General features: G+C 43.4%; 1 protein-coding gene and 1 long non-coding RNA gene across 2 annotated transcripts; one reads left to right on the forward strand and one right to left on the reverse strand.

Annotated features, from left to right (window-relative positions):
* Positions 1-31,951: 31,951 nt before the first annotated feature.
* On the reverse strand, positions 31,952-42,177 carry LOC148148252 (uncharacterized). Its single transcript, XR_015759003.1, has 3 exons — positions 41,851-42,177; positions 32,367-32,488; positions 31,952-32,222 (listed from the first exon to the last, which is right to left on the reverse strand). It is a non-coding gene; the product is annotated as an uncharacterized LOC148148252 (long non-coding RNA).
* A 5,081-nt stretch (positions 42,178-47,258) lies between these two features.
* On the forward strand, positions 47,259-112,363 carry aadac (arylacetamide deacetylase). The gene is made up of 5 exons (XM_043702721.2): positions 47,259-47,668; positions 83,323-83,545; positions 98,850-98,919; positions 107,235-107,406; positions 110,119-112,363. Exons 1-5 carry the CDS (start codon positions 47,531-47,533, stop codon positions 110,725-110,727), a joined length of 1,212 nt encoding a protein of 403 aa, XP_043558656.2. The 5' UTR covers positions 47,259-47,530; the 3' UTR covers positions 110,728-112,363.
* Positions 112,364-128,947: the final 16,584 nt, after the last annotated feature.

Here is a 128,947-nt window from a genome sequence, read left to right on the forward strand (position 1 = left end):
GGTGCTCGGCAAAGAGACAGGACAGGTGTCAGATCTTGCGGTGGGAGAACACTTTGGTGACAGTGACCACAACTGCCTCACATTTACCATAGCCTTGGAGAGGGAAAGGAGCAGTTACAGAGGGAAGATATTTAATTGGGGAAAAGGAAATTATGACGCTATCAGACAGGAGTTGGGAAATACGGACTGAGAGCAATTGTTCCACAGAAAGGGCATAGCAGACATGTGGAGACTATTTAAGGAGCAGTTGTTGCGAGTGATGCACTAATTTATCCCTCTGAGACAGGTAAGAAGGAGTAAGATTAAGGAACCTTGGATGACGAGAACAGAGGAGCTTCTCATCAAAAGGAAGCAAGGATCTAGCACAGCTTTAAAGGATTACAGGTTTGTTAGAAAGGAGCTCAGAAACGGACTGAGGAGAGCCAGGAGGGGGCACGAAGAAGGCTTGGCAGGAAGGATTAGAGAGAATCCAAAGGCATTTTACTCATACGTGAGGAATAAGAGAATGATCAGGAAGACGGCAGGGTCGATCAGGAATAGTGTAGGGAACTTGTGCGTGGAGTCTGATCAGATAGGGGAAGCCCTAAATGAGTTTTTTGATTCAGTTTTCACTAAGGAAAGGGACTTTGTAGTGAATGAGAACTTTGAGGAGCTGGGATACAGGTTTGAACAGATCAATATTGATGAAGTTGATGTGCTGGAAATTTTGGCAAACATTAAGATTGATAAGTCCCCAGGGCCAGACCAGATTTATCCTAGGCTGCTCCAGGAAGCGAGAAAGGAGGTTGCTAAGCCACTGGCAAGGATATTTGCCTCCTCACTCTCCATGGGAGTCATACCAGAGGATTGGAAGGAGGCGAATGTTATTCCTTTTTTCAAGAAAGGTAATAGAGAAATCCCTGGCAATTACAGACCAGTCAGTCTTACATCTGTGGCCAGCAAAGTTTTGGAAAGAATTCTGTGGAATGGGATTTATGACTATTTGGAAAAGCATAGCATGATTAAAGGCAGTCAGTATGGCTTTGTGAAGGGCAGGTCATGCCTCACAAATCTTATTGAGTTCTTTGAGGAGGTGACAAGACAGGTCAATGAAAGTCGAGCAGTGGATGTGGTGTATATGGACTTCAGCAAGACACTTGATAAGGTTCCCCATGGTAGGCTCATTCATAAAGTCAGGAAGTATGGGATACATGGAGATTTGGTTATCTGGATTCAGAATTGGCTGGCTGACAGAAGGCAGAAAGTGGTTGTAGATGGCAAGTATTCTGCCTGGAGGTCAGTGTTGAGTGGGGTCCCGCAGGACTCTGTTCTTGGGCCTCTGCTCTTTGTAGTTTTTATAAATGACTTGGATGAGGCGGTTGAGGAGTGGGTTAGTAAATTTGCAGATGACACAAAGGTTGGAGGTGCCATTAATAGTATCAAGGGTTATTGCAGGCTGCAGCGCGACATAGACAGGATGCAGAGCTGGGCTGAGAAATGGCAGTTGGAGTTCAACCTGGATAAATGCAAAATGATGCATTTTGGAAGGTCGAACTTCAATGCTGAATATAGGATTAAAGACAGGATTCTTGGCAGCATGGAGGAACAGAGGGATCTTGGCGTTCAAGTACATAGATCCCTTAAAGTTGCCACCCAAGTGGATAGGGTTGTTTAGAAACCATATGGTATTTTGGCTTTCATTAACAGGGGGATCGAGTTTAAGAGCCGTGAGGTTTTGCTGCAGCTCTACAAGTCCCTGGTGAGAACACACTTGGAATATTGTCTCCAGTTCTGGTTACCCTACTATAGAAAAGATACAGAGGCTTTGGAGAGGGTTCAAAGAAGGTTTACCAGGATGCTGCCGGGACTGGAGGGCTTGCCTTGTGAAGGGAGGTTGGATAAGCTCAGACTTTTCTCTCTGGAGAGAAGAAGGAAGAGAGAGACCTGATCGAGGTATACAAGATAATGAGAGGCATTGATAGAGTCAATAGCCAGAGACTTTTCTCCAGTGGTGGTGGAAGTAGAGTCATTATGGACTTCAGCAAGACACTTGTTAAGGTTCCCCATGGTAGGCTCATTCATAAAGTCAGGAAGTATGGGATACATGGAGATTTGGTTATCTGGATTCAGAATTGGCTGGCTGACAGAAGGCAGAGAGTGGTTGTAGATGGCAAGTATTCTGCCTGGAGGTCAGTGTTGAGTGGGGTCCCGCAGGTTGAACTCCAACTGCCATTTCTCAGCCCAGCTCTGCATCCTGTCTATGTCGCGCTGCAGCCTGCAATAACCCTTGATACTATTAATGGCACCTCCAACCTTTGTGTCATCTGCAAATTTACTAACCCACCCCTCAACCTCCTCATCCAAGTCATTTAAGTGACTGTTGGACTTGCACATGGATATCAGTGAATTGAAGGGTGTGTGGGTTAAGTTACTTTATTTTACATTAGGACTAATCCTCGGCACAAAATTGTGGGCCAAAGGGTTTGTTCTGTGCTGCCTTTTCTATGTTCTATGTGTCTTGTGGATGCTTAGTCTTGAGTTGCTACAACTGTTCATTTCCAACACATTAAGCATTGTGTAGAGAACACCTGCTATTATATTGATGCATCTTCTACAAGTAGATTGGCGGGGACAAAATCTTACGTTGGTGATGTTGACTGGGCTCTGGAGCTTTATTGTTTTTGAATACCTGTGGTTGTGTTCAGTTGAATAGGCTGCCTCAAAGTCTGACTGCCCACCTGACTGAATCATGGACTGCACTGGCTGGATTGATTTTGCTTCTGTGCCACTGTTATGGACAGCTGTAGTGAAATATTCACTGAGCTCCCATTACACTTTATTTTGTGACAAAATGCCTTCATCCATGGGAGTGTATGGTAGAACTTGAGAAACATTCAGTCATAGATTAAAAGAATGGACGTCTTATGAATCATAGGAACGTGAATCACGCAGTGAAAAAGTCCACACTCAGAACAAAATGATTCTTGAGCACCAGAAAGTGATTCTATTCTGGCCCAGAAGTGTATGGCACTCAAACAAATTTGTTTTCTCCCAGAAGGTGAATGCCAAATCTTCAAAGTATTTATCAGTTGGAAAAATGCTTTATTTCTAAGCCACTTTAGATAATGGAAAAGAACAAATTTGAAACAAGAAACCAAAAACCCAGTCAAATAGTCATAACATCATGAAGATAAACAGACCCTTCCATCCAATTTAGCCATGCCAATCAGACATTCTAAATTAATTTAGTCTGATTTGTGAGCATTTGGCCCATATCCTTCTAAACTCTTCCTATTCATGTATCGTTCCAGATGCCTTTTAAATGTTGTAATTGTACCAGGTTCCACGAATTCCTCTGGCAGCTCATTCCAGAAATACAGCACCCTCTGTATGAAAAAGGTGCCCCTTAGGTCCCTCTGAAAATGTTTCCCTCACCTGAAACCTATGCCTTCTAGTTTTGGTCTCCCTACCCTGGGAAAAAGCCTTGGCTAATCCATGCCCATCATGGTTTTATAAACTTCTATAAGGTCACCCCTCAGCCTCCAATGCTCCAGGGAAAATAGCACCAGCCTATTCAGCTTAAACCCTCCAATCCTGGCAACATCCTCATTAATCTTTTCTGAACCCTTTCAAATTTCACAATGTTAATAACAAGGAGACCCGAATTGAATGCAGTATCCCAAAAGTGGCCTAATCAGTTAATGAGTTTATTTTGCCACTGAAGAATTTACAATTGTATTTCACCTTTGAATGAGATGGATTTGTGCATGGATTGCTGAATGAAGTAAACGAGTTAAAGTTACTTACCTTGTATTTGAGCTAGTGTGAAAGATTGCCTTTAACTTTGGAAATCTGATCAAGGTGAGGTGGTAGCATAATGGTAGTACCCCAAGCCTGGGGGCTGGTGACCTTGGATGACTGGTTTTACAATACAGAGCGATACCAACTGTCTGGGCTCAATTCCCACATTGACTGAGGTCACCATCAAGGATGCAACTTCCCAATTTCTCCCTCTCACCTGATGGCATTGTAAGAAACAGGTTAACCCACCACCAGCCCTAGAGTCTGGTAAAACTACAGTGACTTTGTCACAAACTAATAAGCACAGGCTAAAATTCTGGGAGCACATGTTTGTGTTTCATTATGGTAAATGGCTAAAATCTGAATTCAATAAAAAAATCTGGAATTGAAAGCTAGTCTAATCATAAGTGCTGTTGATTGATTGGGTTTACTAATGTCCTTCAGGATAGCTTTATTAAATCTCCCTTTCTTGTCTTTTTCTGACCCCAGACCTGCAGCAACTCTTTAATAGTGGTTAACTCTTAAATACTCTCTTGTCAGTTATGGATGGGCAATATATATTCACCCAGCCAGTGATACCCACAGCACAGGAATAGAAAGAAAGACTGCTCAAGGATTTCATCCAATGGAAGTGACTGGAACAGCTTGGTTGATAGTTAGAAGGCTTATACTGGGATATTCATCAGAAGAATACTGTTGAGACTATGGGGGGTGGGGGCTTGGTTATTGCTATAATGGCAGCTATAATGGTACAAACATTTCATATGGAGAATACCAAATGCTTTGACAAAAGTTAGGTCATATTGCGACTGCTGGCTGAGCTCTTGTCAAAGCTGGAAAAGAAACACAATCCAAATGGAAATAAAAAAAAAGTGTTACTAGGATTGACTGCAGAATCTTGAAGTGAGTTCAGAGTCCAGGAAAATCCATGATGTACAAAATATGCTAAGAGCAATCACTCAAGTCGCAAAAACCTTTGTAGGAACTCCAACTAAAACAGAAATTGCTGGATAAAACACAGCAAAGTTGGCAGCAACTATGGAGAGAAAATTGACTTAACGTTTCGGGTCACTGGCTATCCAGCAATTTCCAGTGTTGTTCCTGATTTCCAGCATCTGGGGTTCTTTGATTGTGTTCAGAAAAACTTGTGTTCATTGATACTGCAGCAGATTGTTCACAGACACATTCTAGAGCAAATTCAGTGATAGAGCTGAAAAATGTGTTGCTGGAAAAGCGCAGCAGGTCAGGCAGCATCCAAGGAGCAGGAGAATTAACGTTTCGGGCATAAGCCCTTCTTCGGCTTATGCCAGAAACATCGATTCTCCTGCTCCTTGGATGCTGCCTGACCTGCTGCGCTTTTCCAGCAACACATTTTTCAGCTCTGATCTCCAGCATCTGCAGTCCTCACTTTCTCCAAATTCAGTGATATACCTCCAAGTGACAGCATGGCACTGTCAAGTGGCACTTGCAAAGAAATAGCCTGCTCACTGACATTCAATTTGAGTTCCACCAGGACCACTCAGCTCCTGGTCAATATACAGCCTTGGTCCAAATATTGACAAAAGAGCTGAACACCAGAGGTGAGGAGAGAGTGTCTTGGCATCAAGCCAACATTCAACTAAGTGTGGCATCGAGAAGCCCTCAAACAAAAAAAATTAAAAATAAGAAACTAGTTTAGCTACGATCTCATTGAAGGGCAGAGCAGACTTGATAAGGCTGGATGGCCTATTTCTACTGTGTCTTAAATCAGGAATGGATAATAAATACTGGTCCAGTCAGCATCACCCATATCTCATCAACAAACAAAAATGTTCAATTGAAAATCTGTGCCAGTGAGGCATTTGAGACTTTTGGATCAATGGAGTGCAATATTCAATTTAAGGGAAAGTTCTTGATATTAGCCACTGCTGAAGCAAGATAGTCAGAAAACCAATAATGATGGATAAAGTCTGGTCTCATAAATTTATACTGGAAATATACTTTGAGATGACTAAGCAGCTTGACCAACAATTGATTAGACAAATGAACATTTTCAAAGAACATTATGAAGATACAACACAGATTAAGGCCCTCTGGTCCAAGTGAGGAACTAAAATCTGGATTTAGGCTGTTGTCAGGAGCAACCATTTAATGCATGCTTTTATTAACTGCAAAATGGCTTCTCAATGCAAGTAACATAAAGTAACATAATAAAATGGCTTCAGGCTGCAAATTAACACTGTACTTGAAATGGCTTCTCACCCTGCTAAAAGCTGCAATCCTGCCTTGCTGAGCTAACTGAATCAAAAGATAAAGCAGACAATGGACCCCTCAGGGTATGGAATTAACTAAGCTAGATAGGACGTTACTAACCACCCTAGCTAACCTTAAAATGCAGGTGCAAAGAGATAATGGGTGGAAAACAACTTTGTTTCCCAGGAAATATCACTGGGTTAACCTGCTGTCCATTATGTCATTTTGTTACACTTTATTGGTTGTACCCTGTAATTAGCATTTTCTATTTCTTAAGAAACATATAAAAATTGCCTTTGTCCAAGTGAGTTGCGCAATTTCTCCAAGGAATACAGAAGCTTTTAACCTCTGTGTTGCTGGACAAACCTGTGCCTGGCTGTTACTAATTAGTGTGAAATCTTGCTGAAGCAGACCATACTTCTGTTGTTTATTTGACCGATTGCAGAACCGAGAAACCCCTCCCGGGGGATTGAGAACTTCACAATGAATCTGGATCGTCAAAAATACACTCAATCTGCATTGACATCAGTGTGAACGCGTGTGTCCGAGTTAGACGCTGAAGCAATGACAGCATACTGCAAGGCTCGGCCCACTTCTTTCAGAATCACCTTTTAAAATCCAGATTGAGAAGGAAGTGTAGGGGCTTGAGAGAAACTGTGTGCCAATGGAAGTGATTGCTGGGATTGGCAACCCATTTGTGGTAGAACCCAATTTACACAGAACCATGAAACTAGGTAAAGTCAGAATCAACCAAGCAGTTGATTTTGCATATTTTTGAGATTTATATGAAGACTTATTGGGTCCCAAGCAGTTGCAAAATTGGATTTATCACATGATCAAACACAACTTGAACCTGTCAACAATATTTCATGATAAGTGCACATGCTGGATTCTATGTAGTTGCATTATGGTGTGAAGGCATCTCCAACAATCTTCAAAGCTGTAACGGAACTTTGAGAGTATCTTGGCCTGAACATTTTTGTGAAAGTTACAATTAATACTCCAATATAAGCGTCGGTGGCTGAGGGGTGACCTTATAGGGGCATGGATAGGATAAATAGACAAAGTCTTTTCCCTGGAGTCGTGGAGTCCAGAGCTAGAGGGCATAGGTTTAGGGTGAGAGGGGAAAGATATAAAAGAGACCTAAGGGGCAACTTTTTCACACAGACGGTGGTACGTGTATGGAATGAGCTGCCCAAGGAAGTGGTGTAGGCCAGTACAATTGCAACATTTAAAAGGCACTTGGATGAGTATATGAATAGGAAGGATTTGGAGGGATATGGGCCGGGTACTGGCAGGTGGGACAAGATTGGGTTGGCTTATCTGGTCAGCATGGACAGGTTGGACTGAGGGGTCTGTTTCCATGTTGTACAATCTCTATGACTCTATAAAGGAAAGATGTATCTGAACTACTTAGGATTTTGGCCCGTGTTTGCAATTTTGGTGCCTCCATTGAATGAGCCATAGAAGAAAGATGTACATATGAGCCGATGTATACTAAGATGAGGTTTACATTTTATTGTAAATTATACATAACTTTATAGAGAGCATAGTAGAAGAGGATGACTTACCTAGAGACCTATAGACCAGCAATAGCTTCATGTGATCCAACATCACCATTAAAGTTAAAAATCACACAACACCAGGTTATAGTCCAACAGGTTTATTTGGAAGCACTAGCTTTCGGAGAGTTGCTCTTTCATCAGGTGGTTGTAGAGTATAAGATTGTAAGACACAGAATTTATAGCAAAATTTTACAGCGTGACGTAATTGAAATTATATGTGGAAAAAGACCTGGATTGTTTGTTAAGTCTCTCATCTTTTAGAATGACCATGTTGGTTTCAGTTCTATCATATGTAAATCGCAAAACATTTTAAAAAGTTACATTCTCAAGTGAACTTTAACAATTGGTGTCATGTCGGCCAGATACTGCATTGAAGGTGTGAGCTACTCCACAATCACCTGATGGAGGAGCAGTGCTCTGAACACTAGTGCTTCCAAATTAACCTGTTGGATCAAAACCTGTTTTTGTGTGATTTTTAACTTTGTACACCCCAGTCCAATACCGGCATCCCCAAATCCATGACCAACATCACTATGATATAGTTCACATATGTTCAGTAGCTAAACCTAAAGCAAAGGTACAATTATCTTTTCTCTATAATAAGAACATATCATTTCAGAGCAGGTTTTCTTTATTCATTTGTTGGATGTGGGTGTCACTAGCTGGCTAGCATTTATTGCCCATCCCTAGTTGCCTTTGAGAAAGTTGCCCTTGCCTTCTTGAACCGCTCTGGCTCACCTGTTGTGGGTTGACCCCAATGTCCTTAGGGAGGGAATTCCAGGATTCTGATCCAGTGATAGTGAAGGAGAGGTGATATGTTTCCATGTCAGGATGGTGAGTGGTTTGGTGGGGAACTTGAAGGTAGGTGAACCCATGTATCTACTGTCCTTGTGCTTCGAGATGGAAGTCATCACAGATCTGAAAGGAGCTGTCTGAGGATCTTCAGTGAATTTCTGTGGTGCATCTTGGAAGTAATACATACTAATATTACTGAGTGTCTGTGGTAGACAGAGTATATATTTGTGGATGTAGTGCCAATCAAGTGGACTGCTTTGTCCTGAATGGTGACAGGAGAAAGTGAGGACTGCAGATGCTGGAGATCAGAGCTGAAAATGTGTTGCCGGAAAGGCGGAGCAGGTCAGGCAGCATCCAAGGAGCAGGAGAATCGACTTTTCAGGCATGAGCCCTTCTTCAGGAATGAGGAAAGTGTGTCCAGCAGGCTAAGATAAAAGGTAGGGAGGAGGGACTTGGAGGAGGGGTGGAGAGGTCAGGAAGAAGATTGCAGGTTAGGAAGGCGGTGCTGAGTTCGAGGGATTTGACTGAGACAAGGTGGGGGGAGGGGAAATGAGGAAACTGGAGAAATCTGAGTTCATCCCTTGTGGTTGGAGGGTTCCTAGGCGGAAGATGAGGCGTTCTTCTTCCAACCGTCATATTGCTATGGTCTGGTGATGGAGGAGTCCAAGGACCTGTATGTCCTTGGGGGAGTAGGAGGGGGAGTTGAAGTGTTGAGCCACAGGGTGGTTGGGTTGGTTGGTCCGGGTGTCCCAGAGGTCCCTGGGTTGCCGTTGTCGCAGCCACTTCCGCCTCCAGTGACATCACTAACCTGTACGACCACCCCGCCGCATGCGTCTCTGCCCCCACGCCGATCTCCGTCACCACGCCTAACTCCGCCCCCACGCCGATCTACATCACCATGCCTAACCCCGCCCCCACGCCGATCTCCATCACCACGCCTAACCCCGCCCCCACACCAATCTCCGTCCCAACTCCGCCCCCATGCCGATCTTCGTCCCCGTCCCCATACCCACCCCGCCCCCACTCCCAGTTCCACCCCCACACCACGTCCTAGCTCCCAGCCCTGCTGTATTTTCACCATCCCTCCAGAACTACCCCTGTCTGAGGATAAAAGATCAGTCCTCAGCAGAGGCCTCACCTTCATTCTCCTCCGCTCTCGGATTAATGAGTTCAACACGCGGCGAGACATCGAACAATTCTTCCGCTGCCTTCACCTCCGTGCCTACTTCTTCAACCAAGACTCTCGTCCACCCTCTGACGACCCCTTCTCCAGCCTCCAACACACCCCATCCACCTGGACACCCCATGCTGGCCTCTTACCTGCCCTCGATCTCTTCATAGCCAACTGCCGCCGGGACATTAACCGCCTCAACTTCTCCACCCCTCTCACCCACTCCAAACTCTCACCCTCGGAATGTGCAGCCCTCCACTCCCTCCGTTCCAACCCCAACCTCACTATCAAACTGGCAGATAAGGGAGGCGCGGTAGTAGTTTGACACAACGACCTTTACACCGCTGGGGCTAAACGCCAGCTTGCGGACACCTCCTCCTACTGCCCCCTTGACCATGACCCCACCTCCCACCATCAAGCCATCATCTCCCAGACCATCCATAACCTCATCACCTCAGGGGATCTCCCATCCACCGCCTCCAACCTCATAGTCCCACAACCCCGCACCGCCCGTTTCTACCTCCTGCCCAAAATCCACAAACCTGACTTCCCCGGCCGACCCATTGTCTTCGCCTGCTCCTGCCCCACCAAACTCATCTCTGCATACCTCGACATGGTCCTGTCCCCCTTAGTCCAAGAACTCCCCACCTACATTCGGGACACCACCCATGCCCTCCACCTCTTCCATGATTTTTGCTTCCCCGGTCCCCAACGCCTTATCTTCACCATGGACATCCAGTCCCTGTACACCTCCATTCCCCATCATGAAGGACTCAAAGCCCTCCGCTTTTTCCTTACCCGCTGTACCAACCAGTACCCTTCCACTGACACCCTCCTTCGACTGACTAAACTGGTCCTCACTCTGAACAACCTCTCTTTCCAATCCTCCCACTTCCTTCAAACCAAAGGAGTAGCCATGGGCACCCGCATGGGCCCCAGCTATGCCTGTCTCTTCGTAGGATATGTGGAACAGTCCATCTTCCGCAGCTACACTGGCACCACCCCCCACCTTTTCCTCCGCTACATCGATCACTGTATCGGCGCGTCCTCGTGCTCCCACGAGGAGGTTGAACAGTTCATCCACTTTACCAACACCTTCCACCCCAACCTCAAATTCACCTGGACTGTCTCAGACTCCTCCCTCCCCTTCCTAGACCTTTCCATTTCTATCTCGGGCGACTGAATCAACACGGACATTTACTATAAACCGACCGACTCTCACAGCTACCTAGACTACACCTCCTCCCACCCTGACCCCTGTAAAAACGCCATCCCATATTCCCAATTCCTTCGTCTCCGCCGCATCTGCCCCCAGGAGGACCAGTTCCAATACCGTACAACCCAGATGGCCTCCTTCTTCAAAGACCGCAATTTCCCCCCAGACGTGATCAACGATGCCCTCCACCGCATCTCCTCCACTTCCCGCTCCTCCGCCCTTGAGCCCTGCCCCTCCAACCGCCACCAGGACAGAACCCCACTGGTCCTCACCTACCACCCCACCAACCTCCATATACAGCGTATCATCCACCGTCATTTCTGCCACCTCCAAATGGACCCCACCACCAGGGATATATTTCCCTCCCCACCCCTATTAGCGTTCCGAAAAGACCACTCCCTCCGTGACTCCCTCGTCAAGTCCACACACCCCACCAACCCAACCTCCACTCCCAGCACCTTCCCCTGCAACCGCAAGAAATGCAAAACTTGCGCCCACACCTCCCCCCTTACTTCCCACCAAGGCCCCAAGGGATCCTTCCATACCCACCACAAATTCACCTGCACTTCCACACACATCATTTATTGCATCCGCTGCACCGGATGTGACCTCCTCTATATTGGGGAGACAGGCCACCTACTTGCAGAACGTTTCAGAGAACACCTCTGGGACACCCGGACCAACCAACCCAACCACCCCGTGGCTCAACACTTCAACTCCCCCTCCCACTCCACCAAGGACATGCAGGTCCTTGGACTCCTCCATCGCCAGACCATAACAACACGACGGTTGGAGGAAGAACGCCTCATCTTCCGCCTAGGAACCCTCCAACCACAAGGGATGAACTCAGATTTCTCCAGTTTCCTCATTTCCCCTCCCCCCACCTTGTCTCAGTCGAACTCAGCACCGCCTTCCTAACCTGCAATCTTCTTCCTGACCTCTCCGCCCCCACCCTCACTCCGGCCTATCACCCTCACCTTGACTTCCATCCACCTATCGCATTTCCAACGCCCCTCCCCCAAGTCCCTCCACCCTACCTTTTATCTTAGCCTGCTGGACACACTTTTCTCATTCCTGAGGAAGGGCTCATGCCCGAAACGTCGATTCTCCTGCTCCTTGGATACTGCCTGACCTGCTGCGCTTTTCCAGCAACACATTTTCAGCGCTGAATGGTGACAAGCTTCTTGAGTGTTGTTGGAGCTGCACCCATCCGGGCAAGTGGGGAGTATTCCATCATACTCCTGACTTGTGCCTGGTAGACAATGGACAGGCTCTGCGGAGTCAGGATGTGAGTTACTCACCGCAGTATTCATAGCCCTGTCGATCATTTAGCCATTCATGCCTGTTCCATCATTCAATTCGATCTGAAGGAGAGTCATGTGGAACTGAAACATTAACTCTGTTTCTCTTCCCACGGATGCTGTCAGACCTGATGAGTTTCTCCAGTATTCTCTGTTTGCTTCAATTAGATTAGGATTGAATTGATTGTAGCCCTAATCCACTTTTTTGGTCATCCCCTTTAATTTTTGGCTCCCTTGCTAATCAAGAATCAACCACTGCCTTACAAATATTCAATGACCATTGCTTTCGGAGTATGAGAATTCCAGACACTCATGATCCTCTGAACGAAAAGCCTTTCCCACATCAACATTTTAAACTATCTCTCCCATTTCTCTTACCCACACAGGGAAACATTCTTTCAGCATCTACCGGTCAAGTGCCCTCAGCATCTTCAATGCTTCAGTATGTAGAAAGGAAGGCATGGTCTACTGGTGCTATCATTAGATTATTAATCCAGAGACCCAGGTAATATTCTGGGAAGCCGACTTCAAATGGCGTAAGATGGTAGAATTCAAGATTGGAATCAAGGGTCTAATGATGATCACGAATCCACTGTCAACTGTAGAAAAACCTCACTTGGTTCATTTCAGGCAAGGAAACAGTCATCCTTACCTGGTCTGGCCTACATGTGACTCCTGACCCACAGCAATATGGTTGACTCTGTACTGCCCCTGGGTAATTAGGGACAGACAATAAATGTTGCCTACATCCTGTGAATGAAAACAACCTTCTAATAGGGACCCAAAGTGAAGTATTGTTGGATACTACTTCTGAAAGCATGGTATCTATTGTGATTCTCTCCAGTGGAAATAGCTGAGATGCTTTGGTTAGATACATTGCCATTTGTTAGCATGAGCTTAAGTGGGTGGCACGGTGGCACAGTGGTTAGCACTGCTGCCTCACAGCGCCAGAGACCCGGGTTCAATTCCTGCCTCAGGCGACTGACTGTGTGGAGTTTGCACGTTCTCCCCGTGTCTGCGTGGGTTTCCTCCGGGGGCTCCGGTTTCCTCCCACAGTCCAAAGATGTGCACGTCAGGTGAATTGGCCATACTAAATTGCCCGTAGTGTTAGGTAAAGGGGTAAATGTACGGGAATGGGTGGGTTACGCTTCGGCGGGTGGGTGTGGACTTGTTGGGCCGAAGGGCCTGTTTCCACACTGTAAGTAATCTAATCTAATCTTAACAATGCCAGTTCTGGAAAAGATATGTGTAAGAAAGTCTTTGACAGAAGTGAGGTTCAGTCTTGGTATACAGAATGTAATATTTAATAGCTAGTTAAATTATAACTGAGTTACATGAGGATTCATATGTACTTAAGATTAAATAAACATTAGCAGACTTTCATGTTGAACATACGAGCAGAGTTAGTGTGAAATCTAAAGCCAAGATACTTTTTATTGGCCTTGAATAGATTCTGATCTAGAAACAATGCAAAATTTGCCAAGATTGCAGAAGTTGGCTGCCAAAAGCTCCTCTACAACCACAGTTATGGTTGAATGGATCATTTCAAAGAGGCGCAAACATAATTTGCTGATAAGGCAATCAAAAGATCAAAACTGGAACATAACCAAGCAAGGAGGAAAGAATAAACAGCATATATGCCAATTATGAAAAATATTTAAACAAGTGCATGCATTGAAAACACTGACTGTTCCCAACTTTGCTGAGATTATTGACCGGATGTCAAAGTGAATCAAAAGAACGTAACTAAAGCAGGTTTTCAAAAGAAAAGAAAAATGGGGCCGAATCCTACACTTTTGACCAAAGTCTGAGTTGCAATGAGCTTTTCGAAGTGTTTTTGCATTGTTTAGTGAGATTTCTTGTTGCAGCTCACTAAACTTGCCTCATTAACTCCTCACCATACCTTATGGCCCTCTCTTGTGTAATTCCACTACCAGGTAAAAACAATGACTGCAGATGCTGGAAACCAGATTCTGGATCAGTGGTGCTGGAAGAGCACAGCAATTCAGGCAGCATCCAACGAGCAGCTTGTCGGATGCTGCCTAATTCCACTACCATCTTACCACATGCCATTCCTGGGACAACTTGCCACTCGCTGGACATCCAAAGACCAGCATCCCTTGCACCCAGAGAAGCATTGATAATCTTGTATTGCTCCTCACCAGTGTCATTATGCTGGGATACTGCCTTGCAAAACAACCCCATTCTCTCATTCTAGTCATTGTTTCATCACTAGGTCACACACTTTACCTGTTCTCAGCCACAACCCATCCAAACACCCGCTCAAGGTCACTGCTACTCTTTACACACTGTAGACCAATATTTTGTCTTTGTGCAGCAGAGAATCATTACAAGCAAACAATCATATAATGCCAACCAGGACCTGTTGTTTGTAGCCAGTAACTTTAATACAAACAAGATGAATAGAGTAAAAAATGGCACAACACTGGGTTATAGTCCAACAGGTTTATTTGATTACAAAGTCTTGTCAAAGGTCATTGCCAAGCGGGTCAGGTCTGCTCTGGGATTGGTGGTTCACCCTGACCAAACCTGTGCTGTACTGGGCAGGAAGATCGCTGAGGGTCCCACGTGCTCCTCAGGGATACGATCACCTATGTGCAGGACACGGGGTGGACACCTACCTCATCAGCCTGGACCAGGAGAAAACCTTTGACGGGATATCGCACGCATATATGAGAGAGGTTCTCTCCAAAATGGACTATGGGATGGGAATCTGCAATTGCATCTGACTGCTGTACACCAATATCGTCAGTGCAGTCTCAGTTAATGGGTGGGAATCAGAAAGCTTTCCAATCAGATGTGGATTCAGGAAGGGCTTCCCACTCTCTCCTGCCTTGTTTATGTGCTTTATAGAGCCATTTGCTGAGTCTATTGGGAAGGATGCGAGCCTGAGAGGAGTGACTATTCCTGGCAGCTGGGGCCTACAGGTTAAGGCCTCCCTGTACATGTTTAAGACACTGTTTTCTGCTCGGATCCACTGTCAATGCACAGACTCATGTGCATCTGTTATGAGTTTGAACGGGCCTTGGGGGTCAAGGTAAATCCAGGTGTGGGTGAGGCCAGGCTCTTTGGAAACTGGGCCAACTAATCCTCTATTCCCTTCACCGTCACGACAGACCACCTAAAGGTGCTGGGCATTTGGTTCGGAGGGACTGGGACGTGCCCCAAGCCTTGGGAGGAGTGTGTCACTAAAGTGAGGCAGAAGCTGGGCAGATGGGAGCACTGGTCACTCTCCATGGTGGGTAAAAACCTGGTCATCAACCGTGAGGTACTCTTAGTGTTGTTGTACATGGTGCAGGTCTGACCTATTTCCTGAACCTACTTTATGTGGAGATCAAAAATGTACTGTTCGAAGTGACACCATGTATAAAGGTCCGGACAAAGGGGAAAAAAACGCACCCAACACTACTCTCCCCCGATGGCAACCTTTGTGTGTGGCTGCATCAAGCTGTGTGTGCATCCTCAGTACGCAAACACCAAGAGTCACTACGTACTAAGTTTCTACCTTCCCTGGTGTTGGGAAGGATGGGTCTGGCCTCGCTGCCGTGGAAGTCTCCAAGTAGTTGGACTGTTCTGTATCACCTGTCCTTCATGCAGAAATTTGTGAACAGAAACACCTTTGACCACAAGTTCTTCAGGAATTGGCCAGCACCCTTGAGACCCTTCGGGAAAAGGAGAGGGCGAATCCTGTTGAGTGATTCCCTGGGCAGACCGTCAAAATCATTTGACTGAATGCCATATCGCCAGAACAAGATCTAGGACATGACTTGGCTAGTGGTGAGAAGGGCCCTGCCTGTGAGATCCTTTATGCATACCCGGACTCTCTGTGCCACCGCATGCTGCTCTTGAAGCGGCTGTGGAGGGGACGAGACTGTCACACATCTCCTTCTGGAATGTGCTTCTGCAAAGGAAGTCTGGAGAGGAATGCAGTGGTGTTTGTCCTGAACAGCTCCGTGACACAGGACGCTGTGCTCCATGTTCCCCAGCACACCGAGACAAACATCAGTTGTGCTTGGAGGACCATCAATCCCTGTTTAAGAAAGGTGGTAAGGACAAGCCAAGGAACTATAGACCAGTGAGCTTGACGTCGGTGGTGGGCAAGTTGATGGAGGGAATCCTAATGGACAGGATGTACATGTATTTGGAAAGGCAAGGACCGATTAGGTATAGTCAACATGGCTATGTGTGTGGGAAATCATGCCTCACAAACTTGATTGAGCTTTTTGAAGGAGTAACAAGGAGGATTAATAAGGGCAGAGCAGTAGATGTGATCTATATGGACTTCAATAAGGCGTTCAACAAGGTTCCCCATGGGAGACTGATTAGCTAGGTTAGACCTCATGGAATACAGGGAGAACTAGCCCATTTGGATGCAGAACTGGCTCAAAGGTAGAAGACAGAGGGTGGTGGTGGAGGGTTGTTTTTCAGACTGGAGGCCTGTGACCAGTGGAGTGCCACAAAGATTTATCCATTACCTTTCATCATTTATATAAATGATTTGGATGTGAGAATAAGAGGTATAGTTAGTAAGTTTGCAGATGACACCAAAATTGGGGGTGTAGTGGACAGCAAAGAAGGTTACCTTTGATTACAACAGGATCTTGACCAGATGGGCCAATGGACTGAGAAGTGGCAGATGGAGTTTAATTCAGATAAATGCTTGGTACTGCATTTTGGGAAAGCAAATCTTAGCAGGACTTATACACTTAACTGTAAGGTCCTCGGGAGTGTTGCTGAACAAAGAGACTTTGGAGTGCAGGTTCACAGCTCCTTGAAGGTGGAGTCGCAGGTAGATAGGATAGTGAAGAAGGTGTTTGGTATGCCTTCATTTATTGGTCAGAGTATTGAGTACAGGAGTTGGGAGGTCATGTTGCTGCTGTACAGGACATTGGTTAGGCAACTGTTGGAATATTGCATGCAATTCTGGTCTCCTCCCTATCGGAAAGATGTTGTGAAACTTGAAAGAGTTCAGAAAAGATTTACAAGGATGTTGCCAGGGTTGGAGGATTTGAGCTATAGGGAGAGACTGAACAGGCTGGGGCTGTTTTCCCTGGAGCGTCGGAGGTTGAGGGGCGATTTTATAGAGGTTTACAAAATCATGAGGGGCATGGATAGGACAAATAAGCAAAGTCTTTTCCCTGGGGTCGGGGAGTCCAGGACTAGAGAGCATAGGTTTGATGGGAAAGATACAAAAGAGACCTAAGGGACAAAGTTTTCATGCAGAGGGTGTTACATGTATGGAATGAGCTGCCAGAGGATGTGGTGAATGCTAGTACAATTGCAACATTTAAAAAGCATCTGGATGGGTATATGAATAGGAAGGGTTTGGAGGGATATGGGCTGGGTGCTGCCAGGCAGATCTAGATTGGTTTAGGATATCTGGTTGGCATGGGCGAGTTGGACCGAAGGATCTGTTTCCATGCTGTATATCTCTATGACTCTATGAAGCCATAACTCGGTGAATGACGCTCTTTGGTCTGTCCGAAACTTGCTGGCCTTCCAGCTGAAGGAGTTAACCCCGACTGAGTGTTGCAGACTAGGCATGTTTCAAGGTCCAGGACTACAGGCAGAGGGACACGCTTAAGCTTGGGGCAGCTACTGCCAAAGTGCAGTGGGGAAAGACTACTGTGTAAGGTCCCTCTGCCAGATAAATGGGGGTCTATTCAATAATTGGGCTCCACTGACTCCTCAGCTAAATGCCAAGAGGTTGATGGTAAACATCGAGAATGGTGAACATCAATGACTTAACTTGTTCTCTGTTTGTCAAGACAGTATAGATTGGAGCAGCTTCATTAACTGCTCATGTACCAAAGATTTCTTTCTATGAACGATGTTTAAAAATAACAGATTAGATTCCTTACAGTGTGGAAACAGGCCCTTTGGCCCGACAGGTCCACACCGACCCTCCGAAGAGCAATCCACCCAGACCCATTCCCCTACATTTAGGTCCCCTTCACCTAACACTACAGGCAATTTAGCATGGCCAATTCACCAAACCTGCACATCTTTTGGACTATGGGAGGAAACCCACACAGATATGGGGAGAATGTGCAAACTCCACACAGACAGTTGCCTGAGGCAGGAATTGAACCCAGGTCTCTGGCACTGTGAAGCAGCAGTGTTAACCGCTGTGCCACTGTGCCACCTGTGAATTATTTGAAACCGCAAGCTTTCGGAGCCCCCGATGCTTTCTCAGGCAGCTGGTGGCACAATACTCCGGGTGGAAATAGCTCTCATTGGGGACATTCAGAGTGAAAGGATATTAACTCTCTGAACAGACAGTGATGCCATGCCCTGCAGATGAGGATGCACACACTCTTCCAAACAGTCAGACATCCAGTGCCTAATAACCAGGTCATGTCTCCATTATTCACTGAACTTGGCAAAGGTCCCACACTACATATTACATCAAAAAGGGAGTACCTGCTATACTCCAAATGCCCTCCCCATGCCCGGCACATAAACATTCAAGTATTATTACACTCAGCATTAACCGTCTCCAAAAGAACATGGTCAAGTGAGGAAGTGATGCTCCCCATCTCCCTCTGCATCATTGGAGGTCTCAGAACCACTGGCTCATCTTTGGCCAGTACCATCACTTTTTATATCATTGTTACAAACTTCCTCAGTGTTATACTAAGGTACAATGTGCAAAGACCAATAGCATAGTGAGAATTAATCCGGAAATAGAAAAATAATCACGATCACTCTGCATGCATTACACATGGATGCGGAGACCACTGGAAGTGATATCTGGCTGGAGTTTACCAATGTCTGTGTCAATGTGTTTGTCCCTGCTATGTCCTAGTTTCCTGCAGAAGTTATAGAACATAGAACATTACAGCGCAGTACAGGCCCTATGGCCCTCGATGTTGCACCATCCTGTGAAACCAATCTGTAGCCCATCTAACCTACACTATTCTATTTCATCCATATGTAAACCCAATAACCATTTAAGTGCCATTAAAGGTGGTGAGTCTACTACTGTTGCAGACAGGGTGTTCCATGCACCTACTACTACCTGAGTAAAGAAACTATCTCTGGCATCTGTCTTATATTCAAATCCCATCAATTTAAAGCTATATCCCCTCGTGCTAGCCATCATCATCCGAAGAAAAAGGCTCTCACTGTCCACCCTACCTAATCCTCTGATCATCTTATGTGTCTCAATTAAGTCACCTCTCAACCTCCTTCTCTCGAATGAAAACAGCCTCAAGTCTCTTAGCCTTTTCTCGTAAGACCTACCCTCCATACCAGACAATATCCTGGTAAATCTCTTCTGCACCCTTTCCAAAGCTTCCACAGTCTTCCTATAATGCGGTAACAGAACTGTATGCAATACTCCAAATGTGGCTGTTCCAGAGTTTTGTACAGCTGCAGCATGACCTCATGGCTCCGAAACTCAATCCCTCCACCAATAAAAACTAACACACCATATGCCCTCTTAACAATCCTATCAACCTGGCTGGCAACTTTCAGGGATCTATGTACATGGACACAGAGATCTCGTCGTTCATCTACACTATGAAGCATGTTATCATTTACTCAGTACTTTGTATTCCTGTTATTCCTTCTAAAGTGAATCACTTCACACTTTTCCGCATTAAACTGCATTTGCTGCCTCTCAGCCCAGCTCTGCAACTTATCTATGTCCCTCTGTAACCTGCAATATCCTTCGGCACTATCCACAACTCCACTGACCTTAGTGTCATCTGCAAGTTGACCTAGCTATTTTCTCCATCAAGTTGATGCTGCCTCTGCCTACACTGGGCATTGCCTCAGCTAGTATGCAATTGCATTTTGCATTGTTTGAATGGCAAGCGAACACAGTCTGTGGTGGAGACTGTCAGCATGGAGCTCTGTGTATTTGACAGGTACACTTTCCCTCACAACCCCCTCCAAACTCAGTTGTACCTTTCACCTCATGCTGCCATGACATAGCAATTCCATCCATCCCCCAAAGTGAAGATCCACCATATCAATCTTCATCTCCAACTGTCTTCCACCTCTCCCGAGATTCTACATTACACCTCAATGGTACCCAGCTTGCTCCTCCACGCTTACTCTGTGGTGTTCACTGTTAATAATCAATAATAGCCTACCATGCTCTTTTCCAACCTCTCTGGCATGGATTTTGCTCCTGTCCCCCACTCACTGCTTCTGCGGCTCCCCCTAAGTTCCTGCAGAACGATCACTCTTTGTGACTACAGAACTGATAACCCTACTGATTCCCACAATTCCCGCTTAGTAACCACCAAGTCCCTGACCCACTTCTAACCATATCCCTGATCTTCTCCTATGTTGCCCAATCTGATTAGCTCCCGATCTGAGAATCATGGAATCCCTACAATGAGGAAACAGGCCCTTCGGCCCAACAAGTCCACACCAACCTTCCAAAGAGTAACCCACCCAGACCCATTTCTCGACGACTCTACATTTACCCCTGACTAATGTACCTAACCTAACATCCCTGAGCACTATGGGCAACTTAGCATGGCCAATTCACCTAACCTGCACATCTTTGGACTGTGGGAGGAAACTGGCACACCCAGAGGAAATCTACACAGGCACGGAGAGAATGTGAAAACTCTACGCCGCCAGTCGCCAGAGGTGGGAATTGAACCTGGGTCCCTGGTACTATGGGGCAATACTGAGGCACCGTGCTTGAGAACCCTGAGCTAAATCACTTCCTAGCCTGATGAGATATACCCCAACACACAAGACAACTCCTAACCATCTCTTAGAAGGAAGAAGAGTAGGCCACTCAGCCCTTCCAGTCTGCTCCGCCATTCAATAAGATCAGGGTTGATCGGACTTGAATTTCAACTCTAATTTCCTACACACGCCCAATATATTCTCATCTCTTGATCAGACTACACCTGATCTGACTTGACCTGACCAGATCAAACCCCATTGCAAAGCTCTCCCTGACCCTCTGTATACCCCCTTGAGCTGACCTGCCTAACCTAACCACGACCCTGTGCCACCAAGCCACCTGCCTTCTAGTTTGCTCATCAGCCACCCTTCCCATCTGGCATCCTGCAACACTACCATCTCCCACACTACCTCCTTACATTTGCTGCCCCCCTTCCAACACCACTGCTCAGACCCTGCCCCCTGGCAAAGTTACCTTCAAGTTTCTTGAGTGTTGTTGGAACTGCATTCATCCAGGCAAGTGGACAGTATTCCTGACTTGTGTATTATAAATGGTGGATGGGCTTTGCGGAGTAAGGTGGTCAGTTACTCGCTGCAGGATTTCTAGCCTCTGATGTGCTCTCAATAGTGCTCTATTTATATGGCAAGTTCAATTCAGTTTCCAGTCAATGGTAACCCTGGGGGCATTGATAGGATTTCAGTGATGGCAATGCCATTGAACGTCACAGGCCAATTGTTGAATTCTCTCTCATTAATTCAAAGGTCATGTGTGGCAGGCAAGGAGAATGGTTATAGCACAATCAGAGCTTAAAAATGTGTTGCTGGAAAAGCGCAGCAGGTCAGGCAGCATCAAAGGAGAAGGAGAATCCACGTTTCGGGCATAAGCCCTTCTTCAGGAATGAGGAGGGTGTGCCAAGCAGGCTAAGATAAAAGGTAGTGAGGAGGGACTTGGGGGAGGGGCGTTGGGAATGCGATAGGTGGAAGGAGGTGAGGGTGATAGGCCGGAGAGAGGGTGGGGGCGCGGAGAGGTCGGGATGAAGGCGGTGCTGAGTCTGAGGGTTGGGACTGAGAAAAGGTGAGGGGAGGGGAAATGAGGAAGCTGGAGAAATCTAAGTCCCAACCCTCAGACTCAGCACCGCCTTCTTGACCTGCAATCTTCTTCCCGACCTCTCCGTCCCCACCCCCTCTCCGGCCTATCACCCTTACCTTAACCTCCTTCCACCTATCGCATTCCCAACGCCCCTCCCCCAAGTCCCTCCTCCCTACCTTTTATCTTAGCCTGCTTGGCACACCCTCCTCATTCCTGAAGAAGGGCTTGTGCCCGAAACGTCAATTCTCCTGCTCCTTTGATGCTGCCTGACCTGCTGCACTTTTCCAGCAACACATTTTTAAGCTCTGATCTCCAGCATCTGCAGTCCTCACTTTCTCATAGCACCAATCAGGTCAGCTTGACAGTGATGAACAGTGAAGCAGGCCTTGGGGAGATTAATCACTTACTCTAGCTCCTATTTATTATGTTCTTATCAAAAATATCCCACAGAATTATGTTGAAAAAATTCTTTCTGCTGATCTGAACAACAATTATTTTTCAAACAACAACAACAAAAAGATATAAAGCCCAAATACTGCAGGTGGTGGAAAGCTGAAATAAAAACCAATCATTTCTGGAAATGCTCAAAGAACAAAGAGCAAGACAGCACAGGAAAAGGCCCTTCGGCCCTCCAAGCCTGTGATAACATGCTCAGCCTTGCTCAGTACATCAGGCAACATCTGTGGAGAGAAAAAAAAACAAATAATTCAGGTCAAACAAGCACAGATCTGAAACATAAGCTCTCTTTCTTTCACCACAGATACTATCAGACTAACTCAGCATTTTTAGCTTTTATTTCAGTAAGGTAAATAAATTGGTCATCACATTTTTGATAGTGGGACTGAATCATGTGTATACTTGCTACACTGTACATAAAGCCATGCACCTCAAAAGGAATGTCTTGGAGGTTTGATAGGCAATATGTTTGAATAAATTCATTATCAGTTGACTTAGCTGATTGAGCTGTTTAAAAAGTCTCAGTGAATTAGATTTGGTTTATTTTCCTTTCAGCCAGATAATGTTACATAGTCATTTCAGAGATAAACTCCCACTATTGCATGTATGCCCAAAACATGTCAAAGTGAGAAGATTGGTAAAAATGAATGAGTGAAATGATACAATTGAACTTATTATGTCCTGAATACCATGACAAACTCAGCAATACCACAATATGGAGAGCACGATCGCACATTACCACAGTCTATTGAAAAAGCATGACCACCTTCAGAACTGGCACTCCATGTTTTTGCAGGAAGTGCCAAGCTTTGACTTGTAATCGCTGTAAATGTCAACCCAGATGAATAATTGACGAGATACAGGGAAGTTTTGATAGCATGGGAAGATACAAGGCTAACTTGAAGATTGCTAAATTCTTCTTCCAAAGATGCCAAGTCTTACAGCACTGACAATCAAAGCTCGCCTCTCCTGTATTTGACAGCAGCCAACATCTTGGTGGTGTTGTCAGCCAAAGCACCCATTCGGCCTCGTAACCTGTTGGACCATCTCCTCCTTTGTCTCCCTCTTGTTTTGCTATATTCGACTTTGTCAGTCACTACAAGGTGATCTGGTCACACCCAGCTAAGTACATGTTAATGGGTAATCATCCTATGCACCTTCAATCCGCAAAACATTCTAATTCGGGAAGTATGTGTTGCCCAATGCAACCTCATCGTACATCTTGGAGATGATAATTCCTGGAATTTATCTTTCATTGTTTTGCCTGTATTCCAAATTTTACAGCCACATAATAATGTTGAACAGATCTTGATTTTTATAATCTCATTATGCTAAGAACAACCAGATGTTCTTATTTCTGAAGATATTTATTAATATTTGTCTTGCAAGTGATACACTCCTTTTGATATCTTGGTCATTTTTTTTTAAATCAGCAGTTTTTACTAGGCCACCCAGGTAAGAAAAGTATAATATTTGCTTTAGGTCCTATCACTATTTTGCATCCAGCTGTAGATACTTTTTTAACTGATCTGTTTGCAGATGGTGTGACACACCTCTGAGCATGAGGGACTTGAACCCAGGCCTCTTGGCCGAGAGGTGGGGTGAGTAACACTGCACCACAAGAGCCCATTGCATACAGCTGTAACTTTATAATGATGAGGTTGTGTAAGCGACTGAGTCTGTAGGTACTTTCTGAACAACCTGTTTAGAGGTGTTGTTACACACCTCTGCAACAGACGGAACTTCAACCCACACTTTCTAGCCCAGAGATAAGGACACTATGACAGCATCACAAGAGCCCTCTAATTAGGCCATAGGCTTGGTCATGCAAATATGACTGCTAATTGGTTTTCATCAAAGACCAATACCATGGAGGGGGAGGTTTCTGGGAGATTGGTGTGATGCTGAAGGAATGCTTAAATGGCAGGTTTAGCTATTTCCACAAGACCATAGGACATAGGAACAGAAATTAGGCAACTCAGCCCATCATGTCTGCTCCGCCATTCAGTCATGGCCGATAGGTTTCTCAACCCCATTCTCCTGCTTTCTCCCCCTAACACTTGATCCCTATGATACTCAAGAACCTATCTATTTCAGTCTTAAATGTACTCAATGACCTGGCCTCCACAGCTTTCTATGGCAAGGAATTCCATAGATTCACCACTCTCTGGCTGAAGAAGTTTCTCCTTATGGGTAAAAACAATGACTGCAGATGCTGGAAACCAGATTCTGGATTAGTGGTGCTGGAAAAGCACAGCAGTTCAGGCAGCATCCGAGGAGCAGTAAAATCGACGTTTCGGGCAAAAGCCCTTCATCAGGTATATAGATGCTGAATACAACTATATTCCTGATGAAGGACTTTTGCCTGAAACATCGATTTTACTGCTCCTCGGATGCTGCCTGAACTGCTGTGCTCTTCCAGCACCACTAATCCAAGTTTCTCCTTATCGCCGTTCTGAAAGGTCTTCCCTTTACTCCAAGGCTGTGCCCTCGGGTCCTAGTCTCTTCTACCAATGGCACCATCTTCCCAATATCTACTCTGACCAGGCCATTCAGTATTCTGGGCTGAAAATGTGTTGCTGGAAAAGCGCAGCAGGTCAGGCAGCATCCAAGGAGCAGGAGAATTGACGTTTCGGGCATGAGCCCTTCTTCAGGAATCAGGCATTCCTGAAGAAGGGCTCATGCCCGAAACATCGATTCTCCTGTTCCCTGGATGCTGCCTGACCTGCTGCGCTTTTCCAGCAACACATTTTCAGCTCTGATCTCCAGCATCTGCAGAACTCACTTTCTCCATTCAGTATTCTGTATGTTTCAATTAGATTCCCCTTCATCCTTCTAAACTCCATATAGTATAGACCCAGTGTCCTCAAATGCTCCTCATATTTTAAGCTTTTCATTCCTGGAGCCATTGTCGTGAACCTCCTCTGAACACGCTCCAAGGCCAGTACATCCTTCCTGAGCTGAGGCCCAAAACTGCAAAATATTCCACATGTGGTCTGACCAGAGCTTTATAGAGCCTCAGAAGTACATCCCTTCTTTTATATTCAAGTTCTCTCAAAATAAAGGCCATCATTGTATTTGCCTTCCTAACTATTCCTGAAGAAGGGCCTGTGCCCGAAACGTCGAATCTCCTGTTCCCTGGATGCTGCCTGACCTGCTGTGCTGTTCCAGCAATAAAGTTTCAACTTTGATCTCCAGCATCTGCAGACTCACTTTCTCCTTCCTAACTATTGACTCAACCTGCAAATTTACCTTGAGAGAATCCTGGTCTAGAACTCCCAAGTCCCTTTGCCCTTCAGACTTCTGAATTTTCTCCCCATTTAGGAAATAGTCCATACCTCTATTCTTCCTACCAATGTGCATGACCTCACACCTTCCCATGTTGTCCTCCATCTGCCACTTCTATGCCCACTCTCCTAACCTGTCCAAATCCTTCTGCAGCCTCACCCCTCTTCAATGCTACCCATCCCTCTATCTATCTTTGTGTCATCTGCAAACCTAGCCAGAATGCCCTCACTTCTTTTATCTAGATCATTAATATACAAAGTAAAAGGTTGTGGTCTCAAGACTGAGCCTTGTGGAACATCAATTATCACCGGCTGCCACCTTGAGAAGGACTCTTTCATCCTCACTCTCTGCTTTCTGCCAGACAGCCAAGTTTCTAGCCATGCTAGCACCTTGCCTCTGACGCCATGGGCCTTTATTTTACTCAACAGTCTCCTATGCAGCACCACAACCAATAAGAAACAACATACAGTTATGTAACACGTTTTAACAGGCCTTAGGACGTCCCGTAATGTTATGGTTGGAGGGGATGCTTCAATCACTTTAAACTCACAACACGAAGATATCAATGAGACAAATCCATGGGTTATCGGGTTGATTGACAAATATTGACCAGAACACAAGGAAATTCCCTTGTCCTGCATCATATGATATCAAGAGATCCCTACCATCTACCCAAGAGCTTTATTTTTAAGAGAGACGATACCTCCAAAGGTACCGCACAGAAATGTGTCTTTAGATTTCATGCGCAAGAAGTTTGAACCCATAATCTGTGGCTACCAAGGTGAAAGGCTGACCTACCCAGCAGTGAAAGGATGTTCTGTGGATAAAGAATACATTGAAAATGTAGTGACCTTAAGGTGTGAATTTGAGTGTTGCTGATACCATTGTACATTTAAACACAAACAAGAGATCTTGCGTCTTTCAAAAAGGTCTGGGTTTTGAATGCCTAATGTTTACATTTATGACATGCTTTATAAAATCAAGCTGTCAAGGGGGAGCTTTTACATTTGGGATTACGTACTAGTGAGTTATTGGCACACTCTCCACAGTTTTCCACTCATTTATTTCACATCTAGATGGCTTATTAATTTCAAATATTTGGCTAAATGAGGTGTCAGAAGTCTTTAGTGTTCCAATGTTCACATATTGTATCTCCACTTGATTTTACCATTCTACATTTAATTGCAACAGGATTACTGATATACCATGATTGAAAATGTAAGTTATATCTTTTATCTGCTTGTGATACATAGGAATGGACGAACAGGAGTGGGCCATTAAATCCCTTACCTTAAATTCACCTTAAATCTTACCTTCAGTTAGATCATGGATGAGATATACCTCCAATCCATGTTTCCCTCTTAGCTCCACGTCCCTCGATACTCTTGTATAAATCAATTAGCCTAGGTGTTGAGAATTGCAATTACCTTGAGGGTCTTAATTTTTTTTGAGGGAAAAAAGCTCCAAATTACATCCCCAATTTGTGTGATAAAGGATCTTATTTCAAAATGGCTTCTCTGTAAGTTTCCGTGCACCGAATGAAATTGTTTATTTATTTATTTCTTCTTCTAACTTCTGTCCAATGCAGGACCAATCCACAGCCCAGTGATCCCTGCCACACGTAGGGCAAACAGACAGACAGGTCTTGAACTTAAAAGCAAAAACAGAAAACGCTGAATAAAAACTCAGCAGGTCTGGCAGCATCTATGGAGAGAAAGCATTGGGTTTAGTGACCTTTCTTCAGAACTAATTGTAACTGGAAAAAGGTTGGTATATGCATTAAAAACGGATTTGGTGGTGGGATGGGGAGTGGAAGGAGTAAATGATAGTTAAAGATGGAGCCCCAAGAGAGAGTGGAAAGTAGTTGGCAGACAAATTGACATCTAAAGGTCAGCCTGGCAGAATGAATAGCTGCTAATGGGGACCATTAGAGACTAACAGCAGCCCATGCAATGAGAAGACCTGGTGTGTGGGAGTTAGATTAGAGTAGATTACTTATAGTGTGGAAACAGGCCCTTCGGCCCAACAAGTCCACACCGACCCGCCGAAGTGCAACCCACCCAGACCCATTCTCCTACATTTACCACTTCACCTAACACTACAGGCAATTTAGCCTGGCCAATTCACCTAACCTGCACATTTTTGGACTATGGAAGGAAACCGGAGCACCCGGAGGAAACCCACACAGACACGGGGAGAATGTGCAAACTCCACACAGTCAGTCGCCTGAGGCAGGAATTGAACCCGGGTCTCTGGCACTGTGAGGCAGCAGTGCTAACCACTGTGCCACCGTGCCACTGTAAGGGCATTGGACAATGTGCTTGGGCCCTAAAGTTATTGAATTCAATATGAGTCCTGCAGGTACCCACACAGAAAATGCAATGCTGTTCTCCCAGTTTGTGTTGAGCTCTGTCTCATCTTCAAATTTTGAGATATTAAACTTACTTCCCTCAACTAAATCATTAACATATATTGTAAAGAGCTGGGGCTCAATGTTCTGATCTCTGTGGTACCCCACCAGTCACTATCTGCCATTCAGAAGAAGACTCATTTATGCCAACCCTTTGTTTTCTATCTGCTAATCAATTTTCTATCCATTACCATACTTTACTTCCAATCTCATGTGGTTTAATTTACACAGTAATGTCTTAAATGGGACTATGTCAAAACCCTCTGGATGCCTACATCAAACCACATCCAGTGGCATCCCCGATCATCCTCAAAGAATTCCAGCTGATATATCACACATATTGTAAATCCATGCTAATTGTACCACTGTTGTGTAAGTGCCCGACCATACAATTTGTGACAATGGACTCTAGCATGTTCTACACCACTGACATCAGACTTACTGGTCTATAATTCCCTGTTTTCTCTCTATCATCTTTTTTAAATAGTGGCATTACATTGCCTACCCTCCAATTTGTAGGAACTGTTCCAGAGTCTAAAGAATCTTGAAAGATGTCTGCCAATGTATCCATTGTTTCCAGGGTCACTTAAGTACTGAGATGTTGATTATCAGGCCATAGATTATCATGACATCAACTAAAAAATGGCCAAAGTCCTATATGGCATCAGGAAGCTCATTGAAAAGTAGGACCTCAAGATTATTGCCACTGCTACGTGCTAGTAAGAGTAGAGATGGCAGGATATATCAGATTAACATGTGGCTAAAAAGATAGCACGAGGGGGAGGGCTTCAGATTCCTGGGGCATTGGGAGCAGTACACACTGTGGGTTACATCTGTAAAGGACCAAGACTGATGCCATCAGCGGCAATACATGCGAGAGTGGTTGTGGAAAGTTTAAATTAAATTGGTAGGGAGAAGGGAACCACTGCAATGGCAGGGAATCAAGGACAAGATCACATGACAGAAAGGAGAATAAGGGAAGTGATAGGCAGAGCAATCAAAGGCTATGTATTGACTGGGCCAGCTGGATCTCAGAATGTGAGTTCCCTGATTGGGGCTGTTGACCTGGGCAAAGCAGAGAGCCCTGGCTGACAGATATAAACATGAGTGTCAGAGGTTCCCCTCACATGAGGGCCTGGATCTAAGCTGGTTGGTCAGTGTCTATGTATGGTGCATGTGTAAATAAAGGGTGACTTGGTAATGGGATATCAGCCTCCATGGTGTTATTTCAGGCTAGAATCAAACAAGGCCACAGTAAAAAAAAACTGTGAATAGGACAAAGAATATTAAAAAAAACAAGCCTTAGGGCTTTTTGGTTGAAAATATGGAGCATTTGAAGTAAGGTGGATGAATTAATCACGCAATTACATATAAACGGATATGATATAATTGGCACTACAGAGACATGGACACAGCTATGATAAGGAGAGTTTCCAGCTATATTCTTTGAAACTGGGAGAACAGAGTGTGCCCCATTTTTACTTCAGGGTAGAGATGATCAATCAGCAGAGGAGAGCAGGTATGGAGATTTTTACCTTTCATCAGCATTTTAAAACAATGGGACAATACAAACAATCATGTGCACAATACAGGGAGTGTCTGAGTCTGTGCAGAGTTCAAAGGAATAAGATTTGTAGATTGCTCTTATTTGTGAATTTTGCTTTGATCCTGTGCCAGTAAATGTACAAGTACACCTTGGAGATTAAAGGTTGAGGAACAAGCTCACCAGTAGTAAATGCCGCTTAGAGATAAGCCCTAAAAGCAAAGCTTGCACCCAATCCTTTATCAGTTGTTATCTTTGATATGAAAACTGTGTTGCTGGAAAAGCGTAGCAGGTCAGGCAGCATTCAAGAAGCAGGAGAATCGACACTTCGGGTATAAACCCTTCTTCAGGAATGAGGAAGGTGTGCCAAGCAGGCTAAGATAAAAGGTAGAGAGGAGGGACTTGGGGGAGGGCGTTGGGAATGCAATAGGTGGAAGGAGGTTAAGGTGAGGGTGATAGGCCAGAGAAGGGGTGGGGGCGGAGAGGTCGGGAAGAAGATTGCAGGTCAAGAAGGCAGTGCTGAGTGAGAGGGTTGGGACTGAGCTAAGGTGGGGGGAGGGGAAGTGAGGAAGCTGGAGAAATCTGCATTCATCCCTTGTGGTTGGAGGGTTCCTAGGCGGGAGATGAGGCGCTCTTCCTTCAGGCGTCGTGTTGCCATCGTCTGGCGATGGAGGAGGCCAAGGACCTGCATGTCCTTGGCAGAGTGGGAGGGGAGTTAAAGTGTTCAGCCAGGGGGTGGTTGGGTTAGTTGGTGCGGGTGTCCCAGAGATGTTCTCTGAAACGTTCCGCAAGTAGGCGGTCTGTCTCCCCAATGTAGAGGAGTTTTGTGATGGATATGGAAGGATCCCTTGGGGCCTTGGAGGGAAGTGAGGGGGGAGGTGTGGGTGCAAGTTTTGCATTTCTTGCAGTTGCGGGGGAAGGTGCCGGGAGTGGAGGTTGGGTTGGTGGGGGGTATGGACCTGACGAGGGAGTCGAGGAGGGAGTATCATATCTCTGATATGAAAACCAAAGAGCACAACATGTTTTGATTGAGCACTAGTAGAATTCTAAGAAAGTGCTTTGTACCACTTGATGGGGGATTGTCACAGAGCAAGCTTCCAGAATCATAACCATTCTATAATATTATGATATAGAAGGAGAGGGTCTTGTGGTGCAATGCAGTGCCTCTATCTCTGGACTAAAAGGCCTTGATTTGAGTCTCATCCTCCCTAGAGTCATAATATGTCAAAACAGGTTGAGTAATATACCTATAGCACAGAAGGAGGCCATCAAGGCTGTCTCTCTTCAAGAGTAGCTCTTCTAATCTCATTCCTGTACCCCGTTCCCCATGGACCTGCTTTTAGTTTTGGTTCAGTTATTATCCAATTCAATTTTGACTGTCAGCATTGGATCTTCCTTTATCACACTCTCAGGCAGTGTGTTCCAGACGCAAACTACTGACCTCAATCTCAGAGCAGTTCTTACAAATCTTTTCTACATCTTTTAATATGTCATTACATCTTAACCCAGAACTGGTCGCAGTGTTGCAGTTGAGACAAATTCAGGGTTTTTGATTTCCACAGGGCCACACCTTCCTCGTTTTTGTGCTCTCTGCCCCTACTTATGAATCCTAGGGCATTGTATACTGTGTGAATGTGCTCTGCCACCTTCGATAATTTACGTTCATCTAACCAGGTCCCTGTGTTCATACACCTCAAATGCATCTTGTACTTTGTAATTATCTTTCTTCATTTTTGACCAGAACTAATGACCTCAAATCTTTCTGTGTTAAATTCATTTGCTGTACGTCTGCCCATTCCACCATTCTGATCATATTCATTTTAAGTTTATTACCAATGTCCTCACTGTAATATCCAAATTTGGCATCATCTGCAAATTGTGAAATTGTGCCCCAAGTCATAGAGTCATAGAGATGTACAGTATGGAAACAGACCCTTCAGTCCAACTCATCCATGCCGACCAGATACCCTAACATCATTTAGTCCCATTTGCCAGCACCTGGCCCATATCCCTCTTAACCCTTCCGATTCTTATACCCATCCAAATGCCTTTTAAATGTTGAAATTGTAACCAGCCTCCACCACTTCCTCAGGCAACTCATTCCACACACACACTGCCCTCTGCATGAAAAAATTGCCCCTTAGGTGCCTTTTAAATCTTCCCCCTCTCACTCTAAACCTATGCCCTCTAGTTCTGGACGCACCCATCCCAGAGAAAGGACATTGTCTATTTACCCCATCCATGCCCCTCATGATTTTATAAACCTCTACAAGTTACTCCTCAGCCTCTAATGCTCCAGGGAAAACAACCGCAGCCAATTCAGCCTCTCCCTATAACTCAAATCTTCAAGTATGTGGTGGTCAGAAAAAAAAGTTTGATTTCAGCAATCACAAGACTGAAGTTGAATTATGACTGAAGAATTGCATTATATAATTCAGGGTGACATACCAATATCTTGGTAATGCCAGACTGTGCAGTTCATATATGGAGAAAGTGAGGACTGCAGATGTTGGCGATCAGAGTCGAGAGTGTGGTGCTGGAAAAGCACAGCGGGTCAGGCAGCATCCGAGGAACAGGAGAATCGACGTTTCAGGCATAAACCTTTCATTAGGAGTGCAGTTCATGATGCCAATACTCTGATAACTCAAAGACCTGGAGCCAATTCTCTCGAGACACAGGTTCAAATCCTACCATTGCAGCTGGTGAAGTTTAAATTCAAACAATAAAAAAATGCAACTAAAAGCGTGTCTTTATTAGTAATAATGCCATGAAACTAGTGTACTATCAATTATTGCAATAGTCATTTTGTTTAATAACAGCCTTTATAGAGGGAATCTACCAACCTTAGCAGGACCTACATGTCACTCCAGATCCACAACAATATGGCACTCTTAATTGACCTCTGACATCGCCCGAGCAGAGCAATTCAGGATTGGAAACAAATGATGCCTTTAGCAGTGATGCCCTAATCACAAGAAAGATAAAAGAAATAAATACCTTCAAAAATATATTGAAATGTTGGTTATATTTATGTCAAATTTGACAGAAAATTTGGAACACAGAAGGTGCCCTATGCTAGAATTTATGTTCCACATAACCCTTCTCCCATCAAGCCTTCACCTAACAGCATATTCTACGATTCTTTAATCCCTCATGCACTTGATGTCCCCGAAAGTACATTTACATTAATAAGTTTAACTCAAGCTCCACATTCTTATTACTTTCCAGTAAAGACAATTCTTCTGGTTTTCTTATTGATGACTGCTTCAAATATATGTTTTGAAAATGCACATTTGTGGATTGGACCATTGATTTAATGACTGATGAGTGACTAATTGTTTTAATTTCATTAGTGGGAGGGAGGTGATTTACAACTGATGGTTTCTTTGAATCTGCCACTTCTCAATTTCCATTCCAACTGACCTGGCAAATGTTTTAACCAAAAAAGACAGAAGAAAGAAAGTTAGAAGAGAAAGTGTGACGGGCAACAGCCAGATACCTTCCTTAACACTCACATTCCTTAAAAAGTGGAAGAACACTTGAAATGTCACAATATTCAAGGCTGTGGGACAAATGCTGGGAAGAGGGATTAGTATCAAAATGTCAGCACAGATTTAATGCGCTAAAGGGCCTCTTCTGTGCTGCATGACACTTAGAGTGTACATTTTCTGGGATGTAAGCTCCATTAACACAATAGATATAAAATGGGGAGAGGTGAAGCATTAGAATCACAGATACTGAAGCAATCTGTGTCCAAGTGTAACAAGACCAGAACTGCATTCAGGCTTGAGCTGATAAGTGGCAAGTAATGTTTCAGTTCCAGGCAAAGATCAGCTCTAACAAGAAAAAATCAACCTGAATCCACTTGACATTCAGTGGCATTACCATTGCTCAATCAGCAACTGCATTTACCATGCAGGTTACCAATGACCAGACCCGCTACATGTTTACTGTGATTCCAGCAGCAGGAGCGAGGCTGGGAATTTCCTGACTTCTCAACGCATGTCTACTATCTACCAGGCACAAGTCAGAAGTGTGATGGAATAATCTCAACTTGCCTAGATAGGTGCAGTCCCAACAACATTTAGTACATTTGCAGGTGACGCCAAAATTGGAGATGTAGTGGACAGTGAAGTAGGTTACTTCAGAGCACAATAGGATCTTGATCAGATGGGTTGATAGGTGGCAGGTGGAGTTTAATTTCGATACATGTGAGGGATTGCCTTTTGGTAAAGCAAATCAGGGCAGAAATTATACACTTAATGTCAGAGCCCTGCCGGGGTGTTGCTAAGCAAAAAGACCTTGAAGTGCAGGTTCATAGCCACTTGAACATGGAATCACAGGTCAATAAAGTGGTGAAGATGTTTGGTATACTTGCCTTTATTGGTCAGTGCATTGAGTATAGGAGTTGGGATGTCATGTTACAGCTGTACAGTACATCGGTTAGGCCACTTTTGGAATACTGCATTCATTTCTGGTCTCCATGCTCTTGGAAGGATATTGTGAAACTTGAATGGGTTCAGAAAAAAATTCACATAGACATTTCCAGGGTTGCAGGCTTTGAGCTATAAAGGAGAGGCTGAATAGACTGGGGTTGTTTCCTTGGAATATCAGAGGCTGAGGGGAGACCTTAAAGAGTTTATAAAATCATGAATGACTTGGTTAGGGTGAATAATCAAGGTCTTTTTCCCAATGTAGAGAGTGGGGGAGTCCAAAACTGGAGGGCATAGGTTTAAGGTGAGAGGGGAAAGATTTAAAAGGGCTCCAAAGGGAAACTTTTTCAAGTCGAAGATTATGTGTGTATGGAACGAGCTGCCAGAGGACATAATGGACGCTGGTACAATTCCAACATCTTAAATGTATTTGGATGGGTATATGAATGGGAAGGGCTTTGGGCCAAATGTTGGCAAATGGGACTGGATTAATTTAGGATATCTGGTCAACATGGATGATTTAGACTGAAGGGTCTGTTTCCGTGCAGTACAACTCTAAGACCATTAGGGCGAGTTAGTCCTATTGACTGACATACAACACTTAACATTTACTGTCATCACCACTTACACAGGCTGGAAGCCGATTGTATTATGTACAAGATACATTGCAGCAGTTCACCAAAGCTATTTAGATAACACCTTCCGAATCTATGAACTCTTCCATCTGAAAAGAAATGGGTGCATGCGTACACCACCAAATGCACCTTCACCTCCAAGCCTCACACCATCCTGACTTTGAAGTAAACGTTTGTTCCTTAAGTGGTGCTGGATCATAATCTTGGAACTCCCTCATGCAAACACTATGGGTGCCCCTACGCCACATGTGCTGCTCAAGAAAGCAGTGCACGGCCACCTTCTCAAAAGGAATTCAGGATGGGCAATAAATTCTGGACAGACCTGTTATGCCCCATGAAAGAGTTGTTAGAAGTCACTGAAATGTACCCTGCAATGGACATGGTTAGCACAGGGTTATTCATTTCTAAGGTTTGCTTTGTTTCTGAGCAAGTGGAGAAATGGGTGTCATCATAAGGTAGCAATCTCGATGATGGAAGCTGAAGTCCTCAGCAAAAATATTTGTGAACCTTCAGCTGAGAACATTCAGTAACACATTTGGATCTGACCAAAATCTTCAAGCAAATTCATGCTCACAGGCTTAAATTCAAAGATAGTAGCATGGATAGAGGACTGGCTAACTAATAGAAGACAGACGAAGAGAAGACACTATCAACAAACACATTGACTTGGACTCCATTTACCACCCCCTATGAAAAAGAACATGAAATGACATCACCATAGGATGTGACATCACCAACCCAAAGAAACCCAAACATATATATAAAAAGTAGGAATCATCAACAGTGCTTCGTTCGGAGGCTCACTGAAGATGTTACCTAGTATGGTAATGAAAAATCTGAAAATGCATCTTCCAGCTCAGCGAGCAAACCTACATCCAGAAGACAGAATATTGAAATGAGAGGGACATTTTCAAGTGGCAAGCAGTAACTAGTGGTGTGACACAGGTTTCAGTGATGGGGCCACAATTATTTACAATATATATTCATGGCAAAGATGAGGAAGTCAATGATCTGTGGACAAGTTTGGGGAATAACACAGAAATAGGTAGGAAGTAAAGTAGTGAGAATAACAGAGTCTGCTGAAGGCTATAGATAGTGGGCAAAATAAATGGGCAAAGATTTGGCAAATGGAATATGACGTTTGAAAACGTGAGGTCCTGCACTTTGGCAGGATGAATAGAAGAGTGAAATATTATTTAAATGAAGAAAGACTGCAGACAGCTCGTGAATAAAGGGATTTGCATGCCCTTGTCCATGAATCACAAAAAGCTAGCATCTGAGTTCAGCAGGTAATCAGGAAGGCAAATGGAATGTTAGCCTTTATTCAAATGGGAATGAAATGTAATAGTGGGAGGTTTTGTTTAAATATACAAGGCACTAGTCAAATCACAGCTGAAAAACTGAACAGTTTTGGTTCCCTTATCAATGGAAAGATACACTAGAATTGGAGACAGCCCAGAGAATGGTCACAAGGCTGTTATAAGGCAATAAAGGATTATATTATAAGAGAGAGGTTGAGTAGGATAGGCCTGTATTCATTGGAATTTGGAAGAATACAGAAGAATTTAGAAGCATGAGAGGCAACCTTATTGAAACAGACATGTTTCTTAGGGGACTTGACAGGATAGATGCAGAAAAGTTGTTTCCCACTGTGAGACAGTTTAGAATCAGAGAGCATAATCTCAAAATAAGATGTCACACGTCTGAGGCAGAGCGGAGGAGCAACTTCTTTTCTCAAAGTGAATTGAATCTGTGAAATTCTTTCCCACAGAGGGCTGTAGCGGCTGGGTCGTTAAATGTATTTAAGACTGAGAGAGATAGTTTTTAACCATTAAGGGAATCAAGGGTTATGAGAAAAAGTAGTAAAGTGCAGTTGAGGATTGCCAGATCAGCCATGATCTCATTGAATGGTGGAGCAGACTGGATGGGCTGAATGGCCTACTTCTGTGTGAATGGTCTAACAGACACCACATTAGTGTGAACTCACACTCAAGTGCAATATTTTAAAAAAAACTGGAACTTAATTTGGAGGCCAATAACAGCAAGCCAACTGCAAGTCATCTGTTCCTGTCTGTGATCTTTCATTACAACCAGACATGATGTGTCACACCTCTGACCTGTTTTGCTTGCCCCAGATCCTGACAGACCGGTTGATTATTACAGCAACCACAGTATTTTGCTTCTGCAAACTATTTGTATTTGGCAAGTCTGTACTTGTAATAATGAATGCTGTCAGGTATACAGAAAAGACAAATTACTGTGAGCTGTCATTTTACGATTAACCTGCTCTCCAACAGTAGAAAAGCCTCACAAAATAAACAATATATTTCTGCAATGCTGTGTTAGATTCGTAGTGACTACCCACATTAGTAATTAATCCTGTGCTAATTCTAGCCCTTTTTGGGAGTGTTCTGACTTTCAGCCAGGGAATCAGAAGTTGTGTCGGTTGTGGTTTCTGACATTGAATTAAAATTCAGCTAGACCTTGGATCCCGCTGCAGTATGCATAACTTGGAAATAAATTACAAATGTAATGGCTCGGAGTTATGCTGAGATTGAATGTGGAGAGAGATAATTGAATACAGTGTTCCAGGAACTGATAGTGTGATCCCTACATTTTCTCATAACCGTGCAAACTGCTCAAGTTCAAGCCTTTCATTGGCAATGTAAATGCAATATCAACAACAGCTTGCATTTATATAGTGCCTTTAACCCAGTGAAACGTCCCATGAGTGTTATCAAAGAAGATTTGACATTAAGTCAAAGGAAACATTAGGGACAGTTACCAATACAACTGAACACAGTATTAATATTACATTTACCTCGCGCCACACCATTTTCAGTTGGGAGGTCATCAATATTGGAAATTGTGAAGTTTCAGCCATATAGTTTTTGAAAACAGTCCCAATATTTTCATCTGATCAATTAGTGAAATAACTCCATAGAGGCTGATACCCTGTCACCAAGTCACCTTTCATTTACAAATAAACTGTCCTTGAGGACACTACCGCCTCATTCAGAGTCAGACATCAGAGTCAGTATCCCTGAAACTCAACCTTTTTAAGTCAGTCAGGGCTCCCTGATTGGACCAGATTAACAGCCTGATCGGGGAACTCATACTCTATGTTGGGAGAAAGTGAGGACTGCAGATGCTGGAGATCAGGGTCAAAAACTGTGGTGCTGGAAAAGCACAGCCGGTCAGTCGGCATCTGAGGAGCAGGAGAGTTGCGTTTCGAGCATGGGCTCTTCATCAGGAAGATGCCCCCCCCCACCCCCTACCAAGGGGGCTAAGAGATAAATGGGAGGGGGTTGGGGCTGGGGGAAAGTAGCTGGGAATGCAATAGGTAGGTGAAGCTGGGAGGTGATGGTGATAGGTTGGAACAGAGGGTGGTGCGGATAGGTAGGAAGGAAGATTGATAGGTGGGACAGTTCAAGAGGGCGGTGCTGAGAGGCAGGACGCTAATTTGCAGAATGTTTCAGAGAACATTTCTGGGACACACGCACTAAAGAACCCCACCGGCCTGTGGCCGAGCACTTCAACTCCCCCGCCCATTCCTCTAAGGACATGCAAATCCTGGGCCTCCTCCACCGCCAAATTCTAATCACCTGACAACTGAAGAAGAATGCCTCATCTTCTACCCTGGGACCCTCCAACCACATGGGACTTCACTAGTTTCCTCATTTGCCCCCCCACCACCACCACCTTATCCCAGATCCAACTCTCCAACTTAGCGCAGTCTTGAACGGTTCTACCTGCCCGTCATCCTTCCCACCTATCCGCTCCACCCTATCACCGTCACCACCCACCTCAACCTATCACATTCCCAGCTACCTTCACCCCAGTCCCACCCCACTCCCACTTATCTCAGCCCCCTTGGGACCCCCACATTCCTGAAGAACATATGATCGAAATGTCGAATCTCCTGCTCCTTGGATGCTGCCTGACCTGTTGTGCCTTTCCAGCACCACACTTGACTCATACTCTTTTTCCAGCTGGGGCTAACTTCATTACAATCACTACAATTAGAGCAATCAGCATAATGATGTTTGATTGCTTGCCTGTTTCGATTTGATATTTAAAGGGACATTGCAAGGCCAGAAAAGAAAATGTTAAAAAACAGTTGAAAGAAAGTCAACGGCTTAACAGATAGCAGGCTAATGGGCAATATTTGTTTCTTCATGATATTCAGACTGTAGGTCATAAGTGCCCCATGGGCTGAAATCATGGGCACAGAGCTGGAACTGGCTGTGGTGATGTGCAGCAGGAATATGGATATAGTGCTGCAAAAGGTTTCATGATCTGATCAGGACCAGGAATCGTGAGGGGCTTGACATACCCAAGTTCGAACCTCTCACTCTGGCTTCCCCAGCCTGTACCTCACTAGCCACATCAACAGGTACACCCATCCCTCTTTCTCAAGCTACCTCCTCATACTCCATCTGACCCAAAGCCATTCACTCCAACCCTCAGTTTATTGCAGTATCCCTCACTATGATCCCCTGCTGATATTGTATTTCCAGCCTTTGAGAAGAGAGAACACGGCGAGCCTGAAAATTGGAGGTAGCCCACCAGTCACCAGCACAATGACATCTGTGCATCAGGAGGCAATGGAGAGATCAGCTGGCTTTCTGCATTGGTGTGGAGAGATGGTGGTGGGGTCCCATCCTCCAATTACGTGGCGACACAATGAAACATATACACCATTACACGGCAGAAAGCATTTCTCCATGCTGTTCTGATATTGGCTGAAAAGTGGTGCTCTGGGGAATGATGACTCAGACCTCTCATTAGCAATTCTAATCTGTATCTGTCAGCTGCCATAGGCCTTTCAGGTTGGGGTGCAGCACAAAGTTGAAGACTCCTGATAGGAGGTTCCTCATTGTGAGGAGGAACCATCTCGAGTACCTCCACCAGTTCATATCCACACACTGGAATAGGGGCTTCTGGTCTGGCAGTTGGGTTGTCAATGGTTACATATTTCTTAAATTCTCTTTTTAATAAAAAAAAAGAACCGTAACACACTGGCTATGGCCAGCCAGCTCGGAGTCAGTCCCCCGAACTGAGGAGATTCTAAATCCCCTATTTACTATTTTCCTTTCGCACCTTCCGGACACTCTCAGACAACCCGCCCCGGTATCTGCCCAGGGTGACAGCGCAGAGGAAGGCCTACCCACCTTCCGGCTCTCAGTCTGCCCCTACATACCATACGGCCTGTGGACTGCCCTGACACATCTTCCAGCCATCTCCAGAACAGCCCATCCCAGCTACCCCTTCTTGGGACAACTGCGCTCAGAATGGCCTACCCACCTTCCGGCTTTTGGGGCGACTGGAATCAAAGTGGCCTACCCATCTTCCAGCTTTCAGGGCAGCCTACCCACCTTCTGGTCGGCAGAATGACCTACCCACCCTCCAGCCTCAGTGTGACAGCTTTCAGGCCGATCTATGAGTCTGACAGCTCACAGTGAGGCCTGCAGGCCCAGGGACATACAAGACAGTGCAGGAGGTAAACCCAACAAACAGCAAGTCAAAGTCAATTACTAACAAACAGAGTTCCTTCTGGTGCGCAGTCCATCCCCATAAACAATTCTCTTTAAAATGTGGAGTCCATTCCCAGGAATGGAGTCTACCCCAGAATGCAGAGTGCATTGTCAGAAATAGAGTCCACAACTGAAGGTAGCAAATGCACCACAGCACACACAGGTGTTCAGTCTTCATGCAGGCCTGGTCTATCCACAGAGAACCAGGCCCACTCACCGGAACACAGTTCATTGTGAAAGGTGCAGTTAACTCACAAGGCAGGGGTCCCCTCCAGGATGCAGCAAATGCTCACCTCCCAGAGCATAGCTGTTCAGTCTTTACAGAGGCCTAGTCCATTCAGAGGGCCAGGCCTACCCACAGGAACAGTTCACCTGGAAAGGTGCATTTTAATCACAGAGGCTCAGTCTAAACACCAAAAAAGTGAAAACACATGCACAAAAGAAAGAAAACCAGAGTGCAAGGACTAAGCCCTGCCACAAAATCAGTATGGTCCTTTACTCAAAGTAAAAGAAAACAGTAACACATGGGATATAACCAGCCAGTGAAACAACAGTTCCCTAATGAGGGCTGAATTACATCAGTAACATATTGACTGTGTGGATCAGCCAGTTCAGGAAGCAGGTTTCCCCCCAAAAATAGAAACCGTACACACTGGCTGTGGCCAGCCAGCTCAAGTCAGTCCACTGAACAGAGGAGATTCTAAATCTCTTGTTTATTTCTCCCGGCTGTTAATTTTTTTTTAATCAATCAATACAGTTTATAAAACAGTTCACATTTTACAAGGGAGAGGAGCAGCAAAGCCAGGCCCCAAACCTGATCATTCAACCAGTTTTCAGGGAAATGAGGACACACCTCAAATCCCACTTTGTCATCACAAAGCAATAACAAATACAAAGACAGTCGAATTAGATTTTAAAAAGTGCATAGAATACACCCCCACCCCTCTAGCAACCCACCCATCCCTCCCATCTTCCAGCCACTCTAAGGCAGCCCACCCCATGCCCTTTCCAGCTCTCGGTCCGCCCCCATACCCCTTCTGGCCACCCATCTTAGGACAGTCTGTCCCTTTCCCTGGGACGACAGTGTGCAGGGCAGCCCACAAGCTTTCCAGATCTCAGCCTGCCCCTATGCACCTTCTGGCTCTCAGCCGCTCTGACACACCTTCCGACCACCTCTAGGACAGCCCATCCTGATTATCCCTTCTGGGGATGACAGCACTCAGAACAGCCTACCTACATTCTAGCACTCGGGGCAGCCTACCCACCTTCCGGTTATCAGAATGGCCTAGCCACCCTCCGGTTTTCAGGGTGACAGCTTTCAGGACGACCTATGAGCCTCCCAGCTTACAGTAAGGCCTGTCAGACCCAGGGACACACAAGAAATGCAGGTGATAACCCCAACAAGTAAGATGCAGTCAATTACCAACAAACAGAGTCCTTTCTGGTATACAGAGTCCATTATGATAAACAGTTCTCTTCAAAATGCAAAGTCCATTCCCAGGAACAGAGAGCACTCCAGTACGCAAAATGCATTGTCAGAGATAGAGTCCATAACCAAAGGCAGAATCCACTCCAGCATGCAGAGTCCACTCCTGAAGGCATCAAATACACACCCCACAGCACACACACAAGTGTTCAGCTTCCACAGAGGCCTGGTTTATCCACAGGGAACCAGGCCCACTCACAGGGACACAGTACATTATGAAGACGCAGGTAACTCACATTGATTTGGTCCGCTCTCAAAGGCAGAGACCACACCCGAACTCCAGAACACAGCAAATGCTCAACTCCCAGCACACACACACATGTTCAGTCTTTACAGAGGCCTGGTCCACCAACAAAGGGCCAGGCCTATCCACAGGAATGGTTCATCTGGGCAGGTGCATTTTCCCACAGGGGCTAAGCCCAAACACCAAAAAAAAAGAAAACAACATATAAAAAAGAAAGAAAACCAGAGTGTAAGAGTTAAGCCCTGCCTCAGAATCAACATTGTCCTTTTCTCAAAGTAAAAGAGAAAAGAGTAACACACGGCTGTAACCAGCCAGTGAAAAAAGACTAATGAGAACTGAGTCACAGCAGAAACACATTGACTTGTAAATCAGGCAGTTTAGAAATCAGTCCTCAATAAAACAGGAATACCAGGTAACAAACTGGCTATATGATTCATGCAGTTCAGGAATCTGGTTTCTCCCAAAAACAAACAGAAACCAACAGCAGCAGTAACACATTGACTGCAGTCCAGCCAGCTCAGAGTCAGGCCACAGAAAAGCGATGCCAAATCCCTTTATTTGCAGAGTGAACAGGATGTCTGACACTCCTGTACTTTTTCTCCATTTCTTCCATGTCATGTGTGGGCAAGTGTCAGACACAGTGAAAAACAGCAAGTGTGTAAATCTTCATTTATATTCCACCACCAAGAAGAAAGGAAATACCTGAGTGGCCAGTGACAAGCAGTGCACTTCTCAAAGTGCCCATTAATCCCCTTTTTTTTTCTCTTTTTTTCTTTTCTGTTTTTTTTACAACCAGTCACAATAAACAATAAAGAAGAAATTAAAATAACTTCAAAATAAACTCTTCCTCCTCAATGGGAAGACACCTACAGATTCCTCTCCTTTTTTAACACAGGAAAAAGCAGAGCCCTTTACTCCTCACTGATCCAGCTCCCTCAGAGGCAGCTCTCAGAGTGACAGGATGGCTGACACTCCTGTTCCTTTTTCTTTTTTCTTCTTTTTTCCCTGTTTATTATTTTTTCTTCTTCTGTCTTTTCTTTGCCACACTATCGCCTAACTGTGGTAGTGCTTATATTTTCTTTATAATTTAACCCTCACACTACCACCTAAGTGCGGTAGTGCTTATTTTTTCCCCAGCACTCATGGTGTGTGTGTGCAGGTGTGAGACACAGTGAAAGACACAAAGTGCACGAATCTTTATTCAATTTCCACCACCAGGAAGATAGGAAAACACCCGGGTGGCCAGTGACAAGCAGTGCCCTTCACATCAAAGGGCAGTGCTGTGTGATCAAAAACAGTGAAGGGGAGGGTAGGGACTAAATCAAAATAGAGTTGGAGGGAATAATCGCCTGTTTATTTTTTTTTGCCCAAAATCTCCTGTTTATTTATTTTTTCTTTTTTCTTTCGTTAACCCCCACACTACCGCCTAAGTGCGGTAGTGCTTATTATTTCCTCATCACCCATGGTGTGTGTGTGCAGGTGTGAGACACAGTGACAGACACAAAGTGCACGAATCTTTATTCAATTTCCACCACCAGGAAGATAGGAAAACACCCGAGTGGCCAGTGACAAGCAGTGCCCTTCAAATCAAAGGGCAGTGCTGTGTGATCAAAAACAGTGAAGGGGAGGGTAGGGACTAAATCAAAATAGAGTTGGAGGGAATAATCACCTGTTTTTTTAAATTTTTTTTCTTTTTTCTTGTATTTTTTTGTTTGTTTTTTTTTAAAACCCCCACACTACTACCTAAGTGCAGTAAGTGCTTATTTTACCCCAGCACCCATGGTGTGTGTGTGCAGGTGTGAGACACAGTGAAAGACACAAAGTGCACGAATCTTTATTCAATTTCCACCACCAGAAAGATAGGAAAACACCCGGGTGGCCAGTGACAAACACTGCCCTTCACATCAAAGGGCAGTGCTGTGTGATCAAAACAGTGAAGGGGAGGGTAGGGACTAAATCAAAATAGAGTTGGAGGGTATAATCGCCTGTTTATTTATTTATTTTTCTTTTCAAAGGGCAAGCACACCTGTTTTTCTTTTTTTCCGCCCTTTTATTTAAACACTCCTGTTTATTTATTTATTTATTTCTCTTTTTTTAAAACCCCCACACTACCACCTAAGTGCGGTAGTGTTTATTTTTCCCCAGCACCCATGGTGTGTGTGTATACTTGTGAAACACAGTGAAGGACACAAAGTGCACGAATTTTTTATTCAATTTCCACCACCAGGAAGATAGGAAAACACCCGGGTGGCCAGTGACAAACACTGCCCTTCACCTCAAAGGGCAAGCACACCTGTTTTTTTTTTCCCCCAGCACCCATGGTGTGTGTGTGCAGGTGTGAGACACAGTGAAAGACACAAAGTGCACCAATCTTTATTCAATTTCCACCACCAGGAAGATAGGAAAACACCCGGGTGGCCAGTGACAAGCACTGCCCTTCACATCAAAGGGCAGTGCTGTGTGATCAAAAACAGTGAAGGGGAGGGTAGGGACTAAATCAAAATAGAGTTGGAGGGAATAATCGCCTGTTTATTTTTTATTTTTTACATGCTTCCTTTTTTTTTCTTTTTTCTCCTTTTTTTTTTCCTTTTATAATTTAACCCCCACACTACCACGTAAGTGCGGTAGTGCTTATTTTATCCCCAGCACCCATGGTGTGTGTGTGTGCAGGTGTGAGACACAGTGAAAGACACAAAGTGCACGAATCTTTATTCAAATTCCACCACCAGGAAGATAGGAAAACACCCGGGTGGCCAGTGACAAACACTGCCCTTCACATCAAAGGGCAGTGCTGTGTGATCAAAACAGTGAAGGGGATGGTAGGGACTAAATCAAAATAGAGTTGGAGGGAATAATCGCCTGTTTATTTTCTTTTTTTTTATCCCACACTACCACCTAAGTGCGGTAGTGCTTATTTTATCCCCAGCACCCATGGTGTGTGTGTGTGCAGGTGTGAGACACAGTGAAAGACACAAAGTGCACCAATCTTTATTCAATTTCCACCACCAGGAAGATAGGAAAACACCCGAGTGGCCAGTGACAAGCAGTGCCCTTCAAATCAAAGGGCAGTGCTGTGTGATCAAAAACAGTGAAGGGGAGGGTAGGGACTAAATCAAAATAGAGTTGGAGGGAATAATCGCCTGTTTATTTATTTATTTATTTTCTTGTGGGGCAGCTGGTCCAAAGACAGTCCCCTTCCCCCCTGACACCTTCAAGGAGGAGAGTCCTTGCGCGCACACGCACACGCGCACACACACACACCCAGTTCCCTCGAGGCAGCTCTGAGTGAGCAAGATGTCTGACACTGTTTTTTTTTCCTTTTTTTTCCAGAGTCTCTAACACTTCTATTTATTTTTTTTCTTCTTTTTTCCTCCCACACTACTGCTTAACTGCGGTAGAGACACCATTTTACTTCTTTTTTCCTCCCACACTACTGCTTAACTGCGGTAGAGACACCATTTTTTTTTTCTTTTTTTTTTAAATTTTAACCCCCACACTACCACCTAAGTGCAGTAGTGCTTATTTTATCCCCAGCACCCATGGTGTGTGTGTGCAGGTGTGAGACGCAGTGGAAGACACAAAGTGCACGAATCTTTATTCAAATTCCACCACCAGGAAGATAGGAAAACACCCGGGTGGCCAGTGACAAGCACTGCCCTTCACATCAAAGGGCAGTGCTGTGTGATCAAAAACAGTGAAGGGGAGGGTAGGGACTAAATCAAAATAGAGTTGGAGGGAATAATCGCCTGTTTATTTTTTTATTTTTTTTAAAATTTATTTATTTATTTATTTATTTATTTAACCCCCACACTACCACCTAAGTGCGGTAGTGCTTATTTTATCCCCAGCACCCATGGTGTGTGTGTGCAGGTGTGAGACGCAGTGGAAGACACAAAGTGCACGAATCTTTATTCAAATTCCACCACCAGGAAGATAGGAAAACACCCGAGTGGCCAGTGACAAGCACTGCCCTTCACATCAAAGGGCAGTGCTGTGTGATCAAAAACAGTGAAGGGGAGGGTAGGGACTAAATCAAAATAGAGTTGGAGGGAATAATCGCCTGTTTATTTTTTTATTTTTTTTAAAATTTATTTATTTATTTATTTATTTATTTAACCCCCACACTACCACCTAAGTGCGGTAGTGCTTATTTTTTCCCCAGCACCCATGGTGTGTGTGTGCAGGTGTGAGACACAGTGGAAGACACAAAGTGCACGAATCTTTATTCAATTTCCACCACCAGGAAGATAGGAAAACACCCGGGTGGCCAGTGACAAGCACTGCCCTTCACATCAAAGGGCAGTGCTGTGTGATCAAAAACAGTGAAGGGGAGGGTAGGGACTAAATCAAAATAGAGTTGGAGGGAATAATCGCCTGTTTATCTTGGTCAGTCAGGCCTTCTGATTAGCCCAGATTAACAACCCCAATCAAGGATCTCATAGTCATCAAGATCCACACGGTTCCAATCACCACAGGGAACGTATCATTCTGTTCAGTCAAATTATTACATTGCATCCCTCAAGCAGTTCAAGTGAATTGCATCCATATGTACGATTGATCCCTGTCAATCTTTGAAGGAGATCTCCTGGACAGGTCAGTAATATGCAATACTTTAAATGAGTCAGATGCCAGGGAGTGGATGTGGAGATGCCAGTGTTGGGCTGGGGTGGGCAAAGTGACACAACACCAGGCTATCATCCAACAGGTCTTTTGAAATAAATGAATTTTCCACTTCTCACCAAATTTTTATTTAAAGATCTAGGACGGCACGGTGGCACAGTAGTTAGCACTGCTGCCTCACAGCGCCAGAGACCCGGGTTCAATTCCCGCCTCAGGCGACTGACTGTGTGGAGTTTGCACGTTCTCCCTGTGTCTGCATGGGTTTCCTCCGGGTGCTCCGGTTTCCTCCCACAGTCCAAAGATGTGCAGGTCAGGTGAATTGGCTATGCTAAATTGCCCGTAGTGTTAGGTAAGGGGTAATACGTTGGGGTATGGGTGGGTTGCGCTTCAGCGGGTCGATGTGGACTTGTTGGGCCGAAGAGCCTGTTTCCACACAGTAACGTAATCTAATCTAATCTAATCTACTAACTGACACTCCTTTCATAAACCAAATCTGTACAAAGAATGTTACTTATTTATTTCATTATAACCTGGATGACTTCTGACTGCATCAATTAAAGCCACGAACCACAGAGGTCATTTGAACCTTTTGAGGCGACTCCACCATCCACCATCCAATATGCTCATGGCTCACCCTCTGGCTCAATGCCATCTTCCTCTAAAATCTGAAAAATACAAATCTCTTTTGTCTTCCCCAGCCTCTCTGTGATACTGAGCTCCACTATTCTCTGGATTAGATTAGCTAAAGCCGCTGCTAAGAAGGCTCACGACTGGCCATGTTGCTGAGTAAAAGCAGCTGCCTTTAAAGTGCCTCGAGATTGCGAGTGAATCCCAAGAGAAGATCAGATAAGCAGCAAGGAAGCAACCGCCTCTCCTTGGGATCAGAACAATGATTTGAATCAAGCAATCAGCTGATGACAGCACGTGTTGCCATATCTATTTAACAACGCTCTGGAAAGTTTAGCACGTCCTTGCGGCAGCTCGATGATACATTGAGCACTGATTCGGTGTAAATTCCGGTTGATCGAGAGGCTGCACGGAGACTCCTGGCCATGGGGAGCAAGCTGGTCGCGATCGCCTTGAGCAGTGCGCTGCTCGCCCACTACATCTACACCCCTCTCCCGGAGGCACTGGGCGAGAGGTGGAAGTTGATGCTGGTCGATGCTTGCTTCCGAAGTTTGGGACACCTGGTATGTGCCACTATTGACAAATGTCTCTGCAGCTATGACTCGCTCCTTGTAGCCTTTCCCTGTGTTTTGATGCTCTGGCATCGTGTAACCTGGATAAAGTTTTCAGAAGGTGATAGCTCTCGACAGAACCTAAAGCAAAACGTGATGTGGTGTAAAATGATCAGAGCTTTTGGGGGGTGGGGGGCGAATATGCTTAAAAAATATGCCCCACGGAAATTAGAAATATTTTGCCCTAATACCTTTTGTTAAAATAAACTCTCACAGCTAATGCCCAAGGACAATGTTAGCATCTCTTGTTTGCAACCTTCCCCTCGTTAGGAATTAGTAAAGTGTTCCTTTTTAATCTTTGTGAATGGCAATGCAAGGACCGTTTTCGTTTTATTTTCTGAAATGGAATGGGATTTGAATAGCGAGGAATTTAGCCGGGTGGTGTGGTATTTGTTTTGTTATGAGCTTAAAATAGCATATTTTAATATGTGTGTAGATGACAGAAATAATAAGAAATAAGTGCTTAATGTGTCCAAGATTTGTCAGCAGTCTTCAGGGATGTGTTAATCTCGAATGTGTTCATGCCTGCATTTAATTAATTGAAAACGCCCTCAATACGTCAGCTTGTCTCTGATCTGAGAATCCCTACAGCGTGAAAACAGGCCATTCGGCCCATAGCCTTCATACCAACACTGCAACCAGCATCCTGCCTGCACCCACTCCCTTACCTATGTAACCCTGCACTTTCCATCCCTAATCCGCTAGCCTGCACAACCCTGGACACTATGGGCAACTTGGCATGGCCAGTCCACCTAACCCACACATTTTTGGACTGTAGGAGCAAAGCCACACAGACACTGGGAGAACATGCAAACTCCACACAGTTGCCCCAGGCTGGAATCAAACCCAGGTCCCTGGTGCTGGGAGGCAGCAGTGCTAACCACTGAGTCTATTAACATCCCCCAATTCCTCTCCTATCCAGAATAGTTCAGTAATCTGAATGTGACAGTCTGAAAGGATTCTCATTTTAGCCTGAGCTGTTACTCTTTTAGATTAGGGTGGTGCTGGAAAAGCACAGCAGTTCAGGCAGCATCCAATGCTGCCTGACCTGCTGTGTTTTTCCAGCACTACTTCACTCTAGAATCTGGTTTCCAGCATCTGCAGTCCTTGTTTTTACCCTGTTAATCTTTTATAACTACTAATCTGATCCCTTCCTCCCTATTCCCCCGCCTTGCTCCAAAAGCACCTTTTTCCAAAATTCTGGCTCCACTATAGATAACAAAAGTTGTATTTAAGCTTCTTGCAACCACATATATTTGAGGCTTTCTATAAATTCAGAACAGTCACGACTCCCTTGGTAGTTTTCTTGCCTTCAAGTTGGACACCCACTCCAGCAGAAAAATCAAGACCTACAGTCTCAATACAGTACTGACAGAGTGCTGCATGGTCTTACCTTGTGGATGATTATTTGTGCCATGAGAACCACCTCCTACAAGTTCCCCTCGAAGTCTTGTGCAGTCCTGGCTTGCAACTGTATTCCTGTCCCCTCATAACCACTGGGTCAAATTCCAGACCAACACTTTCCCAACAGCATTGTGGGTGTATCTACATACACCATGTGGATTACAGCTGTTGAAGTGGTTCACCAATGTTTTCTTAAGGGCAGTTAAAGATGGGCAATATGTATAGGCTGAGCTAGCAATGTCTACATCCCATGGATAGATTAAAAGCAAAGCCCTCTCAGGTAGTTTTTTAAAAAAAAAAATCCTTGTTTTGAATGAGGAGAGTGGAATCCTCCTTGGTGTCCTGGTCAATACTTATCCCTCAATCAACATCACATGATCTGGTCATTGTCACATTGCTAACAATGGGAACTTGCTGCACACAAATCGGCTGCCATGTATTCCACATTACAACAGTGAGTCCCAGTAAAACACCCTGTGTTCGTGAAATATGATGTATAAATGCAAGCCTTTCTTTACTACTCAGCTTTGCACTACATTCAGAATATAGTACGGTTATCACTGTGTGACTAACAGGTTAGCACGACCTTCATTCTAAAGGCAGAAAGTGCCCGAGAAACTCAGCAGGACTGGCAACATCTTTTGTGGGGAAAGAAAGAGTTAACATTTTGAGTCCACGGCAAAGTATTGCAAACAACAAGGAGGATGTTGACTGGTTAATCAGTTGCTGATGTTGGTTCAGAGATGTGATGACATAGGTTGCATACTCTACATTTTGGAGGGAGGCTTGAACCTGTGACCTCCTGGCTCAGTGGGCAAGAGTCGGACTGTTGAGCCCCATAAAGTGATTACAAAGGCATGTTGAAAGCAGTCCAATGCATTTTTACACTGGTACAGTGGTGAGCAAATTGCAGCATTCACAATCCAAGACCAACAAAGTAGAGGTTGGCACTTGTGTTCAAAGACTCATGACTTCCAGAGAATCCGCCTCAATGGTGGCAACATTATTTTTGCATATCGGAAAAGAGCTAAATGATTTGTAGCAAACAGCTTTCCCTTTTGAATGTTGGAAGGTTTCCCTTCACATGGATTGAGTTTAGATTGTTCCAAAAGCCCAGACAAGTAATACTTAAAAGGGCAACAACACTGTGCATTTGTTTAGTGTCTTTGAGAATATAAACAATGAAAATTCCTAACCACACACTGACACAAACAAGAATAACATCAAGCTAGGGGTATTAAGAAGGTGAGAAGTTTTAAGGAATGTGAAGCAGTGAAGATAAAGCAAGGGAGTGGTATTTTTAAAAATCATCCCACAGATATTGGAAGGCCAGCATTTTTGACCCATCACTAGTTGTCCTCACTAATGATTTGGAGACGCTGGTGTTGGACTGGGTTGTACAAAGTTAAAAATCACACAACACCAGATTATAGTCCAACAGGTTTATTTGGAATCACTAGCTATCAGAGCGCTGCACCTTCATCAGGTGATTTTTAACTTTGTCCTCACTAAGGCAGTGGTCAGCTGTCTTCTTCAACCACCGCAGTTTTTGGGGTTTAGGAACACTGTTGTTAGGATTCTTGCCCACTGATAGCGAAGGGGTGAGGTTGGGGGAGCATTGATAGATTTCCAAGTCAGGATGGTGGTGGCTTGGAGGGGAGCTAGTAGGTAGCATTTATTTCCTCTCATCAAGGAAGGAGAGATTGTGGGTTTGGAAGGTGTCATTGAAAGTGCTATAGTGAGTTTGTGCACTAGTACATGAACTTGCATGCACTAAACACTACAAATATAGTTGCTGGTGGTGGGAGGAGTGACTGTTTTAGGATGACATTGATTGTCGAGGGGGAGATGTTTAGACCATTTCTTGTTAAAGATGGCTATCACCTAGCACTTGTCTGGTACAACTGTTATTGCTAATTAATTGCTACTTCTTTCAAAGAGTTATCATAGATATGACATTGGTTAGGCCACTTTTAGAATACTAGTTTTAATTCTGGTCTCCCTGCTTTAGGAAAGATATTAGTACTCTTGAAAGGGTTCAGGAAAGATTTACAAGGATGTTGCCAGGGTTGGAATGTTTGAGCTATAGGGAGAAGCTGAATAGGCTGGGACTATATTCCCTGAAGTGTCAGAGTCTGAGGGGTGACTTTATAGAGGTTATAAAATCAAAAGGGGCATGGATAGGGTGAATAGACAAGGTCACTTCTCCAAGATAGGGGAGTTCAAAATTGGAGGGCATCGGTTTAAGGCGAGAGGGGAAAGATTTTAAAAGGGACCTGTGGAGGGGTAACGTTTTCACAGAGGGCGGTGCCTGTACAGAATAAACTGCCAGAGGAAGTGATGGAGGCTTGTACAATTACAACATTTAAAAGTTATCTGGATGATCACACTAATAGGAAGGGTTTAGAGGTATGAGCTAAATGCTGGGACTAGATTAATTTAGGATATCTGGTTGGCATGGACAAGTTGGAGTGAAGAGTTTATTTCCATGCTGTATATCTCTATGACTTTGTGACAAGTCTTCCTCTTTTCCTGTGCTTTGAGCCTATATGGGCTGCACTGGAAAATAAACACAGGCACTCGTGACAGAAAAATGAGTGAATATCTCACATAATGGACAAAGTGGAACTGTGAATGGAGGATTGGCGCAATAGTTTGGAATGCTGGCAGTAATGAAGTGTAATATATACTTGTTCGCCAGCTTTGTGTGTCAAACAATCAGCTTGAATAGTTTCCCGTTAATATAAAGTGATTATTTGTAAACATTGATCCCCGACATGAAATACATCACTCTCCAATCGTAATGAACTGTTTTCAGTCAATTTCATGTGCATAACATGATGCAGCCAATCAGTATGACCCAATAAATGTGGCAAACTTTGATCTTGGTGCAAAGTTTTTTTTCCCCAAAGGAAAGGCTGGGGTTAATGCCAAGACTCTGGAATTGTCATTGTCTCATCAGTGCCTGAAGACTCTGTTGTAAACAAACTGTGTGAGAAAAATCATTGGGATGTAGACCAAGACGACACATTTCTTTGCATTTTCTTTGAGTACTTTTGCTCATTAGTTGCAATAATAGTAATGCGATTGAAAGGCTGCTTGACTCCGAACCAAGGATCTTTCAATCAGATAACTGCTTGCTAGATGATGCTTGGTGAACAATGAGATTGGGACAGGTGGAGGCACAAGGTCTTTCACAAAACCTTCAAGAATATGTCCACCCAGAGTTAGAAGCCCATGGGAGTCTGCATTCAAGATCTCCTGAATCCCTGCAGTGTGGAAGTAGGCCATTCAGTCTATTTGAAGAGGAAGTGAGGACTGGAGATCAGAGTCGAGAGTGTGGTGCTGGAAAAACCCAGCCAGTCAGGCAGCACCCCAGGAGCAGGAGAATCGACATTTCAGGCAAAAGCCCTTCATCAGGAATGAGGCTTTTTGCCCGAAACATTGATTCTCCTGCTCTTGGGATGCTGCCTGACCTGCTGGGCTCTTCCACCACCACATTCAGTCCATACTGAACATCTGAAGAGCATCCCATCATCTACTGTATCCCTGCGATCCCACATTTCCCATGGCCAATCCACCTAAATTGCACACCTTTGAAGGGTGGGAGGGAACTGGAGCACCTGGAGGAAACTCTCTCAGATGTGGGGAGAAAGTGCAAACTCCATACACAGTCACCCAATGGTGGAATGAAATCAAGGTCCCTGGAGCTGAGGCAGCAGTGCTAACCACTGAACCACTGTGCCACCCAGTCTTCCAGAATTTAGCTTCATTAGCAGTGCTGGTGTGTTAAATTAACCATTTCATTCCACCTAGACCAGTAGAGTACTTGGAGAGTACTGTCAAATGCGGATGCTTTCTGTCAGATGAGACATTAAACAGAGTTCCACTTCCCCAGTACCTGAGGATCTGAAGGCAAGAACCTGTGAATACTCGAGGCTTCTGATCGGTTTCTGTTCTGTGGCTCTTGCTGACCTCCAAACAAAAGTGGAGTGGAGGATACATCTGAAAAATTTATTTCCAATGGAGGTGAACATTCTAAGGGATCTTCATCCATCCAGTTTGTGTTGGCAAACTTGCAGAGCGCACTGAGTAATTCATCACCATTGTGTTCAGTATAAATGTATGCTGTAATTTTGATCCTAGCAATCTTTGCTGTGCTTCTAATGTCGTCAAAACAGTGACATGGGTTCTTTCACCTTTAACGTAAGGAAGACAGCAGAGAATGGGACTCTATTTAATGTCTCATCTGATGGACAGCATCCACATCTGACAGTGTAGCACCCACTCTAAATCCTACACTGGTCTAAATGATATGAAATGGTTAATTTAACGCACCAGCACTACTGATTGAAACTAGATCGTGGAAAACTGGTCAGTGTGCAAATCATTTTATGCACTGGTATTGATTTGGGAATTCATAGCTTGCCAACTTAACTGCTGTTTTTGAGGTTGAATCTCAGTCAAATTTACTTCTCATCTGACCTTTGAAATGCAGCAGATAAACAACAAGAGGAGAAGGATCAATGTCATGGGTAAACCGATATGGCTTTCCAGTGCTAGAATTAGACATAAGGATTTCATAAGATTATGATCCAGGACATGCTGCTAAAAACAGCACATCACTTTAGAAGTGTATGTAAATATTGAAATCACTAGTTTTATGAAGAGGTCAATTTTCCTTTTGTTTTTGAAGGGACATTGTCACTTTACATCCTAACAAGAAAGCATCATTTTATCACAAGGTGGTACAGACCAGTAATGACATTGTAGTTAAATAGCCTGTGCATCTATTGCTTGTCAAGCTTGTTGTGAATCAGCTCTAGTTTTGTCACATTTCATTTTATATTAATTAAAACAGTTTCAGCTTTGGGCTTTCGGAAATAATTTCATTCTTGCTTCTGTAGAAACTAGGAGCAGGAGTAGGCCATTCTGCCCTTTTGAGCCTTGCTCCTTCATTCAGAATGATCATAGCTGTTGCAGTATTTCAGAGTTAAAGATCACACAACACCAGGTTATAGTCCAACAGGCTTAACTGGAAGCACTAACTTTCAGAGCGCTGCTCTTTCATCGGGTGGTCTGGTGTTGTGTGATTTTTAACTTTGTACGCTGCAGACCAACACTGGTATCTCTGAATCATGGCTGTATTTCCATGCTATGTTCTTGCTTTACCCCACGCCAATGAAGCCGCTAGAGTTTGAAAACTTTATCTCCTCCTTGAATATACCATGTCATGAATATATGTCTTTCAATCTCATATTGGCTTTACGCTGAACCTAAAATTTGGCAGTGATTTAAATGTCTATTGGCTTTATTATCCCTGGTCAGAGACAGGGGTGCGTTCTTAGTTGTAGTTGGGGCCTGTAGTTTTTGCTGTCCCCTTAGTTGTCCTTTACAGTTGATAGGTTCTGTTCCCGACAGCAGAGTGCCTGGATTTGACTATTTAGAGTCAATTGTGTTCGGGTAGGACAGAAATCACACAGACCCTGTTGGCAGGTTTTCTCTAACAGCTATCAACTCTACTTTAATCACCTGATGGTGCCTTTTGTTTTAACTAATCACAGATAGATCTTGAACCCAGTTTAACAAAATCAAAAATTAATTATAGCAAGATTCGAACTTGTGCTCAAATTGATTATTAGTCCAGTAACAGTGAGTAAACTACTATACAATACTTTAAAAATAAACTTGAGTTGCCAATAGCACATTTTTCCCTGCTGTTGCTGATCCCAGACCAAAATTTAACAGGATGACTACAACTTTACATTCACCCTGCTCAATTATGTTTTGATCTGATTCGCTGCTTCTAGAATATTGATGAAATGGACTAAAGCATTTCTTCATTCAAGTCCATTCCAAAGAATTGAAAGCAAAATCTAGGCTAAACCTGCAGTGCAGTATGAAATGGCTGGTGTGTTGCTAGCAGTGTTGTTTATCAATGACACATGAAAACAAAATTCTATCTGACCACTCAAGAGTATAAAATATTGCCAGTAATATCTCAAGGAGGAAATGGGGGATTACTTTCTGCTTGGTTAAAGCAGAAGATCTGACTGTTGCCACTTTGTGGCTGTGGGGCACGTTTTTCTGTGGTTTTGTGTTGTGAATAACAGACAGCGAATTCCCTTGCAGAGCTAACCTGTCAGTTTCTGTCACCATCCAATTGTCAGCATGAATGAATACACAGTCTGAACAAAAGTTAATGAGCCAGCTCATTCATTATGCTGCCTTCTGTTACTGCATTTGTGTATGATGTGGAAGTGCTGGTGTTGGACTGGATCAGGAGTCACACCACACCAGGTTATAGTCCACCAGGTTTATTTGAAATCACAAGCTTCAGAAGTGCTGCCCTTCTCGGGTGAAGTGATAAAGGAGCAGCGCTCCGAAAGATTGTGATTTCAAAAAAAAAGGTTGGACTATAACCTGGTGTTGTATGACTTCTGACCTTGATTTTGCGTAGTTTAACATTGTTTTAAGGAGCTTATTTACTTAACAAAGCACATTGGAAAATAGAGCAGGCCATGACTCATTGAGTCTACTCCGCCATTCAGTAAGGTCACCTCAGCTGCAGTTTATCTCCTATTCTGAGATCCCCTGATTTCCTTCCTCGAATGTGAAAATCCATATCTGCTTTGATTATCAATAATCAAAGCTCTCTGGAGGGTTGTCAAGATTCATTTGAATTTGAGTGAAGGAATTTCTTCTCTGCTGGTAAATTCCCTTTTTTCTGAGAGCATGATCCTTTGCTCTAGTTTCCAATCAGGGGAAAAAGCCTAAGAAATGGATATTACATGTATCAATAAGATCACCTGTTATTCTTAACTCCAGAGAATATATGCTCATTCTGCTCAATCTCCCTTCCAGAGAAGGATCCAGGAATCGGTCCAGTGAACCTTCTGTTGCATCCCCTCTATTACATTCAACTGCAAGCAGTTTTGGTTGTCTTTACCAACCTGACCTATGGAGAATAAAACTGCATGCAGTACTCACCGAGGCCCTGTATGTATGAACATAGGAGCATTGGCCAAGTTGCAGATAGTGAGGAGGATTGTGAAAGGGTAGAGCTGGATATAGATTGCAGATTTGGGTAGAGAAATGGCAGGTGGCGTTTAAACCAGACAAATGAAAAGTTTGGAACATCAAATTCAGGGGTGAATTATGCAGGTGCTTTAGGGACTGAATACAGAGGGATCTGGGCATACAGGTCCACACGTCTCTGAAAATGGCTACACAGGTAGATAACGTGGTTAGGAAGGCATACAGCACACTTGCCTTCATCGGCTGCTGCTTGAATAGGAAAGTTGGAAAGGTTTGTTGCAAAACTTTAGTTAGGCCACGTTTGGTATCTTGTGTGCAGTTCTGGTTATCATGCTACTACTCAAGAATATTCACACACCTTTTCCCTAACCTCAACATCCCTCAGGTCCCTCTGTTTGGTAAATACTAATGTAAAGTACTTGTTAAGATCTCCTCTGGCTCCACACATAACCTTTGTCCTTTATGGATGAAGGTTTGCTCGTTGAGCTGGAAGGTTCAGTTTCAGACATTTCGTCACCATACTAGGTAACACTTTCAGTGAGCCTCAGGATGAAATACTGCTGGTGTTTCCTGCTTTCTATTTATATGTTTGGGTTTCCTTGGGTTGGTGATGTCACTTCCTATGATGATGTCATTTCCTGTTCTTTTTCTCAGGGGGTGGTAAATGGAGTTCAAGTCAATCTGTTTGTTGATAGAATTCCGGTTGGAATGCCATGCTTCGAGAAATTCTCATGCGGGTCTCTGTTTGGCGTGTCCTAGGATGGATGAGTTGTCCCAGTCGAAGTGATGTCCTTCCTTATCTGTATGTAAAGATACTAGTGAGAGTGGGTCATGTCATTTTGTGGCTTCCTCCTTTTATCCTTGAGTGGGACTACTCTTTTCCAAGCCCCCCTCTTGCTTCTAATATTCATATAAAAGGCCTTTGGATTGTCCTTAACCCTGCTGGCCAAGGACATTTCATGGCTTATTTTAGACCTCCTAACCCCCATTAGAGCTCCTTCCTCCTCTCTGTATATTCTTCAAGGACTTTGTAGGAGCAAGCTTCTGCAAATGCTGGCATCTGAACTGAAAACAGAAAACTCTGGCAATCACAGCGGGTCAGGCAGCATCCGTGAAGAGAGCAAACAAATGTTTTGACTCCTAAGTAACTTTTCTTCAGAGCGAAAGTGAAGTGTGATGATGACTTTGTCTGTCTTTAGTTACCTAGACATCAGGTATGCTCCCTTTTTGTTGACTAAGCTGAATTTCCCCATGATCCAAGGCTCCTGAATCCTACCGTTCCTGTCCTTCATTTTCACAGGACATGCCTGTCCTTGAACTCTAATTGACTGGTCTTTAAAAGACTCCCACATTGTCAAAGTGAATTTACCACAAACAAGCAGCATCCAATCCACATTCTCCAATGCTTGCCCAAGCCAGTTATAGTTGGCCTTCCCCCAGTTTGACACCTCCACCCGAGGTCCACTCTTGCCCATATCTATAAGTATCTATCTGAAGATGTATAGAATTATGGTCACCATCCCCAGAATGCTCCCAATTGGAAACTTTGATCACCTGGCCAGGTTTATTTCCCAATACCCGGTCCAGTACCACCCCCTCCCTTGTTGGACTTTCAAGGGCGGCACGGTGGCACAGTGGTTAGCACTGCTGCCTCACAGCGCCAGAGACCCGGGTTCAATTCCCGCCTCAGGCGACTGACTGTGTGGAGTTTGCACGTTCTCTCCGTGTCTGCGTGGGTTTCCTCCCACAGTCCAAAGATGTGCAGGTCAGGTGAATTGGCCATGCTAAATTGCCCGTAGTGTTAGGTTAGGGGTATGGGTGGGTTGCGCTTCGGCGGGGCGGTGTGGACTTGTTGGGCCGAAGGGCCTGTTTCCACACTGAGTAATCTAATCTAATATATACTAAATCAAAAAATCACTCTGGATATTCCTCGCAAATTGCTCCCCATCCAAACCTCTGGTATTAAGGGAGTCTAAAAGATCGATATCCTGGAATGTTAAGCTGCCAATCCTATCCCTCTTTCAAACATAGTTAACGCATTTTCTCCTACTCTTAGCTTTTTTTTTACCTATCTACCCTAGCCTGCTATCCATAATCTTCCTTGTTTATCTAGCCCTTTCATGCATATATAGATCATGTGCAGTCTTTCCACCTATCTGATCACCTTAACTGCATTTCCCCTCACCCCCTCCCCCACACACACCTCGACCAAACTTGGGCTTCAGCATAAATAACAATCTTTCCCCTAGCTACTAACACTTCTGACGAAGAGTCCCCAGACTTGAAACATTAACTCTGCTTTCTTCCCACTGATGCTGCCAGACCTGCTGTGTTTCTCTGGCAGTTCCTGTTTCTGTTTTACATCCCTTTTTGTAGCTGCTTAGTGTCTTGTAGTTTAAATTCTCACCTAGCTTTGCATCATCAATTAACTTGAATACGTTGTACGACACTGTAGTTTTAAAAAGAAATTGCTATTTAGCAGATATGCAGTCCAATAAAGAAATGTCTTGGCCAATGACCAGTGGATATGGATCATTCACTTCTGGGCAAAGATTGTTGCAAATGCTTCAGCATTATCCTTTGGATTAACTTGCTGGGCTCCCCCCACCATTGAGGAAGGGGATATGTGTGGAAGAAACCCATCCTAGTGCATTGTTTAATTGTCTACCATAATTTGATATAGCAGGACAGAATTTAGCTTTGATCTGTTGGTTGTGGAATCGTTGAGCCCTTCTATCAGTTGTAGCTTATGTTGCTTGGCACTCGAGTCATCCAGAGTTATAGCTCTGCAAGGTTTGCCAGCTTTGCCTGGTGCTGTTTCTGACATGCCCAACTGAACTTCTCATTGTGCCACGTTTTAACCCTGGGCTTGAGATAACTGTGGCATGGCTGATATGCCAGGGCATGAGGTTGCAGGTTGTGTTGGAGTGCAATTCTGTTGCTGGCGATGGCCCAACAAGCCACATGGATGCCCGTCTTGAGTTCTTAGATTTAATCAAAGTCGGTCTGATATGGCAGGGTGATAGTGCCACAGGGAATGGTGGAGGGTATCCTCAATGTCAAAGCAGGACTTTCCCTCTCACAGGACTGTGTGCAGTTGCCTCTTCTACCTCATCTGTCAGGGGTAGATGCATCTGCAGCAGGTCGATTAGTGAGGATGAGGTCAAGTATATTTTCCCTCTTGTCAGTTCTCTTACCGTGTGCTGCGGACCCAATCTTTCAACTGTGTCCTTTTGAATTTGATCAACTCAGTCAGTAGTGGTGCTGTCAAGCCAGTTTTGATGATGAATGTTACACTACCTCACCCTGAACATCCTCTGCTCCTTTACCCTGCCAGTGCTTCCACTAAGTGGTGCTCAACATAGAGGTACACTGATTAATCTGCTGTGTTGGGTGCTATGTGGTAATAAGCACGAGGTTTCTTTCCCTATGTATGACCTGGGACCATGAAGGTTCATTGTGTCTGGAGTCAACTTTGAGGTCTTCAAGGACAACTCCCTCCCATCTGCCATCTTTAGTGGTATTGTCTACAAGGTATGACATGAGGATGACTGTCAGACTGTTGCTTGACCCATCAGCTTTAAGATGAGAGGGGAAAGATTCAAACGGGACTTGAGGGGCAACTTTTTCACAAAGACGGTGGTACATGTATGCCTTGAGCTGCTAAAGGAAGTGGTAGAGGCTGGTACAATTACAACACTTAAAAGATACTTGGAGAGGTACCTGATAGGAAAGGTTGAGAGGGATATGGGCCAAATGCAGGCAAAGGCTACTCGTTCACTTTAGGAAACCTCATCGATATGGATAAGTTGGGCTGAAGAGTCATACAGCGTGAAAACAGGCCCTATCACTTACCCAGCCATTTGAGAGATATGCATTGCACTGGGTTAACACTTCAAAAGGGCCCTTCTAGCAGTGAAGAACTCAATCAGTAGTGCTGCAGACAGCCAACTCACATTGACTTGATCCAACAATTGTTTAAAGCCATGTTGGAGTGCTTTCAACTGAGCCACACAAACTTAATAGTATGAGCATATCTGAATTTAAGATCAAATGTGATTTTGCCTAATAAGAAGCCCAATTTGCCAGCATTGCATGCTTAAAGGATATTATCAGACAACAAGATCTGCCTATCTGAATAAAGTTAAAAATCACACAACACCAGGTTATAGTCCAATAGGTTTATTTGGAAGCACTAGCTTTTGGAGTGCTCGCTTTCCTTTGAATATGTAAGTCTAGACCATGCAATCAGCTGACTATTAAGATTCGCAAGCACATGATGAAGATGTAATAGAAAACAAGAGATGTCACTATGAGGCACAATGAAGGTAGTTGTCAATAGTCTACATTTGGAGCAGATAACAGCATTTCCATTGTCTGATTTGCATTATTCACTGTCTCTTTTACCAATGTTCTCCATTTAAGCCTTTTATAATGTAATGTACTTCACTGCTGTCTGAGTTTATCAGCGGCTGAGATCTCAGCCATGCCTTTGTTACATTTAGACTTAACTATTTCAATCTCCCACATTTCTTCCTTCTGTAAACATGATCAGCCGAGCAATCAGAAAATAGAAAATTTTCACTCGATCCTATTATTTTTCCAGTCAAAAGTGTCAACGTGCCTCACTGCTTATACTGCTGTGTGCTTCTTAATCACCCTTACCCTGTGCAGAATGCAATGGATGGGGTATTCTGTACAGTTACAACTTACATGGCGAGCTGAAGTCCTACTTTACATTCTCCAAATTTCCCAGTGACATCAATGGTGACATTTGACTTGCCACAGAGAGTGAATCTGCAGGGTGGGGGGAGTGGAAATGTGAAATCACACAGACCATAAAATGTCCAAGACAGGAACTGTTGTGGTCAGCTGCCTTGGAGGATTGACCCCCTCAAAAACAAAATGCTTCACCTGGGTTTGTTTTACTTTCCAAGTTGTCAGTTGTTTTGAAACCATTTCTCAGCCTTTCTGGGTTTTGCAGTTGGAGCCATTACAGAGGTTGCACAGGCCCCTGGGGTTTCCAGGCTGAGCACTGACTGACAACTGAGCCTTTGACAGGTTTCTTCAGTAGTTGAGCAGTGTCCAGATGCACCACCTTTCCAGCAGAGAGCATTGGATAGAAGTCAAAGTTACAGCCCTGTCTGGGATCAAATACAATGCTCTTAATTGCTGTTTGTTCACATTCTGCAGGCAGAGTTGGGGATGGGCTTATCCCCCTCTTTTTTTAACAAGGCACACTTAGCATATTCTGTGTGACCCTTCTAATGTTCTCAATGCAACATGGCAACAGACAGGGGATGCAGGCATTTGATTGTCTAGGAGGGGCAGTGTTTGGGGCCTTCCACTCCTCCTAGTTATGCCTGGGGTGGGAACCCCGTGGACACTTTGACTACCTTCTGGCCAGGATGCTAATTGAGGCCCTTAAGTGGGCAGGGAAAATCCTTTACAGGGAGCCTGAGAAACAATTTTTATTTTAAATTCTGTCACTGAATCTATTTCCAGTCCTTTTGTTGCCCTTGAGAAGGTGGTGATAAGCTACCTTCTTGAACCATTGTAGTCCACTTTGTACAACAATGCTATTAGGGAAGGAATTCCAGCTTTTTATCCAATGACACTGGCAGAATGGCAATACATTCCAAGTTAGGTTGGTGAGTGACTTGGAATGGAATTGAAGGTGATGGTGTTCCCATTTATATCCTGCCCTTGCCTTTCTAGTGATCTGGGGTTTGGAAGATGCTGTCCAAGAAGCCTTGGTAAATTTCTGCATTGCATCTTGTAGATGGTAAGTGCTGCAGGTACTCCATACCAGTGGTGGGGAGAGTGGATGCTTGTGGATGTGATAGCAATCAAGTGGGTTGCTTTGTCATGAATGGTGTCCAGCTTCTTGTGGTGTTTGGAGGTGAAGTCATCCAGGCAACTGGGGAGTATTTTGTTCCACTCTTGTAGATGGTGGACCGGTTTTGGGGAGTCAGGAGATGAGTTGCTCACTGTAGAGTTCTTAACCTCTGACCTGCTCTTGATTTGTGGTCCATGTAAACCCCTGGTAGTTGTTTGTGGGGATTCTATGATGGATGCTATTGAATATTAACGGGCAATGTTAAGATTCTCCCTCTGAAAATTGTCAGACATTTGTATGGCTGACATTGTTTTTGGGATTATTGAGAGGAAATGGAGAAGGGGTAGGAAAATGGGTTGAGTGGTCCTACTTTCAAAGCTGTCATTGAGGGATATAGGATTAAGAGGGGAAGTATTGAGGGCCACACCTGGTTCCTCCAGCCTCTTCATCTAGTGACCTCTCACTCACCTGTGGCCTGGTTCTTTGAGGCTAAGCCTCTGCTAAATGCATTATTGCAGCTGCCATACTCCCTGAAGGGTATTGGAAAATTGTCAACCTCCAATCTGCTAGTAGCACATACTGTGTGGTGTGGGATAGTTTTCACCGCTGGAGTTCTAAACGCTGGGGTAGAACTTGATTCTGACAAGTGGATGAGATGACTGTTTAAAAGGGAGTGCGGCAAAAGAGGGGAAATTACAGACTGATTAGCCTAACCTCGGTCATGGGTAAGATCCTGGAATCCATTGTGAAAAATGCGATTTCTAAATACTTGGTAGTAAAATAGGGCAAAGTCAGCATGGTTTCATCAAGGGGAGGTCATGCCTGACAAATCTGCTAGAATTATTTGAGAAAGTAATGGGCAGGTTAGACCAAGGAGAGCCAGTGGATGTTATCCAACTGGATTTCAAGAAGGCCTTTGGCAAGGTGCCACACAAGAGGCTACTGAGTAAGATAAGGGCCCATGGTGTTAGAGACAAGGTGCTGGCATGGATAGAAGCCGGTTGTCTGGCAGAAAGCAGCGGGAGATAAGAGTCCTTCTCAGGATGGCAGCTTGTGACAAATTGTGTTCTGCAAGGCTCAGTGTTGGGACCATAACTTTTCACTTTTATACGTTCACAATCTCTATGAAGGAACGGAGGGCATTCTGGCTATGTTTGCAGATGATACAAAGACAGGTAGAGGGACAAGTAGCATTGAGGAGGCGGGAAGGCTGCAGAAACATTTGGACAGATTAGGGGGAGTGTGCAAAGAAGTGGTAGATGGAGTACAACGTGGGAAAGTGAGGTCATACACCTTGGTAGGAAGTATAGAGGCGTGGACTATTTTCTAAATGGGGAGAAAATTCAGAAGTCTGAAGTGTAGAGACTTAGGAGTTCTAGTCCAGAATTCTCTCAAGGTAAACTTGCAGGTTGAATCAGTAGTTAGGAAGGCAAATACAATGGTAGCATTTATTTCGAGAGGAATTGAATATAAAAGCAGGGATGTACTTCCGAGGCTCAATAAGACTCTGGTCAGACCACATGTGGAGTATTTTGCAGAATTTTGGGCCTCTCAGCTCAGGAAGGATGTACTGGCCTTGGAGTGTGTTCAGAGGAGGTTCACAAGAACGGTCCCAGGAATGAACAGCTTAACATCTGAGGAACATTTGAGGACTCTGTGTCTATACTTGATGGAGTTTAGAAGGATGAGAGGGAACCTAATTGAAACATACAGAATACTGAATGACCTGGACAGAGTATGATGTTGGGAAAATGTTTCCATTGGTAGGAGAGACTGGGACCCGAAGCCAGAGCCTTAGAGTAAAGGGAAGAGTTTTTAGAATGGAGTTAAGGAGAAACTCAGCTAAAGAGTGAATCAATGGAATTCATTGCCATAGAAGACTGGAGGCCAGGTCATTGACATGGATAGGTTGTTCAATAAGAAGGGTTACGGGGAGAAAGCAGGAGAAAGGTTTCTCAACCCCAATCAGCCATGATTGAATGGTGCAACAGACCCAATGGGATGAATGGCCTAATCTCTGCTCCTATGTCTTAAGATGTTATGACTCCTGCTTACCCTTCAGCTGGTGGGCCAAGACCCATGTTGCCATCTCACTCATCTCATCTTCAAAGCAAGTTTTAGATTACATCACTATACAACCTTTCTTGACTTTTTGTACTGGATAGGAACAGCAATAGATTTGTAACTGGACTATTAATCTGGAGATTCTGACTAGGAGCAGAGATTAGGCCATTCAGCCCATTGGGTCTGTTGCACCATTCAATCATGGCTGATAAGTTTCTCAACCCCATTCTCCTGCTTTCTCCCCGTAACCCTTCTTATTGAACAACCTATCCATGTCAATGACCTGGCCTCCAGTCTTCTATGGCAATGAATTCCATTGATTCACTCTTTAGCTGAGTTTCTCCTAAACTCCATTCTAAAAACTCTTCCCTTTACTCTAAGGCTCTGGCTTCGGGTCCCAGTCTCTCCTACCAATGGAAACAATTTCCCAACATCATACTCTGTCCAGGTCATTCAGTATTCTGTATGTTTCAATTAGGTTTCAATGGTCCAAATGACACAAGTCTACACCAGACCATGGGAGGTGGGTATTTTAAATGCAGTTAATTCATTAAATCTGGAACATAAATACTCATCAGTAACTGTGACCAGGACACCACCGTGTTGCCACTTTAAAAAAAGAAACAGGTTCATAAGTTTTGGGATGGAAATCTACCATCGTGACCAAGTCCAATCTTTTCGTGACTCCAAGTGCACAGCAATGTGGCTCTTAACTGTCCTTTAAAATTGCCAAGTTAGCCACTCAAAATTGCTTTATCAAGGCAGCTCAGCTAGACCATCTCATGTTCAACTTGGAATGAGTAATAAACGTGTTCTTTCCAGCAAAACCCCCATTTGCATGAATGGAGTTAAACAAAATAGAAAACTTATGCATCAGGTGGTTCAATTCACTTCCATTCAATTGTAGTTTCTCCTCCTCCATATAAGCCTGCTCCCCCTGATCAGCACAATGTGCTGTCCTTTTCTCCATGTTCTTATCTAGCTTCCCCTTAAACTAACCCATGCCTTTCAGTTTGTTTTGCTTTATCTGGTTGTGAATTCTACATCCTTAATTCCTTACTGACTTATTAGTGACTGTTTGTTTGTTTGTTTTTTCTCATGCCTCTAGTATTGGACTCCGTCTCCACCCTCCCTCAGTTAGTACCATCTTTTCCACATCATGCCTCTTCTTCATTTTAAAGTCCAATATCATGTCAATTCTCAGCCTTTTTCTTCCTGATAAAAGAACTTTCAGCTGATCCACTGATAAACATTTGTCTTTCATTTCTGAGTTCATGTGAAAGTTTTGGACTTTGTCAACATTTTTCAGCTTTCTGTTGCAGGTTTAGTTGAGGAAACTTCAATTGGTCTGCCATGTTTTAAACTGAGTATGATAGCACTGGTGTGAATAGGCATGTAATTCCTTGCCTGAAGTCCAGGCTCTGGTTGGCTTTCATGTTTTGGCCTCAGGAGGAACATTGGAGCTGGCAACAAACCATGCAGAACTGGTTTCAAATTTTTTTTTAATCTGCTAAAGCAATGAGGTTTCCTTCATAACTTGATTCTCACTATCCTTTCAAAGCAAAAGAAAGGTTTGTGTTTTGAAGAAGCAGACTACTTACGCTGAAGGTAAGTCAAGATGGAGAAATGCTTTTTTATTTTGCAGCTTAACAGGCCTGTATTAATGTCTTTTGCTGAATGTAAGCTTTTTCCACTTAACATAAAATAAGAGTAGAAGTAGGCCATATATCCACTTTGAACCTGTTTCACTATTCAATAAGACACATTTCTATCTACCCCTGATCAATGTTTTGAAGCAATGTTTATCTACCACTGTATTAGAAATATTCAATGACTACCAACTTCTGAGGTCGAGCATTTCACAGTTACACAACTCTCGGCAAAAATTATCCTCATCTGTCCTTAAAGGCTGACCCTGAAGATTTAACAGTATCCTTTACTTCTGGTCTTACCTATGGTCGATAGAAGCTTTACTATCTTCTTCACACGAACCTTGTTACTAGGTTGTAAGAAATTATTCTGTTCAGCAATATATTTATAATTGAATATTATTTCACCTCAAAATGAACAAGGTTATTGATATATCTTTAATGAATAAATCTATACATTAGGCAAACAGTATGTCAGTATTCTGATATCATTTGAGTTGAAATGCTCATTTTATTGATTTAGATACATTCAAGTTCTATAAAAGTTAAAACGTATAAAAGTGCTGATATAGTAGACTCTGTGCGAATCATTGTTCATTATATGTAAATTCTGCATCTTTAAATTACAGACTACTTGAGTAACTTTTTTTTCCCAAGAACAGAATTTCAATTAACTGACGTTTTTAAAACATCTCATTTTTTTCTTTCTCTACATCTTTTCTGTTTAACTCTGTTTTGTGGATAAAATGAGGACTGCAGATGTGGAGATCAGAGTCAAAACGTGTGGTGCTGGAAAGGCACAGCTGGTCAGGCAACATTCGAGGAGCAGAAGAGTCGACATTTCGAGCATAACCTTCCTGATGAAGAGCTTATGTTTGAAATGTCGATTCTCTTGCTCCTGACTGACTGTGGTTTTCCAGTGCTACACTTTTTGACTGGCTCTCATGGAGCCACACAACAATTTTTATTAAAGAAGCGTTTCTCTAGAGCGGGCAAGGGGAAGCAGTGTTCTTGCTGCAAACGTTGATGGCCCTTCAGAGTTGTTTTATCACGATGTCGAGGTGCTGATGTTGGACTGGGATGGACAGTGTCAGATGTCACACAACACCAGGTTATAGTCCAACAGGTTTACTTGAAATCACAAGTTTTTGGAGTGTAGTCCCTTCATCAGGTTAAGTGACTTCACCTCCAAAAGCTTGTGATTTCAAATAAACCTGTTGGACTATAACTTGATGTTGTGTGATGTCTGACTCTGTTTTATCATTTCGGTGGGTAAGATGAAATACACATTTTTGCTAAGCAAATATTTTTTTCTACCCATTTTCACAATTGAATTGTGAAGGATATTGAAGAGAATTGCAACTGTGGCTTCACCAGGTCTGCACATTTTTCAGGTGCACGGCATTTAACTAGATAACCCAGGAGGCCTGGCAAGACCTCCCCACCTTTATAAATCATGATTCTGAAACCAGTCTAAGGTTGTCAGTTAGTCTATGAATTATATCTTTATGCATGGATAGATTGGATAGATGTTATCTGCTAAGCAATCCCGAGAACTGATATAGTTTAGCTGAGATAGGTTTTTGGTCTTGTGCAATGAAAACAGCCTTGCCGGTTTTGCTAAGCAATTTTGGTTATCTTTTCAATGCTACTTGACAGCATATTGTTAGAATCATACAGCACAGAAACAGACCCTTTGGTGCAGCCAGGCCAGACAGACCATAATCCCAAACTAAACTAGTCCCACCTGCGTGTGCTTGAGCCATGTCCCTCTAAAGATTTCTTATTCGTAGAACATAGAATATTACTGCACAGTACAGACCCTTTGGCCCTCAATATTGCACCGACCTGTGAAATCAATTTGAAGTCCATCTAACAGATACTGTTCCATTTTTGTCCATATGTCTATCCCATGGCCATTTAAATGCCCTTAAAGTTGGCGTGTCTACTACTGTTGCAGGCAATGTGTTCCATGCCCTGCTACTTGGAGTAAAGAAACTACTTCTGACATTTGTCCTATATCTATCACCCCTTGATTTAAAGCTATGCCCCCTTGTGCTAGCCATCACCATCTGAGGAAAAAGGGTCTCACTCCACCCTATCTAACCCTCTGATTATCTTATGTCTCAATTAAGTCACCTCTCAATCTTCCTCTCTCCAATGAAAACAGCCTCAAGTCCCATGTACTTATATAACTGTCTTTTAAACATTGTAATTGTACCCACATCCATCACTTGCTTTGGAAGTTCATTCTACACACAAACCACCCCTTTTTTTTTTTAAAAAAAAGTTGCCCCTCATGTCTTCTTAAAAACATTCTCTTCTCACCATAAAAATATTTCCTTTAGTTCTGAGATCCCCAAACCTTGGGAAAAGACACCTGCCATTCACCTTATCTTGCCCCTCATGATTTTATAAACCTCTGTAAGGTCACCTTTCAGTCTATCAGTCGCTCCTTTTAATTCAAACCCTCCATTCCCAGTAACATCCTGGTAAATCTTTTCTGAACCCTCCCAGTTTAATAATATCCTTCCTATAGCAGGGAGACTAGAGCTAGACACAGTACTCCAAAAGAGGTCTCACCAATGTCCTCAACCACCTCAATATGATGTCCCAACTCTTATACTCAAAGCTCTGAGCAATGAAGGCAAGCGTGCCACTTGCCGTCTTAACCATCCTATCTACCTGGGATACAAACTTTAACAAGTAATATATCTGAACTCCTAGGTCTCAGTTCATAAAATCATGGAACCCCTAAAGTGTGGAAGCAGGCCTTTCTGCCCATCCAGTCTACACTGACCTTTTTAAAAGGGCATGCCGCCCAGACTCTCCACCCAGACTCTCCACCCAGACTCTCCACCCAGCCCCTTCCCACTTCCCTATTCCTGTATTTCCCATGACTAACCCACCTCGCTTACACGTCCCTGGGAGACTGTGGGTAATTTAGCATGGCCAATTCACTTAACCTGCATATCTTTGGATGGTGGGAGGAAACCAGAGCTCCTGATGGAAACCCACATGCACTTGGGGATAATGTGCAAACTCCACATGAGCAGTCACCCGAGTCTGGAATCAAGCCCAGGTCCCGGGTGCTGTGAGGCAGAAGTGTTCATCACTGAGCCACTATGCTGTCCCTGCTCTCTACCATTGCTTTGTTCTACAACGCTGCCCAAGGTCCTACTTTTAATTTTATAAGTTTTGTCGTTTGTTTTACGAAAATGTAATATCTCTCATTTATTCAAACTAAACTCTATTTGCCACTTTTCAGCCCATTTAGCCCAATTGATCAAGATCTCTTTGTAATCTTAGATAACCTTCTTCACTGTCCACCTTACCACCAATCTTGGGGTCATCCACAAACATACTAATCATGCCATCTATATTCTCATCTAAATCGTTTATATAAATGACAGACACAAGTGGACCCAGCACTGATCTGAATGGATAGCTGCTGGTCATAAGCCTCCAGTCCAAAAAATAACCCTCTATTTTCACTGTCCCCTGCCGTTAAGCGAACTTTGTGTCTGGTTTGCAAGCTCATTCTGAATCCCATGTGATCTAACTTTACCAATTAGTCTACCACATGGAACCTTGTCAAAGTGCATGTAAACAATGTCTACTGCTCTGCCCTTGTCAATCATCTTGGTTACTTCCTCAAAAACATTTAATCAAGTTTGAGACATGATTTACCTTGTTTAAAAACAGGTTGACTATCTCATCATTCTTTGTCTCTCCAAATACATATTAATCATATCTTTCTGAATTACTTCCAACAACTTACCCATCACCAACGTTAGACTCACGTCTATAGTTCCCAGGCTGCTGCTTACATACCTTATGACACAAAGATACAGCACTAGCCACTCCTCAGTCATTTGGCACTTCACCTGTATTTATAGATAATAAAACTTTCCGCAAGGGGCACTGCAATTTCCTCCCTAACATCCAACAGAGTCCTGGGACATATTAGATCAGATACCGGACATTTATCCACCATTTTTTTTTATGGTTTCCAGTATTTCCTCTTCTGTAATGTGAACTGCTTTCAAAATATCAATATTTACTCCGCTGAGTTTGCTAATCTCCAATTCTTACTCCGTCGTAAAAGTTGATGCAAAATATTAATTTAATATATCTCCCATCTCCTAAGGTTCAACACAAAAGATGACCTCTGATCTTTAAAGGGCCCTACTCTTCCTCTAGTTGCTCTCTTGATCTTAATGTATTTGTAGAATCTCTTTAGATTATCTTTAACCTTATTTGCCAAGGTTACCTCCTATCCTCTCTTTGCCTTCCTGATCTCCCTCCTGAGGATGTCTCTATATTGCAAGGATTGTGAATGTTTGTAGCTCAGGTTGAGATTTAGGGTGTAGGTTTGCTCGCTGAGCTGTAGGTTTGATATCCAGACGTTTCATTACCTGGCTAGGTAACATCATCAGTGGCGACCTCCAAGTGAAGCGAAGCTGTTCTCTCCTACTTTCTATTTATGTTTGTCCTGGATGGGGTTCCTGGGGTTTGTGGTGATGTCATTTCCTGTTTGTTTTCTGAGGGGTTGATAGATGGTATCTAGATCTGTGTTTGTTTATGGCATTGTGTTTGGAGTGCCAGGCCTCTAGGAATTCTCTGGCATGTCTTTGCTTAGCCTGTCCCAGGATAGATGTATTGTCCCAGTCGAAATGGTGTTTTTTTTTCTCCGTGTGTAGGGCTATGAGGGAGAGAGAGTCATGTCTTTTTGTGGCTAGCTGGTGTTCGTGTATACTGGTGGCTAACTTTCTTCCTGTTTGTCCTACTTAGTGTTTGTGGCAGTCCTTGCATGGAATTTTGTAGACGACGTTCGTTTTGTCCATGGGTTGTACTGGGTCTTTTAAGTTTGTTAGTTTTTAATTGAGAGTATTGGTGGGTTTGTGTGCTACTAGGATTCCGAGGGGTCTTAGTAGTCTGGCTGTCATTTCTGAAACTTCTTTGATGTATGGTAAGGTGGTTAGGGTTTCTGGCTGTTTGGTCTGCTTGTCATGGCTTGTCCTTGAGGAATCTGCGGACTGTATTCCATACAGGTAATGAAACATCTGGATATCAAACCTACAGCTCAGCGAGGAAACCTACACCCTATGTCTCTATATTCTTTATACTGTTCGTGATTCATTTGAACCCTTTGATTATATCTAATATGATTTTTAAAAAATCTATTCTTGACTAGAACCTCAGTATCTTTATTCATCCAGTGTTCTCTAATCCTACCAGTCTTCTCTTTCACTTCATCAGGAACATAATGACTCTCAACTCTTGTTTTCACACTTTTTTGAAAGGCTCTCACTTATCAGATGTCCCTTTATCTGCGAGCAAGCTAATCCAATCAAGTTTTGAAAGTTTGAGACAAAAATAGAAATTGCTGGAAAAGATCAGTTCTGAGGCAGGGTCACCAGACCTGAAATGTTAACTCTGATAGCTCTCCACTGATGCTGCTAGACCTGCTGAGCTTTTCCAGCAATTTCTATTTACAGTATCCTCAGTTCTTTTGAACCTAATTTTTGAAAGTTCTTGACTCATACCATTAAAATCTACCTTACTCCAATGAAAATCCTTTTTTTTTATGGAAGGCATATCCTTTTCCATAACTACTTTAAACCAAGTAGAATTATGATCATTAGATCCCAAAGTCTTCCCTCACAATCACTTCAATCACTTGTCCTGTCTTAGTACCCAAGAGAAGGTCAACTTTTGCTTTTCCTCTAAAGAGAACACTTTTATATATTGATAAAGAGAATTTTTTTGAACATGTGACAAATTCTTCACCATCCAACCTTTGACTGGAACTATCATTGTGTTAATGTTTGGAAAATTAAAATCACCTATTACAACCTTATTATTCTTGCATCCATCTAAGATCTCTCTGTATATTTGTTTTTCAATCTCCTCCTGACTATGGGAAGGTCTATAATTCATTCCCTTTTTATTTCTAATTTCAATCCATATATTTACATTGAGTAATTTTTCAGAAATATCATCTAGTTACAGCAGTAATGGTTTCCTTAATCAAAAATGCCACTCCCAATATTTTTTATCTTTTTCTGTCATTCCAATAGCATCTGAAACTGGGAATGTTGAGCTGCCAAACTGTGCGTAAATGTACACACACTATAATATTTTGTAAATAATATATATATTTAATGTGTATATAGCTAAAATGTATCAGATGGGGGAAGACTACCTCTTTTTTGAAAAAACTCTTCCAAGAAAATATAATAGAAAGCCAAGCACAAACTATTTTGATTTCCATTTGAATGTCTCCTAGAGAACTATGCAGTGATTAAATGGTGCAAATTAAATGGGATTAAAATTAAACTTCACAAAATGAAATTCCAGCAACTTCTATTTGAATGAGTGATACACTTTATCAGATTAGAACCTGTGCAATGAATGCTAATTAAATTGCTCAGGAAGCAGAAGTAAAGGGCACTGGGTATTTAATACTTAGAACTTAAAAAGAGAGGCTACTGGGATACTATTTGTAGGAGAGAGCCGTGCAATGCTGCATCCTATGGTCATCAAGAAATGTTTTATTCTAAAACTGGCTTGGAATAAGTGAAGTTCCTTTTCTCCAAAAGATTGTTTTTGTGCTCACACCAAAAAGAATGCACAACATTGCATGTTGTTAAGGTTTTACAATAGGTGTTGCTGCTGTAAAAATAAAGTCCCAGAATGAAATCTGATTTAGATTCATAGTCCTAGAGATGTGTGGTACAGAAACAGACTCTTTAGCCCAACTCGTCCTTACCAACCAGATATCCTAACCTAATCTAGTCCCATCTGCCAGCACTTGGTCCATAACCCTCTAAACCCTTCCTATTCATGTACCAACCCAGATGCCTTTTAAATGTTATAATTGTACCAGCCTCCTCTGGCAGCTCATTCCAAACACGCACTACCCTCTGCATGAAAACGTTGCCCCTTAGATCCCTTTTAAATTTTTCCCCTCTCACCCTAAACCGATGCCCTCTAGTTCTGACTCCCCGCCCCAGGGAAAAGACTTAGACTATTTATCCTATCCATTCCTGTCATGATTTTGTAAACCTCTATAAGGTCGCTCCTCAGTATCTGACGCTCCAGGGAAAACAGCCCCAGTCATTCTGTACTCAACATTGACTCAATTTCTCTCTCCACAGAAACTGCCAGAACTGCTCAGTTTCTCCAACATTGTGTTTATTTGCTCTTTGACATAAGTTGGAGTAGATCTTGATTCTAGAAGGATTCTCTAAGCACGTCTTCTCTCCATGCCTTCACAATTGTAACTGATACCCAAACTACTAGTTTGAAATCCAAACTTTAAAAATGATATTATCTATACCTGTCACTTCTCACCATATACTGTACACTGTGGCAGCAATTACAATTACAAAAGTGAGCATTATTGTGTGAGTGGGCTCAGACTGTTTCTAAGGAGTTAAATGGTTGGGTAATGTAGATGTCTTTCCTGCTGTGTTTAATGCCTACTGGAGGAGGGTGTACCATGGGGCATTGCATTATTTTCAATTGTAAAATGTGTTCTCTCTGAATTGATCATCTGCAGGTTAGCATTGAAGTGCCAACTAATGGGCCAGGAATAATAACAAGAAAATTGTATGTTTTGAGAATTTGCTGCCTGGATCTGAAATCCACTCATAGTCTCGCTTTTAAATGACATTTTTATTACAATAATATTTAACACTGAAACAGAAAGAAAAGAACAACATTTGTGTATTGAAGGTTACCATGTAGAACAAAAAGCCTTCTGCCAGTGTTTCAGCTTCACATAAGCCTCAACCCACCTCACATCATTTCATTGCTAAATATATCCCTTTATTTGTCTCCTTGTTTGTTTCCAGCTTCCCATTAACCTATTTATCTAATTAACTGTTTCTGAAACTTTATTGCCCATCTCTGGGGCAGGTGGGACTTAAACTCAGATCATTCTGGTCCAGGTGCAGGGACACTACCACTGCTCCATAAGAGGGCCCTTGTAGCTATCCATTACATAAAGCCGACAGTATTGAGCTCCCCTGTAGTCAATGCCTTACCATCATCCAAGGGGTTTGGATTGAATAGATACAACTCCGTTCACTGTTGAATTGGGTCAGTAACCAGAGGACATAAATATTTTCTCTCTTCTGCTTCTTTTAAATCTGTCATGATCTGGAATGTGCTACTTGAAAATGAAATTGTAACTGTCCCTTGGGTGGACACATGAAAAGAGAAATGTAGGGCTGTGGGCTAAAACAGGGTGAGAATAATTGGTTAACTCCTTTAATGAGTTAAAAATCACACAACACCAGGTTATAGTCCAACAGGTTTAATTGGAAGCACACTAGCTTTTGGAGCATCGCTCCTTCATCAGGTGATTGTCTTTAATGAGGGATCACCTATTAATCTGTCAGTCAATGAGAGCAGCCACTCATGGCTAATCTGCAGATAAGAGAAGTCAGACCTTTCGAGCCATCAAGAAATGAATGAACAAAATGTAACTACGTTTGTGCATTTCTGTAGCACCTGTTAAAGGTAATAAATACTAAATTGTTTCTCAGGTTTCCAAAATATGTTGAATGTTGAAGCATAAGGAAATATTAGATTGAATTATCAAAAGCTTTGGAAATCAACTTTTAAAAAGTGGAATGTTAAAGGAATAGAGATAGTGTCAGTAATGTGTACCATTCAAATGTTGCACTACAGTAACTCATTAAACCTTAATCGACAGCACCTCTAAACTTGAGCTATACCACCAAGAAGGGCAATATCTGCAAGTACATGGCAACACTAAAAGTTGCAAGTTCTCCTCCAAGCTACGTGCCATCCTGACTTTGAACTGTATCGTCACTCCCTCACTGTCAGTGGGTCAAATTCCTTCCTAACAGCATTGTGGGTCCACCTGCATCGCATGACTGCAATGGTTTAAGAGGACATCTCACTATCACTTTCTCCAGGGAAATTATGGTGAACCTCCCTACCCCTGAACAAAGATTTTTGGGAGAGAATAACAAATCTTAGGGACAACACTGAAGGCACAATCACCAATGGTGGTATAATTCTGATCCAGAAAGCTCAGGAGTGCAGAACTGGAGAAGGGGAGGGATTTGAAGGATTTTAGAGCTATAGGACCTTAGAACTAATTAGTGTCTAGATAATGTAGTAATTTAAAGTAAACAATTTAAAAATTTGAGGCGATGTCAGCCAGCACAGGATTGGGTGAGTAAATGCACCTAGCAGAATTGCAGATAAAGTTTACACCAAATAGTGTGTAGCAAGGAAATTCAACAGGGTTCCTTAGACAGGCATTTCAAACCCATTATCCCTACCATGTAAAAGAACAAGGGTAGGAAATGCAAGGGAACACCACAACTTGCAGGTTCTTCTCCAAGCCACTTATCATCTTGACTTGGAAATATATCAGCACTTCTCCAGTGTCACCGGGTCAAAATCCTTGAACGTCCTTCCAAACACATTGTGGGTCTAGCTGCACAAATGGACTGCAGCAGTTTGAGAAGTCAGCTCATCAAGGGCAATGAGAGATGGGCATTAAATGGTGTGATGCCCATGTCATGCATATGAACAAAGCAACCCCAACAAAAGTTTGCTAGAATAGTTGAAGTATAGAGGTGACAGAGGCATGAATGGGAGTTTCAGGTCCAATAAATTGAGACACGGTTGCATGAGGCTGAGGTGGAAATCGACAGTTTTGGTGGCATGGATATGTGGCCCAGAGTTGATCCTTGGTCAGGTATAATAACAAGATTGTATGAACAGTCTGATTCTGTCTCTGTTGCCAAGCATAGAAATGAAGTTGGGATATAAAGAATGGAGATTACAGCAGCAACTAAACCTCACTACTTTAACCTTCCTATATTTGGAATTGTAGCTCATCTGGCATCCAGTATTGGAATAGCAATCTGGCATTTAGTGCCAGTCGCAATGTTGAGAAAAATGGTGAACAAGCCAATTGTCCATTTGAACAGTTGGCTTTGTAACATTGGAAAATCTGTTGTTTGGTGAGGTTGGTAAGCTTTTTTTTAACTTTTACAAAATATCGGTTATTTTTCTCATTTACCAGTCAAATGAGCTATAAAATTTTATTGAACATTTAAATCTTGAAACAGCAAAGAAAAATGTTAACATGTGTTTGGAACTTGCATGGCCAATTCAACCTCCTCCATTCACTCCATCTTGCAATTCATTTGGCAGCAGATTCAACTAATTGAATTGACAGAAATCTGACAGGAGTACATTTTAAACTCATTTGGCTCCATTTCAGAGGCAAAGTAATTTTAGCTGCTGTTCAATTTATGATAATTGTAGCTCTTAAAGTTTAAAAACATTGAACCTACTATGCTGACAAACGTCATTACTCCAGACCTGGTTCTTGGCAACACATCGCACTGTTTAATCCAGTAATGTTGTTTACCTGCAGTCATCAAGTCACTTTGCCCTTTGTGTGACTAATGTGTTTGAAAGGTACACAAAACATCGCAAAGGCATCTGGATGGGTACATGAATAAGAAGGGTTCAGAGGGATGTGGGCCAAATGCTGGCAAATGGGACTGGATTAATTTAGGATATCTGCTCGGCATGGACGAGTTGGACCAAAAGGTCTGATTCTGTGCTGTACAACTCTACAACTGTGCATTTCACTGAAAGATGTGATGCAGTTTTAAGTGCTGAAACTGTGCTGGGTTAGCCAGTGCGATAGCTGATCTCAGACGCTCAAGAGGGGTATTATGGTTTCGACTGTGTAAGTGCACACAAGAATAAGACTAATTAAGATAATTTTCACAGTTAAGGCTAATGACATTTTTTTTTTTCCCTAAACGTCATTCAGTCAAGTGTTTGTGGTGGGGTGTGATTGTTGTAATCCACTGAGTTGCTATTCATGGGAGGGGAGGTCAAAGTTTAAAAATTAGTGGGGAAATGGAGAAGATTTGCCTGCATAAATTGATTTTTGAGGTACAAGATTGACAAATATTTATGGTAGCTGGCTATCAATGCTGTGAATATCTGCTTGGCTGGTCACCACCATCAAATTTCAGCATGAGGGGCCATTGACCTCTTGTTTCTGTGCCAGAATGGGCTTCACTTTAGAAGACACCTTTTCAATTTAATTTCTTTGCCCTTTTCCTTTGACTATGAATTTTCTTGATAACTTGAAGCTGGAAACAACAGATTAGGCTGAATTAATAGTTTTGTCTGTACGCATATTAGATTGATGACTTCCTGATAATGCTGCAAATGTTTGTTCCTCCCAGTTCACTTTTCGCATAGAATATGCTGCATTAAAAGTTGGGTGGTTGTAATAACCACCCTTAAAAATTGTAATTTCAAGAATATTAAGTGGCAAACCATTTAGGGAAGAAAACAAGGCAGGAAACAAAGGAAATCTCTTTTTCTGCTATTTTGATGGACATTTGCTGTCTTTGAAATTTGAGCTGTAAGCCATTTGATGCGATTTGCAATATGTATAATCATATTTATATATGAAGAATGATTGATTGATTAGATCAGATTAGATTCTGTACAGTGCGGAAACCGGCCGTTCGGCCCAGCAAGTCCACACCGAACCTTCAAAGAGCAACCCACCCAGACCCATTCACCTATTGCCTACTAATGCAACCCACCCAGACCCATTCACCTATTGCCTACTAATGCACTTATCGTTATGGGCAATTTAACATGGCCAGTTCACCTGACCTGCACATCTGTGAAAGGAAACCGGAGGAAACTCTCAGACACCGGGAGAATGTGCAAACTTCATGCAGACAGTCGCCCAAGGCTGGAATCAAACCTGGGTCCCTGGCACTGCAAAGCAGCAGTGATGCTCATTGTGTGTGCTACTTCCTCTTTGATGCTTGCTGGCCTGTCAGTTGATTGCTTGATTGAAGGAGGCAACTATCTTGCATTTTACTCAGAGTAGTAAGGATATGGAATGCTTTGCCTGCAACGGTAGTAGATTTGCCAAGTTTAAGTACATTTAAGTCATCATTGGACAGGTATATGGACGTACATGGAATAGTGTAGATGGGATGGGCTTCAGATTAGTATGACAGGGCGGCGCAACATCAAGGGCCGAAGGGCCTGTACTGCGCTGTTATGTTCTATGTTTTAGTAGCCAACCTCTCCGGGCAATAGCAGAGGCTTCTCATTGGTCATTGACTGCAGTGGTGATTCAAACAGGGATAGTTTCCAGTTTTGTCTTGTATCTGCTGTGGGAGATGTGTTGCAAAGTAAGTAACTGCACACTCTAACTTGGCAAAATATTGACATTTATACACCGTATTTGTCTGACACTTCGAGTAGCAGACATGGGATGTGTTATGGCAGAAAAGTTAAACAACCCTTTGGAATTCTGATACAGTTGTCATCAGAATTGAAGTTGGAGGGTTGCCAGCAGCACTAGATTTGAGACTAATATTATGATGAGATGCATTTTTGAAATTTTCTCTTCGAAGTTGCAATGCTTCAAGCTAAACCTACAAGTTATACATGTGTTTTGTGTTAGCTTGTGAACCTACAACATAATTCTTCCCTTTAGATTTTCAGATCATTAAAAGCATTGAAATACAATCCACGTAATGAAGTTGACAAATAGTTCAACTTTTTAAAAATATAAATATAAATATATTTCCATCTCCCCTTTGTGATGTGATATTTGTTAGACGTATTAATAGTTTTGTTTGATTCACATTTTGAGTTTTATTGCTTTGTAGCTTTTTTGGCAACCTGCTATAGGAAAGCTATTATTTAAATTGGAGAGGGATCAGAAAAAGATTACCAGGATATTGCTGGGATTGGAGGGCTTGAGTTATAAGAATAGGCTGGGGCTGTTTCCCTGGAGGTTGAGGTCTTATATAGAGGCTTATAAAATCATAAGGGGCATAGATAAGATGAATAGCAAAGGTCTGTTCCCTAGGATGGGGGACTTCAAAACTAGAGGAAATATTTTTAGGGGCGGGGGTGAGAGGAGAAAGAGATTTTAAAAGGCACCTGACGGGCAACCTTTTCTCAGATGCTGGTTCGTATGTAGAATGAACTGCCAGAGGCAGTGGTAGATGCAGGTTCAGTTACAATATTGTACATGAACAGGAAAGGTTTAGAGGGATATGGGCCAAATGCAGGCACGTGGGACTAGTTTAGTTTGGGAAACTTAGTCGACATGGATGAGTTGAACTGAATATTCACAAGGGAGGTTTAAACAATCCTTAGATAAGCACATGGATGACTTTGGGATAGTGTAGGGGGACGAGCTGAGAATAGTTCAAGGTTGGCTCAACATCGAGGGCTGAAGGGCCTGTTCTGCGCTGAATTGTTCTGTTCTATGAAGGGTCTGTTTCCATGCAGTATAACTTGGACTCTATAACATGAGTGACTGTTGAGTGGACACGTGAAAACTGACATTTTTAGATGATATTGCCAAGGGACTGGAAATAGATGAGAACTAGGAAGTCACCCCAGGATAAATCCTCCAGATAACTGGAGTTAAAAGTAAGGGAGCAGGAAGTGTTTGCAACCACCTAAGAAATCAGAGTAAATCCAGGCCACTAAAAAGGCACCAATGGCTGAGATAGCGGATACAAAGGGCTGAAATGCTAAGTGTCGTTTTCAGTGAGTTTTACAGAGGGTTTCTCTCCACAAGGTCAAGTAAGTTTTCTTGTATGATTTACCTCAAACATGCCTCACCTAACATGGTACCATGCTCTTCTCCTTCAATGAGAAAGTGAGGACTGCAGATGCTGGAGATCAGAGCTGAAAATATGTTGCTGGAAAAGCACAGCAGGTCAGGCAGCATCCAAGGAGCAGGAGAATTGACGTTTCGGGCATGAGCCCTTTTCCAGCAACACATTTTCAGTTCCTCTCCTTCAATGCCAGCCTGATTCTCCCATTCACTGTAGGTGGAAGTCCTTGCCACTTCCAGGATGTGGTAACGTTAGTTGGAAATGTGATAGGTGGAAAGAGGTCAAGGTGAGGGTGATAGGTCGGAGTAGGGTGGAGGCGGAGAGGTCAAGAAGAAGACTGCAGGTCAGGAAGGCGGTGCCGGGCTGGAAGGATCCGGCTGAGACAAGGTGGGGGGAGGGGGGATGAAGAAACTGGTGAAGTCCAAGTTCATCCCCTGCGGTTGGAGGGTTCCCAGTCGGAAGATAAGACGCTCCTCCTCCGACCGTCGGGTTGTTGTGGTTTGGCGGTGGATGAGTCCAATGACCTGCATATCCTCGGTGGAGTGGGAGGGGGAGTTGAAATGCTGTGCCACAGGTTGGTTGGGTTGGTTCGTCCGGGTGGCCCAGAGGTGCTCCCTGAATCGCTCCGCAAGTAGGCGGCCTGTCTCCCCAATATAGAGGAGGCCACACCGGCTGCAGCTTTGGAGGGTTCCCAGTCGGAAGATAAGACGCTCCTCCTCCGACCGTCGGGTTGTTGTGGTTTGGCGGTGGATGAGTCCAATGACCTGCATATCCTCGGTGGAGTGGGAGGGGGAGTTGAAATGCTGTGCCACAGGTTGGTTGGGTTGGTTCGTCCGGGTGGCCCAGAGGTGCTCCCTGAATCGCTCCGCAAGTAGGCGGCCTGTCTCCCCAATATAGAGGAGGCCACACCGGCTGCAGCCGGTGAAGGGCCTGTGCCCGAAACGTCGAATCTCCTGTTCCCTGGATGCTGCCTGACCTGCTGTGCTGTTCCAGCAATAAAGTTTCAACTTCCAGGATGTGTTGGGTTCCATGGCCCCAACACCTTCTGTGGACCTTCATCCGGTCAAGTATTGGCCTTCACTGTGCAGATAGTGGGAAGTCATTCGCAAACCACTGCTTCCCAGGGTTTTCAGGTGGCACAGTTGATTTCTTAAATGTACCTACATTTATCACTGTTTTAAGTAATGGCCACACAGCCGACCTGTACTGAGCAGAATCCCGTCTTACAATATCCAGGTCACTACTGCTCTGTACTCTGTATCCACCATAGTCCATGGAACAATGTGGAACCATCACCTATAAGGGAATATCTTCATTCGCTGCAGATCATTCAATGACGCCAAAAGTGAATAGAAGTCAAACAGAAGCCACGTTTGCCTCGTGGAGCAGAAATACATTCTTACCTTTTTTATTAACAAATTTACAGTCAAACATTGGAACCAGGTGTTAATTAAATCTTAAAACCCAAAAGAAAAGCTGCCTGACCTGCTGAGCTTTTCCAGCAATTTCTATTTTTGTTGTCAATTAAATCTTATCTGGCTTGGAGCCCTCTAATGCGGCATTATTATTCCACACATGGTGATGAACCTCCTCCTCAAGTGTCCTCGTCCTCCTTCTCCTCCTCCTTCCTCAGACTATTCCCATTCTCTGTTGATCAGCCTCAGTTACATTGCATCCTTGCCTTCTCCAGTAGTGCAGTGTGTTGTAGAATTACCTGGCACACCCCTTCTGGGATGGACTCTAAGTCCTCTCGCCAGACCACTCCAAGCATCAGAACCTCCTCTTCAGAAGACCTGTTGTCTGCTCCCCCATGACCCTGTGCAAGAATGGCCTGCATTGTATCTACATTTGGCCTTGTCATGGGATTGCCATGGTCACAGAAGATAGACCTTGTCCCCAAGCAACCATCCTTGTAAGACTTTGGTCCTTAACACTGAATGAGCGTTCCTGCAGGTATAGGCATAATGGCAGCTCCCAGGATACCTGGTGCACATTTCTTAAGAGGTGATACTAATGATCACAACTCACTTGCACGCTGATGGAACAGAGCCCTTTTATGTTGATGAACTCAGCTGCATTATGATATGATGCTTTCAATGCAATACGTGCACAGTCTGTTTATACCTGGTATCCGGGGGAAGCCACCTAACTTACTGTATCCTACTGCTTGGGCTGCAGCACTGACCTTGTCATAGGGAGGTGCGATGAAGTGGTGTGATCTGGCACAAACAGAAGCGGTAACTGTCTTTGTATTTGTGAGCGGATAGCTCAGGGATCCCACACAGGAAGGATCCAATTGCATAAAAGATCAATGAATCTGTTAGCTTGCTGGCCAATAGGTTCTTTAAGGAGGGTTACACCCGAAACGTTGACTTCCCCACCACCTGATACTGCCTGGTCTGCTGTGCTCTTCCAGCCTCCTTCCTATCTACTTTGGATTCCAACATCTGCAGATTTTTTTTTTTTTTTGTTGCCTTTCACCAGGAAAGAATGGCCACCCATCCTGACAGGTCACAGGTCCTGATCCAGCAGCACGTGTGTTCCATGTCATCCTCAGTCTGTGGTGACAATACACCTTCATCAGAGGAAATACTCTTTGAGAAGGAAGGACTCTGGTCCTCCTGCACATCTGTAGCTCTGGCCTTTGTTGTTGTGGAGGCTACTCAACATCCATTGGAGGTTGCTGCTGGTCCAGGAATTGCTGACCCAACTGTTCTTCCTCTCCTTCATTACACTGTAGCAACAGTGGCAATAACTCCTGCTGTGTCTGGATTTATTGGTCACACTTGCAATCAGTCTGTTTAGGAAGCAGAAGAAAGAGAAGAGGTCGTTTTAGTAATGTGAGCAGTCAGCATTTGCATCAATTGCAAATAACGATTTACCATCCTCCTCCATACAGTGGGAAATGGAGCACTCCAAACAAGGAGCTGCGGAATGCATCGATGTGGTCCTTTGACATTGGAGCTTTATTGTGACGCATGCAGCACCAGTAATGCCACAGAGAAGGATGTTACAAACGTTACATGAGGAGTGCACTTTTTTTCTCCAAATCTACCTCTGACGAAAGGGATCAAGCATATAAGAGCATCTTACTTGATACTTGTGCATCACATTACACGCAAGTTACAGCAAGAGAATCTGTTCCACACCGCAATGCAACCTGCAAGGTCCCACAGGTACTACTTTTAAGAGGCGCTTTGAATGTCACTTGCGATTATTCCTACTTCATGGAGATGATTATCTTCAATCTGCAATGACATGGTCAGCATTGCTTGTGACTGACATTTAAACTCTGCATGATTGGACATTGTGCCTGCACCATGATATTGCATGAATTGACTTTAACATGTACCCTGTAAGTGGATGATTAATGCAATTGTCCCTTGAAGGGCCTCTGTGTTGCTCAGTAATGGACCCCATATTTTGGAAAAGAAAAACAAACTAACAGACTCCGCCTACTCTAGGTGTTGCCACTTTTCATTTATAAGTTGCATTGAGGAATCAAGATACCATCTAACAGAGAAGGGGCCATTAGCTTGGGCTCAGCCTATTTGGCAAGGGTCTCTTCCAGTCCTCTCCGTTGGAGAAACTCAGCAGGTCTGGCAGTATCGGTGGAGAGAGAATCAGCATTAACATTTCAAATCCATTGGTTTTTCTTCAGAATCCAAGGTCCTGTAAAACTCCATGTTAGCTGTGAGAATGTTAACTGAGAGGAAGGGATGGAGAGGTAGTTCCAAACTTTAGGACCTAAACAGCTGAAGGCATCATTGATCGTAACGGAGCAAAGGAAATCAGGGATGTGCCAGAGATCGCAATTGGAGGGGATAGGGATCTTGGCAGGTTGTAGGGCTAGAGGAAGCTAATGCAACTACACAAATTATGAAGGTAACTTACATGTCTGTTTCTGTGTCTACATTCCAGGCTGAGTTGAGTGAACTCATTGGATTCAAACATTACATGGAGATGATGATGGTCCTCACCACAGTGGAGTTAGTGGGTCCTTCATTTGATGATAATGTCACCGTGATGGACACCACCTTCAACCAGGTCCCAGTTCGTGTCTACAATCCGAACAATCTTCTCCCGAAACTGAGACGAGCAGTCATTTACATGCATGGGGGCGGATGGTGTTTAGGGAGTGCAAGTAAGTTGTGAAACTACCCTGTAAAGCACAATAGAAATTTGTATATCACCTTTCACATTGAACAACCATTTTAAGAACGTCTGAAATGTAGCCACTCCCTTTGTGTAGGACAAATGACAGCCCATTTGCATACAACAAAGTCCTATGCTCAGTAATGATAGAAAACTTTAAATAATTCATTTTAGGAATGCTGATCCCTGGATGCAAATAGACCAAAGCATTGGAGAGAACTCTTGAGCTCCTCTTGGAATATTTTTACTTCCTGCTAGGAGAGCAAATGGGGACCTTGGTTTAGCATCTTATCTGAAAGGTACCACCTGCAACATTAGAACATCCATTAAACACTGCAACAGCCTAGATTGTGCTTGACTACTCACTGGAGTTTCTTTTTGGAAGAGATGGTAGCAAAGGTTGATGAGAGTAACGCTGTTGATCTGGTGCCCATGGACTTTCAAAAGGCATTTTTAAACAATGCCACACAACAGACTAGCAAGGAAAGTTGTAGGACATGGAACAAAAGGTGTAAGTAGCAATGAGTAAGGAAATGGAAACATCAAAGTTTATTTTTGGGGCTGGAGGAAGGTTTGTAGTGGAGCTCCCCAGGGGGTTGATATTGCTTTTCCCACTATATACTAATGATCCAGAATTTGGTGTGCATTGCCATGGCGATTTCTTCTTTGATCCCCTTGGCGATATTTGTAGCTGTCTATCTTCAATTCTATGTAGCACATATGGTGATGGTCAAAGTAGATAGCTCTTACCAACTTAGACTTGCATAACGACCTCAACACAGCCAAACATTCCATATTGTTTTGTAAAAAAAAAAAATTGATATTTTTGAGCCTAGAGGTGGTAGCTGTAATGACAAATAGTATGGTTTGAAGAGAATATTGAAAGCATGAAGGAGAGAGAACTTTAGGAACTTCCTGTACCCAAGAGAAGAAAATATCAAAGCTTCCATTTAACTATCTGATCTATCAACAATGAGTCCATGTCCAATCCTTTACCATGTGAAAGGTAAACTGAATGCTGATGGATGGAAGCTAATGCCAAAGAGAATTCCATTGCTGAGGGGATATCAGGGCTATGACAATCTGAACACTCACATGCAGGCAGTTCCTCGCCCTGAGGCAGCAAGTGATTTAAATGATCTCCAACTTGTAGTTAGACAGTGGATAGTTAATGATAGGAGCCATTGCTAAATCCTCATCATTATTTTCCTGGAGTCACCAATAACCAAGATCTCAATTGGACAGCCATCTAAATGCCATGATGATTTGTGCAGATGGCTGGGTATTCTGTAGTGATTGACTCACCACCTAGTTTCTCAAAGCCTCTTCTCTACCAACAAAGGTAGAACTTAAGAGTATGCTAGAACACACTCCTTTCCTGGACACCTAAACCTGCAATGGCATACAGGACATGGGAGGCTGATTTGATTGGTCCATCCACCAGCTTAAACTCTGTCTCCCACCACCACTGAAACACTGCAACCACAGTGCATAGTATTCAGTGATGATTTTGGAGATGCCACAACCACCTGATGAAGGAGCAGCACTCTGAAAGGTAGTGCTTCCAAATAAACCTGTTGGATTATAATCTGGTGTTGGGTGATTTTTAATTTTGTACTATTCAGAGGATATACTCATCAACCTTAGATTTTTTTTTCTCAACTAGTGATCCATAGACTATGGTCTCTGCATGTCTATAAGGACCCTAACCAACTTTTACAGATGCACCATAGAATGCTTTCTATCCAGTGCATAACAGTCTGGTACGGCAATTGCTCTGCTCAGGACTGTTAAGAAACTACAAGGAAATTGTGTGCACAGCCCAGTCCATCACAGAAGCCAACCTCCTATCCATGGACCCCATTTACACTTGTTGCCCTGGAAAGGCTGTCAACATCCTCAAAGACCTCTCCCATCCCGATAATGCTCTCTTCCAACCGTTTCCAAAAGGCAGAAGATACAGAAGCTTGAATACATGCATCAACAGGTTCAAGAACAGCTTCTTCCCTGCTGTTATTAGGCTGCTGAATGGACCTCTCTAACGTCAAATAATGTTGATCTTGCTTTAACCGTAACCTTGTTTGCCTTGCTGTGTTTAAGCACCTTATGATATGTTGTCCTTGTTTGCTGTGATCTGCCTGTACTGCATGCAAAACAAAACTTTTCACCCTACTTAGGTGCATGTGACTACAATAAATCAAATCAATGGTAGATCTCTGGAGACTCCAGTTCAAATGTCACCGTGGCTCAACAGCTGGTAGAATTCCAGATCCTGAATTTAAAAATCTAATGTTGACTGTGTTGATTTTTGTTTTTGATAAAGAAAACACCTGCTTCACTAATATCCTTTTTCAGGGAAGGAAATCTCCCACTTTTACCCGCTTTGGTCGATATGTGACTACAGCACTACAGTCATGTGTCTTAACTTCTCAAAAGGCACAGCCAGCCAGGTAGTTGTATCCAATCTACTTCAAAAAAAAAGTCTCAACGAAATGGAATTAAACACACAAGTTTTGGCATTGGAAATCAAAATTGCAAACTTAGCCCTGTTGACTCAGGAGAGTCCTCCTTATTAACATCTAGGGCATGGTACCAACATTGGGAGAGCTGTCCCACAGACGAGTCAACAGCCTGACATTTCATGGTCTGATTCTGGTGAATGAGACTGTGGTAGACAACACTGTCACTGGGTATGCCCTATCCAATCAGTTGGACAGACCTCAGCAGTGGAATCTATCCAGAAGTGAACTAGTCTTGACGTCGTCAACATTGACTCGAAACCCCATGAAGTGTCATGGAATTAGAAAACCCTGTGTTAATTACAACTTAGAACACCTTCTCACCTTGGCTGATGAGTCTGTGCTCCTCGATGTTGAATAGGTAATGTCACCGTTGTCGTACTGGACTGTAGGACTGCTTTCTAATTGGAGAAAGATGGTTTGGCCTGAGAGTCACTACACCTCAGACAAGGAGAGATGTTGATGGCAGTCTCTGCTGGTGTGGAAAACAAACCCATGTTGTTGGCATCTCTCTGCATCATAAACCAATAGCAGGATCAGTTGGTTGCGGAGGCAAGCACTGAGGTTGCGAGTCCGTTTCAGGACATGGTTGAAGAGCTTCAGGGGAGAGAGAGAGAGAGAGAGAAAGACACAGACACACACTGAGATCCTTGTAGAGGGAGGAGGAGAACAACTTCAAGGTAGGCATCCTTGCAAGATGATTCGCAGTAAGGTTAAAATCAACTAGGCGAACGTGAGGAGTGCAGATACTGGAGATCAGTCAAGATTAGAGTGGTGCTGGAAAAGCCCAGCAGGTCAGGCAGCATCCGAGGAGCAGGAAATTCGACGTTTCAGTAAAAGCCCTTCATAGGGTGCTCCTATGAAACACCCTTTGAAATGTAAGCCGAAATGCCATTAAGTGAAGAAGTAATTTAGTCATAGAGATGTACAGCATGGAAACAGACCCTTCGGTCCAACCCGTCCACGCCGACCACATATCCCAACCCAATCTAGTCCCACCTGCCAGCACCCGGCCCGTATCCCTCCAAACCCTTCCTATTCATATACCCATCCAAATGCCTCTTAAATGTTGCAATTATACCAGCCTCCACCACATCCTCTGGCAGCTCATTCCATACACTTACCACCCTCTGTGTGGAAAAAGTTGCCCCGTAGGTCTCTTTTATATCATCCCCCTCACCCTAAACCTATGCCCTCTAGTTCTGGACTCCCCAACCCCAGGGAAAAGACTTTGCCGATTTACCCTATCCATGCATCTCAATTTTGTAAACCTCTATAAGGTCACCCCTCAGCCTCTGGCGCTCCAGGGAAAACAACCCCAGCTTGTTTAGCCTCTCCCTATAGCTCAAATCCTCCAACCCTGGCAACGTCCTTGTAAATCTTTTCTGAACCCTTTCAAGTTTCACAACATCTTTCCAAAAGGAAGGATATCAGAATTGCATGCAATATTCCAACAGTGGCTTAACCAAACACCTGTACTCAGTACTCTGACCAATAAAGGAAAGCATACCAAATTCCTCCTTCACTATCCTATCTACCTGTGACTCCACTTTCAAGGAGCTATGAACCTGCACTCCAAGGTCTCTTTGTTGAGCAACACTCCCTAGGACCTTGCCATTAAGTGTATACGTCCTGCTAAGATTTGCTTTCCCAAAATACAGCACCTCGCATTTATCTGAATTAAACTCCATCTGCCACTTCTTAGCCCATTGGCCCATCTGGTCAAGATCCTGTTGTAATCTGAGGTAACCCTCTTCACTGTCCACTACACCTCCAATTTTGGTGTCATCTGCAAACTTACTAACTGTACCTCTTCTGCTCACATCCAAATCACTTATGTAAATGACAAAAGGTTGAGGACCCAGCACCGATCCTTGTGGCACTCCACTGGTCACAGGCCTCCAGTCTGAAGAACAACCCTCCACCACCACCTTCTGTCTTCTACCTTTTGAGCCAGTTCTGTATCCAAATGGCTAGTTCTCCCTGTATTCCATGAGATCTAAACTTGCTAATCAGTCTCCCATGGGGGACCTTTCCGAATGCCTTACTGAAGTCCATATAGATCTACCACATCTAAAACTCAATCAAGTTTGTGAGACATGATTTCCCATGCACAAAACCATGTTGACTATTCCTAATCAGTCCTTGCCTTTCCAAATACATGTACATCCTGTCCCTCCGGATTCCCTCCAACAAACTGCCCACCACCGAGGTCAGGCTCACTGGTCTATAGTTCCCTGGTTTGTCTTTATCGTCCTTCTTAAACAGTGGCATCACGTTTGCCAATCTCCAGTCTTCCAGCACCTCACCTGTGACTATTGATGATACAAATATCTCAGCAAGAGGCCCAGCAATCACTTCTCTAGCTTCCCACAGAGTTCTCGGGTACATCTGAACAAGTCCTGGTTACCATTAATTTATAAGGGAAACATTTTTGAGCATTCCCAAATCCAAAAAATAAACAACCAAATCATACCAAATGTCACACAAAATCTAAAATAACATTAACAAATAGTAAAGGCAGGAATGATATGATAAACACACCGCCTCGATAATAGTAAAAGTAGTTCATATACAGTGTAGTTTGGCTGACTCGCCGGAGGTTGGGGTGGTGGGAGGTACAGGAGACTGGGTGTAGGAGAGAGAGTGGAGTGGAGTCAGAGGTGATAGGGAAAGCGTGAAATGAATATTTTTCATCAGCATTCACACAGAAAAAAGACTATGTTGAGGAGAATACTGAGATATAGGCTACTAGAATAGATGGCATTGAGGTGCATAAGGAGGACGTGTTAGCAATTCTGAAAAGTGTGAAAATAAGTCCCCAAGCTGGATGAGATTTTTCCTAGGATTCTTGGAAAACCAGGGAGGGCTTTGAACTTATGTCTTCATTGTCTAGATTAGAGTTGTGAGAAACAAAAGCTCACTCACTTTAATAATTTCAGTCCGAGACCAAATATCTGAATCAGTGACGTTTATTTGTACACTTGCAAGTGGGTGCCTTGTCTAATTGCCAGGTAAGGCAATTACAAATGCACAGTAAACCCCAACAAACTCTCGCAATTTATACAGTTTTTTCCCATATGTTTTCCTTATTCCATTGTTTGTTCCCTGCTTCGCTTATGTCACTCATTTCTTTAAGACTTATCCCACAACTTCTGTTTATCCTGTCTTGTCCGTGACAAACTCTTATCTCTGATTCCCCTAAGGGTGTTCGACGTCAGTCTACTGTAGGTCATTGATTAAGCATATCTTTTCTTCTATCAGCATCTATTTCTATCCAGAGGCCACTTTGACCTCTTTAATTAGGGTTTGTTCCTGTGTCTCCGTGCAAGTGGGGAAAACAGATGTTTTTCCTGTTTGCCCATACATCCACCATTGTTCTGTAATCACGTCTCATGCTAACATATCCTTTCTTTTTGCTGAATATATATTTTCTCATTCCTGTTCTGTATCAGAATTTATAGTTGCAGAAATAACATTAATTCATTTATATCCCACAGAGTGGTGCTGGTAAAGCGCAGCAGGTCAGGCAGCATCCGAGGAGCAGGAAAATCGAGGTTTCGGGCAAAAGCCCTTCATCTTAAAGGTCTGAAGGGCTTTTGCCCGAAACCTCGATTTTCCTGCTCCTCGGATGCTGCCTGACCTGCTGTGCTTTTCCAGCACCACTCCAATCTGGGCTCTGATCTCCAGCATCTGCAGTCCCCACATTTGCTCTTATGTCTTCATTGTCTACAGGAATAGTGCCGGAAGACTAGAGGATAGCAAATGGTGTTCTCTTGTTCAAGAAGGGGAGTAGAGACAACCCTGGTAATTATAGACCCATGAGCCTTACTTTTGTTGTGGGTAAAGTATTGGAAAAGGTTATAAGAGTTAGGATTTATAATCATCTAGAAAGGAATAAGTTGATTCGCAATAGTCAACACAGTTTTGTGAAGGGTAGTTCATGCCTCACAAACCTTTATTGAGTTCTTTGAGAAGATGACCATACAGGTGGATGAGGGTAAAGCGCTTGATGTGGTACATATGGATTTCAGTAAAGCATTTGATAAGGTTCCACATAGTAGGCTATTGCACAAAATACAGAGGTATGGGATTGAGGGTGATTTTAGCGGTTTGGATCAGAAATGGTCAAGCTGAAAGAAGAGAGGATGGTGGTTGATGGGGAATGCTCATCCTGGAGTTCAATTACTAGTGGTATACTGCAAGGATCTGTTTTGGGGCCACTGCTGTGTATCATTTTTATAAATGAATGGATGTGGGCATAGAAGGATGAGTTAGTGTCATCTGCAAATTTACTAAGGTAGGCAGAGTTGTGGATAGTGCCGAAGGATGTTGTGGGTTAGAGATGGTCATAGATAAGATGCAGAGCTGGGCTGAGAGGTGGCAAATGGAGTTTAATGTGGAAAAGTATGAGATGATTCACTTTGGAAGGAGCAACAGGAATAAAGAGTATTGAGCTAATGTTAAGATTCTTGGTAGTGTAGATGAACAGAGATCTCTGAGTCCATGTACATAGATCCCTGAAAGTTGTCACCCAGATTGATAGGGTTGTTAAGAAGGCATATGGTGTGTTAGATTTTATTGGTAGAGGGATTGCGTTTCGGAACCATGAGGTCATGCTGCAGATGTACAAAACTTTGGTGCGGCAGCACTTGGAGTATTGTGTACAGTTCTTGTCACAGCATTATAGGAAGGATGTGGAAGCTTTGGAAAGGGTTCAGAGGAGACTTACTAGAATGCTGCCTGGTTTGGAGGGAAGGTCTTACGGGTAAAGGCTGAGGGACTTGGGGCTGTTTTTGTTGGAGAGAAGAAGGTTGAGAGATGACTTAATTAGACATATAAAATAATCAGAGGATTATATAGGGTGGACAGTGAGAGCCTTTTTCCTCGGATGGTGTTAGCTAGCATGAGGGGACATAGCTTTAAATTGAGAGGTGATAGATATAGGACAGATGTCAGAGGTAGCTTTACTCAGATAGTAGTCAGGGTGTGGAATTCCCTGCCTGCAACAGTAGTAGACTCATCAATGTTAAGGGCATTTAAATGGTCATTGGATAAACATATAGATGAAAATGGAATAGTGTAGGTTAGATGGGCTTCAGATTGATTTCACAGGTTGGCTCAGCATCGAGGGCCGAAGGGCCTGTACTGCGCTGTAATGTTCTATATTCTGGAGGAAGAGGGTCATCTATTCCAGGGAACGCACTTAGCAGACCCACTCTCGCTGCATGAGCTTTTTAGTAATAGTGAAAATCCTCCTCTGGTTAGTGAAAACAGGTACTGATGTAGGTCTTTCTTAAAAGCGAATTGGCGTAAAGCGAGCCTTCGAAAAACAGGGCATATGTATACCTCCTTGTCAAACCCTGAGCTGCAGCTTGGAGGCAGTTGGGGGAATTGTTCTCTGAAGATTTCAGGCGAGGTGTCCTCCTCCTCAACTTTTTTTCCAAGCAGCTTGACATCGTTGTTGCTCCTGCTGTAACTCCATCTGATGCTGCAACTCGAGGTGAACTGCACCTGTAGCTCCCATGGACTCAGAAGCTTTGAAGTGTGAGGCAACCACTTTCTTTGCAAAGTCTAGCACTGGCTCCTGCAGATTCAACTGACCTTTTTCTGAACTCTTCTAACAATCCAGTCCTCCCATTAGTCACAGCAATTAAACTGAAAATTAGATGGATCCCTTTAAATAACACTAGCATGGGGAACCCTTATGAGTTGAAAGCACGTCCAGCTGTCTGCATATAAGTGAGAATGTGTTGACAAGAACTGGAAGATCAAAGATAGCCAGCCGGAACCATCAAATCAACGTAATGTGATTAATCTACTTTGCAAACTTGTGATGCATCTGTTTTAGTGACAACATCTTTGTGCTCAGTGCTGTGGTGTTCAGGACAGGTTGTGCCAAAACATATGTGGAATAAGGTGAGATTCCTTTTTCTGTTTTTACCTAAACAGTCACCTGAAGTGTTTAAAAATGGCTACTGGCAAGCTGTATGTTCTATGTAGGCGTTACAAAATAAAATATTTTTAACAGTAAAGCAGGATGTGTTTCAGAGACACAGGAGCTAGGTGAGAGACAGTGATGTAGTGATAACATCACTAGAGTAGCAATCCAGAGCCCATCACTAATGCTCTATGTTCAAATCCCATTATTGTAACTTGCGGAGAATACAAGCTCAATTAGCAACAAATCTGGAGTTGCAAGTCCATTTCCATGATTGATTCACTGGAGTTTTAGTCGTTTTGCCTTTCTGCTTTCTCATCTCCAGTTGGAATGATCTGAAAGCAGGCTGGCAGGACAGCTTGGCTACGTGGAACATCCATCCACTGCCATGTGATGAGTCCTGGATAATCACGTGTCCAAGATCTTGAGCTTTGGCCTTTGGAACTAGAGTACAGGCTGGAGTCACTCTGCGAATCCACAAGGCTGAGAATTACTTCAGTAGCACTTTCAACACTGGTCGCACTGCAGATTAAAGCCATGATGAAGGGCTTATGCCTGAAACGTCGATTCTCCTGCTGCTCATATGCTGCCTGACCTACTGTGCTTTTCCAGCACCATACTCTTCGACTGCAGATTAAAGGCAGGCAGGCTTGGAAGGAATGGCGACCTCTAGGTAGACCAGAAAAAACAGGGAGTAAGTGAACATTGCAGATGCTGGAGATCAGAGTCGAAGAGGGTGGTGCTGGATGAATGATGAAGAGCTTTTCCTCAACGCCGATTCTCCTGCTCCTCAGATGCTGCCTGACAGACTAGAAAAACCAGACCCGGCAGTGCAAGATTCTAGAGAGAATCATAGAGCTCGTTCAGTGCATAAAGGGGCCATTTGCACCGATCCTCAAAACATCTCGCCCAGACCCAGCCCCCACTTACCCCTGTAATCCCACATTTCCCATATCCAATCTGCCATAACCTGCACATCCCTGGACTCTGGGATGAAACCGGAGGAAACCCACACACACATCGGAAGTGGGTACGTACAAACTCCACACACAGTCACCCCAGGCTGGAAATGAACCTGGGTTCCTGACACTTCTGAGGCAGCAGTGCTAACCACTGAGCCGCTGTGCTGTGCTGAGCAGATGTTATTTTCTGAGCCACTTTCCACTTTGAGCCCAGGTGAGGGTGGTGGCTTATCAGTGGAGTGTAATGAGAGCCAATCTTGTGGCACCGTAAGTGGCTCAGCTGCATGGATGGTGAAGAGAGAGAACAAAAGAGTGAAGCGCAATAACGGTAGATGGTTTAATCTTGGCTGTAGACATGGTTGCAGGATGGTATCTTGCTTCCTTGCTGCCAGGATCAAGGAAGTCACAGATCAGCTTAAGGACATTCATTTAATGGATGGTGAACAGCCAGATGCTGTGGTCAACATGGGTACCAACATTGCAGGTGGAAAGAGGATGACGTCTTGAAAGTAGAATGTAGAGAGTTTAGCAAGAGACTGAAAAGCAGCATCTTTATTTCTCCCAGTATCACATGCTAGTGAGTATGGAAATAGGGAAATGGAGTAAGTTAACACACGGCTCAAGAACTGGTGATGGAGGAAGGAGTACTTTAGATTTCTGTAGTATAGGAGCTCTTTCTGGGATGGATGAGACCTATACAAGAAGGATGGGTTATATCTTAGCTGAAAATGTGTTGCTGGAAAAGCGCAGCAGGTCAGGCAGCATCCAGGGAACAGGAGAATCGACGTTTCGGGCGTAAGCCCTTCTTCAGGAATGAGGAAAGTTTGTCCAGCAGGCTAAGATAAAAGGTAGGGAGGAGGGACTTGGGGGAGGGGAGTCGGAAATGCGATAGGTGGAAAGAGGTCAAGGTGAGGGTGATAGGTCAGACTGGGGTGGGGGCGGAGAGGTCAGGAAGAAGATTGCAGGTTAGGAAGGCGGTGCTGAGTTCGATGGATTTGACTGAGACAAGGTGGGGGGAGGGGAAATGAGGAAACTGGTGAAATCCGAGTTCATCCCTTGTGGTTGGAGGGTTCCTAGGCGGAAGATGAGGCGCTCTTCCTCCAACCGTCGTGTTGTTGTGGTCTGGCGATGAGTTATATCTTATTCAGATTGTGACTAATACTCTCTCACAGGGAGGATATAGACTAGCTTGTTAGAAAAATGGGAACCTGAGAGGGAATTTAGTTTGGTAAAAACAATGACTGCAGATGCTGGAAACCAGATTCTGGATTAGAATGGTGCTTGAAAAGTGCAACAGTTCAGGCAGCATCCGAGAAGCAGGAAAATTGATATTTCGGGCAAAAGCCCTTCATCAGGAATACAGCCTCGAATCCAGGGAATTTAGTTAGCATAATATTAAAAATGGTTATCCTGGAACTCCCTCCATCATGGCCCTCTGACTGTACCTACATCAAATGGACTAACTAGCCAACAGCTTTTCCCCAGGATAGAGGGCATAGGTTCAAGGTGGGGAGGGGGGAGATACAAAAGGGTCGAGAGGGCAATTTTTTTCTCGGTGATGAGTGTCTGAAACAGGCTGCCAGAGGTAGTGGTGGAGGCAACTGCAATATCATCTAAGAAACACTTGGACAGATACGTGGATGGGATGGGTATGGAGGGATATAGACCAAACACCGGCAAAAGGGGCTAGATTAATTGTGAAAAGGATAAGTTGGGCTGAAGGGCCTGTTTCCATGCTGTAAACCTCTATGACTCTGACTTCAGAAGGCAGCTCACCACCACCGTCTGGAGGGCAACTCTGATTAGAAATCCTCCCCCCATGAATGAATCCTTAAAAATGTAAGCTGTAAATTAAAGTTGAGAGCAGCAGAAACAACCACTGTCAAATTACAGGTTAATGTCGGAAAGGCAGAATTGTCTGAATACACAAGCAATCTCAACAAGATGGATGAATTGATGGTGCTAATAGATGTAAAAGGGTATGACTTATTTGTCCTTATTGGAGAAATGGCTGTAGGATGACGTAAGACTGAACTAAATATGAAAGGATATTTGGCATTCAAGAAGAAAAGGCAAAATGGTATTAGGATTAGTGTGTAGTTGAGACAGGACCTCTGATTGGAAGAACAAATAGAATTTGTTGCGTGGAGCTCCAAACAAAATAACAAGCGGCAACAGATTGTGGACAGCGTGGTTTAAAGGCTACTACACCATACAGGATCTGAGACTCTGGGCAAAACAGTGGCTCAGTGATCAGCACTGCTATCTCAAAGCACCAGGAACCCAGGTTCAATTCCAGCCTTACGCAAATGTGCAAACTCCACACAGACTCCGTGCCTGTGTGGGTTTCCTCCCACACTCAAAAGATGTGCAGGTTGTGTTAAATTATCCTGTAATGTCCAGTGATGTGCAGGCATAAATTATGGAATTAGATGTTCATGTAACAAGGGTGATGCAATTAATTATGGATAACTTGAAGCTACTAACTTCATGGATAATACTAATAATGAAACAAGCTGTCTAGGAAGAATCCAGAAATGTGTTTGACCAACATATTGCAGAAACAAACTATTTTACATCAAAGGGCGTGATACAATGAAGAAAAGCTGATTTAATAATAAAATAAATTTTTGGGAATAGTAGCTATCATATGATTTAAAATTTTCATTTAAGCTCAATAAAAGGTATAGTTCATTCTGAAGGTATTCTGAGTCGGTCTTAAATCTAAAGTTAGAAGGAGGAAGTTGACTTTGCTGGATTGGGAAAATACAATAGAAGTTTTGGTAGTAGTCAGGCAGTGGTTGGTAATTAGAGAATTAATGCATGGCATTCAAAAATAAACATCCCTCCTTTTAAGGCAAAGATATCATACAGGAAAAGCAAGAGAGTGGTGCTTAAAAAGGAAGATAAATTTTGTTTTGTATCAAAGGAGGCTTATAAAAATAGAAGTTATAAGTCTGAGGATTGGAAAATATTAGAATTCAGCAAGTAAGGGCCCAATACATTTATAGAGAATATGAATGTAAAATAGTAAAAAACATGAAAACAGATAATTAAAGCTCCTAAAGACATGGAAAAGGAAAACATTGGCAAAGGCAAATACAGAGTGAGTGAGGACGGCAGATGCTGGAGATCAGAATCAAAACGTGTGGTGCTGTAAAAACACAGCAGGTCAGGCAGCATCCGAGGAGCAGGAGAGTCAGCTGCCTGGCCAAAGACAAATGTGTGTCCATTCCCAGTTAAAGATGGGAGAAACTTGGGAATAAATTATGAACATGGGAAAGTCTTGCTAAAACTATACAAGGCAGTAGTCCGGCCACAGCAGGTACACTGAGCAGTTTTTGTCTCCCTTATCGAAGGAAAGTTTTAATGGCATTACAGGGAGTCCAGGAATGGTTTACTGGTTTGATTCTGGGTATAAGGGAATGTTCTAATGAGGAGAGATTGTGTATGTTGGGCTTTTGCACATTGGTATTTAGAGGAATGAGAAGAGAACTTATTGAAACAGCAATTCTAAGGAGATTTGGGACTTTTTTCACTGGAGCATAGACGATTGAGCTTTATGGGTGTTTATATAAAATCTTCTGGAATATGGATAAGGTGAGTAGCAAAAGTTTTTTTTTTCCCTAAGGTGGGAGAGTTCAAATCTAGTGGGCATATTTTTAAGGTGAGAGATGAAAGGTTTAAAAAGGACAAGGAGGGACAACTTTTAAGCAATGCTTAATAAACAGACTTGAGAGAAAGAATAAATGGATCATTCTTAGGTTGGCATCGTGCTTAGGCCAGTTCCTCATAATCAATATTAATTATTTGAATGCAGGAACCAAATGTAATATTTCCACTGTAGAAATCTGAGAATACTGGAGTGTCTCCAGATTAGATTAGATTACTTAGTGTGGAAACAGGCCCTTCGGCCCAACAAGTCCACACCGACCTGCCGAAGCGCACCCCCCAGACCCATTCCCGTACATTTACCGCTGCACCTAACACTACGGGCAATTTTTAGCGTGGCCAATTCACCTAACCTGCACATTTTTGGACTGTGGGAGTAAACCAGAGCACCCGGAGGAAACCCACGCAGACACTGGGAGAATGTGCAAACTCTACACAGTCCGTCACCTGAGGCAGGAATTGAACCCGGGTCTCTGGCACTGTGAGGCAGCAATGCTAACCACTGTGCCACCATGCCGCCCAAACTACAGCAGCGTTTTGGGTGAGTGAGTCGTGTGTTGAGTAATGCTGTCAAATTTAGTTAACCTTCAATCCAGATTGCGACTGTCTCAGTCCAATGCCCACTGCGCTCCCAAACAGTCCTATTATCGTTACAGTGGTCATACTTCATTGCCCTTCATAGATTGAGCAACTAGTGCTCTCTGCCAATAATTCTTTATTAACCATTATTGAATTGATTCCATTTCTTTAGAATAACTGATTTTTGTTTTGGACGTTAAAAGTTTCTCGTATACTACTGCATATTTGTGAGCAGGTGTTACCTCACTACTTCTGCAGACCGTTTGTTGAAATTGTTATCAAGTGCAAGAGTACTGGTTAGTGGCAGTAGGGAGCATTACAACATGCCCTGTTTATTTCATTGTAAGTCAGCATATTTGCTCAGCTCAGCTGGGGTACTTCCTCTCTCACTCACAGGCTGTGTTTTTAAACTGGGTTTGCTGACCCCTGAAGTCTGCCATCTTCAAATGTTTAAATCTCCAGGTTACTAACATGAGCAGCTCCAGAGAGCAATCACTGGGCTGATTTTTTCTTTTTAAAACCAAACAAGATCTGTGCTTTTTGTTTTCTTTCCCCCTGTTTGTGAATGGGTCTGTCAGCCTGATGTTCTGTCTATTGCTATAAAAGACCTCTCTCGGTCATTTTGACTAAGAGCAGTGGGCTTGCCCAGTTCACATCCTTCTCTCAAATGACGCAGTTGTAACATTGTGGGTGCAGGAGCAGTATGGTTGTGTTGCACAGTCAGTAGGTGAGAGATTGCTAAAAATGAGACATAAGTTTAAACCTGAGCATGATTGCTTGGAGATTTTGAACTCTGATCATTCAGTGTATCAATTAGAATGTCAGAACTGTGGCAGTGAAGGTGTCAATGCAACTGCTGGATTAATAGAAAAACTCACTGTCCTTTGGGAAAGGAAATCTGCCTTTTTACCTGGTCAAGTCTAAATTTGGGCAGTACAGTGGCTCAGTGGTTAACACTGTTGCCTCACAACACCAGGGACTGGGGTTTGATTCCAACATCTGGCGACTGTGTGGAGTTTGTACATTCTCCCCTTGTCTGTGTGGATTTCCTCTGGGTGTTCTGGTTTCCTCCCACAATCCAAAGGTGTGCAGGTGAGGTGAATTGGCCATGCGAAATTGCCCATAGTATTCAGGGATGTGTAGTTTAGGTGCATTAGACTGGGGTAAATGTAGGTAAATGGGTGCAGCTGGGTTACCCTTAGGAGGGTTGGTGTGGTCTTGTTGGGCTGAAAGGCCTGTTTCCACACTGTAGGGATTCTATGAACATGTGACTCTAGACTCTTCTGAAATGGCCAAGCATGTCCCTCAGTTAACAAGAAGGCAGCTGACTATCACTGTCTCAAGGTCGGGCCAGTAACTGTTGACTTTGTCAGTGATGCTCACAACCTGTCAATGATTAACCCAGTCATTAATCTCACTGATTCTGTTGTAGGACATTACTGTGAATTGGGTGTGGTATATATTTAAGTTCTTCCTACATGGACAGCTAGATGGTCCCCTGTTGAGCTTGAGACATCGAGGGAGTGTTTGCCAACATTCTGTGGATGTTGTTCGATTTGAATCAATTGGAATAGTTTTGATAATGCAGCACGAGTAATCTTACATTTCTTTTTTTTTCAGAAATGAAACCGTATGATCTCCTGTCGAGAAAAAGCGCAACTGAACTGAATGCTGTCATCATTTCCATTGAGTAAGAACTTAGTGCTTAGCTCTCGCTAGGGGACAGTGTTGGAGAGTGCCTCATTACTTTTTGACCCCATTTTAACTATACAAAGTACTTAAAAACAACACTTGCGTAATAGATTCAGGAATTATCCAGGATAATTTTAAGATAGTAAGGTATAGCTTTGGACTTATGAAGATTGTTGATGGCATTTTGAACTTAATTGCATGAGATGTTTTCAACAAACTAACTTGTGCCGTACAACAAGATGAATACATGATGAGGGGTGTGCGGGTGAATCAAACATACAAAGGCAAGAGCTTCAGAAAGGAGGAATGCTGCTGCAAAAAAGGGTCAACCAATTGATTAGTCAACGTAGATTATGAAAATAAATGGCTATTCTAGGGTAGTTCACACATCCGTGTTTATTAGTTATGCTTTGAATATGGTTGTGGGTAGTGTTTAATACTCATCCCTCCTTGCCTTGAGGTGGCCTTGAAGCATTTGTTTAGTTCAGCGGAACATGGCTAGTTCAGAAAGCAGCTAAGAATCAACTGTGTTGGTGTCAGACTGGAGTTACAAACAAACTCTTGACTGCATTCAAACAGCTATTTCCTTTTTATCTCTGAAGGATATTGGTTAACCAGTTTCTTTTTAACAATGATCTGAAAAGGTTTTTTTTTGTTAGCTCCATTTTAAACTAAAACTTTAGAAATAAACTAATTTTGAACTCTCTCCAGCTGTTAGAGTGGAATTTGAATTCACATTCTCTGTAATATTAGTCCAGGCTTCTGGCTTCCGATAATCACCACATATCTATAGTGAGCATGTCTAATCTGTCTCTATTGCCCTTTTTTCTGTCATGAAATGATGTACATTGTGTATATCTTGTGTACATCATGTGCACCTCCTCTCTTAGTGCACACACCCTCACTGGGTACTCCCTAAGTTACTAACTGAACCCAGGAGCTATTTCCCTGGGTTTGTTAGTAGGCAGTGCCCGATTGAAGGATGGCATCAGGAGGTGTTGAGACTTGTGACTGGGAGACACCCCTCTGCTCAATCTCGCTCAATTGTATCCCTCCCTTATAACCCGAACCTGCCGTCATTCACCTGTGGCCTTGGGTTCCTCAGGTGGGTGCACAATTGGAAGCAGGTACTGCTTTCCCAGTGGTGCTACTGAGCAACAAGAGCTGTCCATCTCTGAATGACCAAGATCACACAAATGAGCAGATGCAGGCCATTCAGACCATTGAGACAGCTGTGCCATGTTAGTACTGTCATAACTGACCTGTTTGTTTCAAAGTCCACATTCCCAACCATCCTCAAAACCCTCTGACTCCCCTGTCCAACAAAATCTAACCTCGCCTCCTACACCTTCTGAGGCAGACAGTTGCCCAGTCACTCCCCTCAGCTCTGTCCAAATTGTTCAGCAGCACCCCCATGGCTCTGAAGCTGCCCACAAGAGGAAACCACCTTTCCATATCCACCTTGTCCATTCCATTCACAATCTTGAACAATTCAATCAAGTCACCCCTCATTCAGAATTTGGCAGTCAATCTGATAATGTAAATAAAATAATACTTTTTTTTTTAATGCACCACCTTGACATTTTCCCATACTATACCTCACCTGCCAGATGTCTAGCCTCTGAGGTGCTCTTGTAGCCACTGTATTTATAAGACAAATCTAGTTCAGTTTCTGATTGATTTATCGTGAAGGATTCAGTGATCATTTTTACTATTGAATGTCAAGGGGTGATGGTTAGTTTGTCTCCTACTGGAGTTGGTCGTTGCCTGGCATTTGAGAGGCATGAGTATTAGTTGCCACTTTTCAGCTCAAACCTGCTTCTTGCCCATATCTGATGAGCCGTAAATGGTGCTGAACATTGTGCAGTCATTGGCAAATAACCCTACTCTAACCATGTGATAGAGGGAAGGTCATTGATGAAGCAGCTGAAGATGATTGGGTCGAAGACACAATGCCGCGGAACTCTGCAGAGATGTTCTAGAGCTGACCACTAACCACTAAAGCATCTTCCTGTGCTGGGAATGACTCCAATCATCAGACGGTTTCACCTTGTTTCCCATTAATTCTAGTTTTGCTACAGCTCTTTGATGCTACATTTCAGCCCAATACGACCTTGATGTCAAGGGCAGTCATTCCCGCCTCACTGCTGAAGTTCAGCTCTTTTGTCAATTTTTGAACCAATGAGGTGAGGAGCTGAGTGATAGAACTGGTAGAACCCAAACTGGGCATCACTGAGTGGGTTATTTCCGAGCAGCTGCTGTTTAATAGCACTGCCAATGACACCTTCCATCACTTACCTGATTCCAAAAGCAAATTAACAAAAAGTTATGTTAATCCATCCCAGGTGAGTCCAGTTATTTATTGAATACACATTCTTGTAGTAAGCCATTTATCCATAGGTTTGCATGGCCCATTGGTTTTACATGCAAGTGAAAGGGAGAAAACATACTCTAAAAGTTTGGTAAAAGATTTTACCCTACCCTACAATACTGCACAACAATTGCTGGTGTCTGCGTAAGTGATGTTCAAGTTATTAATACAAAAATTATGTATAATAGACAAGGACAACCTGCATTAAAAAAATCTGCCATAGCTTCGTGAAACATTCCAAGGTAGTTAATCTGCTTCAGAGGATAAAAGAAATTGGCACTGAGCCACATCAGGAGATTTTAAGACAGGTAACCAATTTAAAAAAAATTCAAAAAGGCAGACTTTAAAAAATGACCTGTGGGAGGGGAGGGAAAAAGAGAGAGACTTAGAGTCATAGTCATAGAGCACGGAAACAGACCCTTCAGTCCAACACACAGAACATACATAGAACATAGAACAATACAGCACAGAACAGGCCCTTCGGCCCACGATGTTGTGCCGAACTTCTAACCTAGATGAAGTACCCATCCATGTACCTATCCAAATGCCGCTTAAAGGTCGCCAATGATTCCGACTCTACCACTCCCACGGGCAGCGCATTCCATGCCCCCACCACTCTCTGGGTAAAGAACCCACCCCTGACATCTCCCCTATACCTTCCACCCTTCACCTGAAATTTATGTCCCCTTGTAACACTCTGTTGTACCCGGGGAAAAAGTTTCTGACTGTCTACTCGATCTATTCCTCTGATCATCTTATAAACCTCTATCAAGTCACCCCTCATCCTTCGCCATTCCAACGAGAAAAGGCCGAGAACTCTCAACCTATCCTCGTACGACTTCCTCTCCGTTCCAGGCAACATCCTGGTAAATCTTCTCTGCACCCTCTCCAAAGCTTCCACATCTTTCCTAAAGTGAGGCGACCAGAACTGCACACAGTACTCCAACTGTGGCCTAACCAAAGTCCTGTACAGCTGCAACATCACTTCACGACTCTTGAATTCAATCCCTCTGCTAATGAACGATAATACTCCATAGGCCTTCTTACAAACTCTATCCACCTGAGTGGCAACCTTCAAAGATCTATGTACATAGACCCCAAGATCCCTCTGTTCCTCCACCTGACTTAGAACCCTACCATTAACCCTGTATTCCGCATTCTTATTTGTTCTTCCAAAATGGACAACCTCACACTTGGCAGGGTTGAACTCCATCTGCCACTCCTCAGCCCAGCTCTGCATCATATCTAAGTCCCTCTGCAGCCGACAACAGCCCTCCTCACTGTCCACAACTCCACCTATCTTCGTATCATCTGCAAATTTACTGACCCACCCTTCGACTCCCTCATCTAAGTCATTAATAAAAATTACAAACAGCAGAGGACCCAGAACTGATCCCTGCGGAACTCCACTTGTAACTGGGCTCCAGGCTGAATATTTACCATCTACCACCACTCTCTGCCTTCGACCGGTTAGCCAGTTTTCTATCCAATTGGCCAAATTTCCCTCTATCCCATGACTCCTGACTTTCCGCATAAGCCTACCATGGGGAACCTTATCAAATGCCTTACTAAAATCCATGTACACTACATCCACTGCTCTACCCTCATCCACATGCTTGGTCACCTCCTCGAAGAATTCAATAAGACTTGTAAGGCAAGACCTACCTTTCACAAATCCGTGCTGGCTGTCCCTAATCAAGCAGTGACTTTCCAGATACTCATAAATCCTATCCCTCAGTACCCTTTCCATTACTTTGCCTACCACAGAAGTAAGACTAACAGGCCTGTAAATCCCGGGGTTATCCCTATTCCCTTTTTTGAACAGGGGCACAACATTCGCTACTCTCCAGTCCCCTGGTAGCACCCCCGTTGCCAGTGAAGACGAGAAGATCATTGCCAACGGTACTGCAATTTCCTCTCTTGCTTCCCACATAATCCTAGGATATATCCCGTCAGGCCCGGGGGACTTGTCTATCCTCAAGTTGTTCAAAATGTCCAACACATCTTCCTTCCTAACCGGTATCTCTTCTAGCTTACCAGTCCATTTCACACTCTCCTCTTCTACAATACGGTCCCTCTCGTTCGTAAATACTGAAGAGAAGTACTTGTTCAAGACCTCTCCTATCTCTTCCAACTCAATACACAGTCTCCCACTACTGTCCTTGATCGGACCTACCCTCGTTCTTGTCATTCTCAGGTTTCTCACATACGCATAAAATGCCTTGGGGTTATCCTTGATCCTATCCGCCAACGATTTTTCATGCCCTCTCTTAGCTCTCCTAATCCCTTTCTTCAGGTCCCTTCTGGCTATCCTGTATCCCTCCACTGCTCTGTCTGAATCCTGTTTCCTCAACCTTATGTAAGTCTCCTTCTTCCTCTTTACCAGACATTCAACCTCTCTCGTCAACCAAGGCTCCCTCACACGACCATTTCTTTCCTGCCTGATAGGTACATACATATCATGGACACGTCGTATCTGCGCTTTGAAAAATTTCCACATTTCCACCACATCCTTCCCTGACAGCCTATGCTCCCAACGTATGCTCCTCAAATCCTGCCTTACAGCATCGTAATTTCCCTTCCCCCAATTATAAAATCTACCTTGTTGTGCGCACCTATCTCTCTCCATAACCAAGGTGAAAGTCACAGAATTGTGGTCACCGTCACCAAAATGTTCACCCACTAACAAGCCCACCACTTGTCCCGGTTCATTACCGAGTACCAAATCCAATATGGCCTCCCCTCTGGTTGGACAATCTACATACTGCATTAGAAAAGCTTCCTGGACACACTGCACAAACACCGCCCCATCCAATCTACTTATCTAAAGAGCTTCCAATCAATATTTGGGAAGTTGAAGTCGCCCATGACTACGACCCTGAGGCTTCTGCACCTTTCCAAAATCTGTTTCCCAATCTGTTTCTCCACATCTCTGCTGCTATTGGGGGGCCTATAGTAAACACCCAACAAGGTGACTGCACCTTTCCTATTTCTGACTTCAGCCCATACTACCTCCAGAGGCAGATCCCCCTCAAACTTCCTTTCTGCAGCCGTTATACCATTTCTAATTAGCAATGCCACCCCCCCTCCTTTTTTCCCACCCTCCCTAATCTTACTGAAACACCTGTAACCAGGAACCTCCAACAGCCATTCCTGTCCCACATCTATCCACGTTTCCGTGATGGCCACAACATCGTAGTCCCAGGTACCGATCCATGCCTTAAGTTCACCCACCTTATTTCTGATACTCCTTGCGTTGAAGTATACGCACTTGAGCCCATCTCTGTGTCCGCAAGTAGTCCCTGTCAGTGCTACCTTCTCCACAGCCTCCCTACAGTCTTGGGCATCCTGACACACAGCTAGCTTACTTGCTGGACTACAAGTCTGGATCCCATCCCCCTGCCAAATTAGTTTAAACCCCCCCGAAGAGTGCTAGCAAACCTACCCCCCAGGCTATTGGTGCCCTTCTGGTTCAGGTGCAACCCGTCCTGTTTGTACAGGTCCCACCTTCCCCAGAATGCAGTCCAATTGTCCAAATATCTGAAGCCCTCCCTCCTACACCAGCCTTGCAGCCACGTGTTCAACTGCACTCTCTCCCTATTCTTTGCCTCACTGTCACGTGGCACCGGCAACAACCCAGAGATGACGACTCTGTCTGTCCTAGCTTTTAGCTTCCAGCCTAACTCCTTGAGCTCTTGAATGACCTCCCCACCCCTCTTCCTACCTATGTCGTTGGTGCCAATGTGTACCACGACTTCTGGCTGCACACCCTCCCCCTTAAGGATTCTGAAGACACGGTCTGAGACGTCTCGGACCCTAGCACCCAGGAGGCAACAAACCATCCGTGAGTCTCGCCCATGTCCACAGAACCGCCTGTCCGTCCCTCTAACTAGAGAGTCCCTTATAACTAGCGCTCTCCTCCTCTCCCCCTTTCCCTTCTGAGTCTCAGAGCCACAGACCCCTTCACTGCAGCTTACACCTGCAATGCTGTCCCCCCCAACAGTTTCCAAAGCTGTATACTTATTTTTTAGGGGAACGACCACAGGGGAACCCTGCACTGCCTGCTTCTTCCCCTTCCCACCTCTAACTGTTACCCATCTACCTCTGTTCTCCGGCGTAACTATGTTCCTGTAGCTTCTATCAATCACCCTCTCAGCCTCTCGAATAATCCTCAGTTCATCCAACTCCAGTTCCAGTTCCCTAACTCGTTCGGTGAGGATCAGGATCTGACTGCATTTCCTGCAGACGAAGTCGGCAGGAGTATCGGTGGTCACCCCTACCTCAAACATCCTGCAGGAGGAACATTCCACCGCCTGCGCTGCCATGACTGTACACTTTCTCCAAAAACAAGAACACTGAGTCAACAACACTGAGTCACTTACCTGTGGACTTTAAAGTTAGGTTAGAGGAGGAGGGTGGGAGGGAGGCCCTACGGAAGTAGGACCTGGGGTCTAGAACACACCCACTCAAATACTAATCACTTACCTTCCCACCCAGCTATGCGCTCCAACCTCACTTCCGCTGCTCCCACTCAAATGCTGACCAGACATCCCAATCTGACCTAATCTCTTTTGTTTTAATTTCTTCATGGGACAAGGGCATTGCTGGATAGGCTGGCATTTGCCCATCCCTAATTGCTCAGAGGGCAGTCGAGAGTCAATCCCGTTGCTGTGGGTCTGGAGTCCTGTGTAGGCCAGACCAGGTAAAGATGGCAGATTTCCTTCCCTAAAGAACTTTAGTGAATCAGATGGATTTTTACAGCAATTGGCAATGGATTCATGGTCATCATTAGAACCTAGAACTTTACATTCCAGTACAGGTTCTTCAGCTCTCGATGTTATGCCGACCTATGAAATGAATCAGATGCCCATCCAACCTAAACCATTCCATTATTATCCATATTTATGTCCAATGCCCATTTAAATGCCCTTAATATCAGCGAGTCTACTACAGGCCATTCCACACCCCTAATATTCTAAATAAAGAAACTACCCCGATATCTGTCCTAAGTCTATCTCCCCTCAATTTAAAGCTATGTCCCCTCGTGTTAGCCTTCACCAGCCGAGAAAAAAGACTCTCACTGTCCAGTCTATCTAACCCTCTGATTATCTTATGTCTCAATTTAAGTCACCTCTCAACCTTCTTCTCTCCAATGAAAACAGTCTCCGTTCCTTCAGCCTTTCCTCGTAAGACCTTCCTTCCTTACCAGGCAACATCCTAGTAAATCTCCTCTGGACCTTTTTCCAAAGCTTCCACATCCTTCCTATAATACAGTGACAAGAACTCCATGCAGTATTCCAGGTATGGTCTTACCAGTGTCTTGAATGGCTGAAGCATGACCTTGTGGCTCTGAAACTCAATCCCTCTACCAATAACTGCCTACACACCACATGCCTTCTTAACCTCTGAATCCAAGTTCCACCATCTGCTGTGGTGGAATTCAAACCTGAATCCTCAGAACATTTCCTGGATCACTGGATTAACAGTCCAGTGATTAATACTGCCAGACCATTGCTTCTCCAATTTGCCAGCACTTGGCCTATATCCCTCTTAAACCATTCCTATTCATATATCCATCCAGATGTCTTTTTAAATGCTGTAATTGTTGCAACCATCTCTGGCTGTTCAGAGTGAATTGCAACTTGGGGTGTAAGTAGTTGAACCCTTAACCCCCCCAAATCTTCTGAACTCCGTGCATGGTAAATTATTGGAAGGCCAATGTTATATTCCATAGACAGCCAACATGCAACTTCTAATATCACCACTGATTGGTATCAGTCATGTCCAAAACACTCAAATAAAACCAATCTGAAACAAGAATAGAAATTGTTGGAGAAACTCCACAGGTCTGACAGCATCTGTGGAAAGAAAGTAAAGCTAACATTTCAAATCCAGTTTTGCTTCCTTAGAACAGAAACTCCAATACACTTGTTACTTTCCAGATATCGTTTAGCACCAGAGCATCACTTCCCTGATCAGTTCAATGACGTTTACACTGTGGTGAAGTACTTCCTACAGCGAGATGTCTTGGCACGATACTCGGTGGATCCAGCTCGAGTCGCGGTGTCAGGAGACAGTGCTGGCGGGAATTTGGCTGCTGCAGTAGCCCAGCAGGTACAGTTACAAATACAGTAATTGCTTGTGACTGGTCACAATACTGTGTTTTGGATGTGCTTAAATGATGTTGAAATTTATTTCATTAAATGGGAACATTATTTTCCCATGGCTCCTGCCAAGTGCTGCTTTTGTTTGGTTTTGAATCATAAAGAAGGAAGCCATTCAGTCCATTGACCACCTGAAAGGAACTGTCCTATTAGTCTGTATCCACTCCTACTCTATGGCCATGAATGTATCTTTTCCAATTCAGTGTTTGGGCTCGGTCTTTGGAATTCAGATGGTGCAAAACTGAACATGTTCTGCTGCTCACCAATGGAACAGGTTCATAGAATGTTTACAGCACAGAAAGATGCTACTTGACCCATCGTGTCCACACAGCTATAATGAGCCCAGTCATTCCCACTTTGTAGTGTTTGGTCTGTGATTCTACAGGTCACAGCTGTTGATGTACACACCCAAACAACTTTCTCAATAGTTTGAGAGCTTTCATCTCTACTACCATTTTAGGCAATTAATTCCTCTCCTTGACGGCCTCCAGGTGAAAAGGCTTTTCTTTAATTATCTTCTAATTCTCAGACAAATTACTATAAATCTATGCCTGATGGTCACTGACCCTTCTGCTAGGTTAAATTGGTCCATCATATCTACACTTATCAAGGGCTCCCTCTATCATGCACATCAATCAAATTTCCTCTCTACCTCCACTGTTCCAAGAGGAAATGACCTGAATCTATCCAATTTTTTCCTCATGGTTGTATTTTACCAGTCTTGTATACCTCTCCTGCACCCTCTCTAGTGTAATAACATTCTTTCTGCAATGAAGTGATCAGCTTTTCACCCAGTACTGAGGTTGTGTAGACCCACAGAGTTTGTAGCACGGAGTGGACCTGTTGGTCGCATTCTTGTGTTGCTCTGCTGTCACCTTGGCTATGTGGAAGGCAGGGGGGCAGTTTGTATTGAGTGAAACTCAAAGCAAAGGCTTCAAGTTACTTAATTTCATGTTGTGCAAAGGAGAAGAGGAAGCAACATCAACTTGGAGATAATTGGCACCATAAGACAGTGCTATTGACTCTCTTTTGCTATAAATTGTTATCACTTCCCATCTTTCCCCTGTTAGTAACACAATGTTCAAGCCCTCCATGGTAGCTAATCCAGAAAGTCTAAGTAACTTCCAACAAGGAGTGAACATTTTCCAATAATATGAAGGTCAGAAAGGATCCAAGAAAGATTGTTCTGAGAAAGGGATAAAATTGTGTTGGATTAAAGATACAAGTCACCATAGTCCTACTGGACCATTGGGCTATGCCCCCATTTGAGAGAGATACTTAGTGGTGGTTTAACCTCACGACACCTCATGCAAGGGAAGAGGTTGAGAAGGAGAGTCCTTCATGGTTACCTCAGCCATTGCAAGAATTGAACCCGTGCTGTTGGAATCATTCTGTTTGCAAACTGGCTGTTGGAAAAGGGGTGGGGAAGAGGTGGAAATATAAATCCTTGATTGCTACCAGTGTGGGACCAGGAATAGAAACCATTGCATGCAACTCGTTGACAGGGGAGAGATGATACAGGAAGTCCATCAACTGTGTCAGGGTCGAGAATAGGTCAAGATGGACAGGGAGGGCAGATCTGTCCTTGTCAGCCAATAGTGTGTAGCATAATTGTCAGTGGTTAGCACTGCTGTCTTGCAGCACCAGAGACCCACCTTTGGGCGACTGTCTGTGTGGAGTTTGCATATTGTCCCTGTGTCTGCGTGGGTTTCCTCTGGGTGCTCTGACCCCCCCCCCCCCCCCACCATCGTCCAGAGATGTGCAGGTTAGGTGGGCTGGCCATGGTAAAAGCCCTGTTGGTGGGGGCACCTGTGTAAGATGCTCTTCAGAAGATTAGTGCAGTCGAAGGGCTGTATAGCCTCTTTCAGTACTGTAGGGGTTCTAATGTGCTGTTTGATTTTGCTAAGAGCTGCTTTGTTACTTTGGTTGCCTTCACTTTATCATCAGGGACACTATCAACATGAACAATCACATTATTGTTTGTTGAATTGAATTGCAGCAGTAGTGAACCCAAGATAATTTTTTGAAATAACATTGTACTTTACATTTAAAGAAAAGCAAATAAACAGAAGAATTAAAATGGGGGAGACAGGCTTAAATAAAAGATGCCTCTGCATTGCAAACCAGCTGGCCAGTTAATTCACCCCCAGCATCGAGACACACAGAGACACATAGAGACACAATAGAGTTAAGGTGATATGCCTCAGTCTAGATTAGCTAAAATGAAAGCAGAAAATGTTGGCGATGCTCAGCAGGTCCTGTCTCTCTCTCTCTCTCTGCCTCTCTCTCCCCCACGAATGCTACCAGACCTGCCAAGGGCTGAGTTTTGTTAACATCTCAATCACATCTCAGAATGCAGAACCCACTCAGTAGTTTCTCAGTTTAGAATACGTGACAAAGGCTGAAGTGAGGCTGGAGTCTAATAATCTCTTGATTAGAAACTGAATTAAGTTTGATCTATAGCTTGACTTAAACAACATTGGGATTAATTATTTACCAGATTTCAGTGATGAGCTTGTTAAATTTATTATTCCATTTCAGGTTTGCAGTTTTCCTCACTGGGAAATGATTAAGATTGTGAAGTAATATTGTACAAACATATCTCTATGCTAACACCTCTTGGGTGGTTATCTCGGATACTCATTAAGGGGATATTTTGCAGATCCAGGAGGACCGAGAGGTTCAAGTTGAGATCAAAGTTCAGGCATTAATCTACCCTGCACTTCAGACCATCGACTTTAACACTCCTTCCTACCAGCAAAACGAGAACATGCCAATTCTGCCCAAGACCTTAATGGTCAGGTTTTGGAGTGAATATTTTAGCTGCGACAAGTCGCTGCTGAACAAGATGATGGCCAACAGCCATGCCACCCAGGAATCGAAGGGCCTGAGCAACTTTGCAAACTGGAGCGTCCTCCTGCCAATGGAGTTCAGGAAGCACTATTCATACATCCCACCGGGCGGCGAAAGCGCAGAGCTATCCAGGAAGGTTCCTGGGGTATTTGACCCGAGAGCTGCTCCCTTGCTGGTGGGGGATGAGAAACTCCGGGCTCTGCCGCGGACCTACATTGTAACCTGTGAATATGACGTACTGCGGGATGATGGGGTCATGTACGCCACAAGATTGAAGGTGGCAGGGGTCCAGGTCACACACGAGCATTACGAGGACTCCTTTCATGGTGCCATAATGTTCAACACGTGGCCAACCGATTTTGCAATTGGCCAGAAAATGATAAGCCATTACATTGAGTGGCTGCGAATGAATTTGTAAATAAATTGCCATCCCACTGCAACCCTCCCAATCCCCCAAACACACCCCCTCGGCATCCTGCAAAAATCCTGCAGTGCCTCTTCCATACCTGCAAATTTTTGGCAAATGTTTCTCTGTTTTAGCTGCCCACACCCATTCCCCCATCTGTATTTAGTGTTAAACATTATGGAAATGCACTTGGTCAGGGCCTGTTATGACTTTCAATGGCAGACCTAAAGGAACGTAGGAGATTGTCATTCGCTTATACCTGGGCATGGAGACCTGGTCTATGGGTGTGACCATTCAGCCCACCCAATACCAAGATCAGGGGAAAAAGGTGGACCTCACTGCTTTGCGTGTTAACTGCCTCTACCTCCTGCCCTAATGTGGTTCATCCTTCAAGCTGAAGCCTTCCTCGCCCATCATCTGGCCTGTCTAGCTGAGTTGTGGTGGTTACTGAGGTGGCGTCTGAGGCTGTTTCGCGCTCAAAAGATTCTTCTTCCAGCAGGGTGTGGAACCACAGAAGATTGAGTTTCGGGCCAGTTGCTTGCTTGTGATCCTCTCCTCGTCCTCTCTGGCTCTGATTTGGACTTGTTTGTGAAGGAAACTGTGAGGCGTTTGTAGATTTTGAGTGAGGTTCTCCGGAGACTTGAAGTCCATATCAGTCAAATTCCTCAGTGAAGTGTTTAGAATGACCTTGTAATGTTTCCCCATTAGAACCCATCCTAGCTCTCCAGGTTAATTTGCTTTAAGTGTATAACTATTTACGAGACCACTCCTGGACTGGACTGGATGAAGGTGATGCTGGCTTGGCTAGCATTTATTGCCCAGAGGGCAGTTAATATTCAACACATTGCTGAGAGCCTGGAGCCACCTGTAGGCCAGACCAGGTAAGGATGGCAATTTCTTCCCGAGAGCATGTTGTTGTACCAAACTCTGTTTGAAATGCTTTGCTCAGCCCGAGCCTGATAAGCTTTCTGTGTGAGAGAGTTGTAGATTTCCACGACTGTTTTGTGTGGCGAAGTGCATCTTGCCCTCTGGCCATGAATTGTTAGGTTCTGCCCATCTTCTAGACTTTCCCACTTGTGAAAATGGTTTCTCTATTAAATCCTATAATTATCTTTAATGAATTAGATCTTTTAAACGCAAGGGTCAGAATCCCAATCTATCTGCCTCAGTTTCTTAATTTAACCCCTGAAGTGCCTAGTGGTATTCTGCTGTATTTTCTGCAAATGGAATATATGTATTTAAGGAGACAGTCCCCAGAATTGGTGTCTGTACCTTGAACAGATCTACTTGCATATCAATAAAGCTGTGAAATGATTTTGTTTTGAAAATTTTACTGTATTTTTTGTTATGAATATTTCTGGGTGTTGACCTGCTAAAACCATATGGTCTGATCCCTAAAACCAGTCAACTCAGAAATCAGTCTTTGTACTTGCCTATCCTCAAACCAATAATTAATGCTCCATTCTGTTGTATATTGTCTGTTCTGGCTCTGTAAAACAATAGGACAATAATCAAGTGCCATGTGATGTATTTACCTTGTCCCGTGTTTATACACTGACTGCATAACATGAAGGAAAATGTTATATCTTTGTATTTCAACGTGATAAATAAAATTTTGTTAAAAACAAGCTATTTTTTCCGTTTGAGTATATTGTTATCCTGATACTAATCTTTTTTTGGTTGCTCTCTTGAGGTGTGGGTGTTGCAGGCTGAGCTAGCATTTATTGCCCGTTCCTAATTTTTAAAAATTCGTTCACAGGATGAGGGCATCACTGGCGGATCCTACAATTATTGCCCATTCCTAAGTTAAAAGTCAACCACATTGTGTTGTGGGTCTGGGGTCGCATGTAAGCCAGGCCAGTTAAGCATGGCAATTTCCTTCCCTGAAAGATATTAGTGAACCAAAAGGTTTATTTTTGCCTGACCTTTGATTCATTAATTCTAGATCTGTATTGAATTGAAATTCCATCTGCTGTGGCAGGGTTTGAACCCAGGTCCCCAGAACATTATCTGGATCTCTGGATTAACAGTCCAGTAATAATACCACTAGGTCATCACCTTCCCTTATTTATATAAATGACTTTGATATGAGCAAAAGAGGTATAGTTAGTAAGTTTGCAGATGACACTAAAATTAGAGATGCAGTGGACAGTGAAGAAGGTTACCTCAGGTTATAACAGGATCTTGGGCCAATGGGCTGAGGAGTGACAGATGGAGTTTAATTTGGACAAATGTGAGGTGCTGCATTTTGGAAAGCAAATCTTAGTGGTAAGGTTCTAGGGAGTGTTGCTGAACAAAGAGACCTTGGAGTGCATGTTCATAGCTCCTTGAAAGTAGAGTCTCAGGTAGATAGTGAAGAAGGTTTCCTTTATTGCTTTCCTTTATTGGTCAGAGTATTGAGTACAGCTGTTGGGAGATCATGTTGTGACTGTAAGGGACATTGGTTAGGCTACTGTTGGAATATTGTATGCAATTCTAATCTCCTTTCTGTCAGAAGAATGTTGTGAAACTTGAAAGGGTTCAGAAAGATTTACAAGGATGATGCCAGGGTTGGAGGATTTGAGCTATAGGGAGAGGCTGAACAGACTGGGGCTGTTTTCCCTGGAGTGTCGGAGGTTGAGGGGTGACCTTAGAGGTTTATAAAATCATGAGGGCATGGATAGGATAAATAGACAAAATCTTTTCCCTGGGGTCGGGGAGTCCAGAACTAGAGAGCATAGATTTTGGGTAAGAGGGGAAAGATATAAGAGAGACCTAAAGGGCAACTTTTTCACGCAGAGGGTGGTACGTGTATGGAATGAGCTGCTGGAGGAAGTGGTGGAGGCTAGTACAAGTACAACATTTAAAAGGCATCTGGATGGGTATATGAATAGGAAGGGTTTGGTGGGACTAGATTGGGTTGGAATATCTGGTCGACATGGATGAGTTGGACTGAAGGGTCTGTTTCCCTGCTGTACCTCTCTATATCTCTATTCTTGACAAAATGGAGGAGAGCTGCACCTTGAACTGCTACAGTCCATTTGCTGTCGGTAGACCCACGATTGGTGTGGTTCCATTCTCTAACATTCCTTCCCACAATCCATTTTCCTTGGAACTTCCTTCTCTTCTTTCCATTTCCTATATAACTACCTCTTTGACCAATGTTTTGCTCACCCCAGTTAATCACTTCTTCTTTTAATGCATGCCAGGGAGATGTACCCATCAAAGAATGTTGCAAAATTATGGTTCATTTTATTTTTATTTCAGAAATGCAATTTATTCATAAAAAATTTATGTACATTGTCACTAATGCAGTTCGGTTCTGTACAGTCCTTGCATATTGAGGAGAAACCAACATTAGAACATAGAACATAGAACATAGAAGAATACAGCGCAGTACAGGCCCTTGGGCCCTCGATGTTGCGCCGATCCAAGCCCACCTAAACTACACTAACCCACTATCCTCCATATACCTATCCAATGCCCTCTTAAATGCCCATAAAGAGGGAGAGTCCACCACTGTTACTGGCAGGGCATTCCATGAACTAACGACTCGCTGAGTGAAGAACCTACCCCTAACATCAGTCCTATATCTACCCCCCCTTAATTTAAAGCTATGCCCCCTTGTAATACCCGACTCAATACGCGGGAAAAGGTTCATACTGTCGACCCTATCTAACCCCCTAATCATCTTGTACACCTCAATCAAGTCACCCCTAAACCTTCTTTTCTCTAGTGAAAACAGCCCCAAGTGCCTCAGTCTTTCCTCATACGATTTTCCTTCCATACCAGGCAACATCCTGGTAAACCTCCTCTGCACCCGTTCCAATGCCTCCACATCCTTCCTATAGTATGGCGACCAAAACTGCACACAATATTCCAGATGCGGCCGTACCAGAGTCTTATACAACTGCATCATGACCTCAGGACTCCGGAACTCAATTCCTCTACCAATAAAAGCCAGTACGCCATATGCCTTCCTCACCGCACTATTTACCTGGGTGGCAACTTTCAGAGATCTGTGTACATGGACACCAAGATCCCTCTGCTCATCCACACTACCAAGTATCCGACCATTAGCCCAGTACCCCATCTTTTTGTTATTCTTCCCAAAGTGAATCACCTCGCACTTAGCTACATTGAATTCCATCTGCCACCTTTCTGCCCAGCTCTGCAGCTTCTCTATATCCTGCTGTAACCTGCCACATGCTTCCTCACTGTCAACAACTCCTCCAACTTTCGTGTCATCCGCAAACTTGCTCACCCAACCTTCTAACCCCTCTTCCAGGTCATTTATAAAAATGACAAACAGCAATGGTCCCAAAACAGATCCTTGCGGAACACCGCTAGTGACGGCACTCCATGAAGAAACTTTGCCATCAACTACTACCCTCTGTCTTCTTCCATCCAGCCAATTCCTAATCCAAACCTCCAACTCACCCTCAATGCCATATCTCCGTATTTTCTGCAGTAGCCTACCATGGGGAACCTTATCAAACGCCTTACTAAAATCCATATATACCACATCTACCGCTTTCCCCTCATCAACCTCCTTCGTCACCTTTTCAAAGAATTCAATAAGGTTTGTGAGGCACGACTTGCCCTTCACAAAACCATGCTGACTATCCTTGATCACATTATTCCTATCTAGATGTGCATAAATCCTATCCCTTACAATTCTCTCTAAGACTTTGCCCACAACAGAAGTGAGACTCACCGGCCTATAGTTACTAGGGCTATCCCTACTCCCCTTTTTGAACAAGGGAACCACATTTGCTATCCTCCAGTCTTCTGGGACTACTCCTGTAGACAAAGAGGACATAAAAATCAAGGCCAATGGCTCTGCAATCTCCTCCCTTGCTTCCCAGAGAATCCTAGGATAAATGCCATCAGGCCCAGGGGACTTATCTATTTTCACCTTTTCCAGGATTTCCAACACCTCTTCTCGACATACCTCAAAGCCATCCATTCTACTTATTTGTGCCTCAGTATTCTCATCGACAACAATGCCCTGTTCCTGAGTGAATACTGAAGAAAAGTATTCATTCAGTGTCTCCCCAATCTCTTCCGCCTCCACACGCAACTTCCCCCTACTATCCTTGACTGGACCTATTCCTACCCTAGTCATTCTTTTATTCCTAACATACCTATAGAAAGCCTTAGGGTTTTCCCTAATCCTATCTCCTAAGGACCTTTCATGTCCCCTCCTTGCTGCTTTTAGAGCAGGAAAATTAGAGCTTGATTTTCCTGATAGTTCAAACAAACAAACTGATACAAGATACTATTTATATGCATTTGATGCAGCAGGAGGTGCCTGAATGCACCCCATTGTACTTTGGCCAACAAACCTTAGCTAGTGGACTCTTTTTGCAGATAGGTTTTCCAAGGAAAACCTAACAGATCTATCCCCTATTATCTCTAACCAACATTATCCATTCTGTTTTACATTCCAAGTTAAGCTCACTTGAGATGTGGTGATCCTCCGGTTAAACTACCACCAGTTGTGTTTCTGAAATGATTAAACAGTCCTGTGGTCCTCAGACTATGGTGACTTGATTTTAGCTTCGTACACACGACTACATATTGTCTGATTGTATTCAAATTTGTATACATTACAATATCCAATCCTAACATGTCTGCACTATATTATCTAATCAAATTAATGCATGTTCACAGATACCGACTATAAGCACATACTTTCCGATTACCCAAACTCTTTACTGTTCTTTCTAGCCTTTTCATTCACCATACAAACCTGATGCTGAAGTAAGGTGGATCAAACTTATTCTGAGATGATGCCCATTCTGATTAGATGATTACTTTCTATACTTAGCATAAATGAACTTTAGTCCTGAAAAGTACTCCGTCTCCCTCGGGTTACTCTGGAAGTGTAAGAATCGCTAAGGTTTGAGCAGCAGATAAAGCTAGCTGTTTCACACTGCTGATGATAAGAAGTAGAAATGCAAGGAACTCAGATGGTTATTGAGCATATGGAGGCCATTTTTTCCATCCTGTCAATAAAGATCCAACTACACTTATCCTTACACTATTTATCTCTTGGCCCATAGCCCTGGTGGCTATAGCAACACAAGAGAATATCTAAATATTATTTAAATGTTCGACCACCTTTTCAGGCAGTGAGTTCGACTGTCACAAACCGCTGAGGGGAATATAAGTTCTTCGATTCTTCTCTTAGTTGCCTTCCTCTTATCTTTAAATCTGTGCCCTGTGATTATTGAATGCTGTTTGCCTCTAACAGGTGCTGGAGTTAAGCCAAAATACATCCTGCCTGCTTACATGAATGAATGAATAAATGCGGCAGACAAATTTTATAGGCATCATTACACCAAATATATAGGCTGTTTGTCCCAAAGATTGGTGGATTGTAAGAAACAACATATCCCTTTGGCTGCTCACAAAAAGCAAGCTCCTGAATATACCCACCCAGCCTGGTCATCTAACAGTCACAATACCACACCAATTAGATGTGATTTTGCGATTGAGTGGCATTTGCTAAATAATCCTGAGTTTGCAAAGACTAATACTGTCAACGAATTTAGGCTTGTCAGTGTGGTCTACTTGTGTAATGGAAACTCAATACATTAATGCACAGAGCTCTGTTCTTTGCAGATAGAACAGATACAGATACTGTGCCCTTTCTAACTCCATAAAATAGATGACAGCCATTCTCTGGTTCACTTCTCAGAGCAATGTCTTGACCAATCAGAGAGGAGTTACTCACTATAAGACCCCCCCCCCCCCCCCCCCCGCCCAACAGTGTCTGACCTGCTATTGTAGCCAGAATACGTATATGGCAGCAAAAACGGAAAGAAATGTGGCTATTGGAAATCGAAAACAGAAATTGCGGAAAAAAGTGAGCAGGGTCTGAGGAAGGGTCATTGGGACCCGAAATGTTAACTCAGCTTTTCCAGCAATTTCTGTTTTTGTTTGCATATCTATATGGCAGCTCCATTTCAGATTCGGTTAAGTGGTAACCCTCAGGATATTGCCAGTGGGGATTCTGTGTTGGGGATACCATTAAATATTAAGGGGCAATGGTTACATGCTCTTTTGTTGGAGATGGTCAGTGTCTGACATTTGTGGAATGATTGTCACTTGTTTGCCCAAGCCTGGACATTGTCCAAATCTTGTTAGATTTGGCCATGGACTGCTTCAGCATCCTAAGTCATCTTGAATGGTGTTGAAAATGATGCAGTTATCAGTGAACCTCCCCACTTCAGATCAGATGGTGCAGGGAAGGTCATCGATGAAGCAGCTGAAGATGTTTGGGCCAAGGACACTTTGAGCATCTCCTGCAGAGATGCCAATTGGATACAAAATTGGCTTGATGGTAGGAGACAGAGGATAATGATAAAGGGTTATTTTTTTCAGACTGGAAGCCAGTGACCATCTGTACACCACAAGGATTGGTGCGGGGTCCACTGTTTTATGTTATTTATGTAAACGATTTGGATGAAAATAGAGGAGGCATGATTCGTAAATTTGTGGATGACACCAAAATTTGTGGTATAATGGACAGTGAGGAAGATTATCTAAGATTACAAAGGGATCTTGATCAGCTGGGTTAGTGGAGGGAGGAATGGCAGATGGAGTTTAATTTAGATAAATATGAAATGTTGTATTTTGATAAGACAAACCAGGGCACTACTAACACCATTACTCGTAGGGCTTTGGGAGTGTTATTGAATAGAGAGACCTGACGGGTGCAGAAACATAGTTCCTGCAAAAATGGCATCACAAGTAGACAGAAATGGTGAAGAATGCTTGACTTCACCAGTTAGAGCATTGAGTACAGGAGTTAGGACATCATGTTACAGTTGTCTAAGAGATTGGTAAGGTCACAAATGGAGTACTGTGTAGAATTCAGGTCACCCTGCTTTAGGAAGGATATCATTAAACTGGAAATGGTGCAAAAAAGATTTACAAGGATGTTACTATGACTGGAGGGTTTGGGTTATAAGGAGAGGCTGTATAGGCTGGGACCGTTTTTCCCTGGAGTGGAGAGGGCTGTGGAGTGATGCGATAGAGGTTTGTAAAATTATCAGGGAAGGAGATAAGCTGAATAGCTAAGGTTTTTTCCCCAGGGTAAGGCCATCTAAAACTAGAGGGTATTGGTTTAACGTGAGAGGGGAAAAGATTTAAAAAGGGACCCTAAGGGCTACTTTTACATGCAGAGAGTGCTACGCATATGGAACAAGCTGCCAGGGGAAGTGGTAGAGGCTGGTACAATTACATTTAAAAGACATTTGGACAGGTACATGGATAGGAAAGATTTAGAAGGATATGGGCCAAACACAGGCAAATAGGACTAGTTCTGGTTTGAAAAATGGTTTGACATGGACAGGATGGGCTAAAGGGTCTGTTTCTTTGCTGTATGACTCAATGTCTTAGACCTGAGATAACTGACTTCCAACAACCACAACCACCTTCCTTTTTGTCAAGTATGGCTCCAAATGGTCAAAAGATAGGACAAAGCTGAAATGCGAAAATGTATTACTTGAGCTTGATACATGATAAGTGACCAGTCAACCTAGGTCACTTATTCAGAAGGGGCAGAGTGCCCACTGTAAGCAAAAACTTTTTTTGCTGCTCAGCTTCAGATAATAGGCAAATAATCCTACGTGAAAAAAACAGGAACCCAACTCTCTTCCCTTTCCTTGCATCACAACTTTCTTCCAATGGAGATTGCTTCCAGGGCATAGGTCACCAGCTCTCACACACCAGCATTTCTGATTATCCAAAAAAACAGTTTATTCCTTTGCACTGATTTAAAAACTCTTAAAATACTTTACAAAATTTTGAAAACCATTAATAAATTCTCCAAACATTTTATAGTAATTACAAATTGCCCTTCCTGTTAATGCTTCCAGGTCAAAGGATGTTTCAGGTGCCATAAATGGCTTGCTTTCAATTGAAGGCCTGGAATAGTAATAAATGTGATGGTATCTCTTTTTTTTGGTTCATTCATTAGCTTTTAGTAGCATAGACAGTGCTAGCATTATTTGTTCATCAATAAACTTCTCTGAATGATATTAGAGAACCCAATGGGCTTTTAAGACCATGTGACCACAAGAAAAGGAACAGGAGTAGACTGTTCAACCCCTTGAACTTGGACAGCCATTCAATAGGATCATGGCTGATCTGACAAGCCTCATGTCCACTTTCCTGTCCTTTTCTCATGACCCTTAATTCACCAACTGATCAAAAATCTATCAATCTCACCTTTAAATATACACAAGGACTCTTCCCCCACAGCTGTCTGTGGCAAGGAATTCCAAAGACTCTCAACTCTCTGTGAGAAGAAATTCCTCCTCATCTCAGTTTTAAACTGACGCCTATTTATTCTGAGATTATTCTCTCTAATCTGAGACAATCCCATGAGAGGGAAACCTCCTCTCAGCATTTACCCTGTCAAGCCCCTTACGAAACCTTTATGCTTCAATAAGATCACCTCCGATTTTTCTAAACCCTGGTGAGCAGAGTTCAACCTGTCTGACCCTTGCTCATTTGACAATCCCTCCATACTAGAGACTATCCTACTGAATTCTGAACTGCCTGTAATGAAATGAATTCTTTCCTCAAATAAAGGGTCCATACTGCTTACAGTACTCCAGATGTGGTCTCACTAACACCTTTTTGATTATAATTTAGAAGTATCACAATTGCCACTTCTGGTGTTAATATTTAATTGCAAGTTCACTTAATGAGTTGTTTTGAATCTCTCCAGAAACCTGTGATGAAATTTGCACTCATATCTCTGTATCACTTATCATTAATCTAGTAGCATAATCACTGTGCTCCTGAAGTTCTTTCCACATGCTATGACACATCTCTGAAACAGATGAGAGTTCAAACCAGACTTTCTGACTCAGAGGTGGAGACATGACCATTGTTGACAAGAGTCTTTGTTTAAACCAGCATCCTGATGCCTGATAGATTCTTCAAAATTAACTTGTTCAGATTTGTTATGACACATCCCTGAAGCAGGTGGGACTAGAACGTGAGCCTTCTAACTCAGTGTTCAGGACACTACCACTGTGCTACAAGACACTTACTATGCAGCCATACCTTTGAATTAAAAGCCTATCCGTCTTTAGCTGTTAAGAACATGGGTATAGCATTACGTCATTAAGTTGCTATTCCAGTTCAATGGAATTGTGGGTGTTCCAAAGTTCTAAAGCCAGCTGCACTTGCAATACAAAGCATATTTGATTTCAAATCTTTTCATGGTCTTGACAACCTAACATTTATTGATCACAAATTTTATTAATTAGACTAACATCTACTATCCTTGAATTCCACACTTTGACCATGCTTTCTGTGACATTAAAGGCTTCTTTAACTCCTCTCCTGAATGGCTTGGCTCTGCTGTGTGACTTCTTGTTCGAATTACTCTCACTCAAGATGGTAGGAGAGATTCTGTAACTGGCCTCATTATATCTGTGTTGGTGGATCAAAAGTAAGCCAGGGGTTACTGTTAGAATCATAAAGTTACTCACAATGGAAACAGACCCATTGGTCCAATCAGTACGCACCAAACATGTTCCCAAACTAAACTAGTCCCACATGCCTGAGCTTAGTCCATATCCCTCCAAACCTTTCCAATTCATGAATTTACCCAAATGTCTTTTAAACATTGTAACTGTATCTGCATTCACCTGCAGTTCATTCCATATGTGAACCACTGTCTGTATATAAAAAAAACCCATTTCCTTTTTAAAACTTTCTCCTCCTACCTTAAAAATATGCCCCCTTATTTTGAACTTCCCACCCGAGGGAAAAGATCCTTGTCATTCACCTTATCTATAACTATCATGATTTTATAAACTTCAATAAAGTCACTCCTCGACCTCCAACACTCCAGTGAAAAAAGTCCCAGCCTTTCCAGTCTAGTTTTATATCTCAAACTCTCCATTGCCAGCAACGTTCTGGTAAATCTTTTCTGAACCCTGTCCAGTTTGATAATATAACAGGGTGACCAGAACTGCACACAGTACTCCAGAAGAGGCCTCACCAATGTCCTGTACACCTTCAACATGACGACCTAATTCCTATACTCAGAGGATTGAGCGAGGAAGGCAAGTATGCTAAATACCTTCTTAACCACCCTGTCTACAAGCAGCATGGGTGTGTGTGATCTAAGATGTGGGCAGAAATAGAGAACCGAGGGTGAGGGGGAGGGGGGGTGGAATTGGGGAATCTGATTTGTTGTACTTCACAGTCAAATATCAAAACGCCACTCACCCAAAAGGATTATACATGGATAATAGCCACATGGTCAAGGTTCATGAAGGAATGGTGACCACTGGCCTGAAGTTAATGTTGAGGTATTACTGATGGCCAGATCAGAGGTGGTTTTATTCAGTTTCTGCTCATATTTGGTGCTGCCAGTGAGTACCCAGAGTGAGAAGAATTCGACTAGCTTCACTAACTCTAAAACCATTGAAATTGATGAAAAATAAAGAAAACTGCCTTTATCTCAAGCATTTTTAAACTCATCGAGAATGTGAGCATCACTGACTTGGCCAGCATTCACTGCCCATCCCCAGTTGCTTGGAGAGGAGTTAAGAGTCAATCACATTGCAGTAGGTCTGGAGTCATATGTAGGCCAGACTGGGTAAGGACAGCAGATTTGCTTACCTAACAAACATTAGTGAACCAAATGGTTCTTTTCCCACAAGAATTATTAATAGTTTCATTGTCATCATGAGACTCTTAATTCCAGATTTTTATTGAATTCAGTTTCTAAGGTCTCCTATGGTAGGGTTTGGTCCTCAAAATATTACCTGGATCTCTGGATTATTAGTTTAATGATAACACCACTCGGCCATCACTTGCCCTCATGTATGCATGATTTGGAGCCAGAAATATTTAAGAATTCACAAAATCTAAAACACATGTATTTGGGTTTTTGAAGAAATATTGAGTCCCTTATTAAAATTTAGTAACAGTTGGTCGTTTACAGAGGTGACACAGTACATGTTGCTGCTTGAAGCTAGTCATGTGATATAACAAGTTTCTTCATTTTGGCTTCTGGTAAAATGGCTTCTCATCATTGTACCATTTTATTTGATGACAACATATCAAAAACAGCATATAACCTCTGTCCCTTCTTCCTTCCTAGACCAAAGGTGGTTTACCCACACTTTGTTCTTGTTAATTTCTTCTTGAATGCTGGTTCCTCTCACATCTCCAGTTCCTCATTCTCTCTAATTTGCAAAAAGACCGTTTGCTTAGTTTACAATGAGTTCTGCTGCAGAGTAATGTCTGCATTTGAGAAACAGTAGGCACTATTCTACAAGACCATGGACAGAGAAGCAGAAGTAGTCCATTTGGCCCATTAGATTTTCTCTGCCATTCAGTGACATCATGGCCTGATAATGTTCAAGTCCACTTTCCTGTAACCTTTGAATTAAGAATCTATCTATCTCAGCCTTGAATACACTTAATGATCTCATCTTTGCAGCCCTTTGTTGTAGAAAATTCCACAGATTCAATTGCCTCCGAGTGAAAACAAAATCCTCTTCATCTCTGTTTTAATGGCTGAACCCCTTTTCTCAGATTCTTGGATTCTTTTTCTAAGATTCCTTCTGGTCCTAGACTCTTCCACAGAGGAAATAGCCTCTCCACATCTATCCTGTCAAGAATAATATTTGTTTCAGTAAAGTATCCTTTCATTCTTCTAAACTATCTCCAGCATCTGCAGACATCACTTTCTCTGTACCCACAATCACCCTGGTAAACATTCTCTGGACCCTCCAATTCCTATATGTCTTTTTTTACATAAGACCAAAATTATTTACAGTATACTAGCTAAGGGCTGTCAGTATAGTTTTAGCAAGACCTCCCTTTCTTTTATAATCCATGCCCTTTGAACTAAAGTCCAACAGTCCCTTTGCCTTCCCTACTACCAGTTGAACTTGGATGTTTCTATTCCAGTTGTCAAGCTTGTGCCCATTCACTTAACCTGTCTATATCCCTCTACAGAGTCTATCATCCTCCTCACTTGCCTTACCACATACACTTCTGTCATTTTTAAACTTGATAGCACATTCACTTACCTCAAACAAATCTTCAATATATATCATAAATAATTGTGGCCCCAGCACTCATCCTGCCGTACACTACTAGTTGCAGATTGCCATCATGAAAATGTCCCTTCTATCCTAACTCTTTGTATTTCATTAGTTCGCAAATCCTCTATCCATACAACACCAAATGCCATGTTGTTTTCTCTTAATAAAAGATCTTACTAAGTGCTTTCTCAAGTACCTTTTGGAAATTCAAGTACATTACAGCTGCTGATTTTTTTAACCTAATCTGTTTGTTGCCTCCTCAAAAAATTCTAATAAATTTGCCAGGCATGAAATTTCCTCTTCATGAAGGCTTGTGGGCTCTACTTGATTATATTATGTATTTATAAATGTTTTGCTATTACATCATCCATAACAGATTGTAATGTTTTCCCATGTCATGGATCACAAAGCGTATCCAAGGGGTTCTTCAGATTCGGTTAAATGTAGTTAAGAGAAGACTTGACAACAGCCATTTGCTTAAACATGAACACTTATGAAGTAATAACAAAAAAAAATGAAAAAGTGGGGGAAAATAACACCCTCTCACACTGTCTGTCCTTCGAGGACCCCTCAATCGATGGCTGGTCTTGAGGCTTAGGTACATTCGCAGCACTGTTCGCGATTCCGGTCTAAGGTGAAGTCCAATGACTTGGAACAAAACTTTCTCTGTCTTATACAGTGTAACAAACAGCAAGTACAGAAAAACAAATGGATTGTGCTGTCTTCAGCACGTACTGGATTGCCCATCACAGGACTTATTCAAGGTCATGCAGCTGTCAAATATCATCAACCATTTTAGCCCATCCTATGCATCCCGATGACAGCTATGAAGCTAACTGGCCAATATCTTTCTGTAATTTTGTCTCCCACCTTTTTTTGAGTAAGAGTGTTACATTGGCAGTTTTCCAATCCTTTGCAACGTTTCTACAATGTAGGGATTCCTGGAAGATTACTATCAGTGCATCCATTATCTCCATAGCTAGTCCTTTTAATAACTAATGATGTGTCCCATCAGGTCAAGGAGACTTATCATTCTTCAACGCTGTTAGTTTCTTTTGTGATACTGATTGCTTTCATTTCCTTCCCTCTCTGACCCCTTGAACATTGGGTATTTTTGGAATGTTATTTGTTTCTTTATTCGAAAGACTGGTGTAAAATATTTATTCCATACCTCTGCTATTTCTGGGTTTCCCATTATTGCTTCATTTTTGACAATTCACTACTTACTTGGTTACTCACTAAAAAATATTTTCTCTTTTTTTATTATTTTTTGGTCATTTTCTATTGGTTTTTAAAACTTCTGCAATCCTTTGGTTTACCATTTATTCTGGCCACATTGTAAATTTTCCTTTCAGTTTGATGCTGTCCTTAACTTCCTTGGTTAACCATGGTTGGGTTAGCCCTTTCTCGAATCCTTCTTCCTCACTGGGATATGTGTTTCTTGGTGAGTCATTAACATTTTCTCTTAAATGCCTAGCAATGTTTGTGAATCTGTCTTTTTTGCCAAAATCCTTTTGCAATCTGCTCCAACCAACTCTGCCTTCATTCCTTTGTAAGTGTCCTGATTCAAGTTGAGCACAATTATTTCCAGCCCAGGTTTCCGACACTCAAACTGAATGCTAAATTCGACAATCTTATGGCACTGTTTCTGAGGGGAACTTTTCACCTGAGACTATTACTTTACCTGCCTCATTACACATTACCAGATCCAAAATATCCTGAAACTAGATGAATCCACAATATACTGTTCTAGGAATCTGTCCTGAATAGACTGTATGAATTTCTCTTTGTGACTAACACTGCGAATTTTACTACAACCCACTTGGGAAAGTATAGTAATTCTCAAGCTCCACAACTCTTGAGGTTGACACAAAAATTAATGATTTAATCCCTCAAAACATGCAAAGTCCTCTACTTACCTGTCTGATGGAATCAATTAACAGAAAACACTGGCCATGTTTCTGTATTAAACAAGCATTGCTATTGATTACAAATACATAAATTCTAATCACAAGTAAACAGCTATGAACTATCAACAAATGGCTCTACTAACTGAAATTCTAATCACTTATTAAATCCACAATACACACAAACAGACAAGACAAAATATGATGGTTTTATGGGTAGAGGGAAAGTAAATGCGGAATCACAGTTCAGTAGCACCAGCCCACAGCTTTCGACTTAATTTGATTTATTGTATAGTCACATGTACCCAAGTACAGTGAAAGGTTTTGTTTTGTGAGCAGTACAAGGTTATGGCTGCACAGGACGTGCACAAAGCAAGATCAACATTATTTGAAGTTAGAGAGGTCCATTCAGCAGCCTAATAACAGCAGGGAAGAAGCTGTTCTTGAACCTGTTGATGCATGTGCTCAAGCTTCTGTATCTTCTTCCTGACAGAAGAGATTATTACTGGGGTGGGAGGGGTGTGTGATGATGTTGGCAGCCTCTCCATGGCAACGAGAAGTATAAATGGAGTCCATGGATGGGAATTTGGCTTCCGTGATGGCCTGAGCTGTGCTTTTCACTGAAGTGTTCATTTTAGCTTGCCAGGGTTTTCTGTTCTTTATTCTCCTTAGAGCAGGTTCCTTCACCTCTTCCCAGGAGGCCCAGACCAATTAGTACACTAATTGCAAAATCCCTTAGTTCCTGGTTAAAGGCAACAATTACAGCAATTGATCGGAGAAAATGACTGGCCTTAGGCAGAGAAGGAGAGAGGCAACCTGCCCTTCCAGAAGTCTGGAAGCTTCTCACTGTGTTGTTCACTCCAACTAGCTGTTCAGTTGCTCAGGAACCAATCAGCGAGTTGTTGTCAGGCTGATGACCTTTGGTACCAACGACTGGTCACAACAGCTCAAACTAATCAGTTGCGTGTTGCTGGCCGAATTTCACTCTGTATGCATCCAGGTGCTGAGCCAGTTACAAACAGCTTCCCCTACTGTCTGAAGAAAGTAGCCATGTAAACCATACACACAATCAGTTTCATTAACTTGTTTTTAGTAGTGCAGCAATTCCTGCCACAATCCTTGGTTTTGACACAATCCTTTCTCCATTTCATTGACAATCAAAAATACAGAAAATAAAATGGTACAACCTTTACAATAATCTACTGAAAACTGAAGTCAGCCATGATTAATGTACAGCCTTTTTTTACATGGCCTCATTATTGTGTGATTTATACTCTGTCCCACAACAATCAGATAATTCCATCAGTGTCTTCTTCCTCTTGTTGTTTCGTACCTGTATCCATATGGATTCTACATCAGCTGATTGAAGTGCATTTCTGCCAGATGTATGTGTTCCATCACATCCACCCCGTCACCCTATCCCTTCTCCCAGTCCTTTCAAATACTCCTGAATATTTAGTAGTCGAGAGTGTAGTGCTAGAAAAGTACAGCAGGTCAGACAGCATGCGAAGAGCAGGAGAATCGACATTTCGGGCATAAGCCCTTCATCAGGAAATCTGAAGCTTTGATTGCCTTGTAACCATATTTCCTTAATGATGATAAGACCAATTTTTGTGTCATTAATTCATTTATTTTGTTCTGAATATTACCAGCATTTAAATAAATAACCATTACACTCACCGTTTTACCATTTTTGACTCCATTTGTTGCTTTTTTAAAGTTTGTACTCTCTGTGCCCTCCTGTCCCACTCTGAGTATCATTAGTTAAGTAACTGCCCTGCAATGCTGCCATATCCTTCTGGTTTGTAAATGTATGTACCTCTCCTCTCCAGAACTCTGCCCTGCTCTATTCAATTAATGCCCTCATTTCAACCCTAATTATTTGATTAATCAGGACATTGGTCCCAGCACCAGAACCGCTCTCTTCTAACCCAGAACTAGTGCTCATGCCCCATGAACTGAAACCCATTCTTCCCACACCAATCTTTAAGTAATGTATTTAACTTCCTCAGCTGATGTACCCAATGCTTGTTTGCCTTTATTTTAGCTAGTAATCTTGAGCTGATTACCTTGATGTTTCTGCTTTCTAATATAGCTCCTAACTGTTTACTGCAACACAGTCTTTGGCTGTCCTGCCCATTATTGCATACAGCAGTATCTAACCCCTCATTATACTGTTCACGATCACAGCTGCACTCCAATTTCCTCATAGGTAAGACCTCTGACAGCTGCTGATCACAAGGTGACTGGTTGTTCTCTTGTCCCAGCAGTGCCACTGGGAGTGGTGGCCAATGTTGGTATTGCAGGCAGTCCCTGAAGATGAGTAACACAGAGCCCTGACTTCCCCGAGTCTCACTGGGACACAGTGCAGGCTTCCAGCATTGTGCATTTGTGTGGGGGGAGGGCAAAATCAAAAGGATTGGAGGGAGGGGAAACATAGGGTTATGAAAATGAAAAAGGGGGATGCAGAGGAACATGGAGTATCTGAACAGAAGGCAGCAGCCCCTTTGTAACCCGAATAGGCTAGCTAAGGGTTTGATGAATTTTGTTGGGTGGGCACTTCGCGTTGGCTCCTCAGTCCTAAATAAAAGCTAAGTAGTAACTTGAGGAGATTTTTAAGAGGGCATTATTTAGCCATCCCCAGGCCTCCACTGGTCTATGACTGAATGGGCTGCCTGTCACATCTTCAATTGCAAGCTGTGATAAAATCCTCTTTATGTGCGCTTTTCATGTTGCTCCCGAGTATTAGTTATATTCGATATTGCCTAGCAATAAGGGTGGGGCTTCTTCCAAGATTTTCAGATGGGTCACTCAGAACAGTTCTAGGGTTGCTAGGGTGGCGTGGTGGCTCAGTAGTTATCACTGTTACTTCACAGCACTAGGGATCTGGGTTTGATTCCCATCTTGTTCAACTGTCTATGTGGAGTTTGTTCATTCTCCCCGTGTCTGCATGGGTTCCCTCCCACAATCCAAAGATGTGCGGGTTAGGTGAATTGACCATGCTAAATTGTCGATAGGTTAGTCAGGGGTAAATGTCGGGGAATGGGTCTGGGTGGGTTACTCTTTGGAGGGTCGGTATGGACTTGTTGGGCCAATTGGCCTGTTTCCACACTATAGGTAATCTAATTACTGAGCAGTCAATTTTAGTCAGTTAGTTGAAAGCAATCCTGGGAGAAGGTTTGTAGTTTTGGGGTCCCAGTCTGCCAGGTATTTTAGAGTTGGAGGAAGAGGCTTCATTGTTAAAAGGTG

Source organism: Chiloscyllium plagiosum, unplaced genomic scaffold (assembly GCF_037043375.1).
Source record: "Chiloscyllium plagiosum isolate Xiang-an unplaced genomic scaffold, Cpla_swu_hap1 HiC_scaffold_13, whole genome shotgun sequence".
In the NCBI taxonomy this organism is placed as follows: domain Eukaryota; kingdom Metazoa; phylum Chordata; class Chondrichthyes; order Orectolobiformes; family Hemiscylliidae; genus Chiloscyllium; species Chiloscyllium plagiosum.

Bases quoted from the DNA above. Each gene is read 5' to 3' on its own strand.
- aadac (XM_043702721.2), top strand. From the start codon at position 47,531: ATGGGGAGCAAGCTGGTCGCGATCGCCTTGAGCAGTGCGCTGCTCGCC. The intron at 47,669-83,322 runs GTATGTGCCACT...TCTACATTCCAG, and splicing joins TCCGAAGTTTGGGACACCTG to GCTGAGTTGAGTGAACTCAT. The intron at 107,407-110,118 runs GTACAGTTACAA...GATATTTTGCAG, and splicing joins CTGCTGCAGTAGCCCAGCAG to ATCCAGGAGGACCGAGAGGT.